This window comes from Sebastes fasciatus, chromosome 8 (genome assembly GCF_043250625.1).
Source record: "Sebastes fasciatus isolate fSebFas1 chromosome 8, fSebFas1.pri, whole genome shotgun sequence".
Classification (NCBI taxonomy): Eukaryota; Metazoa; Chordata; class Actinopteri; order Perciformes; family Sebastidae; genus Sebastes; species Sebastes fasciatus.
The window spans coordinates 34,120,859-34,265,037 of record NC_133802.1 but is presented as its reverse complement, the minus strand read 5'-3'; the positions used below and the strand labels follow the sequence as shown (position 1 = coordinate 34,265,037).

Below are 144,179 nucleotides of genomic sequence, written 5' to 3'. Positions count from 1 at the left end.
CTGCATTTAGCATAAAACAATATGCTCCAATCATAACATGGCAAACTGCAGCCCAACAGGCAACAACAGCTGTCAGTGTGTCAGTATGCTGACTTGACTATGACTTGCCCCAAACTGCATGTGATTATCATAAAGTGGGCATGTCTGTAAAGGGGAGACTCGTGGGTACCCATAGAACCCATTTACATTCACTGATCTGGAGGTCAGAGGTCAAGGGACCCCTTTGAAAATGGCCATGACAGTTTTTCCTCGCCAAAATTTAGTGTAAGTTTGGAGCGTTATTTAACCTCCTTCATGACAAGCTAGTGTGACATGATTGGTACCGATGGATTCATCAGGTGTTTTAATTTCATACAATACCAGTATCTTCACTCTAGCTTTAAAACTGAGCCCAGTACAACCTAAAAAGCAAAAGTTGCATTAATGCGTTAAAAAATTTGTGTCGTTAAAACTAATTTGCTTTAACTTTGACAGCCCTAATTTTAAGTAAGAATATTTTTTAAAGAGTTTGGTAGGTTTTCTAGTTTACTATGATGCCAGTATCTCCTCATCGGCTTTAAAACTGAGCTACAACCTCAGAAATATGGATTGTGTTAAAAAAAATGAGTGGCTTCAAAACAATTTTAATTTTTTTTACATTAACAGCCCTAAAAAAATACACAAAAAATAACTCATTAAACAATCAGCACATCCGCTTCAAAATACCTTTTTTGACTTATGAAAAATAAACCAAAACTTAAACTTGTATTTATTTATTAAAAATAATTAATCAGTGAGAATGAGTTTGCTCTGTCTGCATAGGCATGCCAGTTGAAACTCCTCCTGCTAAAGAGAATGTGTCCGTGTCGACAGTGACAGATGTACGCCGCCCTGTGAGATGTGTCCTCCCTCTGCTTCCTGCCATCCTTAATCAACTCATAAAGACATAATACCCTGTTGCTAATAACAGAGTTAATATGTCCTAATCTCTAGGGGAAACTGAGGGAAACCGGTGGGAAGAAGCCATCTGTCACTGCAAGTGATAGTGCTTTAACCCCCCCCCCCCAGCACGCACGCGTCTGACACGCTCTGTAAGCGTGCCATAACTCTGCTGGAAGCGAGTTAATGACCCGTGACATTTAACTCGACCCCGCCCCTCCTTAGTTCTTCAGACGCGTGCTCGTCATTGTTGCCCCCCTTCACTTTTCAAACCCCCAGAGAGTCGGGGGGGGGAGGGTGGGAGGGCTGTGTCCAGATGGGTCTTGGCAGCACGTGCCGTTGCTCCCGTTGATTAGCCGGTCCATCTGCTAGGGCGCCTCTGAGACCAGGAGAGGCCCCACTGAGACCTTAATTGGCTCAATGAGGATTGTACTCTGTATAACACCCCCCCACTACTGATACCCATGACATTATAAGAGCTCCTCTCCAGGGACATTGATGAGAGTCTAACAGACTCTATTCATTCAGCTGCCTGTGCAGGTATGTGGCAGCAAACAGGTGCTTTACGACCAGGATTCGGTTTCACTTTGTTTGGCCTTTTGAGCTATTTGAGACTAAAAAATACCCAAAGTAATCAGTAATACATTAGTCAGTAGAAGCCTTATCAAAATGTTTACTTTACAATTCTATAACATTTCCAAATAAAAATGCAGCCCGTTCACACAAAAAGGCGTTTAAATGCCACGATGATGCGCAAGTCGTTTCATGTTTTAGATTTCCGCGTATCTATTGTACGCCATGTATCCTGTACTGACCACAATGTAAACGCATCATTGTATAAATGCTACGGTAAGAGTTAGTGACGTAGTATAAGTAAGGGATAATGTACAGCGAGCCGGTCATAGTTGTGAAAGAATCCCCGACAGGGCGATGCTGCTGTCTCTCATCGCCCTGAAGGGGATACTTTCACAACAAGGCCCCGCTAGCTGTACATTATCCCGCTTATTACACGGCTACTTACTGAAGAATTCAATATTTTGACACATAAACGGTCCGCCAGAGTCCGACATCAGAGCTGCGGTCTGTTATACATAGCAAAGGTCTTTTATAGAGAAATTAGAGACCGCAGAACGCCGTGATTGACCAATCAGAATCAAGTATTCAACACAGCCGTGTAATAAAAAGCGAGAAAGACCACTTATGGTGGGCGGGTCCAACAAACACATGACTTTTAACCAGGAGACCCGTGTTCAAGACCGTTGTTGACCAGTGTTTTGTTTTGTAAGTTACGTTAGTGACGTGTGTCACGTGTTTTTTGTTGAGGTTTGTGACGTGTTTCTGTATGTGTTTTACTTAGTTTACTTACTTATTATTTTATGCCCAACCATGACGTTGTCCCTTACCCTAACTAAGTGGTTATCTTGCCTAAACTAAAACTGCGGATGTTTGCGTGGCGTACAAATGACAGGTCGTGATATTTATAAGCTTTACCCTGAGACCGGCTTGAAAAATGACAAGGTGCATTACATGTTAAATGTTTTTAAATTTGAATCAAAGGAAATATAGTTAATCACAGCATTTGTGTTGATCAGGAAGTCACTGAGAAAATGTGAATGTTTTCCATAAAAACCCTTTTTACATACATTTATGTTGGGCTGCAACTAACGATTACTTTCATTGTCGATTAATCTGACGATCATTTTCTCGATCAGTGTTTCCCAAAGCCCAAGATGACGTCCTCAAATGTCTTGTTTTATCCACAACTCAAAGATATTCAGTTTACTGTCACAGAGGAGGAAAGAAACCAGGAAATATTCACATTTAAGAAGCTGGAATCAGAGAATTTAGACTTCTTTTTTCTTAAAAAAATTACAACAGATTCTTGGCCATATAAATGAAAGTTAAAATCTGAGATTCAGTGGTATTGAGGCCCGGTCGTTGGTCGGGGATTGTCCAGAGTTTGTTCTCTTGTATGTTCTTGGACAGTTTACACAACAGGGTGGAGACTCAAGAGGCGATGGAAATGAGGGAGAAGTTTGCATCAGGCGGTGAACAAAAGGTCAGGAGGACACAAGACTATGTAACATGCTTGGTGGCATAATGCACAGGCAAATAGTGCAGTCATGGTGGTAACCTAATGCCAACAGGCCATCACTCAGCTAAACCTCACCCTGAATAGGACCTTATAAGGAGCTCACACAACCCTGAACAGTAAAACCTGAGCACAGTATATTTACCTTTTACAAACCCTATACCAGGATCCATTAGTGTTGCAGCCATACACTACTATTGTTTTGACATTTTACAGTGCATGCTGAATTACATAACAATACATGTTTAATCGATTAAATAATAATTAAAAAAGTCACTTTATATCTAAAATGAGCCCTGATGAACAAAGCTGCAGCGAATCAAATCAAAAGGACATGAAAATTAAGTTTGTGAGGCGACTTGGATTTTAGAGATTAAAACAGGACTGTTCGTGTCCTGTGTGAAACTAAACATCAGCGTTTACATATTTTAAATAACGTAAGAAACAGTCTTTTTTTAAGCCAACCCACCAAACCTAACCAAGTAGTTTTGTTGCCTAAACGAAGAAGTGTAAATTCTGTTTCAATTTACAACGATAACCACATGTTTAAAAACTGAGACCGTAATCCGGGAGAAAATACATTTCCTTTGAAACGTAATTGAGAAGCAGTTTAGTTGTATGGGAACGTAGTTTTGTAGGAGAGAGGGTTGTATTTTACAGTATCACAAGGGAAAGATATTGAGAGAAAAACTTGTATTCATTCACCAAAATATTAGACAAGGGCAGTATGACGGCGGGATCCCTTAATACAAAGAAAATATTGGGCGTTGAATTATCAGGGGTGGGGGAAAAAATCAATGCAGCATAGTATCGCAATATTGTATTGATACACAGTTGTCAAGTATTGATCTTTTATTCTATAAACTATCAACCTCCCGGCCACTATTCTGTATTTTCAGTCTTAAAGTTAGAGTGAAGATACTGGTTATCATATGAAACTAGAAAACCTAAAGAATCCATTGGTACCATAGCTTTGTCGGGAAGAACGCCAGATAACGCTCCAAAGTTAAGCTAAATTTTGGCGAGGAAAAACTGGCATGGCCATTTTCAAAGGAGTCCCTTGACCTCTGACCTCCAGATATGTGAGTGAATACTCAGAGATGAGATTGAGAGACTGTTGAAAAAAGGTAATAAATTGCAATCTATCTTATTGCAATACTCAGCGTATCACAATAAGATAGTATTGTGACTTAAGTATGGAGATAATATCGTACCGTGGGGCCTCTGGTGATTCCCACCCCTACGTATTATGTATCCATACACTTGATTTAAAGAACCAGATGATGTGTGATGTTGTCAGAACGTTGAACATATTGAAGACCCGGCTCACCTCCTCGTTGGGCGGCATGCTTTTGCTCCCTTGGGGCTCGGCTGCGTCGCTGCCCAGGGCCTTGTAGTAGTCCCCAGTGCTGGGCTGCTTGCTGAAGCTCCTTGACCTCCTGTTTGAATCCACCCGCCGCAGTTTGTCGTGGTTTTCTCCAGGAGTCAGCTGCTTAAGAGATTTAAAAAAAAGAAATGAATAAGAGTGAGAAAAATGAGAAGCTTTAAATAGCTTTGGTTTAACCTGCTCAGCCGCTTCCATCTGTATGTTTTTCACAATGTAGTTTTTAGACAGGAAATAGAAAAGAGAATTATACCTCGCCATTGGAGCACCTTTGAATGATTGTGTGAAATTATTATTTGAGCTGAAATGATTGATTGATTAGTCGATTGAATTAAATTGTCAACTGTTTTGACCAAACAGTCGTCGGTTCCAGATTCTTAAATGTGAGGATTTGCCGAAATTCTTTATCTTATGTGATAGTAAAACTGAATATATTTGGGTTTTGGACTGTTGGTCGGGCAAAACATCACCTGAGAAAACAATAATAATCAAGAAAACAATTTATTTATTTATTAATTTATTTAATTATAGCAAAGGTAGTAAATGTATTTTTGTCGTGCTGAATCAGGGGAGGATATTTAAGAGAAGAGTCTCTGAACTGTTTGACTCTGATGAAGATGCACCCGACGTCCAAACGTTAGTCTTACAATAGAGTTTGCTGCCTCCGTGCGCTCCAGTATACATTGGACCTAATCTCTGAAGTCTTTCTGAAAAAGTGAAATACTTTTCAAAACATGAAGTAGTTACATTTTGTGTAGTAATATACAATTAATTAAGAATTTAAACATGATGAAAAGTATGTTTCTTTAATGATAGTTGACAAAATTATTAGTATTATGTTGCCAGAATAACCGAATGGTTGGTTTTTTAGCAGTACTGAGTAGTGAATGACTAAACCTCTGTCATCTGTGGGCCGACACACTGTTGGACATTACTTACTAGCTTTCGTTGCCAGATTATCTCTCTCGTGTGACCAAAGCAGCCTTATTTTAAAAACATAACAAGGCTTTAGTTCTAGTAAAACATTTGCGTTGTTTCATGTAAAGACTGCAGGGCCTCTGAGCATAAAGAGTTTACATGCGGCTATTTGCACCGATGTAAGAGAGACCCTTGTGTCCACAGAGCGGGGTGAAAGGTCACCCTTTCAGTTCAGCACTCTCACTTTCCGTCTGACATCTATCTCAAGCAACTGGAGGAAAGGCAGGATATCGACCTCCTGTCGATCTGAGAGTTTTCACTATATGCTGCTATTTAGAATATATAGTAGATAAGCAGCTGTAATAACTAACATGACGAATCCAAATCTGTGGATACATTTTCCTTATGCATAAAGTCTTGCATTTTGCAGTTCATGCAATTCATTCTTTTCCTTGGCATTACCTTTTTCCAATTTCCAAAATGGTGTGCAAATGTGAAAAAGGAAACCCCTTTTCACTTTATATTGTCAAAAACTTAACCTTGAAAGCTGTCAAGCATGCCTTAAAGTCATCATCAGCTACATGTTTAGTCACTTTGCTTTTCAAATCCAGGGATCAGCATTAGACGTCATTTACATTTTAATGATTACCGACAACATTACATCTAAAAACTAAAAAAAAAATCAAGGGACAAGCGCCTCAGACGTCAAGCAGATGTCCAATGTTAACGTAAGCGGAAATAATTGACAGCTGACCTCTGACCTCTCCTCCTTTTTGTGGTGTCATGTTCTGAGTTCTTATAAGCCTGTTTAGTGTTGTTGACTCATGTCGGCTGTCAAAGAAATGGTCCCTGAGCACTCATCGGCTGGCAGGGCGAAGTGAGCGCTACAGATGGTTTGATTGTCATCCTCCAGGGAGGTGGGCCAACAAAAGCAAATGTACCAAGCATTTTAGCTATACAACCCCCCTCCCATCCCATCCCTCACATCCCCCACACAGACGTACAAACACCACCTTTCTCCCCATTATACAGATCTGTCTGTCAGCATAAAGTCATTGTGATATATTTGTTTTTACAGTCTAGTGCATCTGTATGCAGTATCAAAGGTTGTTTAGCCTGGTTTGTGGTTTGAAATGGTTCAGCACATCTGCATGTGGTTTAGCAAAAGCCTCAGATAATGGAAGGTCACACACAGGTAGACTGTTAGTTACTTGCACATAAAGGAAAGTAAACAATTACAGCATTAAAAGATGCAACACATAGCAGCTCAAACAGCTCCAGAACCTGGACAATTAGCCAAAATACACAAAGCAATTTTGTAATATCTTTTCTATATCTGCAGCCCAAACTTCTACATGACACACTTGCTCCTCTTAACACCTTACCTTAGCGTTAAAAATCCTCTACCGCCGCTCTCCTCCAGTCCGAACAGAGCCTCATCCACAAAGCCCAGCGGAGCACAGAGAGTAGCTGTCACCAAATCCAGAGTGTCACCTCCTCTCTGCTCAGCTGCTACGCCTGTCACTCTACCTGCCCTCTCACTTTACCCACGGGCCTCATCAATAACCTATCGTGGCCGGCCACAGCGGTGGCAATGATGTCACTGCCAGCCCGCAGACCAAACACTCCCCAACCCTGCCCCAGTGCCTCTTATGCAAAGCACAAAGACCCAGGTGCTGCCCTCACCATGTGCCGACCACACTCGAAGTCTCTCAGGCTTTAGGATTATTCGAATATTGTAGCCTTCAGTGCTCTGAATTAGCAGCAGAAAATATACTAATCGCCGGTGAGATCTCAAAGTCCAAGTTTTCTGTAGTAGGGACTAAAGTAGGTCTAAAGAATTAAAAAACGTAAGAGGCAAAGCAGTCATTTGTTTGTCTGCTTCACATGCAACATTTGACTCGAGTCGAGGCAAATACAGACAAATGAGGTGAGCAAAGCAGCAGCTTCCTTCACTTAAAACCACATTCAACAGGCTGTTTTAGTGGGTCGATCATTATAACATAACTTTTCTACAATCTAAGCTGTAATACTTCGTCTGCATGTTGAGAGATCGGTCTATCTGATCGGTCCATCTGATCGGCTGTGTCCCGGGATGAGGTTACCGTTCCCTGTTACTATGGCGCCCGAGGTAGATTGTTTTTCCCAATGTATAGGTAGACTGATCTTAATTGTGTGTGCATGTGTGCATGTGATCCGGGAACTGGCTTTTGTTCAATTATTAATGAGGGCAAGCCCCGGGCTGGTCACCTGGGTACAGAGAGGAGAGGGGGAGCGGGGATGGCACTAATTATAAACTCCCCTTCATATGGCTAAGGGCGCCAAACACACACACACACACACACACACACACACACACACACACACACACACACACACACACACAGAGCTCACCCTGGAGATGGGACACTGTCGCTACCTGTGGACTTTATAACACCAAACAACAACTGACTTTGCATAGCAGATCTACAGATCTACACACAGCGTCTGTCTGAACAATCAATTTTTCCAGTGAATCAGCTGTTTCTGCAGCTCCCTGACTTCATACTGTACTGCTGCTTTTAGATCAGGGGTCTCCAACCTTTTTTCCTCTGAGAGCTAATTTGACAAAATGAAAGTGGCCGAGAGCTACTCATAGCGCCATCAAGTCATAAGCGCCAATAGCAGACATCATTTCTGTCTTACTTCCATGTTCCTTTAATAACATTGCAGCCACCGCAGTCATCGCCTCCGTTACAATCCCGCCATCGGTGAAAGGGCTTTTTGTGTTTCGTTAGGATGTGCGCCACTTTAAACGAAGCCTCTGCTGCAGCGTTGGCCTTCTTTGTCAGAGACTGTCGTCTTTTAAGCGTTGTTTTCAGCTCCTTTACCTTCTCTGTTCGTAAACTGCTACCAGCCGGAAAGTCCCATGAAAAGTTGCCGTGGACTTTGGTGAAGTGGCGCTCAACGTTACATCTTCTACCAACTGACACGCTCGCAAACCGCAAATGAAACACACACACTTGTCATCACCCATTCCTCAGTGAAATAGTATATTGTTTGCTTTTTCTTGGCCTGGGTATTTTCTGCGGTCATTGTCAGATCTGGTGTACGCCTGCTAGTCTGTTAACATCGCCTGATGTCACCGCGTCGCTGATGTCATGAAATCTGAACGCAGCGCAACTTGTTTAATAGTCGGCGGATTGGCAAATAATCATTTTGTGTCAGAAGGGGGCGCAATGTCTGTGAATTAGGCATTTAAATAGGCATTTAAACTGGTTTACAAAGTGACTTTGTGTTATCAAATTGATGTCCATATTCTTATAACCTTTAGTGAGCCACTGAGACACAGGTAGCGAGCTACTGGTAGCTACTTGTTGGAGACCTCTGTTTTAGATGAAACAACACACCACTGACGAGCTTTTAATGAGGCTGATGTAGAGATGTTACTATAAGCTACGTTGCAAGATAAATGCATTAAATGTTAACGATATTTTGCTTCTGTTGTACTCGGAGAAAATAAATACTAAAACAATAATTATTTGAAAAATTAGCGGCAGTTTGTTTGAAACTAAAACAAACTTTGTTCATACGACTGGACAGAGTCTCACGTCTTGCTGTCATCATACTGGAAGTCATGGCAACAAACAAACAAACAAACAAGACATAAATTCTTGATGAGGTGAAAGTGATCTCTCAGATTGGTCATCTTTGTTGTAATTATAGTGTTGTCTGAACAACCTAGGGGTGTAAGAAAATATCGATACACTTGTGTAGTATCGCAATATTATGTTTTGTGATTCTTGATTCTCAAAAACACTATTATTTTGTAATGAATAGTTCACATACAAAGATTTGTGGCTCAGATTGCACAGAAAGAAGTGCTATGATGTTGGATGTTACAGGGACTGTGATAAATGCAGATCAAACTGTTCTGATTGCATAAAAAAGTAAACTTTACTCAGATGTTATGCATACGGCAGTGTGTTCTTTATACTTAAGACAGTTTTCTTAAAATTAGTGTCACAGTATATCACAATATATTGAATCGTAACCCCTGTATCATGATACGCATCGTAATCGCCAGATTCTTGCCGATGCACAGCCCGAGAACAACCCAGTTACAATTCAACTAGAATAACTTCACTACCAGTTTTAATGTACGTCACAGCAGCACTGAACCACCAGAAGCGGAACTGAAACTTTACTGTTGATGCCACATTTAATTGATGCTCCTTTTAAACACACTTCTGAGTGATCTGCAGCCAGATTAATTACTGGAATTAAGATCGAGCCCATCACAACAACCATTGTATGTCAGGCCTTTCCACGGTAATGAGCATCTCTGTTAGCCTCGTTAGCCATGCTAACACAATAACATCATTGTAGGCACCCGGACAAGGCACACTGTTACACAAGAGCAACAGCCCGACTGATTAGACACAAGGGAGAATGGCATCCAAGTTATCCCAAACACACCCCGGTCCTTCTGCTTCTGTAGGATTGTTCCATATCACTCATCATGTCAGACTCAGCAAAAGCATTTTACCCCAAATTTGGGATATCTCTGCATGTTATGAGAGACAATTACCTCGTATACTGCCATGTGCCGTGCATCATCCCATATAAGAAACACTAGGAATTACTACACTGTCTGTTTGCTTGTCTTTATACTGGATACTACATGAATAGTTTGATGGACAAGCACCGAAAATGATCCGTTAACACATGTAAAGCCGCCCACACATGATCAGCGGTAAAAATGTCAGTTTTCTGGCCATCGTCTTGGGCCTTCCTCGACATCACTTGGTCTTATAGTTCCATGGAGTCTTTCTGGACTATTTCTGATCCTCAATCCACTTGCGGACATTTCAGTTGTCGTATGGATTGACATGCACGTGTGCGCTTTTTCTGTGAGCTGGCAGTTTGTTTGTGTTTTATTTTGTTCAATTCTGTCACTTCTATTTCTCTGCTGGCGGTATCGTGAGGTGGTCGGCTTGTTATTAACACGTTGTGTTTCCGTGTAACGTATCGGCGGTTATGTCTGTATAACGTCTTGCCACACATCCACACACGCATCGCTCTGCTCTCAGAAGGAGGCGTGGTCATGCGTCATCAACCGCGTCATCAGCTACACTGCGCATGTGTTATACCCTGTGGTCTTAATGTTCAGGCTGATCGGAATCCTTAAAAATATTCCTTAATTCGGATCATGATCCGGATCGCCACCAAAATCTAGTGGATTGTATAATATAAATATTTCATTCAAATCCATCGCTAACTTTTGGAGTAATCCTGCTAACAGACAAACAAACAAACCAACGCCGGTGAAACATAACCTCCTTCCACAGCCCTTGGCCTTGGTGGAGGTAATAAATATGTAAAAACTTTGACCTCATTGCCGCTTAAAGGTTCGCTCGCCGCCTCGGGCCTTACCTCCGTCTTGCTGGTGGTGCTCTCCACATGTCGCAAGTTGCTTTTCACCTTCAGGAACTCGGCCGACGTTGGCTCCTGAGGGGCCTCTGGTGCTGGGTAGCCCGGGGCTGGAGGGGGCACCGGGGGAGACTGTGGGGGAGGCGGGGGTGGATAGGCTGGTGGTGGTGGTGGTGGTGGTGGTGTAGGTGGTGGTGGTGGTGGTGTAGGTGGTGGGGGCTTGGAGGTGGCATCAGCAGGTGTCTGATTCTTCTTGGGCATGTCGGAGCCAATGTCTGGATTTAGCATGTCCATATACGCCTGCATGTCTGAAATGGCCGTCTCTGATGCACCTTTGACAGAGAAACAAAACAAAGCATTAAATATTGTAATATTATATATATTTAAATATTATATTTACCATCTGCTTTTCTTAATACACGATTCAAATATGAATGAGAAGCATGAGTTACTCTAATGATGGTCCCCCTCTCCATCCAAAACAAACTATCTGCACACAGACCACTAGGGTGCAGCACCTGTATACCATGCACCTGGGACATAAACCAAGAGGAAGCTGCAGGATGGTTTTACTTCAGTAAATAACAGAGGGGTCCAAACATTGCTCTGATGCTACATGTACAAGAAACAGCAGTCGAGCCCTTATGGCTGAAGACAGCAAAGCTAGTTTCACCTACAGTAACCTTAGAAAACAAGTCTTAAGAGTAAGAAGTTTCATGCTTTTACTACACGCGTTGCCGACCTGTGTGTGCGACCGTGTTCAGCTGAGCGGGCGGTCCTCGTGACGTTGTTAAGCTGCTTCTTTTCTCCCCGGTGCTGGACTGGCTGGAGTTGGCTGAGTCGTAGTTGGACAGGGAGCTGGATGGTGAACTGATATCAAAGTGTGCCGCCTGGCTGACGGGGGGCATGGTGGTGTTTGGGGACGAGAGGCCCGAGTCCGGCTGCTTGTACTCCAGGTCCATCGAGGGGTCCCGAGACAAAACGCGGTGCTCCACACTCTGTCAGAGGATGCAGTTCATGAATACAAGCGTCATTATAACTGCTCATGATGAGGATATGATTTCCACAAAGACAACAAAACCATTAATCTATTAATTAATTCAGTAGAGTAAATTAATTAAAGGAACAGTGTGTAACATTTAGGAGAAATGGATTATAATATTCATAATGGGGCTGTCAATCGAATAAAATATCTAATCGTGATTAATTGCATGATTGTCCATGATTAATCACAAATTAATTGCACATTCTGTTCAAAATGTACCTTTAAAGGGAGATTTGTCAAGTATTTAATATTCTTATCAACATGGGAGTGGACAAATATGCTTTCTTTATGCAAATGTATGTATGTATTTTTTATTGGAAATCAATTTACAACACAAAACAATGACAAATATTGTCCAGAAACCCTCACAGGTACTGCATTTAGCATAAAACAATATGCTCAAATCATAACATGGCAAACTGCAGCCCAACAGGCAACAACAGCTGTCAGACTATGACTTTTTCCTCGCCAAAATTTAGTGTGAACACGTTAATTTTGACAGCCCTAATCCATAACTATGTTCTCATTAGTGTATAATCACCTGAAAATAAGGTTAATTGTGTTTTAGCTTAGAATGAGCCGTTCATATCTACAGAGGGAGCGGGTCTTCTTCATGGAGTTCACCATGTTTCTACAGTAGCTCAGAACGGACAAACCAATCACTGGCTCCAGAGAGATCCTTTCACGTTTTTACGTTACCTGAAGGCCACCGTAGTTCTCCAACACATTTGTGAAACTGCGGTAACGTGAGCCGCAGAGAGACAAACTGTGGTACCGCCAGCCGCCGTCTGACTTTTGTTGCTCCTAAAGTAGTGTTATTATGGTATGGATGGCCTCTGAGCGAGGCGAACGGCGTTACCACAGTTTTACACTCGGTGGCTCACGTTACCTCAGTCTTGGAAAGGGAGGAGTGAGCAGAAGGGAACTAAGTTGGTTGCTATCTGCAACCACACCACTAGAAGCCGCCAAATCCTACACACTGCACCTTTAAGTAATGACTCATTATTAAAACATGTCTGGTTGATTTAATTTAGATGTAAAAAGATACAGTGTCATTACACAAGACAGATACATGAATTATCTATCATCAGTTGTTAAATCCCACTAGCTCTCAGTCCCCTGGTTACATACATGAGGAGAACAGTGTTGAGTTTAATTACTGCTCACTAATGAAACGTCTCACAGCTGATCAAAAGGCCTCTGGGGCCCTCTGCTTTTCCCACAGCGCAGGACTCAGTTGGCTTAATGTCCCTAATGGGAAGAATACAAGAGATGGACGGGGGGGGGGAAATATGTTTCCCACATACCAGAGAGAGTTCAGTGTGGAGGCGTTATTATTCCTCTGGCCACTGGGGATATCAGTGGGTGGAAGCTGTGGAGCTCACTGTACATCAAGTGTTAACAGCTCTGGTAATTAGCAGAGAAACACTGATGTCAGTCAAGAGGCATGTTGGCTCAGCGACAAGTTTTTTTTATATCTGCTGCAATGTGCACAGTCTTGTGCTTTCCAAGGTTGCATTTTTGGCCAGCTAAGTAAGAATTTGAAATATTTATTATTATTATTAGAATATCTAAAATCAATTGCATGACTTATATTACACAGAATCTGGACTACAGTCCTGGGACATGTAGTCACTATCGCAGATAACTCATTATAATTCCATGCAGAGTGGGCAGTTCACATGCCGTACTTCATGTTCTCCGTCTAGAACAAACTGTATGTTTTCTTGTTTTGAGTTTGAGTTCCCATCGGACCAATTAGTGGTTGAAAAGGCAAAAAAACACATCGTTAAGACATATGTCTCCAAGTTGGATGAGAAGCTATAACCAGCAGTGTCTGAGAGATTGAGTAATAATTCAACAAACACTGAAGAACCTATAAAGTCGTCGTTCCAAACCGTCTTTGCTCGTGTGCCCTTAAAATGAGGCACTCATAACCCCGTTGTCACAGGTCATACCCCAGTGTGGACGTAAATTACAAACTATCTGCACACAGATGAGATAATTATGAACAGTTCACACAAAGAGTGATTTTTCCTTCTTGGATAGTTTCATCTGGATATTTTTACAGACTTAACAAAGATGAAAACATCCAGATTTCACAAAAACGGTGGAAAAAAACAAATATATTATGTATTGTTTTCTTTCTTATCTCTTTAATCATCATGTGACAGGACGGGATATAGGATTTTATTGCGGATTGGGATAAAAAATAAGTTGATCTTGGTGAATTTCCATTATTGGGATAATCGTGAATATTATCACGAGCGACTTGAAAAAGCTGTCTAACTCGCTATCATACAGAAGGGAAAAATTGAGCCTGATTTAAAAAATACAGGAATTATCATATAAGAAAGAACAGACTCGTGCAATGTTAGTATTCTTTTAAATTGATTTATGCTTTATTTATGCAGTGGGGCTTATGATTTATGATTACCTTATTTAAGATATTATTATTCACTAAAAAGGATGTTCACAAAACAACATGTGTCCTCTCTGTGATGCAGTAAACTAACTAAATGTAAGGTAAAGTGATTCCAGTATATGTTTTAGAGACATTTTAACAGCTTTAAAATTAATTTTGATGATTAATTTTTTCACGGGATAAAATCATGAATCAGCATTATTTTGGCCAGGATGATCGTCACATCCCATGCTTACTTGTAACCACCTCATATTTGTCCTGGACAATCATTTGGGTTCCAAGCCCCCAGGTTGGGAACCCCTGACCTCATGGGTTGCAGTTGGTTTTAAAGTGCAAGTAGCACTTAATTCAATTAAGTTATAGGAAAATCCAATCAGTGGAGTGCAGTAAACTACACCTACTAAACCTCAAAGTTTGTGTAAATTAAAATACTTTGATCCTCACCGATAGATTCCCTCTAGGTCTGGCCCCTGTCCACAGGGAGGTTAGAGTCAGTCAGGATGCACAGACAGACAGCTGTGTGTCTCTTACCATGTTCTCCACGGTGTGCAGATACTTGGCACACTGGGAGTGGCCGTTGTATTCAGCCAGGTCTGCTGATGTGAAGCCGTCCTGGTCCCTGATGCCCAGGTCCACCCCGTTGACCACCAGGATCTGACAGCACTGCAGAGTGACATGAGAGAGACAAGTACGAATAAGATGGAGAAAATTAGTGTCGGTTAAAGTGACACAAACCTGCAGATGATTAGTTCTACGGAAACGGTGTAAAAAGTATTTACTGATGATTACAGGACTGTGGACCAGAGTGCTGACAGAAATTCTAGTTTTTGGCTAATTTACACAATACAGCAGGAAAAAACAATTAGTACAGTAACAAAGAAATAAATACTGTACTTTATAAAACATGCTTTAATTTGTTATATTATATTTACACTAAATATACTATGATTCAAAATCTAAGAGGTTATAAGACCCTCAATAGGAGGATACAAAATATGACCTTCACTGACCTTCTAATTCAGACACATAGGAAATTAAATATCCTTAAATATCCTGGTAAACTTTAACAGTTTAGAGCATCTGTTTATAAACCGTCCTGTCCAGAGCCAGATGGAAGCCGGACTAAGCTGCTTGTTCTCGGACTGAGAATGCTTTGTGTTGCCATATTCACTTGTGTTTCAGTAGCTTCTTAAAGATGTTCTCTCCTCTCCGGTCCAACACTTGAACCAGCACCCTGTAAGTCAGGGTGGGTGTCAGTTTCCTTTGAGTTCTCTTTCTAACCCTTCTTATGTCGTGTTAATATCAGACAAAACATCCAGTTGTCTAAAGCTTCGTGCTGAAGCAGCTGACCGACCAGAACAGGATACAACAAAACGTTCCAGTCAAAGTAGAAGGTCGGAGTGGTGGTAAAACCATAAGCTAGAGGCCCTTCATTCAAAGCGGATGGTTACGTGTGGAACTCAGTGTAGATATGTGAGCACCAGTTATCATAATGCTCTCATATCATTTATATGAATATTGTTTACATAAAAGTGTATTTATTTAGACTACATCATCTCTGCTATCGCTCCTGTTGCCATAACTATTAAAACGGATTCTGCATAAAGTCGCTCCACCCGTCTTATTAAAATTGTACACAGCACTAGAGCTGCAACGATTAATCGATTAGTTGACAACGTTTAAATTAATCACCAACTATTTTGATAATCGATTAAACGGTTTGTAAAAAAAGCTTCTGAAATGTGAATATTTTCTGGTTTCTTTACCCCTCTATGACCGTAAACTGATTATTTTTGAATTGTGGACAAAACAAGACATTTGACTTTGGGAAACACTGATCGACATTTTACAGACCAGACGACTAATTGATTAATCAAGAAAATAATCTACAGATTAATCGACAATGAAAATAATCGTTAGTTGCAGCCCTACTGAGCACAATAAAAAAACACCAACATCACAAACACACACCTCCAGTTCGCCGTTCTCTGCAGCGTCGTGAAGCGGGGTTCCTCCCCAGTTGTCGGTGACGATCTCTCCGCCGTGCAGCAGCAGCCAGCTGAGCACCTTTGAGTGGCCACGACTGGCTGCAAAGTGCATGGCCGTGGCCCCGTCACTGTCCCGGCCTGTCAGGCTGATCTCTGTGAAACTCATCTACAGGAGGGAGGATAACAAGTTAAAGTCATCTTCTAAAACATTATTGTTGAATTAATGAAAGCTGAAAACTTTGCCTTTACATTCCCATAGTAAAAACCAGGTCAAGATGCAACAAAGTTCTTCTGGTGTGAACAAATAGTAATTTTAGATATGAAATGCTAACACGCTCTCATCGCCAACTCGTCACATACTGGCGCTTTGTCAAACCCTTCGCCGTCACTTTTCAGTCGCATATAGACATGTGCTTAATGTTGTGAATTAAACAAAAACACTTGCTTAGGATTAGGCAACAAAACCACTTAGTTAGGTTTAGGAAGAGACAAAACGGTTGACTTTAAAATGACTATGTTTGTTCAGTGAAAATGTGACTGGACGCTGTGAACACAACACACGAACGATCAGCTGATTGTAACATGAAAGTGAAACGTAACGCACGGGACACAAACGGCGGTCTCCTGGATGAAAGCCCTGTGTTATTGGACCTATCCACCACCCCTCCCGCCCGCCCCATGTGTCTCTTTCATTCTTTAAACTACGTCACCACACTCCCGGCTCACTTTCCCTGTGCATCTTCTGTTGATGTGGATGGGTTTACATTGTAGTTAATGGCATACCGACGCTAAAGGGTGCCTTGTGCGTTGCTATCGAACGCAGACAGCTGTGACAAAGCGTTGGTATTTGATGCCCTGTACATGAGAACGGTCTGGAAATGCGTAGTAGACTTGGAGAGCTCAGAGTATAGATAAAAAATATTTAAACAAATTAATCATCCGACATTCATTTTGCCTGATCTGTGAGTTCGTTATTGACATCTTTTTTTAAATAGAATGAAAATATAACCGCATTAAGTACGGGGACGTGGGTACAAGATTTACAATCTATAGTGTCCTGACATCCCAACATACCAGCCAGACGATGACAGTGTTGTGGCCCATTTGGGCAGCAGCATGCAGAGGAGTCATCCCGTCATTGGCTCTGATGCTCGGATCCGCCCCGCAATCCTTGACCAGGTATTGGACGACCTCCAGATGACCCTCCTGGCAGGCCAGGTAGAGCGGCGTGGCACCATTCTTAGTTTGGGAGTTGACAACGCTGTGTAGGGAAAATAAACAGTAAAGTAAGTAAATAAAGAGACACATGTATGTCACGGCTACGTTCTTCCTTCATCACTGAAACCTAAATGCATGTTTGCATCCAAAAAAACAAATAGATACTTACAATTGTGGATTTAAAATGCAACTCACTGGAATTTCAGTTGTGTGATTCAGCTTTATTGTGTCGTGGTACAAACGTTACTGACTGGATGAAGGTTTTACGAAATTCATGTCCAAAATACTTTTTTGAGGCACAGAGGCTTTTAACACAGAAGCAAATGAAGAGCTGAAAACCTGTAATTAATGTAATTTGTACATGCAGTATATATAAGTAGAATGGATGGATGGATGGATTATTTGCAGCAATCTTCTATTCAGCTCAAATCAACTAACGAGAGTTTGGGTTTCAAATGACAGTGCAACATTTGAATTAAATGCAAAACCACAGAGCCTGTGAAAAAACAAAACCCCATGTTGTCTGTTGTTGTGCTCAGAAACGGTCACATTCACTAATTTATGTAACGTAATCTATAAGTACAGTTTGTGTATGCTGTTAAAATTGTCCGTTTAATTCCTTAAATCCTTAATTCAATCCAAAACTCAAAAGATTTTGTGTTTCACCAGACTTCAGACTCTGCCATCAGTGGATGAATGTTCACACTTGGGGGCAAGTCATAGTCAAGTCAGCACACTGACACACTGACAGCTGTTGTTGTCTGTTGGGCTGCAGTTTGCCATGTTATGATTTGAGCATGTTGTTTTATGCTAAATGCAGTACCTGTGAGGGTTTCTGGACAATATCTGTCATTGTTTTGTGTTGTTAATTGATTTCCATTAAAAATACATATATTCATTTTCATAAAGCAGCACATTTGTCCTTTCCCATGTTGATAAGAGTATTAAATACTCGACAAATCTCCCTTTAAGGTACATTTTGAACAGATAAAAGATGTGTGATTAATTGCGATTAACTATTTTAATAAAAAAAAAATGTATTTACGGCTCTAGAAAAAACACATAATAGTGTAAAAGTGGAAGTTTGAGGTTCCGGGAAACGTAGTACCAAGTTAGCAAGAGATGAGATTTGCGGTGGCCCACCGTCGGCCCGTAACCGGATCGCTCAGAATGCAATCGAAACATGAGGATTTAATAATAAAGGAGATTTAGGAAAGTAAAATGTATTTCATGGAGCATTCTTGTAGCTTTTACTTTTCGTTTTTTTCCCCTAAAGTCTCAGTTTGTTGTTGGAGCAGCTGATAGCAGCACAGCCCAGAAAATAAGTCTGCTTTCTTTTAAAAATGGACCTAAATTTCATTGAAAAGTTCAAGTTAAAATACTACAACCTTTATTTTAATTAGATTTTAATATTTTCAACCAGTTCTACATGATCTGCTGAGAATATTTCTTGCCTTTACATACATTACAGTGCTGGATGCAGGTTTTCTGGTGAGGTGCCACTGCAGTGCGGTTTGTCTACTTCCTCTTACAACTCGGATCAACTCATTTACATCCACTCATAATTATCCCATACACAAATTGTGTGCTCTTCAGACACAATCGAATCCTTGTTTATACTGTTTCTGTTGTATAATGACAGAAACACGTTTATCCTGAGTGGTTGGATGTGTAATTGTAGTCTGGTAACAGGTAGCTGACAGGAAAACATGTCAACACACGGCTATTTTGAGAGCAGACAGCTCAGTGACAGTGACGTGACGCTGAGCCAAATCCCGCTCCCGTATTTCCAAAGACCCTTAGCCCCGCCTCCCACGCAACAGCCCATCCAATGCCCGCGTCCCAGATCTTCTCAGTCACAGTGGGAGGTCAGGGAGTGAATGGGTGCTTCCCCACTAAATCCCATAAGGTTGTGCTTTATTTGGACACTGACAAATGAGCGATGAGTCTCCTAAGAGGATTATCACTCCACTGGCTTTGCCCCACTTGCCTTGTGCTTAAGGGACAGTGTGTAACAAACAAATGGAGTATAATATTATAATATTAATATTTCTTTAGTGTATAATCAGATGAAAATAAGAATCGTTGTGTTTTTGATACCTTAGAATGAGCCGTTTACATCTCCATATGGAGCGGGTTCGTCTTCACAGAGCTGACTGCCATGTTTCTGTTGGAGTCGATAACGTTATTCGCTCCGGAGTTAACCCCCGTCATTACACGGCTTTGTTGAATACTCGATTCTGATTGGTCAATTACGTCATTCTACAGTCTGTTATTTCTTTATAGCAGACGCTGCTGTGACTAACAGACCATCGCTGTGGACACAGTTCTGATCTCGGACTCTGGAGGACTATTTTTGTGTTAAATTGATAATTTCTTAAGTAAGTAGCCGTGTAATAAGCGGGATGGGTACTGCGTTGCCCTGTCCGAGTTTATTTCACAACAATGACCGGCTCGCTGTCCATTATCCCTTACTTACTCCACTTAGCTGCCGGGAAACAAAACACAGGAAACCTCCGTTGGTCTGGAGGAGCTGCAGCGTTTATTTCTGCACAAACTACAACTTCCACTGCACATTCACTTGATACTCTCAAAGCTAAACTAACGCTGTCTTCTGCGCCACTAGCTCACGTGTTCGCTCACAACATCACACACACTCGCCGCCACTCTCTCTCTCTTGCTTCATCACTCACTTCACCACTCTACACACTGGCTCTGCTATTCTCCAGATGACTTACGCTCTACTTACAACAGCTCTAGATAGTCAGTCGTGTTTTCACGTCGGCTGGCGTAGTTCTTCTACACGCTTGGCATACGGGAGAGGTTGCAATCTGTAACCTCACCACTAGATGCCGCCAGATGTTACACACTGCACCTTTAAAGCCACTCCCCCCACGTGACCACTCTGCACTGGCTTTGCCCTTGTTTTTCTATGGGGAAATCGCCACCCTTGGCGTGGCGCATCTCTCGAAATTGCTGCGCTCGCAGTCAAAATGATTTCAAATTTGACTTAATTTGCCGTTGTCCTTTCAAAGTGCAACTAGTGAGATAACAGCTGTTTGTGACGTAGCCACTTTTTAATGACGTATTCCTGCACTTTGCCTCTGCAAGTGTCTGCACTGTGCTCTGCGCCCTACCTCCCGGTGAGCGGAGAGCAAAGGGTTGCTAGTGGCCGAGACCGACTGAGTAGGTGAAGAGGAGGTGAAGGAAATGAGAGGCAGGACTTAAGTGGACAGATGGATCCTGTAAACACAAAACATGACCCTGCCAAACTTTCCCTCGAAAGGATGTGGCTCAAGGCCAAAACTCTGACGAGTAAAGACACCTTGCATCACAATAACATGGATGACAACGTGCTGTGGTCCAAATGTTAACACGCAAGGTTGTTATTAGGATCAGTCAGGTCCTATTTTGAGCCAGAAAAGAGAAGCATCTTCTGTGGAAATTGTAGGTATACCAAATGAATTTAGACAGATGTGCGGCTATGTTTGAGGCACAGGCTTGTCTTTCAGGAAAAATGTTAGGATAAACAATGGAAGTCTTGGTGATGGAGGGAAAAGTTCCAAGTAATAAGAATGGGAATTCATCTAGGGTTCTGTCATCAGGAAGTGGGCAGACAGGTAAATTATTGATAAGTGTAACCAAAGTGGGCTGAAGTTCACCTGCTCACTGGGGTCTGTACGGGAGAGAAGCTTACATTTGTCATAACCACAAACTTTGAGAGAGTGATAAAGTTGAGTGTATTCGAGGTTACGTTTCTAACAAAGCACGCGCCGCTGCCTTTGTCACAACTCTCCAACGTGAAGAGGCTTGAACACGCCACTACAGAAGTGCTTTTGGAGAACAGGTGTAGATTTCAGAGAGCTAAGAAAGAGGTTAGCCTTGTGTGACGACAGAGCTAGCAAGTGGCACAAGGGAAGGAGAAAAAACACACTTTAACGTAGCAGACATTTGATATATTTCCAGTTCAGCTCCGATGAGTAATTTACTCCGGTAATTGTCAGTACACTGTCCCCCCCCCCCCTTCCCCTCCCTTCCCCCGCATGTACTCGGTAACAAAGACCAAGGTTATCTTCATTACTAGCAGCGTAATTGATGTCACACTAATAGTCCTCTTCCCTTATAGCTGTTAGCGTCTCAGTGTCTTTTCAGTCTCAATAATGAGGCATGTTGTGGGAGAAATTATCTACTTTATTTAGCTATGTGATCGAAGTTTATTGTGTATGAAATTTTGAAAGATTTGACATATTCCATCGAGGAAATTTACAGATTACATAATACGCAGCTCTTATCTTCTTTTAGAGGCTACAACTGTTAATACAACCTGATATTAAAGTGTATAATAGACCCACCTGTCCACCAGAGGATAGCGTGTCAGCGTGTCTCATCGTAGCATATTTACATGGATGCATTTGCATTGCAGTCAGTACAGACTACATGTCGTACAAATGACACGCCAAAAGCAAGAAAGCCGTTCGCATTGCACGCTAAATGCCTTGTTCATTATCGTGTCATTCATACACATAGCAGAGCCCAAAAAGACAACAAAATTAAGACAACAGACATGTAGGGACACACAGGGACATTTGATGTGGTCCTACACGAGTAGAACTCTTCAGGGGTTTAGGGTATATTTCCCACTGATGCTACACATAATCAAAACTAGATCAAATAGTCTTGTGTTCAGCTCAATACCCATGTACGGCAGATTGCCAGTTTGCCAGTGCATGCAATCCTTGCACATCTAAGGTTTTACAACTGTTTCACAACTGTTGGCCCTCTGCCCAAAAGCATCTGAAAATGGTTTAAACCTCTTGTTGTAAAAGAGAACAGAAAGGGTTTTTTATCCAACTTGCACCAAGAAGTTAAGAAGATTAGTGCTGAAGAAAAAAAGTTCAGCATAAACACTACTCGCCTATTTACCCCTTACTCTCCACGTCTAAACTTAATGCTGAACACCACCTGACCTAAGAACTAACAACTCATAGCTGGAAAGAGTTCATTGAACCTCTTTGTGAGCTGCTACATGGATACACAATAAGCATCAGGCTGACTTTAGAGACTTACATACAACATTTCTTCTAACCTTACAAACACAAATGACCTTCACAAAAGAAGCAGAGAGAGTAGTCCTAGAAAAAAGTCTTAGAAATACTCTTTTTACCCTCTTAATCACTTTATTTTGTCATCTTTATTAATATTCATTCTGTCTTTTCTTGCATTTAAGCTTTGCCCTGCTGCTACATCAGATACTTGGATACAGGATGAACTGCCTCAGTTTGGAGCAAGAAGTTGAGGTGAGCAAATTAATGCTATAAATTAATTTAATGCTGGACTGTATGATCCAATTGAGCTATACAGTACATATTTATAGTACAGTACATATACATAGTACATATTCCTGTTTCAGCAACTGTTCTGTAAACAACTAAAATTTAGATAACTTTATAGAATATCCTAATAATGCAGAGGTCTACCCTTCTCAACACCATGTTGGAATTATGGCTTGGCCAAAGATCTTAATCTACACTAATTGATTGCATAACCTGCCTGCAGCCTCTCTCTCTTTCTTTCGCTCTTTCTCTCTCTCTCTCTCTCTCTCTCTCTCTCTCTCTCTCTCTCTCTCTCATTCATTCACTCTTTTGTGTACCGAGGCTATCAGCAGAGGCACAGCACATAAGCCATGTTGGTTTTGTTTCTCTGGGATGGACGGGCGAACGAGCTACCAATTCAGACGTAGCTTTAGAAAGCGAACAAACACTAAAATATCAGGAAACAAAGCCACATCTGTGCTGTGCCAGTTGTAACACAAAAAGACTGTGATTGCTTAATGAGTACAACAATGCAGACAGCTGAATACTGCAGACACATATATATATATATAAGACCTGAGTGCTTGTCTATACTTCACAGGGAACTTCTGACCCGTGCACACTATTCCAAAAATAACTCATTTGTTGTGTGTCACTTGCAAAACTTTTATCCAAAAATAATACCTATACAATAAACAAAAACACCTGCAACCATCTCCATGTGTACCGCAAGTACGGTTAAACCAGCACTGGCCTTTCATCACGTTTTGTCATACAAAAAGATGTATGAATGCCACGATAACGCGCAAGGCATTTAGCGTGCGATACAAACGCCTTTCTTGCTTTTACCGTGTCATTTGTACGACATGTAGTCTGTACTGACGGCAGTGTAAACGCATCCACGTAAATATGCTACGCTCAGAGCTAGTGACGTAGAATAGAGACTTAAGGTGAATGGGTCCAACAAACACAGGACTTTTAACCAGGAGACCGGTGTTTAGTTTTGTAAGTTACGTTAGTGGCATTTTCATTCTTATGCTTTACGTTGTTTCTGTACTTATTCTACTTAGTTCACGTACTTATTTTAAGCCCAACCACGATGATTTTCCTAAACCTAACTAAGTGGTTTTGTTGCCTAAACCTAACTGCGGACGATACCGTAGTTTTGTTGCATGGCGTACAAATGACACACGAAAATGCTTCCTCATGACACGCAGAATGTCCACGTAATGTCTTGCTGTATACACCTTCCTGTGAGACAGAGATGTTTGTTCATATATTGTTTTTACCCAACCAATGTATAGATGTGGTAGTCGTAGTTTTACTTCAGAGGTTATAGTGGTTGTAGTTGCTCTAAATGCTGTGCCAAGAATAAATATCAGGAGGAAACTCTTGTAGATCTTTGCATTCTATGTTATAAAAAGGTCAGATTGGATAAAGATATACTGTAGATGTCAAATATGAATATATTAGTATCAAGCCTTAATCCTCAAACCAGCCCACCAGCCTTCAAAAGTCTATATTAGTCAAAGTCGAGGTATATAAATAGATGGTATAGCTATGAGGCTGAAATAGGAATAGAATTTAAAACCATTGGTTTAGTGTAATGCTGCAAAAGCCTTCAGTTTGTTTACTGTTTTTACTACCTGTTAGTGTGTGTACTATTACTACTATTACCTCTGTGTGCAGCAGCACTGTCATCATGTTGTACCATCAACAGGCTGCCACAGTTACTAAAGTGATGATGTAACAGAGGGGGTCATGTTGTCCTTGTGATTTTTCAAGCGGAACGAACCATCAAATTACCTCCTAAAACTCTGAACGCTGATATAAATTAGCAGCGAGTGATAAACCCTGACACGAGAATGCTATCTCTCTCCTGCAAAGTTCAATTGTGAACAATGCCTGAGGCTAGAAAGCAGCCCCGTCTATTCAAACGGATTTGTTTTCCTCATTATCTTATCGCCGGTTGGTGCTACCATGCGTCGCCGTGGAGATGGTGGTAAACAGTAGCAGCGTGAGTGGTGGTGGAGAAGAGTGAATGGGGCCCAGCCATCAGGGAGCTACCATGTCCCTGAGGCTCATTAAATTTTCAGCAGCTACGCACCTGTCTGGGGTGCAACCGCACAATATTGGAGGTGCAGAGCACGAGGTTAGTGCCGCCTGGACGAGCTGCTCGTCCTGTTCAGGTCATCATGGTCGAAGCAATTCAACAACACAAGGCTGCTTAGCTTAAAGTCATAAGTCATTTTATGGCAGCAGTTAAGGGTTATTGTTGATGGCTGGAGTCGACACAAGCAGAGAGAACATCCATTATCTCCATATTTTCCTTTTTTATTGTTTTATAACCAGACAGGTGTTGCTATCAATAATGATAAACTGAAAAACAAACCAAACAAGGCCAACAGCCTCGCCTACTTAATGTTACCCAGAGGGACCTGTCCGTGTACTGAGCTCCCTTTAATATCACAAATAATAGGAACGACTAACTTTTAAAAGCATTAATTGTTTACCACTCTCTCTCTTTAGGTAGGAATCACGTCACTGGACTCACCCGTTTGTTCCCTGTATGTGTCAGTTGAATGCATATGTTACGTGCTGCAATGCGGTCGTATAAAGATATCAAATAGGGCTGGGCGATATGACCAAAATCTTCTATCCCAATACAGGTAATTTCATATCTCGATAACGATATATATCACGATACGGCATGTTTTCTGGTAATTCAGTAAATAAATAGTCTATATGAAATAACCTCATGGTAAAGCCTGTTTTTGTTTACTCCTGTGTGAATTAAATACTTCAAAATGAAAAGTATTTTCTAATTTTAAGAACTTGAGTGCAAAATGAACAGAACAGTTTTAAGTGAAATTTGTATATAGAAAACAATACAGAAAAATAAAAACAATAAACATTTTAATATTGTTTTGACGATATATATATCATCATACTTCCCAGCCCTGATATCAAACTGACATAATCAGACAATTACTAGAAAGATCAACACGGATCTGTTTCTTTAGAGGAAGACCAGCTACAGAAGTGTTTACTCCAGTGACTGTAAATGTTAGTGTGGCTCTAATTAACAGATAATTATCCCACTCACCTACTTGGCAACGTCAGACACAAATCCCTGTGAATACTTTTGACAAAAGGTAATCACAGTGATCTGATGGTAAAACACTATACGGTACGTCAGAACTACAGTTCACAACCGCCAATGCTGCATATTTGATCATATCTCTGTATATCTGACTGAGAAGCTTTTTCTTTGTTCCTTTTCTCTCAATACGCTCGATACAGTTATAATAATTTCAGATGTTTATATATATTCCAACCCTCTGGTGTTTCCTGAAGAGAAACCTACTGAGCTCAGGAGCATGGGGACCCTGCTTCCTGTTTTTTTTTTTTTTTTAGCAGATATTACCTGCAAACGAGCTGGTTGCTGCTTAGAAAGAGTCTGTTGTCTTGTTGTTCTGCATCACCCGTGTCCATCTAGTTGTAATGGTCCATATAGGAGGGTGTTATCTCTACAGGGCCCCGGTGGGTCTGACACTCAACTGATTAGGGAGGATATTCATCAAGGAGTAATAAAACGCACACAAACTCTTCTTATTAGAGCGGCAACGATGAGTCAATCAATAGATTTTTCTGCACCTATTTTGATAAGTGGTTAATCATTTAAGACTTGAGGATGTTCATGTTCTCAAATGTGTGAATTTGCTGCTTTTCTTGGTCTTTACATTATAGTAATTTTAATATTTTGGGGGTTTTGGACTGGAAACAAGACATTTATTGACGACCTTGTGCTATGGGATTAGGATTAATGGAGAAAATAATTAGCAGCCTTACATCGGACCTAATTTTGCAATCGACGGTGCAGGTTGGTAACAAAAATCCATAAAGGTGGGTTTTATGGTAGTGTGCAGTATTTATTCTAAGAGGTTTTTATTCTAAATGGATATTTGAACACAAAATCTTTCGACTGCTCCATCAAAGAAAGCAAAGTTCAGGTTGCTTCCCATCAGTGCTAGGTGGTGCTATAAATACTATATATGAGTATATATGAGCCCGAAGCAAAACTCCAGCGGCTTCTGTATCAGTCCTCACTTGTTTGGTAAGCGTCTGAAGAGAAATAAGAGTTGACCTTGTTGACCTTTGAAATCTGGTCGATCATTTATCAAGTGTCAGCAGACTGAAATCTGAATCTGAACCGTGGATCTACTGCAACCTGTTTCAGTTACAAACAGGAGGAGGAAACTGAATAGAGTCTATAACGCCCCCTACAATATTTCGACGAAGCAGCCCTCGCAGTATGTTTCACCACATGCGGCTCTTTAGCTCCTCTCCAGTGGCTCCCGGTGGATTTTTAAAAATGGAAATGAAGAACTGTTTTTTGTTTACATTTTCATTTTTATTTATCATTGTTGTAGGTCTATGGTACGACGGTACAACGGAGTATTAGGGCCACATTGAGTAAAAAATAAATCTGAGATTTCGAGAATAAAGTCGTAATATTACAAGAATAAAGTTGTAACTTTACATGAAAAAAAAGTTCTAATATTATGAGAATAAAGTCATAATATTAAGTTATTACTTTTTTTTCATAATATTCTGACTTTATTCTGTAAATCTCAGATGTTTTTTCCCTCAATGTGACCCTAATACTTTGTAGTACATTTGCACTTTGGCCCTCGCTGCATTAGACTTATATACTATATACTTAGACTATAAACTGTGTTACCTTCATCACAATGCTCAAATGTTTTGCGGCTCCAGACAGTTGCCTAAAATGGCTCTTTTGATAGTAAAGGTTGCTGACCCCTGACCCCTGACCTAGATGTACAACATTTGTAAGGCGGCGTATGTATCATATGTAGATTTAAAAAAAAGTCTATTGTGCTCCTGCTCTAAACCCAACAGGATGTCGGCTAGAGAGTTGGATTAGGTACGAGAGTTTATCTTTATATCTTACTGTATGTGTAATATAAATAACTCTGATAATGTACTTTTATATTGATTTGGGATGTTTATTCCATCTGTTAAACGGTTGACATGACTGTCCTCCTAACTGCTGGTTTACCAGCTAAGAAACAACCTCAGATTTTCATTTCAATTTTGAAATTCACATTTCAGTAACATACATTAAAACTGTCTTTGAATAGGTGGGACGATGACTAACCACAGAGGATGGGAATAATAGAAAGGTGATCCGTCATATGAATGCTCACCATTAGGAAGTGACAATACCCCTGTTCTTATGTATTACTAAATATTACAGTTTGAAAAAGATATATCTAGATAACATCTTGTGTAATTTGTGTTGAGGATTGTATGTCGATGACACCCCGCCGCTTTAAGGGATCGTAAATGAAGACATTTGCACAGATCCTTAAATTCTACAAGTTACCAAATTAAATCAGCAGTGAGGAGAAATCAACAACTTCTAAATCCCACTGAGGGATCAGACTCTGAACCCAGTGAAATGAGTTGCTCTTACTTTGGGCTGTGCCCCAGTAGCAGTCGGAGAGAGGGCAGGTCTCCCTTGGCAGCGGCATAGTGAACAGGTACGGCGCCCGTGTCGGTGGAGGCCCCGGGGTCCACCTCGCCACTCTTCAGCAGCCAGTCGGTGATCTCGTGGTGACTGAAGCGGGACGCGAGGTGGAGAACGGTGGCGCCAGAACTGTCCTTGTCCTGTCAATCAAACAAAAGAGGAATAGAGCTGAAATGTAGAGTCCTGAAATAAGAAATAAGTTCATTTTAAATCCATTAAAAAGGTAATAATCAAAATTATTTCAGATCTATTAAAGACTTCTTTATTAATTAACATGCAAACTTTACTACCTTGAAACGTGCACTGGTTGGCATCCAGAGACCACACCTTAGTGAACTATAGCAACCTGCCGCTCCATCACAGTTCATTTGAGGAATGAATAGAAACTATGTACTACTTGTTTCTGCTGTATTTTAGTGTCAACTGTTGAAATCAGGAGAGATGGAATCAATCATAGAACTCAGTGTGCTGCATGAGATGAATGGATCGTATGAAATGTTCATAAAAGTTGATTTATTGTTTATATATAAAGTAGGTTTGAATGATCCCGCTGGTTCATTTTGTTCAATCCTCAAAGCTCTTTATGCTGCATGCGTATTTGTGAGCGAGGAAGTAAATCCTTGCTGAGTTCGCGTATAAACACTTATCTTGTTTGTGAAAAATTTTCCACACAAACAACACTCTTCGTGAGAAAACTTGAGCTTCTAACCCTGCGTGTCTAAGCAGCATTGACTGACGAACTTACAGTACAATCAGCTGAGCCAGAAAAACAAAAAAACAATCTGAAAAATCCCAGATATTAAAGCCAAACTCCTGCTGTGACGACTTTTCAAATTGTCCAAAGGACACACAGATCATAGGTTTTTCAACTCATCCAAAATAAACAGATCAAGTTTACGGCTTCCACCTTCCTTTAAAACTTGTGTTTATTATTTGTGTCAAGAGATGGACCAATAAGTAACACAGGAAATAGAAAACTGTATTTGCATCCTCTGTGATGTGTAGGCTATTAATACCTGAGTCTTCTCATCAACAAAGAAGGCAGTGGAGTGAACATCATTAACATCAGATAAAATCGGGATCGGAGTGCAGTAACACAAAGCAAAAGACACAATGGCGAAAAGTGAAAGCTAAGAATTGATAACCCATCAAGTAGATTGCATTGCAAGTAAGGTAATTGATAGGTTTTACTAAATGTCAGCCAAGTATCTTATCAGTTGGTCGGTGGCGTGGGGCCCTTCTTTGTTGCTCTTGTGCGGTCGGTCAGGCAGCAGGAAGTAATGGAGACAGTCAAGCTCTTATTACTGTGTTTCAAATTTAGAATCACAGATTACTGGAGGTTAGATCGAGTGAGCGATTGGATCACTTTTGGTGCTTCTGTTGGTGTTGCGTTAGTCTGAATTATTTTCGAGTAACAGTAATATGGGTCAGCTCGGTGTCTTAGTGATTAGCACCGCCGCCTCAGACCAAGAAGGTGTCGGCTGGGGATCAATCAGATCTACAGTATAGCTGGTTTGATCGTGTCTGTGTGAAGTTTGCGTGGGTTTCCTTCTAAAAACGTGGCAGGTTAGGTGAACTGGAAAATCTAAGTGGCCAGTAGTATTTGTGAATGTTGTGAATGTGACCTGTCCAGAGAATACCTTGCCTCGCTCACCCAAAGCATGCTGGGATACCTTGCAGCATGCCCTGCTTATTGTAAGCAGGTGTAGAAAATGAATGGATTATATGGTGTTACTAAAGAGAAACAACGTATAGAAAAATGCTGGAAATAGATGCACACTAGACTATAATGGATACACGTACTGGTAAATATATGCACTAGGACTGTCAATCAATTAAAGTATTTAATCGCCGTTAATCGCAAATTAATCGCACATTTTGTATCTGTTCAAAATGTACCTTAAAGGGAGATTTGTCAAGTATTTAATACTCTTATCAACATGGGAGTGGAAAATATGCTTGTTTTGTGCAAATGTATGTATATATGTATTATTGTAAATCAATTAACAACACAAAACAATGACAGATATTGTCCAGAAACCCTCACAGGTACTGCATTTAGCATAAAACAATATGCTCCAATCATAACATGGCAAACTGCAGCCCAACAGGCAACAACAGCTGTCAGTGTGTCAGTGTGCTGACTTGACTATGACTTGCCCCAAACTGCATGTGATTATCATAAAGTGGGCATGTCTGTAAAGGGGAGACTCGTGGGTACCCATAGAACCCATTTACATTCACTGATCTGGAGGTCAGAGGTCAAGGGACCACTTTGAAAATCACCATGCTTGTTTTTCCTCTCCAAAATGTAGCGTAAGTTTAACAGGTTTGGTACCAATAGATTCTTTAGGTTTTCTTTGATGCCAGTAGCATCTCTCTAGCTTTAAAACTGAGCTTACTACGAGGTAAAAATGACAAGTTGCGCTAATGTGTTATTATCGCTTTAACTTTGACAGCACTAATATGGACATATAAACTTAGTGGTACGAGAGGTTTTACTTGAGAGATCACCAAAGTACAGCTTTTATTAAGACTCCTTAAAAACACCTGCTGCATTCCTTCCCTGATGTGAACACTTTGCATCTCACTACCAGCAGAAACATAAGGATCATAAGGTTTATTAATCATGAAGGTTTAACTATACTCCTTACCCAACATCTTCCCCTTTAAACTACACTGGTGTTTTCTGTATTTGCATATGTGCCCTGTGTGAGTTATACAGTATGTGCTGTATAAAGGATAATCCTTTTGCAAATCCAGTTTTGGATACTTCATTACCATGGGAACATGACGCAATGCAGCGTAGTGGATTTAAACTGAATCTACAACAAAACACAAATCTTTATTTCCTATTTCTCAGTGTTCATATGTTACCTTTTAATAGGTCACCCTGTTTTAATCTGTATCTTAAAGTCTTGATGCTAAATCTGTTGTTGGTGAAGTTTTGTAGGCAGTTGCCATCTTGGAGGAAGTTATCTTTTGTTATAATTAGAGCCATCAAAGTTAACGCGTTAACGCAAATTCGTTTTAACGGCACTTATTTCTTTAACGCAACTTGCCATTTTTAGGTTGTAGCGGGCTCAGTTTTAAAGCTAGAGTGAAGATACTGGTATCATATGAAACTGAAAAGAACCTAATGAATCCATCGGTACCAACCATGTTAAACTTGCGCTAAATTTGTGGCGAGGAAAAACTGGCATGGCCATTTTCAAAAGGGTCCCTTGACCTTTGACCTCCAGATATGTGAATGAAAATGGGTTCTATGGGTACCCACGAGTCTCCACTTTACAGACATGCCCACTTTATGATAATCACATGCAGTTTGGGGCAAGTCATAGTCAAGTCAGCACACTGACACACTGACAGCTGTTGTTGTCTGTTGGGCTGCAGTTTGACATGTTATGATTGGAGCATATTGTTTAATGTTAAATGCAGTACCTGTGAGGGTTTCTGGACAATATCTGTCATTGTTTTGTGTTGTTAATTGATTTCCAATAATAAATATATACATACATTTGCATAAAGCAGCATATTTGCCCACTCCCATGTTGATAAGAGTATTAAATACTTGACAAATCTCCCTTTAAGGTACATTTTGAACAGATAAAAAATGTGCAACTGATGTGAGATTGATTGAGAGCCTTATTTATCACCAAACTGATCACCGGGATAAAAAGGATTTTGGTGTCATGATTATGTTTAAACCATATTTATTGGCCGTGCCTGTTTGAACAGCAACACAAAAACACCCCGTGAAACCTGTAGAATGAGGTTGAAACATGGTATTTACAGTATTTAGTCACCTAACTTAATCCTCAGTTAAACAGACTTTAATGTGTCTCTGGGTTTCCTCTATGAAAACAGCAGATGGATCACCATGTTTTGAGGAGCTGCTATACCTTTCTGAATTGTATTAGTGTGGCTATGAAAAACTTTTTCATTTCCAAGTCTGTATACAATGAAACCTGTTTTTATAGCCCAGATCAGCAGGACCCCAGCTGGTGAGGTGGGTTGGCAGACAGGCTGAGAAAAGACAGCCAGGTCAGAGGAAAGAGAGAATTAGCCTGCTGTCTGTATCCTGAAGCAGACACTCACCTCTGGCCGACATCCACCCTGGGTCAGCAGCCATGAAACATTATAAGCCAGTATATCTCAATATAATATGCTGCGTTTATTCTTATTACTATAATAATAATAATAATAATAACAATAATAATAACAAACTTTATTTGTATAGCAACTTTCATACAATAAAAGTCAGCATTTTCTGCTTTAGCTATAATATAAAAAAAACTAGCCAGCATATCATAATAGAATTGACTACGTTTAAAAAAAATATATAATACATAATAAATATATTAATAATAATATTTATTAATAATAATAATAATAATAATAATAATAATAATAATAATACACTTAATTTTTATAGCAACTTTCATACAAGAAATTCTGCACAAAGTGCTTTACAATAAAGGAAATAGATATGGAATGAACAGGCATAGAATGCCATAAAATAAGACGTAAAATAAAACCCACTGAATAATAATATAAAATCAGATAGTTACATACTATATTACATATAGTAGAAGTTTGGTGTGTGTTATTTTGCAAATTAATTAAAAAAATTACATTGTCAATTACATTTTAATTAAATATAGTTGTGATCACACCTCTAATCTTTATGTAGGCCTGTAACTGTGTGTGCACCAAAAAACAACATGTGATGTAAATCCTGGGAGATGAATAGGTCATAATGAAACTATTTTAATAGCAATGATTTGTTGTGATGTTTTAGTGGTAGAAAGTAACTAATTACATTTACTAAGTATAATTTTGAGGTAATATGTACTTGGGTATCTCCATTTTATGCAACTTTATACCTCTAGAGAAAAGACAGCCAGGTCAGAGGAAAGAGAGAATTAGACTACTGTCTGTATCTTGAAGCAGACACTCACCTCTGGCCGACATCCACCCTGGGTCAGCAGCCACTGGAGGCAGGCCAGGTTGCCGGTGGCTGCTGCATCATGAGCCGGGCTGGCTCCGTTGTTCGCCAGGCAGTTCCCCTGCAGCCCGGCCTCCTCCACCAGGAAACGCACGCAGCTCAGTTTCCCGGCCCGGGCTGCATGGTGGACAGGTGAAGCACCCAGCGCATCCTTCACGTCGCAGGTGAGCGCCTTTTGCGCTAACTGCACTTTGAGAGTGTGCACGTCGCCCTGCCTGGAGGCGAGCAGCGCCCGGTCCATCTCCATCATCTCCACCACCACCATCACTGATGCTCCAGAAGAGCTGCTGCTGCTGTTGCGTCCTCTCCGATCACCTCACCGCGCTAATGGAGTCAGCATTGTATTCACAAAGCTTCAGATCATCTCCTACTTTAGAGGGAAAACTCGCTCCAACATCCTCCCGGAGGTCAAAAACAACATCCGATATGTGATACCTTTTATTACATGTTGTAATAAAACTCCATCATTCTATCTGAGCGACAAACTAACCTGCTTTCTATGTTTTGCCCGACGCAGTGATCCGCTGGATGCTGCACACCTGTTGCACTATAGTTTTCTTTCTGTGCTCCAGTGAACTAGTTTTCTTTAATGACTTTATTTACCCTGTCTGCTGCTAACGTGTTAGTGGATCATGTGCCTCAGAGAATATTCCTCGGTGTTTTTCTTCCCTGTAGCAGATGGCGACATGGGACTGAGCGCCTGTTAAATAATCCATCAGGGGGAGGATCGCTGAGCCGGTTACAGACAGGTTGCTGCTTTCTGGAAATCGGCTCACAAGTTAAAGGGGCAGTAGCCTGAAAGAAAAGGGCTAATTAAAACTCTGAGTACAGCTTCACAGAGAAAGTTACACACCTGTCAGCCATGTATATAGACCTGCAGCTAAATACTAATTCAGCTCTGGACTTTTTGATTACACGCCCAGTCTTGTTTGCATGCGGCCTCACCCATTAATTTTACATATGGCAGTGAAACCAGCATCACTGGACACCCGCAGTCTGCAAACAGTAGAGGTCCACCTGGTGGCCTCCTAGACACCTTCAGTCTGCACACAGTAGAGGTCCACCTGGTGGCCTCCTAGACACCTTCAGTCTGTACACAGTAGAGGTCCACCTGGTGGCTTGGACACCTTCAGTCTGTACACAGTAGAGGTCCACCTGGTGGCCTCCTAGACACCTTCAGTCTGTACACAGTAGAGGTCCACCTGGTGGCTTGGACACCTTCAGTCTGTACACAGTAGAGGTCCACCTGGTGGCCCCCTAGACACCTTCAGTCTGTACACAGTAGAGGTCCACCTGGTGGCCTCCTAGACACCTTCAGTCTGTACACAGTAGAGGTCCACCTGGTGGCCTCCTAGACACCTTCAGTCTGTACACAGTAGAGGTCCACCTGGTGGCTTGGACACCTTCAGTCTGTACACAGTAGAGGTCCACCTGGTGGCCTCCTAGACACCTTCAGTCTGTACACAGTAGAGGTCCACCTGGTGGCTTGGACACCTTCAGTCTGTACACAGTAGAGGTCCACCTGGTGGCCCCCTAGACACCTTCAGTCTGTACACAGTAGAGGTCCACCTGGTGGCCTCCTGGACACCTACAGTCTGCACACAGTAGAGGTCCACCTGGTGGCCCCCTAGACACCTTCAGTCTGTACACAGTAGAGGTCCACCTGGTGGCCCCCTAGACACCTTCAGTCTGTACACAGTAGAGGTCCACCTGGTGGCCCCCTAGACACCTTCAGTCTGTACACAGTAGAGGTCCACCTGGTGGCCTCCTGGACACCTACAGTCTGCACACAGTAGAGGTCCATCTGGTGGCCCCCTAGACACCTTCAGTCTGTACACAGTAGAGGTCCACCTGGTGGCCTCCTGGACACCTACAGTCTGCACACAGTAGAGGTCCATCTGGTGGCCAGTATATCACAATATAATTGGCTATGTTTATTCTTACTACCAATATAATAATAAATAATGAATACATATAATAATAATAATAATAAAAATATTGAATAATAACTAGTATTAATAATAATACACTTTATTTGTATAGCACCTTTCATACAAGAAATGCTGCACAAAGTGCTTTACAATAAAGGAAAATAGATATGGAATGAACATAAAAACAGGCATAGAATAAGATGAAAAAAAAACACTTGATAAAATAAGATAAAAATAAAATAGAATAGAATGCATAACATAAGATGGAAAATAAAACCCACTGAATAATAATATAAAATCAGATAGTTACATACTATAATACATATAGTAGAAGTTAAGTGTGCGTTATTTTGCAAATTAATTAAAAAATTAATTACATTATTGCATTTTATTACATTATCAATTATATTTTAATTAAATATAGTTGTGATCACACCTCTAATCTTTATGTAGACCTGTAACTGTGTGTGCACCAGAAAACAACATATAATGTAAATCATGGGAGATGAATAGGTCATAATGAAACTATTTTAATTGCAATGATTTGTTGTGATGTTTTAGTGGTTGAACGTAACTAATTACATTTACAAAGTATAATTTTGAGGTAATTATGTACTTGGGTATCTCCATTTTATGCAACTTTATACCTCTAGAGAGGTTTTTACTCCACTATAATCTGACATTACTGTAGTTACTTACACATTATCTAAAATATGATGATTTATTATAAACTAACATGTCTGTAACAGTAGCTTAATATAAAGGAGTTCAAATTAGCTTCACCAAATGCTGCTTACTTACATCCACCTGCAGTACATCAATTATGCAAACTGTTCAAATAAACCACACACGTTATGATGATATAGTTTGGTCTTGACTGATGAAGAAAGTGATGGATATACAGTAGTAAAACACAATATTTCCATGAACCTGACATTGTGATGAACTGTAATTCTTATAAATCACCAAACGGTGGCAGGAAAGCTTCACATTCACCACCAAGGTAGAGCTGCACCTGAGCTGCTCCTGAGCTGTTCAGGTGTCAAGTCATCACTTTATATTGGCTTCTCTAAATCACTGTAGCCACCTCACTCACGTTATATAGGACATTAAATATATCAGAATAACTATTAATAATAATCAAAAGTACCATCTTTGAAGCCTTCTATGTACACACTGCGTAAATAGGAGGGCTATTTTAATTCAAGCCAGTATGTTCGTGTTCAGCAGTGCTTGAAGGGGGAAAAAATGAGTGCCCATAATCTCTTAATTCATATTTCGTGTGTTATTTGTAGCTGATAGTCAGATATCATTAAATATTTAGGAGCAGTGCATATCTACATATTATAGACACATTCTGAATGTATACAGTAGATAAAAGGTACTATAGGAGATGTTGGGTTTGGGATCCTCACCCAAGGGTCAATAAAAAAGTTATGAGGAACAGTTCACTAATTATTTTACAAAAAGGACATGAACATTATTTTGATAAATTGGGCTGTAATTTATGGGCTCGTCTAGATGCTCCCCACAAATAAACATCACGGTGCGCCAAGGAGTCAAATGTAAAAGTGCTGGTACTGCATACCGGTGAGTACCGGCCCACTTCGAGCACTGGTGTTCAGTCTTGTTTATTGTTTAATATCAATTAGCCACACACATACACAGTTATAATTATATATGACCTTCGAATTAACTTAAAACATTTTTTTTCCTTTATTATTGTTATTATTTATTTATTTATTTATCTCACTTATTATTGTAAGTGTTGGTATTATTATTGTTATTGACATTATTATCATGACCATCATCATCATCATCATCTTTATTATTATTCATATTATTAATATATATGTGTTTATGTATATACTGTGTTATATATATATATATATGTTACTCATTTATTTTCTTTTTGTTTTGTTTTTGTTCCCCCTATGCTCTACACGTAAAAGGAAAGATGTCTGTATGTGTTTAAGAGTAGATATATGTCATCATCTAGCCTCATTCAATGAAACAAACACACACACACACACACACACACACACACACACACACTTCAACCTGCTTTTATCCCCTTGTGTTGTTTTTGTTTTTGTACTTTGTTATTTGTCTTTCTCTGTATAATATATTTTGGTCTTTTTTATATATGTCCCTGCACATGTCTTCACTTGTTTTGTAATCACTTTATAACACAATAAAATATATATATATCAATTAGCCTATATATTGTTGATTTGGGAGCTATAACATCATAATAAGAAAACTTTCAGTGTCACACCAGCTTCCACTTTCTGCCTCTCTGCTGTCAGATTAGGTTGATTGATTTTTGTGCTTCAGCCTGATGTGGCTTGTTAGCTGTAGAGTAGGGGGGTGATGATGGGGGTGGTGATGGTGATGGTGGTGGGGGGGTTAGTCTCGTGCTCGGCGCGTGCCTCTCCGGCCCATCTGTTGCACCGGTCCAACTGTCATAGACACCACGCGCCAGTTAGGGTGGAGGAGAGGGGGAAATTCCCACGAGCAGTCTGAACAATGGTACAATTCCCTGAAGGAAATGGACAATAATAACACCATGTAGGGGGGTCACTATCAATGCCATCAGTCTATCTGATGTTACAGCTATGATAGGCAGATAAAAAACAGTTGCAGCCTACAGGCCTTAATGATAATGCTTATTTGAACAATAATTTAATATTAGGTATTTGGTGGAATATATTTATTGATTTTCATATAGATACTATCATTTAATTTGTTTGTTTTCAGTACAGCCTCAGACAGGACTCCCTGGAAAGCAGTGATATTATAGTAAATTGATTTTAATGACCATAGTGACTTTTCGTTTAGGTAATAAATAAATAAATACATAGACCAACAGTTTGTTTAAAAGAACCCAGTTTACATAAGTAATGGCACAAAATGATAATAAAGTTTGACATTTGGGTAGCCTATTTTTTTTTTTAATGAAATGGGGTATTGATTATCAATGGCTAGACCATACTGTGAAAGTATGTTTATTTATTTATTATTTTATTGAATTTTTAAATGAGGTTAAAACGCATAGTTTAGGCAGTAAATAAAATAAAATAAATAAATAAATAGACCACCGTTTGTTTAAAAGATACCATCCCAGTTTAAATAATTATTAATAATAATTAATAATTATTTTTTTTATATTAAATGGGGTATCAACGGCTAGACCATACTATCTTTGTGAAAGAATGTTTATTTATTTATTATTTTATTTATTTTTTAAATGAGGTCCAGACATAAAATGTATAGTTTAGGCAGTAAATAAAACAAATAATAATACAAATAAATAGACCCACAGTTTGTTTAACCCAGTTTAAATAAGTAATGTCACAAAATGATTATACACAAAGTTTGACATTTGAATAGGCTTTTTTTTTTTTTTTTAAGGAAATGATGTATTGATTATCAAAGGCTAGACCATACTACCTTTGTGAAAGTATGTTTATTCAATTAATTTTCCTGTTTGGTGACTGATGTCCAAACATAAAACGCATACTGATTTTTCATTTTTTAGGCAATAAATAAATAAATAAATGAATAAATAGACCAACAGTTTGTTTAACCCAGTTTAAATAAATATTTTCTTTATTTTATTAATATTTTCTTTTTTTAATGAAATTAGGTATTGCTTATCAACGGCTATAGACCATACTATCTTTGTGAAAGTATGTTTATTCATTTATTTAATTTATTTTCCTGTTTGGGGAATGAGGTCCAGACCTAAAACTAAAACAGGTCTGTGTTGCAGCTGCAGCAGCTATAATGAAGGGTTAACAACACAACACAGAGGGTTTAATCATGTGTGTGATCTGCAGTCTTTTCCCAGGCTGCATTAAAGACGCTCCCACAACCTGAAGCAGTGAGAGGCTGAGTCTCTATTGAAGTCTGCCAACGGTTTTCCTGCAGAGCATCCTGGGAAAGCTGGAGATTTCGTGCACGCGTCAGACGTGCGACAGTTATTCAAATTGGACTCAATTATTCAGCGCGTGGGCCTCATCTATTGTTGTGTGGTCACATCTGCTGCTGCACGCGGGAACATTCAAATTATAGGACATTTTAAGGTCATGCTGCTTGAAACGTGACATGCTACTGCTGCCTGTTTGAAACGGTGCATAGTCCCAAAACACAAGAAAACACACAAATCACAGATAAAAGTGAACATTTTACGACTTTTCTCCAAAAATAAGAGCATTAAATCTGTTCAGATAATTAATGAAACAGAACCATAGCCTATTTATGAGGAGACAAGTCTCGATAATGACCACTAGAACATTTGAGTTTTAATTTTCAGATTTGAGTTTATAATAATAATAATAATAATAATGATAATAATAATCTTTCTTAAAAACTCAAAAAATGTACCATGTCAGACGTCAGTTTTAAAAAACACCTTTAAACTAAGGTTATGACAAAATTATAGTTGCTTATATATTTTAATTTTAATTTTCAGATGAGTTAATAATAATAATAATAATAATAATAATAAATAATAATCTTTCTTAAAATCTCAAAAGATTTACCATGTCAGACGTCACCGTTTTAAAAAAACACTTTTAAATTAAGGTTATGACAGAATTATAGTTTATTATATATATGCCTTTTATTTATATAGAGCAGCTCCTCGCGCCCATCTGCACCGGCCCAGCTGGGTGGCGCGTGCGCTTCACTAATTGATTTCGCCTGAGTGAACCTGGGCGCGTGCAGGGAGGATGCCTTCAGTCTACCTTCAGATGAACCACGGAGAGAGAGAAGTCTTTGTCCTCTTACCTTAATGAATGATCTAAAATACTAATAGCAGTGAATCAACTACATATTTATTAATATAACATAAAGAATGGAATTCAAGAATAACAAGAGGTAAACACATTGTTTATAATAAAAAAAGAAACCAGACAAAATAAACTTTATTAAGCAGATGAATGAAGACCAACACACACAAAGAGAGGAAATAACTTTATTTATCTTTTATTCATCCTCCCATCCCCAAACTGAGGTTGCATTTTTTCATCTTTCTTTCTTTCTTTGGCATATAGTTGGAGTTGAAATTAATTTATAATCAAATTTAAAACCTCAGGAGACATTAAGAAGTTATTATATGCATATATATATATATAATTATAAATGTAATGCATTTGATATTTTCATCTGAGATTGACATATAAAAGGCTGAACTCTTTATGAATGGAGGTTATAAACAGCGAACGAACACTGCAGCTTTATTGTAGTCAAGATGCTTTCTGAAATGATGACATTTAGCCTGTTTATACTGTAACTGAGTTCACTTTGCATTTTATTTGCAGGATTTTACTCATATGTGCTGAATTGTTTGATTTAGATTCCCCCCCCCTTTTCACTCCAAACCCTAAAGATTATAATCTTAACAAGCCTTAAAAGTCTACAAGCCTCCATTTCTGACCATTTCAGGTCATGGACAGATACAGTATGAGCGCTTTAATATTTCTATCATGTTTCTTATGGAAACATTCAATGAACTCCTTTTTAACAATTCTAAGCAACTGAATGTGAATGACGTGGAAAATAAAAAGGTTTTTTTTAGACAGACACAAATCTTTTTCTTATGAACACCATCCAAATCAAAAGACATTTTTTCTGTTATTTTAACTTATAGGATCCCTGCATTTGTTTTAGTGCATGCAAACCTCTAATTATCCAACAGCATTATAACAAAAGCAGCAATAAACATGTTGAGTTTCTGAATGAACAGGTGATTATTTGGGCTCCTTCTCAACATAAGTTAGACGTCTTCTTCTGTCTCCTTGAACTCACCATGCAGACTGATGAATGATGTCTCCTGCAGGGACTCAGTCATCCGTGAGCTGCAGTGAGAAGTTCTACGGTCAGACTTTCTCACACTCATTAAACTCATTATACTCATTATAGCAACTGACAGAAACAGGACAACTGATTTAACAACAATGCAGCGTCCAGTGAAAAGTCAAAAACGTTTTAGACCCACTGGTGTGATATCACTGACTGGAAGGTTTAAAGTGTTTCTCTCTGCAATATAAAGGTCTTTTGACTGCCTAAATCAAATAACTGTACATCACACACTGGAGTCAGAATAGCTGTACACCATACAAGAAATGTAAACATAAAATAGCAAATTATATTCATGTCTCAATAATGTAAAATCTAATCCAAACATTCACAGTTAAAACAGGTTCTAGATCTCATTTTCAACTCGTTGGACAGATCTCACTATTCAAGCTCAAGACATCAACACAAAGTATTCCACGTATATAAAGCCATTTATCATATTAAAACAGCAAATTGAGACAGGAGTAAATCACAGTGTCTTGAGATTAAATGAAGTCCTATATCCTCCTGAGACCCAGCCCATTGACATGTGTCCTCTGTAGTGGACATTTTGTCCACATGCATATCCTCTTACTCTTTTGACCTCCTCTATCAACCCCTGGTGTGTTGTAAAGAGGACATCCTAGGCTTTCCAGTGATATGGCATGTGTTTTATTTTAATCAATTTGAATGTATTCTTGGTTTAATATCACTCTACAGCCATAATCTGTTCATTTTTTTAGTCTTTTCACATTGAAATAGTCAATAAAAATAAAGTTTAACAAGTCTATATTATTAAGATTTTCTTTTAACCCTAAATAGGAAGGAAATCACAAAAAAAAGTAATTGGAAGACACTTTTTTTAACTCGGTTCCCAGGAGGATATACACATAAATGACATGATGAAAACACAAGCTGGTTTAAATATAATATTAAGAGTAATAAATGACATACCGTGGTTTAAAGCCCATCATCATCATCATCATGCAGCGGTTCGTGCAGGTCGTCGCTGGTTGCAGACTGAGGTTGTATTGAGCGCCCTTTTACAACACGAGGTCTGAGGCCAAATGACAGAAACGCCTCGTACAGGCCACGCCCCCTCCAGTGACGTAGCACAGATGATGCACTCCTGCAGGACTGTGCAGGACCATGCAGCAGCAGCAGCAGCTAGGAAAATAAACAAAAATGCCAAGATTTTAAATTCTATATTAGAACAGAAAATACTTTATTGTCTGCTTTTCGAGTAAAAACGTTTTGTGCAAAAACTGCTATTAAAAGATTACATTAAAACAACATATCCATATATATATATATTTTTTTTTTGTTTGCTTTGTTGTTGTTTTTTTTAACTCTACTCTTTCTTTTTGTCATTATTATTATTGTTACTTCTTTTCTTGGTTTTGTTTTGGTTTTGAATGTTGAGGTTGTTTTCTCTCTATTGTACTTGATGGGTTTGTCTGTAAGCTCATCTACTTAAAAGTTGGTTTATAGACTGTTGTGATTACAAACAGTGGAATGCATATATGAAAACAACCTTGAAAAAAGGAAAAAATAAAGTATAAAAAATAAATAAAAATAAAACAACATATCACATCCAGACAGGACACATAAAAACACTTAAAAACACATTAAAGCACAATACACCAATAGAAGCTATTAAAAAAGAGCACCATGTACCAGGACTGAATTTAGGTTGACTAAATAGATATAAAGCACTGTGTGCTGTCTTTGTTTTGTATTTATAAATACATATTTATATTATATTATATACAAAAAAATTAAGACTATTTGCAAGCCCCTGCAACTTATTCAGTTTCTGCCAGGTTCATTTTCAATTCAAAATAATAAAAAGCATCAATATCTTGTGTAAATGTTCCAAAGTAATCCAGAAAAGGCGGATATAGGCATATGTCCATAATTACCTCATAGCAACAACGAATATATTTTTAGTATTGAGAACCACCTTTTAATATTTGGCCAAAATGTGAACCTTTTATTCTTATTTTATTCCTTTGTTATGAGCAGTTACAGCAATGAGATAGATGAATGTACTTTATTGATCCCAAATTGGAAAATTCTTGTGTTACAGCACCAGGTTATCCAGGTAATATACAGAAACAGTAAATATACATATCAACACTAAAGATAAATATCTATGATATACATAATATAAAGAATATATTAGAATACACTATAAATATACCAGACTACTACAACTTAGAAAATATAAAATATAAACATAGAATAACAATAACATACTATATACATTAGCAAAATTTGAGAGTTAAATTAAAATTAAAATTAAAATTAAATGATTATTGCAGGAGTAAAACATCTGCCTTATCATTAGACCACTTGTATAATATTTCTCTTCTATACTGGACGTTGCTGCAGTATAGAATAGAATAGAATAGAATAGAATATCTCAGTATATAAGAGCATTTTGGTGATTAACCTCCCACTCTTTAATTTCCCCCTGGACATCTCTTAATGGTCGCTGTGTCTCTGTAACTTCACAATAACTCACCGGAGCAGGAAAGCCATCTGCTGCCTTTGTTCTCTGGCTCGTGCTGTTCTCGTGCCTCTGATATGGCATCACAATGGATCCCCTCAATCTGAAACACAATATTCAAAAACCCCGCCAACAACCAGCCTGTCCAATAAACCTCCTGTAGCTGCTGTAATCCCTGATATCCTATAGGTCTGTATTCAAATAACAGTAAAGAACTGGCAGCAGGGTTGCCTTTATGTTACTGTAAAATTAACATTATTATATTGTCGCTGAAATGTACAGCTTTGTACTGTTAATGAAAAATACAATTTGAACTGTTTTTTAAAAATTAATTTCACAATATTTTACAGTTATTTTACTGTTTAAAGATACATTATATAGCTGTTTTTCATATTTCTTTTACATTATCTTACTGATTTGTTTTAATGCACTATTTAGGTTGTATTTTTTTACATACATTTGAACATTATTTTTTACTTAGCAGGTTACAGACATAGGAATAGGCACACTAAATACAATTAAAGGCACTTGTTAGGAAAAAGGCTTGTTGACACTTCCCAAAAATGTGTGTCTCTAGCTGGCTACAAGCACAGAATGAAACCAAAACAACATGTGAGTGAAGAACAATAAAGCTAATTCACTGATTTTACAATCATGTACAATGTACAAGCCTCACATGAGCAGATCAGGTCCCAGAATTAAAAAAATACTGCATGAAACTGTTACTGATGATCCTTTAGACAGTTGATCAGCAGTAAATAACTGTTTTTTAAGAATGCATTATAGTTCAGTTAAATTTAATTTAACAGGTTTTCTTTTGTATTAACAGTAAAGCACTGTTTTAGCAATAACAGGTTAATACTGTTGAAATCCTGCTGTCAATTAACAGCAGTTGTTTACAGAGCAGCTATGACTTTAGTCCAGTTTTAGGTATAGCGTCTATGTAATATCAGTCATCAGTCGGTTCCCTATAAACATGAACAGTGTTAGACTGCTGGCTTCCTCTGGAGCACATTGAGGTGGATGACAGATGACAGTGGATGTCTGTCAGAGCTGGAAACAGAGCTGCTGCTATTGGTGGAGACGCCTCCTGAATGCGACGCTATAACTTTACCTTTGTCAACTTTGAAGAGCAAAACAAAATGTGCGCCACCAGATGTGCGCTGTGCCTCCTTACAGCTTGGCTACTGGCTTGGTTAGATATTCAAATCCTGTCTGAGCCATGCATCCCTCTCATTTATACAATTACGCACAACAAAAAAGAAAAAGCTTCTCTGGAGAGGACGCCAGCCTCGATGCTTTACACTGGAATAGACATTTTCAACGCGTTCATTTTCTATTTGTTTATTTGTTTATTTGTTTTGCACAATTTAAGACTATACAACATAACAAAAAAATAAATGAATGATATAAAGTGCAGGAAGAGGCAAAAAACCCTCTGGGCTGATCTGAAGCCTTCACCAAGAGACAAGATTAATATAAAGAAATAATATGACTACATAATAGTGATAACAAAACAATTAGGATAAAGATATATATAATAACAATACAAAAGGTTGAAGAGTGTGTGTGTGTGTGTGTGTGTGTGTGTTGCATGGAAGTGTATGGTTAGTGTTTGTGAGGAGGAAATTGATTTAAATATCTATAATAAATGACAATGGACATAAAGCGTCTGTGTGAAGTAATAAAAGCATAATTAGTGTTTGCAGGACATCTCCAAAACCTCTCCAGTCTTTGTCTTTCATACAGTATTTTTTAAAGAACCACAATTCAACCATAATCTGTGATCTTACATTCAAAATGTATATTTTTGTCCACGTCTGTGTTTTATGGGGTATATATATTTTGTTTTTATTTTTATTTTTATTTTTTTATTTTTTATTTTTAAAATGTATTTATTTACTTATTTACTTATTTATTAATTCATTAATTGATTTACTTATTTACTTATTTTCTGTTTTAAGTAGATTTCTACCAGCGCACAGATTCAGCTCTGTTTTAATGGTGTTTTTTATGTTCAATAGTAACCAGACTCTGCTCTTATATCCTTCCAAAACAAATAACCCGCATTGTTAAGACAATATAATATAATTACAACATCAGTAGGCCTATGAGATCTCTTTAAACTCTTGTATTTATAAGATTTTAAATAACTTAAGTCAAAGGCCTGTATACTAAAGGAGGTCCACTTTTCTGCGTACATGTTTTGCTCCTTAATTCCTGGTGTATTTATTTAGAGAACACTATAATTATAATTTATCAGCATCTTTTGTTAGCGTCTCGTTGAGCACGTGACCTGTCGGGATGCTGACAGACCTTGGGACAGAATCAGTGACGTCAGATGCACCTCGTGCAGGAGAAAACAAGTTTGGGTTTTTTTGGTCGCTGCTGCAGCAACAGATGCTTTACATGAAACCAGCGTTGGTTTAGGCGTCTGAAGCTTTCTGGCAAATGTTGATGGGTCTGAAGTTCATTTTGCATCCCCAGAGGGAGAAGTGACTGCATCTCATCACTGTGTTGACTAAACCAACAAACAGGACACAAAACATTTGCAATATTTGACTTCTATTTGAATTCTTCTTTTTAATTTATGAGGAAAAATATACATTTTTATAGCTAGCTATATATTTAGATACCCCTCTTTACTTCCTTCATGCACCAGTGTTTGTTGTTTTTTTTATTCTTATTGTGTTTGTGAAAATAAGAAAACCCAATAAACATATTATAAAAAAAGAAAAGGAAAGATATTTAAACATAGCCGACCTATCATAAAAGCAGTGGACTAAAGAGCAGCTTTGTTAGGTACACCTGCACAATCCAATTCTATCCAATACAACAGCCCTGCCATGCATTCTACTTTTACAAAGCTCCACAATACTTTAGGGAGGCAAAATATTAGAAACACCTTTCAATCTAATGCATATAAACAGTGGTGTAGTGGTCATTAATGAGGTGAGTGTAATACTAGGTAGATGGGTAGTAGATTACCGAGGAGGAAGTGGGTGTATACTCTCCTATATACTCCTATATACATTATGTCCATCTGCCTAATATTCAGTAGGTCCCCCTTTTGCCGCCAAAACAGCCCTGACCCGTCGAGGCCTGGACTCCACTAGACCTCTGAAGGTCTGCTGTGGTATCTGGCACCAAGCCGTCAGTAGCAGATCCTTTAAGTCCTGTATAAGTTGCGAGGTGGGGCCTCCGTGGATCGGACTTGTTTGTCCAGCACATCCTACAGATGCTCCATCGGATTGAGATCTGGAGAATTTGGATGCCGAGTCAACACCTCCAACTCGTTGCCATCCACATGATGTAAAGGATGATTCATCAGACCGGGCCACCTTCTTCCATTGCTCCGTGGTCCAGTTCTGATGCCCATTGTAGGCGCTTTTGGCGGTGGACACGGGTCAGCACGGGCAACCTGACCGGTCTGCGGCTACGCAGCCCCATAAGCAACAAACTGCTCCTCACTGTGTGTTCTGACTCCTTTCTATCAGAACCAGCATTAACTGTTTCATCAGTTTGAGCTCCAGTAGCTCTTCTATTGGATCAGACAACACGGGCCAGCCTTCACTCCCCACGTGCATCAATGAGCCTCGGGTCTGACCCTGTCGCCGGTTCACCGGTTGTCCTTCCTTGGACCACTTTTGGTAGGTCCTGACCTCTGCAGACCGGGAACATCCCACAAGAGCTGCAGTTCTGGAGATGCTCTGACCCGGTCGTCCAGCCAGCACTATCTGGCCCTTGTTGTCAAAGTCCCTCACATCCGACCAAAGTAAGACTTTATGCAGATGGATCTTTTTATTTAATTGTTTCCTATTGAAACCCATCATGACCGATGTCCCTCTCCATAATATAGACTGATAATAGAGCTGATGTGTTGGTGTTGGAGGGTTCTATCATTCTAGCAGGGTGTTAGTTAGGTAGTTCCTCTCAGGATTAAGTCCAAACATAGCAATCCCTCCTCTTTTGCATTAACACACAGCTCATGCAGATTTTCATGTAAGTAAGACGTCATTTTGGGCATCTAAACAGAAGAAAAGATAGAAGAGTATTTGTTATCAAGACCTTCTTTCAGTATAGAGAACAATAACTACATGAGGACCAACCAACATGACGTACTGACAGGTCTGAATGGGTGACTTGAGACTTCAGAGCCAGGATTCAGCCCCACAAACGGCTTTCACCTGTCAAAACAGCCTCTTCAGCACCACGGACAGAGGTCACGTCGTAAAGCACCACCATAGAGCACAAGGGTCGACCAGTCACCCACACCTGACTGCTCTCGATCAGAGACGCAAAGCCACAGAAGAAGACGCCAGAGAAAGACGTGTTTGTCCTTACAATATCTTGAGGATCCCTTAAATCACACCCCCTTTTTAAACCATGACCTTGATATGCAACCCTGTTGTGTTAATGGAGGAGAGGAAAGAAGCTGTTCATGAAGTTGTCTTTGTTCATGGGAAGCCTTTTCAGTTTTGGGACTCATGTTCCACTTACCAGCCTTTTCTTTTTTTAGCTTTCATCTCTTGAGATGCAGCTCAGCTTTGTGTGTCAAATTGTTCTACGTGTTGTCATGAATCAGAAATAAACATGAATGAATTCATTAACTGAAATAAATAGTGAAAGTGTATAAAGGCTTAGAGCATGATGACAGAAGTACATGATGGTCATCCTCATGCTCTATTATGTCTCAGAAGTTGTTGCAGCAATTTTTGGGTTGATACCATTTATTACACAGATTTGGTGCTAAATTTAACCATTTTTTACCACTTGAGAATTGATAAAATGATCAATAATCCCTCCAAAATACCACATTAAGACACCAAGACCTTGAGGAACACCAGAGAAAAAGACATGCTGTGATTTGGTATCAAAAACTTTTGACATTTGGAGATTTCTGCAAGAATTGCATTTTTCAACGATTGGATGGCGAGCACTTGTGTTGTGTAAACTATCAGAAACCCCCTTATTGTCAATCTAGCTAGGAAAGCCATCCATCCTTTGAATGCTCTAGGTCTCTAGTCTGATCCATCCATCCTCTGAATGCTCTAGATCTCTTGTTTGATCCATCCATCCTCTGAATGCTCTAGATCTCTTGTTTGATCCATCCATCCTCTGAATGCTCTAGGTCTCTTGTTTGATCCATCCATCCTCTGAATGCTCTAGGTCTCTAGTTTGATCCATCCATCCTCTGAATGCTCTAGATCTCTAGTTTGATCCATCCATCCTCCGAATGCTCTAGGTCTCTTGTTTGATCCATCCATCCTCTGAGTGCTCTAGGTCTCTAGTCTGATCCATCCATCCTCCGAATGCTCTAGGTCTCTTGTTTGATCCATCCATCCTCTGAATGCTCTAGGTCTCTAGTCTGATCCATCCATCCTCCGAATGCTCTAGGTCTCTAGTTTGATCCATCCATCCTCTGAATGCTCTAGGTCTCTAGTTTGATCCATCCATCCTCTGAATGCTCTAGGTCTCTAGTCTGATCCCTCCATCCTCTGAATGCTCTAGGTCTCTAGTCTGATCCATCCATCCTCTGAATGCTCTAGATCTCTTGTTTGATCCATCCATCCTCTGAATGCTCTAGGTCTCTTGTTTGATCCATCCATCCTCTGAATGCTCTAGGTCTCTTGTTTGATCCATCCATCCTCTGAATGCTCTAGATCTCTTGTTTGATCCATCCATCCTCTGAATGCTCTAGGTCTCTTGTTTGATCCATCCATCCTCCGAATGCTCTAGGTCTCTTGTTTGATCCATCCATCCTCTGAGTGCTCTAGGTCTCTAGTCTGATCCATCCATCCTCCGAATGCTCTAGGTCTCTTGTTTGATCCATCCATCCTCTGAATGCTCTAGGTCTCTAGTCTGATCCATCCATCCTCCGAATGCTCTAGGTCTCTAGTTTGATCCATCCATCCTCTGAATGCTCTAGGTCTCTAGTTTGATCCATCCATCCTCTGAATGCTCTAGGTCTCTAGTCTGATCCCTCCATCCTCTGAATGCTCTAGGTCTCTAGTTTGATCCATCCATCCTCTGAATGCTCTAGGTCTCTAGTTTTTTTCTCTTACTGCTTGGTCTACTCATCACTCTGCTGCATGTCTGGGGCATAAGACGCAGTAAACTGATTACTGTACGTTTCTTTTCATGTGTGCGTCCATGGAAAATATGAGTTAGTGTTTTGTTTAAATGGTTAATGTTACACTGGCATTAATAATTGGTAGCTCTGTATTCAAGTGAATATTGTAGGATGTTTTATGGTAACAAAAAAGGAACATTTTCAATTAAGGCTGCAACTAATGATTATTTTCATTGTTGATTAATCTGTAGATTATTTTCTCAATTAGTTGTTTGGTCTATAAAATGTTAGAAAACAGTAAATAATATCAATCAGTGTTTCCTAAAGTCCAAGATGACGTCCTCAGATGTCTTGTTTTGTCCACAACTCAAAGATATTCAGTTTACTGTCATAGAGGAGGAAAGAAACCAGAAAATATTCACATTTAAGAAGCTGCAATCAGAGATTTTAGACCTTATTTTAACTCAAACCGATTAATCGATTATCAAAGTTGGTGGTTAATTTAATAATTGACAACTAATCGATTAATCGTTGCAGTTTTATTTTCAATCTGATTTATTTTATCACAAACTTAGAACAACAATCACTGATCTCAATGCTGAACTCAGACAGCAGCCAGCAGCCTCCAGATGCTTCAGTATGATGCTGTGATGATGATAATAATAATAATGTTTGGCTTGGGATGCCAGACATCCTTTCAGCTATACGGTCACGATGTGAAGGCTGGAAAAGTCTGGAAGTCTGGAAGCTTCCATGTAGCCGTGATGAGTCGATCACCTTCAGCCAGCAGAGAGTCCAGTCGACGCTTCAGTTCACACATCAGTAAACAGGCTCCATCTGTCTGCTGCTGTGGCTCGTGTCAGTCTCATGCCGATTATACCACCAAATTAACACAAATTTATAATCAAATTCAAAAATTCTCATTTGAGATGTTCTCTGGGAGAAGACATTAAATACATGTTCACCTTTTGCTGCCCAAACTGTTGGTGATGTTGTTCTACTTGTAATAATTCTTAATAAGTATTATAATTAATAATATGTATTCAAACATTTAGCTGTTTTTTCCTTTATTTCACTTAAATCGGACAGTCAGGTATTGGATTCAGTAGCCTGTAGTTTAAGTGGAAGAAAACCAAAAAGCTGATGATATCTGTTTCCCATCCAGTCGCTGTAAAAGTGCACTATTCTGTAGGTGCTTTAACAAAAGGCTCACTGTGCTCTCAGATGGCACAGATGGAGACCCACGCCACTGTAACCAGGACAAAACAGCTCCCATCCCAACCGAAGCTTCTCATCGCACTTTTTTTTTTTTTTTAGTTCTATCTCGAAGGGCCAGTTCCCTGACTGGACTTGATGGCAGTTATTTGGGGCCCCATGGGGGCAGGACGCGTGCACAACCATCTATAGCATCTATAATGCTTGTAAATGAGGGAGGAAACCCTGAAGCTGCAGCAGGACAGCTTGCAACCGGAGAGCAGCTTTATCTTTACCAACATGTTGAGAGCTTGTTGAACTACATATCTGTTTCCAAATGGAAATACATCAACTGACATTTAACACTTTCAGTGTTGAGCATGTTCCATCTCTTTAGTCGTTCCTTTAAGCCTTGAAGAGCTTCAGTAAACAGCTCCGTGCGTAAAAGTTGTGCGTAAAGCTGCTATTTGCCATATTTATCAGATTTAGTTCTCCTTCCACATTTTCAACATAGAAACTCCATTCAAACATCAAAACGTGCAGCTCAATTAGGAATCGATGGCTCTTACTTTTCTCATTCATAACTTTCATATTTTCAGAATTATTAATCATAATTCATCACAAATTCTCCATTGAAATGAATGGAAGAAATGTTCAGAGTTTAAACATTTTCAAGCATTTTCAACTCTTCACTGCTCATTCATACTTTCACCTAGAAACTCCATTCAAACTGTAAAATGTTCCACAACTTTTCAATGAAATTCATACAAATTAAAACCCATTAGCACTTTTGCAACTCTTCCTACTTCTTCACCTTCTTCTCACAACATTTAAATCATCATTACAGCGTAGCGTCAGCTCTTCAGCATCCAGCATTCACACCGCAATGTCTTCAGAAACTGCTTTTCTAGTTTTATTTGGTGTCTTTCATGTGAACTTTGTCGTATCAGGACGTCTTTTTAGCATCTTGCTGTTTATGCTTGGTTTGCTTTGTATGAACGTATATTGCTATATAACTATACTCCATTGTGTCCAAACCTCCCCCCTCCCCCCTCCAACAAAGACAAAAAACCTAGTTGAAGCACATTGATGATGATGATGATGATGATGATGATGATGAGGGTGCACAAGAAGAGGAGCTGGTCCGGGATGCTGATGGGAGCAGCAGTGGGAGACAGAGGAGTGTGTGTGTGTGTGTGTGTGTGTGTGGTGGGGGTATCCCATCTGTTGCGTGGTTGTGGCGCGTGCCGAGCGCGTGAATCCTCCTGCAGCTCGCTGCTCTGTGTCTGGTCTGATGGTCTGATGGTCATCAGCAGAGATGACCTGAAAGTCTTCATAAAGATGTTGAAATAAAACAGTTTGAAATATCTTTAATGTTTTATAGTTAATATTGTGTTTGTTTAGTTTTTAAGAGATTTTTAATCACTTTAAAAGAGGTCCAGTTTTGTCCTGAATCCTGTTCCTCATCGTGTCATCCAGACAGTGTCAGAGCAGACTCTACTGAATGACTCCTTTGTGTTCATGTATTCAGATGCACGCACCTCTCTGTGTGTTGCAGGTTGTGACGTCACCCAGTCTGCTCCAGGTAAACACCGTGTTGTTGAGATGTGAAACAAGCTGCCGAGGCTCCATAAGCAGATGTTAATCCATACATAGCGTGGCTTGGGTATCTGCTTTATTAATGTAGGAATAGATTAGTCCTGTCAGCCCAGAATCACTCATCTGGTTCTGGCTTTCTCTCTTTGTGGCAAATCGAGTCCATAAGCATTTATATATATATATATACATATAATCTATGTTATTTTCATTATTTTTATCTAACTTTTTATTGTTCATTTATAGCAGTGCAGCTTTCAGGTATCTCATTAAACTAAATTTATCTTCTACCGAGTTAGTAGCTCATTTGTGGGGATTTTCGGATGTAAAAATGAACACTATAATAAACAGAAATATTGTCAAATTAATAACAAAGCCAAGCGAATAAAGAAACAATCCTTACTGTACACTGTAAAAAAAGTGTAAAAGTGTAAAATAGCGGAAATTTACCGCCAGAAAATGAAGTTAAAAAACGGAAAAATACCGTTAATTAACATAAATAAACTGTAAAAAAACAAACAGTAATTATCTTTATATATTTAGCCTTTATTACTGTAATATCAGAAGAAATATTTTACTTTTAACATATATTTATTGTTAGAATAGTCATACACCGTAAATATAAGACCATTTACATATAAATCACAAATGAAACATGTAATTTTACGTTGCAAAAGACCAAATTTACATTAACTCTCAGAAGTTTTGCAAAAGAATCTGTATTTTTACAAGAAATATTTTTACAATTCCATGAAATCCTTTTCTTCTAACATAAATTAATTGTTAAAATAGAGTCATAGACATCTAAAAAACAGAATAATGATCTTTAAAAATGATCAAGAAAAGCTTGAATATAGATAATTAATTGTGATTATCAAAAATACTGTAAATCTAAGACCATTTACATATAAATCACAAATGAAACATTTAATTTTTACATTTTTTTCTGTCATTTTGAAATACAGACAAAAAATGTAAAATTTCTTGAAAAAAACTTTGTTTTTTTACAGTGTAGAAAATAACAAAAGATCAGCTATGTGATAAAACATTCATGTTAGACAAACAGCATCGTTATATTATATGGCGTCTGTGCGTAATTGGATCTTCGATGAACGTTAAAGCTTTACATTTTAAACGCAATAAAGCGCAACATCGTCACGAAACTCCGCATACCAGCGGTAGAGACGCAGATGGTCCAGACAGGATCTCCTCTCCTCTCCTCTCATCTCCCAGAGGCATCACCCCCCCCTCCTCTGTGCCAAACCCCCCCAGACACCATGGCTTGTGTTCCTCCCCTCTGACGCGCTGGACCCTCATAAATAGGAGGCTGTCCAGCTCTTTGGCACACTTCAGCTCAGCCTCTCCAAGAGCAAACATCTCCCCTCAAAAAGCAACAAGCAGCAAACTGAAAAATGAGTCCCAGCATCACAGCTGAGGCCAGCCAGCCTCCTCCTGCAGCAGCCAGGTCCACCGTGGCCCAGAGAAAACAAGCCAACGAACTGAGAAAGGTAAGAGAAAGAGAGAGACGCTGTGGAGCTCTTAATGTGAATGATTTCATATTCCACTCTTTTAAAAAGTGCAGCTGAATAACCATTTTCTCTTGATTCCTTCTAGACTCTGAAACCCTTGCTGGAGAAGAAAAGACGTGCTCGTATCAACGACAGTCTCAGTCATCTGAAAAGCCTGATTCTTCCTCTGGTTGGCAAAGACAACGCGCGCTACTCCAAGCTGGAGAAAGCTGATATTCTGGAGATGACCGTCCGTTTCCTCAGAGACCTTCCTTCCACTCCACTCAAAGGTATGCACCATCCTCCATCTCATGAAATATACCATATGCATTGCAAAAAACTATCTTTAATCTGAGATCTGCACATGGAATTCAAGTCACTGATCAAATGTCTTCATCCCTCCAGACTCTACAGACAGTTACAGAGAAGGCTACAGAGCCTGCCTGCAGCGCGTCTCCACTCTGCTCCCCAAAACCAGCCTGGATCAGGACGCGTGTCAGCGGGTCAACGACTTCGTGCAGCAGTCCACGTCCTCTACAGTCACCAAGACCTGCATGAACTGCTGTGCTCAGAGCTCCAGGACTTTCCCTCAGATGCAGCAGAGACTCCTGAGCCTCAAATCCAGCTTCAGCTCCAGACTGGAGAGCCAGTCCTGCAGCAGCAGCAGCAGCAGCAGTAGTAGTAGTAGTAGTGGAGGTGATGGAGGCGCACTGGCTCCCAGCAGAGCGCAGTCTGGTCTGCAGCCTGTCAGCGCTGCCATGTGGAGACCTTGGTAGACTACATGGACATTTATCCTCATGCATGTTATTTATTTTGTGATGTTATTTATACTACTTGTATTAGTCTTAGCGATGAAGAATTGTTGGAGTTTGCTGTACAATGATTTAATTCAGCATTTGGCTGCTCATGTTGCGTTCAATGCCATGAGAGCACAGATCTTAAAGAAGTCTTATGAGCTTTTTAAATCGCAATCCTCTTTGGGGTTTCAAAGATCCGGGTTGTAGACAACACTTTTGTAAAACCCCAAGGGTTATTTTGTTTGAGGTTTGCACGATGGACTTAAAAGTATTTTGGTCTGTGCAAAAGAATAGTCTGTAAAACACTGTGTGTTAAATAGGATGATGTATTATTCACTGATGTAATGTATGAAGAAAAAAAAAACATGTTTTGTGACACAAGTTTTTCAATAAATGTACATTTCTGGAATATTGTTGTGCTGTTTGATCTTTGATTTTATGGTATTAAAGATCTCAAATGTATCATCAGAGGAATCTCAGTTATATGAATGGAAGGGAAAAGGCGCGCAAACGAATAAAGCCACACGCACGCAGGTCAGCCTGAGCCCATTGATGCTGATGAGCAGCTGCTCTATTGTTCCAGATGTGAGAGAGGCGCCTCTCTGGTTGCCGCCAAACTGGTGGGAAGAAAGTTGTGTGATGGGAAACACACTGAGATGACTGCAGTTGTGAATTAATGACACACATACTTGTTTCTCAGTAATTTTACAATATGTAACCTAACATATCAGTGATTGTCAATAGCAGGTTTTTTTTTCTCAATGTTTTCATATATGCAATCCACTGTTTGTAATTACAACAGTCTATAAACCAACTTTTAAGTAGATGAGCTTTACAGACAAACCCATCAAGTACACTATAGAGAAAACAACCTCAACATTCAAAACCAAAACTAAACCAAGAAAAGAAATAACAATATTAATAATGACAAAAAGAAAGAGTAGAGTTAAAAAAACAAAAAAAAAACAATAATAGTACAACAATACGAGAGTAATAATAAATGAAATCAACAAATACGGTAAGTTGATAAGTTTAAAGGTAAACTTGTGGTCAGACTATTTTACATCTCACTACTATAAGGTTGTTTTTCTGATATCTGTAGGCCTGTCCTGAATTTACCACTTTTACTACATGATGTTGTAAATGAATCCTTCTGTTTGTGTTTCTAATACGAGCATATAGGGAAGAGCAGGGTCGCTTATCACACAAAATAATCTTCTATCACTCACAGACTACTTGAACAGTAATGAATATAATTTTATCCCTAACAGGTGTCTGCTAACAATTTACCAAGTTTTTTTTTAATAATAATCTTTATTTGCACCTTTCAGTTACAAAGTGTTTGCACAGAGACAATGAAATACAGACAAAATGAAAACAACAATAAAAGAACCAAACATAAAGACCAAATAATGAGAAAACTAAAACCTGTAACCAGCAGTATCAAAACAACAAGTTACAACACGTATGCCAAAAGAGGACAATATAAAAGGTGTGGAAAAGGTGCACCAAGCTGTTGCCTTATGGAGTTAAAAGGCGATGTAGTGAGTTTTGGCTGAGACCGGAGTAGAGGGCGTTGCAGTAATCTAAACGGGAGCAGATGAGAGCGTTGACTACTCTATTGAGGTCATGAGTTGATAAAAATGATTTTATTTTAGAAATATTTCTGAGGTGAAGGAAGCAGGATTGCACCACCCGTTTTATTTGCACCTCAAAACAAAGCCTTGTGTCAAATAAAACACCCAAGTTTCTTGCAACTGGTTTAATGTTGACTGAGAGGGAATCGAGACTATCTTCTAATTTGGCGTTGTGACTGAGGGGTTCAAATAGGAGAACCTCAGATTTGTCAGAGTTCAACTGAAGGAAGTTCTGGGACATCCAACAGTGTATATCGGCCAGGAAGGCCTTGATGGATGTTAAACAGCTGGAATCTGAGATTTGAAGTGGGAGATTTTTAAGTTGAATTGGATATTTTGCTTATGGATGACATGACCTATAGGGGGAGCATATACTGTATATATATATATATAGAAAATAATAATGGGCCAAGAATTGACCCTTGCGGGACACCACAGGAGAGATGGGCAGAGATGAGATCAACCCAAATGTGAAAAGTACAATTTGGTTAAATGTACAAAGAGTGCATTTCCCCCAAATTCTGCCTCCTCGTGACGGTTGGGACGCCTCGTTCTGGGCTAAAAAAATAATATGGTTTAAATTGAAAAAATTGCAGTCTAAATTTGAACATCTTACATTTACAATGGCACTTGTTCACATGTTTCTTTGAGAAAAGAAAACATTTGTAAAATTATTATATTTTCATAAATAACTGAGATATAGAATTTGGCGAAAAGTGTTTCTGACTGGCTTCAGTAGATCTCAATCAATTAGGAAAAGCCTTTGTCTTGTTTTTGTCTGAGTTTTTGTTGATTTTCAACAAAGTAGGAACTATAAAGAATACTGTTCAGAAAACATTGCCATAATGCACTACTCATTAATATAACCTACACCGATCAGCCATAACATTCAGACCACTGACTGGTGAAGTGAATAACATTGACTATCTCGTTACAATGGCACCTGGCAGTGGGGGGGAATGTATTAGACAGCAAGTGAACATTTTGAGCTTTGAGCTTTGTGTTGGAAGCAGAAAAATGGGCCAGCGTGAGGATGTGAGTGACTTTGACAACAAGGGCCAAACAGTGCTGGCTAGACGACCGGGTCAGAGCATCTCCAGAACTGCAGCTCTTGTTCCCGGTCTGCAGTGGTCAGAACCTACCAAAAGTGGTTCAGGAAGGAAAACCGGTGAACCTGTGACAGGGTCAGACCCGAGGCTCATTGATGCACGTGGGGAGTGAAGGCTGGCCCGTGTTGTCCGATCCAATAGAAGAGCTACTGGAGCTCAAACTGCTGAAAAACGTAATGCTGGTTCTGATAGAAAGGAGTCAGAACACACAGTGAGGAGCAGTTTGTTGCGTACGGGGCTGTGAAGACGGCAGCCCGGTCAGGTTGCCCGTGCTGACCTAATGTTATGGCTGATCGGTGTATATTATTATAGAACTAATAGAAAATGTGTTACAAGGTCTAACTATTAACTATGAAAGACATTTTGTCTAAAAAGTGGAGGAAAGAGAACTAAAGCGGTCCTCTAATATGGTGACCTCTAAAAGCTGAGATCGACAGTGTTCAGTTGTTCTTGTCCACACTGTGGTCACAGTGGGGGTTGGGGGTGCCAGAGACAGATCTGCTATTACTACGCAGTCTCTCTCCACCCTTAACCAGGCTGGAGTTACCATACACAGATATCGTAAAGAGAAAATGTTGGCACTGATAATAAAACTTTAATTAAATATGGGATTTTGCAGGAATTGTCAGGTGATGGGGTTGATTAACTATTCGATGGTTCTGTGGCTCAGTAGGGAGCTTTCCAAATTTTGAAAAATTATCTTTGCTTGGGTCCTTAATAGAAATCCTGTGTTACAAACTGGAGATATGGGGTTTAAAAGAAGCAGGCATTTAAGAGGCATACAGGCTCTAATGAAAGCTGCTGTTGAGTTGCATTATTAACTTTATTGCAGTTGGATCAGTATTTGCATGTTGGCTTCACATTACATCGTTTGATTCTGATCATCAGGTTTCAGGTGGGATAATCCAGCTGGTAGCAAAGAGCAAATTAAGTTACAGCATTCTAGAGAAAATGAGTTCTCATTTGAATAAATAAAAAGTCCATGTTGCTCTGTTGATCAAGTAAAAAAACAAAACTGGAGATATCCTGTGTATCTATTTGCTGACATATAGTATGTTCTTTACTCCATTTAAAACCTTATTTGTTGAAGGAGCAGATGAGTGATGCCCAGTTTGATGCTCTGCTCACACAGACAGACATGTGGAAGCAAAAAGCTCAGTCTGCTGTTAACAAGACTGACTCAGGAAAGGACTGGAGGCTTTGTTCAATGGGTCTTATTGTTTACTGTTGCAAACTCATTTATTTCTATATATAAATATAACATAAAATATATAATATATATACTGTATATGTATATATATATATATATATACAGTATATATACATATATATATACTGTATATATATACATATATAATATCTGGAAGGCACAAAAACTTCCTCATACAATCAAGATGGTGCACAGAGATAAAATCCAAGTATCCATCCATCCCTCCATCCCTCCCTCCACAGCCCTCATGATGTGACTCTTAATTCCCATGAAGTGTCGGAACATTTCCAAACAAAGGCTCCCTGTTATCCGGCTGCACAGATGGGTTACCGACGCCCTAACTGCTTGAAAAGACAAAAGAGGACTCTAACCGTAAGAGGAAAACGGAGAAGTGTACCTCCTACCCAACCCCATCACCATCCCCCATCATCCCTCCATCATCCCTCCATCCCAGCGGGGGGTGAGGGGCGCGTGCAGAGAGTGTGCCTCTCAGGTTCAGCTCAGCGCAACAAGATCATGTCTACATGATGCTATAACCTTCACATTTAGACTCTGTAGACTTCATTTAATTTAATTTCAACTTGTAGAAATACTCCGAAAATACGCACAACTGAACCGCCCTCGAACTCCATAGAAACATTCATATCCTATTGCGCATTAAAAAGGGACAAATCAAACTGCATGAGTAGTGCAGGGTGGAAAACAATGTAAGGGTTGATATATATATATATATAAAAAATAAGTATTTATTTATATATTACAAATTCTGTAATTCAGCTTCTGTTTGGGAAGTTAGAATAAAAGCTCCATGCTGTTTAAGACTCTCAATGTGCTTTTCTAGTGTGAACTAAAGAACCTGGAGTCATTCAGTCTGCTCTCCCAGACCAGCATCTCTATCTCCACCAACAGATTGAGCTTTGTGTGTCGTCATCACCATATAATATTGATAAACAAGCATTTCATGAAAGCTTGGACGCTGAAACATCCAGGAGTCAAGCTTAAGGAGACAACAGAGTTTCAAACAGGAGGGGGTTGGTTGGTTGGTTGGATGGTTTCGGTTGGACAACAACGTGGACCCAGAAGACGCCTGCAGATTGCAGATGGGGCACCCACGCCAAAACTGCGTGGAGATCATGTGTCGTGCGCGTAAAGTTCATAGAAAAGGAGCTTGAGTGTATGCATTGCCGTCTGTGTGTGTGTGTGTGTGTGTGTGTGTGTGTGTATGTGTGTGCGTGCGTGTGTGTGTGTGCATGGATGAGATATGGATAGATCCATGGTGGGACTCAGGATGCTGGTGTGGTGCAGGAGGAGTGTATTGAGGGGGGGGGGTTGAAGCCATCTGGTCACCATGGCGCGTGCTGTGCGCGTGGTTCCCCTGAGTGCAGTGGTATTTGATGGGTTGTCATGTCTCTACAGTTTTATTCAAAATCTGGAAATCTCAAAGCTGTAATTCAAAGTTTGATTCATACCTGATATGGTTGGTTATTAAATACAGAAAATCCACAAGAAATAGTCTAAACATTTATAACACCTAATAAGTTAAACCCCATGGCATCATGTTGTATATGGAGGAGGTTATTGTGATTGAAGCTGGCTGCCCATCCTCTGTGTTTCAGCCCCCACCGCCCTGCAGGAGGCGTCGGTAGCAGCAGGATTCACCCTACAGGTAGAGACCGATGCACCCCCCAGGGCAGAAACTGCATACAAACGTCATATGCAAAACTATTGTTGTCAAAATGTAAGAGCAGATGTTATTTGAAAGTAGCGTGGCTTGGGTATGAGATTGGAGTCTGTGGACACTTTTTCATACACGCAAGCCTGACCCCTACAGGGCCAGTAGTGAATGTATTACACCCTGCTGTTCTAAGTGTGTATATTTATATATTTAAAAGGATATGTAATGTAAAAGATATGTAATCAAACTTACACACAATAAAAGACAGTAAAAGAATACTATATAGCCGATATTTGTATTGCTAAAAAGCCTGTATTTGGTTCCCAGCCACTGCGTAATTACGCACCAGTAACTATACATATTTGTGCATTTTACGAACAACCTATTCCATCTACTACATGTGAAATAATGAACTTAATTGTGTGTATATTTATTCTAAAAGGATATGTAATGTAAAAGATATTTAATCAAACGTACACACAATAAAATACAGTAAAACCTCAGCGTGGAGCAGCAACACAAGCAGGCAATCAAATGCTAGTAATGCAAACTATAAAACTTGTTGTTGTGGAGAAAATTTAATTATTTTTAAAGATATGTTTCATTGTTAGATCTCAAAATAAATGAATGTGATATAGCCGATATTTTATTGCTAAAAAGCCTGTATTTGGTTCCCAGCCACTGCGTAATTACGCACCAGTAACTATATGTATTTGTGTATTTTAAGAACAACCTATTCCATCTACTATATGTGAAATAATGAACTTAATTGTGTTCTATTTGATATGATTTAAATTGTTGTTTGTGGAATACATATTTGGCTGAATGAGCATTCGGTGCGTCCAAACTTTACGCGTCTTTACGCGCACATTTATTCAGCTTGCTGACGCAGGTTTAGTTGTATTTGGTCTCTGGATCACAGCGCAGACACGCACTGCAGTTGTCACGCGTGGATTAGAGTAGAAGACAGATGGTTATCTTACTAAATTTGATGGTTTTGTGTTGTTTCCATCGAATACGTGGCCAGACCAAATGGTTTGGTGTTGGCTTGGGGGCGTGCCCGTGACGCACGTGAACCGACGCCACCGAGCTGCATATAAACCTCAGCCTTTGACCGTTAGAGACACATCTTCCTCAGCCTCTGCTCTGGACACTTCTCTGGCACAAAGACGAAGCTGAAAATGTCTCCAAACATGACTTGTGAACCTCTCCAGTCTTTTTCTCCAAGGCTTACTGTGGCCAAAAGAAAAGAGGCTCTTGAGCTCAGAAAGGTAAGAGAAGTCACTGAATTTTGCTTCATTGTCTTAATCTCTGATGATTTTACACTTTAATGTGATGAGTGAATGCTAAATGTGATGTGTTTCTTTTCAGACAATGAAACCTTTGATGGAAAAGAAAAGGCGCGCTCGTATCAACGATAGCCTGAACCTTTTGAAAAACCTCATCCTTCCACTCACAGGCAGAGATGTAAGTTATTATATCCATTTAAATACACACAGAAAAACTCCTTTCAGATACACTAAAGTCAAAGCAGCGCTTTGGCTCAGATGTTTAACATTTGATTTGTATTATTTCCTCCAGAAGACTCGCTACTCCAAGCTGGAGAAAGCAGACATCCTGGAAATGACTGTGAGGTTCCTCGGAGACATCCCACCTGTTAGCACGAAAGGTGAGTTCTGCTTCTGCTTGTTTTGCTGTTTTGTTGATTCATATATATATATATATACACAGTGTGGACTCTTATCGTTTATAAACAACCAAACTAACATGTCATTGTCTTTTCCAGACTCCACAGACAGTTACAGAGAAGGCTATAGAGCCTGCCTGCAGCGCGTCTCCACTCTGATCCCCAAAACCAGCCTGGATCAGGACGCGTGTCAGCGTGTCAACGACTTCGTGCAGCAGTCCAAGTCCAGCACCGTCACCAAGACCTGCATGAACTGCTGCGCTCAGAGCTCCAGGACTTTCCCTCAAATGCAGCAGAGACTCCTGAGCCTCAAATCCAGCTTCAGCTCCAGACTGGAGAGCCAGTCCTGCAGCAGCAGCAGAGCGCAGTCCGGTCTGCAGGCTGTCAACGCCTCCATGTGGAGACCTTGGTGAACCTCATAAAAGGGTCTCCCAAAAGCCTGTAAAGTGTTTCATATGTAGGCAGCATGTTGAGATAGCATCACTTGTAAATATGCACAGTGATTCTTCCGTCGCTCCCGTTGATGAAAAGCCAGAATTCATCGTTAAATCGTATCTGTTGAGTATTATATACTTACGTTTTGCGCACGAGTCTGTTGTCCTGTTTATGTTGACACGTTTAGACAGTCGTATTTCTTTAAATCTGCATGTATGTATACGTTAAATATTTAGTCCTGTTTGTGGACTAAGTGATTAAGGGCCATTGAAACAGCCCTGTAAGACCCAAAGGGTCAGTCTGTATGAATCTGCACCTCAGAGTCCTGAGACTGTGCAGATGAACTCTGTAGACACATCATGTGTCAGTGGAAGTATCTCTGTTGGGATGTGTTCTGTTTTTGCTATTTACAGCAAATGTTGTATATATTTTATATAAATAAAAACTACGATGTAGTGGTAAGATATTGTGTTGTGTTTTGTTTACACTTTGAGGTTATCTGTCAGAATATTAGTCTTTTATTCATGTGCGTAATTACGCATCTTTTACGCACAGCCATACAAGGTGATATTTTAGCCATACTATGGAAAAAGGGAAAAGATTATTTAGTTGGCACACTTCACACACAAGGATAGACCTTGCATTAATTATATGGACAGAAAAAAGCGATGCACATAAAAAGTGTGTGCTAAGAGGAGTTTTATTGAAAGGCAACACAAGCTGCCCCCTTCTAACAATAGGATCATGGAAACTAAAGCGTCTCCAGACTTTGAGCTGCTGCAGCAAACATGATGCATTGTTTCCTTCTATGGAAACTCCTCTCTGTTTAATGAGCAGAAGCCTTGGTGACGCATCTGTCGAGCACATTTTGAACAGAATAAAAACCGTTAGTCAGTGTGACTCCTGGATGGATGTTGTGGTGAAACGCGCCTCCAACAGGCAACATGAAGCACTAAACCAGGGGTCATGGGTCAGCAGCCTGCAGCTATCTAAAGAGACATTTTATGCAATAAAAGAAAAAAGAAATCTGTCTGGAGCCGCAAAACATTCGATCATTGTGATGAAGGTAACACAGTTTATAGTCTAAGTATATAGTATATAAGTCTAATGCAGTGAGGGCCAAAGAGACAATGTACTACGGAGTATTAGGGCCACATTGAGGGAAAACACATCTGAGATTTACACAATAAAGTCAAAATATTACGAGAAAAAAGTCGTAAATTTACGAGAATAAAGTCATATTACCAGAAAAAAGTCATAATATTGCGAGAATAAAGTCATAATATTACGAGAATAAAGTCATAATATTACGAGAATAAAGTCATAACTTAATGAGAAAAAAAGAAAATAACACATACAATTACTACTTTATAATATTATGACTTTATCCTCATAATATTACGACTTTTTTCCTAAACATTTGTCTTTATTTTCATAATATTATGACTTTATTCTCGTAATCTCAGATTTATTTATTTGTCCTCACTGTGGCCCTAATACTCCGTCGTCCCGTCGTACCATAGACCTACAACAATGATAAATAAAAATGAAAATGTAAACAAAGAGCAGTTATTCATTTCCATGTTCATAAATCCACAGAGAGCCACTGGAGAGGAGCTGAAGAGCCCGGATGTGGCTCCAGAGCTGCAGGTTGCCAAGAGACCCCTAACCTGCTCTGATCCTCCTGGTGGAGTATCTGCGGTCTCTGCTGCCCTCCTCCGACGGTTCTAGGTTTCTATTTCCGTTTGCACAATCATGTCGTTTTTAAGTGAAATTATTGTCATACTCTCTCGTGGACCTTTTTATTATTATCTACTTATTTTTTAATTTTTTAATTTTTTTTAAATTTTACGTTTGTTTTGTTTCATTATTGTTGTCCTTTTATGTTTGTCACAGCTCTTTGTTTATGTTTTCACTATGCTTCTTTTGTATGTAAATGTTTTTAATGTTTTCTGCTGTTACTATGGATACGGTCATTTTGAAATAATAATAATAAAAAAAGAAAAGCTGTCCATGCTTTTCCTGTATGTGTATTTTGTACGTCAACAATTAAAGTCCCCCCTGCTACAACAGGCAACCCGGAACCATGAAAACACAATCGTTTCATTCATTCATTCAAGTAAAGTTATAATACATTTGGCTGATATTGATGACAAAAAGAAAAGTATGACACACCGGTTTTGAGAATGTTCACAAAAAAATAATTTAAATAAAAATAACATAAGCAACATATTGACTCAGCTGCATGTGCACGTCTGTGAAGTCTCATTCTAAACCCTCAGATGAGTCATTTCACCAGAGAGAGTCGAGCAGCCGGATGACACCAGAGACTGACTTCCCTTCACCATCACAGGAGTCCTGCTGCAACACGAGACACACAAACCCAGAGAGCTTATCACCACCATCCTCCTCCTCCTCCTCCACCTCCTCATCACCACCACCACCAGCAGCAGCAGCAGCAGCATGTCGGTACCTCTGGCGCGAGATGCAGCATCCCCCCTCCAGCTATGCAGGTACAGTAGATGTTTGATAGGACTCATTAACACAACCTTCACCAGCTAATACTGTCGAATAACTGAGGAGAACAGCTCGGTTACCGGCGTCTCTGTGTCCTTCCTCACCGGATGATCACCCAGATAATCCGCTTCTCGTCCAGCTGGAACACTCAGTGAGCTACACTGTTATACTGTGTTCAGCTGCTGGTCGACTGGGTTCAATCCTCTCTGCTTTATGATCAATAATACGGCATGTTTTCAGTGTTATTTCTCATCTGTGTCGCATCTCTGTGATGACCTCAAAGCGGTCAGCACCGACAGGACACGCACATAAACTCCCAAGGACACATTAAAGGTCCCATATCGTGCTCATTTTCAGGTTCAAACTTGTATTTTGTGTTTCTACTAGAACATGTTTACATGCTGTAATGTTAAAAAACACCTTATTTTCCTCACACTGTCAGCCTGAATATCCCTGTATTTACCCCCTCTGTCTGAAACGCTCCGTTTTAGCGCATTTTGACGAAATTGAAACAGAATTGTGTTGCTAGGCAAAAGTTTGGGTCCATGTGTACTTCCTCTCAGCTGATGTTATTTACATACACTGTAACCAGGAATAAACTGGGACACATTTAGAATGTTTACGTTTAAAATTGTGTCAAGGGTCTAAATATTGTATATTTGTGACATCACGAATGGGCAGAAAACCTGACAGCTTGTTTCAAATGCAGAGTTTCTGAATACGGGCTGTGTGTATTTCTCCATGGATTGAGTGTTTCGATACTTTCACAGTATTTATATAGGACTTAAGCCTGCTTTATAATAAAACAACATGAAAACCTCACTTTTTTATAATATGGGACCTTTAAAATTTCACCCAAACTCCAATAAAAATTGTATTTTAAAGTGTCGGCTTGAATAATCTCGCTCCTGTTAATAGTTTTATCTGCAGTGTGTCGTTAAATGGCGTGTAGTTGATGCTTGATTATCTATTCTATTAGGACAGTAAGAGGAAGAACACTGACAGCAAACAATCAGCGGTGTGTGAATACAGTGGTGATGACTGCTTCCTATTAAAATACCTTTTGCAATGAACCGGCTTTATTTCCCAGCAGCATGCACAGCATGTTGTACTTGTGCTCGCCGATAGGTGGAGCCATACAGCTCTCTGTCACACAGTACAACAGCTCTGTTACAGTACAACAGCTCTGTCTGCACTTAGCTGCTTCAAAACATGCCTGTCAGTTCAGGTGGAAAATGTGTGTGTGTATATATATATATATATATATATACTGTATTGTGTTGTAAAGAGTTGGAATATGAGGCTGATCAGTTGAGCATCACAGTTTGTATCGTAGTGTATTAAGTTTCCATATTTGTGTGCTGATGCAGCTCGATGCCAGCAGGTGGAGACGCCGTCTCCACATCTGACACAGAATCTGAGTAGAAACTGTTTCACTGGGAACGTTTTGGTCGTATCTATTGATTTGAATTCGTCAGAAGATATTTCCTACACTTCCCACGGTCACATTTACCTTCAGTTCAACCTGTTGGAACAGTTAAAGGTGTGTGTGTGTGTTTATGCAAATATAGGCAATTAGTCAGCTGGATTGTGTAGATAAGGCTTTGTCAGTAATTGTGGAAACTCCCCTCACTCAAAATCCAGTGTGTCTCGTAGCTGCGATGTGAAGTAGTGGGTCTTACTTCTATTTTTTCACAGTAACTCCACTGTAGTTTCATCAGAAACATGAATTATGTGCACTAAAAAACACTACCAACAACACAAATTGGCCTCATAGTACAGGGTACACCATCAGTAGACATTTATAACTTGAATGGGACATTTGTTTGCATTTGCCCTTTAACTCTCCTGCGCTCCTCGTTGCTGAGTTAAAATGAAAACCTTCCTAACTGGGACTTTGCTGAGCTTGTTGCTAGTGATCCACTTTCTGGACCACCACAGCTTCCTCCCTCAACATTAATTATTCACCTACAACGTGTCCAAATATACCGCAGCCTGCTTTGTTTTTCTAAACTCCCCCTCCCACGCTCGTTCTATTGCCTTAGCTGTTTACGTCAAATTCAAACTTCCTACCACTCAAGCCAGCCTGTGATACACAGACTGCTCATGACCACATGGCATCATCGCTCTGTTTAGACTCTTCTTCACCACAGCTCTCCGTGATAAAATGCCTGTATACCTCTCCAGAAACAAAACAAGTCACTTCCTGTCTTCTCTTGTCTAGAGGAACCGAGGAGTCACATGTACTTTGACCTCTTCTCATGTAATCATATCACCTCTTCTTGAATGTTGTCTCTCTAGTCACCACCATTCTGACTTTTAATCATGCCTCCGGAGGCTTTATGTTTTCAGGTTGTTCGTCCCTCCGGTACATTCTTGTGAGCGTGATATCTCAGGGATGCCTTGAGAGAATTTCTCAAATTTGGCCCAAACGTCTACCTGAACTGATTAGACTTTGTTGGTCAAAGGTCACTGTGACCTCACAAAGCACGTTTTTGGCCATAACTCAAGAATTCATATGCTAATTATGACAATTTCACACAAATGTCTGACAGGATAAAATGATGAAGTGATGACATTTTGGTCAAACTTGGATGTAAACTGCAACTTGACCGGTTGGCGGAGGCGTACAACCGCGAGGCAGTAACTCTAGTTACAAACTTCAATATTTCAGAGATGCATTTTGTCCATGTTTACAGGATCATACAAAAATTCAGGAATTATATGTATTTGTTTTCATCAGTTGTGATAAACAGTACGGACCCACTGCACTGTGAATAGACAGGATTCATCAACTCTGAGTCCTGTTAGTTTAATCTGGACCTGGCCTTGTCTTTGAATGAACTTTTACCAGACTGAAAGGTTCTTGACTGTAACCCTTCTTTCTTCTTTGTTCACTATAGTTGGTCTCAAAGAACCTCAGACTGCTTAAAGGTACTATATGTAACTTTCAGAGAATCCCTGTTATTAATAACACCAGTGGCTGTAATTATATGAAAACTAAACTAAAAAAACATATATTTGTAAAGAGGCTAAAAGCATGAAAAAACTATTCAGAAATATGTGAAAAAATATCCGAAAAATGTCAGAGAATTATTAGTAAAATGTATAGAAAATATCCATAAATTATTAGTAAAATATCCCAAAAATTGTGGAAAAATATTAGTTAAATATGTGAAAACTAAACAAAATAGCATCTATTTGCAAAAGTGCATAAAAGCATTAAAAAAAACATTTGGAAATATGTGAAAAATATCTGTAAAATGTCGGAAAATTGTTAGTGAAAAATATTTGAAAAAGAAATTATAGAAAATGATTAGTAAAATATGTGGAAAAAATAGTAAAAAGAAATATTTGAAAAATATGTGAAAATTGTCTGAAAAATATCCCGCAAATTGCAATAAAATATATGAAAACTAAACAATTTCCTTTACATAGAAATCAGATTACAGGCTGTTAAAGGCAACCGAGAAAGTCGTGGAAGGTCTCAGTTTTTTAAGTTACATTACAGTCTGTACATGTAAATTGTTAGGTATAGTACCTTTAACTCTTTTCTGCTCACCTCGGATCACTGGGATATTGTCGGGGCTGTGACGCTGACACTAGCTTACTATTGCTTGCTTAAAATGTCATAGCTTAGGGTTAATCTTCCGCTGCTGATGCTTGAAAGTTGCTTTGGATGAGAGCATCAGAGTGTTTGAAAATCCATCCATCCATCTTCAACCTCTTATCCGGGATCGGGTCGCGGGGGCAACAGCTCCAGCAGGGGACCCCAAACTTCCCTTTCCCGGGCCACATTAACCAGCTCTGACTGGGGGATCCCGAGGCGTTCCCAGGCCAGAGTAGAGATATAATCTCTCCACCTAGTCCTGGGTCTTCCCCGTGGTCTCCTCCCAGCTGGTCGTGCCTGGAACACCTCCCAAGGGAGGCGCCCAGGAGGCATCCGTGCTAGATGCCCGAACCACCTCAACTGGCTCCTTTCGACGCAAAGGAGCAAGGACTCTACTCCGAGTCCCTCACGGATGACTGAGCTTCTTACCCTATCTCTAAGGGAGACGCCAGCCACCCTCCTGAGGAAACCCATTTCGGCCGCTTGCACCCGCGACCTCGTTCTTTCGGTCATGACCCAACCCTCATGACCATAGGTGAGAGTAGGAACGAAGATTGAACGGTAGATCGAGAGCTTTGCCTTCCGGCTCAGCTCTCTTTTCGTCACAACGGTGCGGTAAAGCGAATGCAATACCGCCCCTGCTGCTCCGATTCTCCGACCAATCTCACGTTCCATCGTCCCCTCACTCGCGAACAAGACCCCGAGATACTTAAACTCCTTCACTTGGGGTAAGGACTCATTCCCTACCCGGAGTAGGCAAACCACCGGTTTCCTGCTGAGAACCATGGCCTCAGATTTAGAGGTGCTGATTCTCATCCCGACTGCGTCACACTCGGCTGCGAACCGATCCAGTGAGTGCTGGAGGTCGCAGACCGATGATGCCAACAGGACCACATCATCTGCAAAAAGCAGCGATGAGATCCTCAGCACACCGATCTGCAAACCCTCCTCCACCCGACTACGCCTCGATATCCTGTCCATGAATATCACGAACAGGATTGGTGACAAAGCGCAGCCCTGGCGGAGGCCAACCCCCACCGGAAACGAGTCCGACTTATTGCCGAGAATCCGAACACAGCTCTCGCTTTGGGCGTACAGGGATTGGATGGCCCTGAGAAGTGCCCCCCTCACCCCATACTCCCGCAGCACCCCCCACAGTATCTCCCGGGGGACCCGGTCATATGCCTTCTCCAAGTCCACAAAACACATGTAGACTGGATGGGCATACTCCCAGGCCCCCTCCAGGATCCTTGCGAGAGTGAAAAGCTGGTTCGTTGTTCCACGGCCAGGACGGAATCCGCATTGTTCCTCTTCGATCTGAAGTTCGACTATCGGCCGAACCCTCCTTTCCAGCACCTTGGAGTAGACTTTACCAGGGAGGCTGAGCAGTGTGATACCCCTGTAATTGGCACACACTCTCTGGTCCCCCTTTTTGAAAAGGGGAACCACCACCCCGGTCTGCCACTCCGTAGGCACTGTCACCGACTTCCACGCGGTGTTGAAGAGACGTGTCATCCAAGACAGCCCCTCCCCACCCAGAGCCTTCAGCATTTCTGTTTGAAAATGCAAATGCAAAAAAAAAGGCTGCTATTATTAAGCTGTGTATGTACAGTAGTGAGTGTTTGACGAATACCTGTCCTACCTGGTAATGTAAGATTGCCTGCACGGCTGAAACACAGTTCAGTCCTGCTTGTGATGGCAAACCCCACCCTGGTCACTTCTTTGTGCTCTTACTGATGAGGCAGATCGGGACAGAAATGATGCCAAGATATGATTTTCTGAAGCTAATTCCCAGTTTTCGCCGCTGTTCTACTCGCAACAGGTAACAGTTAGGTGTTCTGTGTTTGTTTCAGCCAGCAGTGAGAAGATTTTCATTATATTCATGCACTTGTTCATGGCAGTAGTATGCCTTTTCGGTTATTTGTAAGCTATATTTCAATGGTGTAACTGGTCTAGATGGCACTAATTGTAAATAATGAGAATTAATGTGACAACATTTAGGTGTAGTGTTTTGGTTTTAACTTAAAAAACAAAACGTATAGGCAACTGAAAAGATGTGTAATATTCATATAAACATACTGTACGTTGCTGGGCTCTTTTAACTCCCGAGGCATGACCTCACACATCCGTGATGATAAATGACTTTAGGGTGTACACTACATACAGCTCGAGGAATTGTTGACATAGTGAACTCACAGCGACATTGTAAAGAGGCTGTTGTGCAACACTGTACGGTATGTAGGCTAATAGAAGTGATCCATCATTCTGGAGGGGACTAATAGTCTCTCCGTCCTGGCAAAGACTCTCCCCGCTAAATCAACTCTGGAAACACCACTACAACTGTTCCCTTTCTTAAAAGAGGACCTATTAAGCTCATTTACAGGTTCCTACTTGTATTTTGGGTTTCTACTAGAACATGTTTACATGCTTTAATGTTCAAAAAATGCTTTATGTTTTTCATACCGGCTGTGCTGCAACGTCAACCAAACCAAAACTCTTCAGACTTTGCTCCAGCTCCGCTCTAACTAGCTTTGTTTAAGGGCATACCAAACTAGTAGCTAGGCAGCTATTATGCAAATGTGTTACTTGGTGACTCGGGATATTTTCTCACTGGTTGGTAAACTAGTGTCAACACCGGTGTTACAGATCACATCGGACATTTTATAAGAAAAGATGAAGCTCAATATCTGTACGGCGCTTAGCTTTGATCTTTAACGTTGGATGTCTCTGTGTCTGGCCTCTCCAGTCGAGCTTTTGCTGCGGGGCCTGCAGGTTTCCACCCGGCGTCGCTCCACCGGCTGCGACCGCTCCACACGACGAGCAGTAACTCCCTTTTGCGTGGACTTTGGGTTTTGTAACTTTGCAGACCTTTTACATGCACAAAAAAAATAATATAACACGATAACGGAAAGGGAAAAAAGCACAAAAGGCTTTAGGTGTGGCTTTACCTTTGCCCTTGTTAGCTTGTTTGTTTGTCTGCCAGTGGGATATCTCTAAAATCTGTACCTGGATTAAGACTAGAGGAAGACAGGTCTTGTGGCACTTAGAACTGTTTGGTTGTGATCTTGGTCTAGTATTTTCACTGTTGTTCTAATTCTGGATTTATTATCTATTGTTGAAGAAAAATCCCACGGAGACTTGTTTTCACGAATGAAGTCGTGAATCACACATCTACATTTTAACTAAACAAAAACACATTTTTAAGACTCCTATCATGTGTCTTTGTCTCTGGGCCTCTTGGCAGGTATGTCACTGAGATATTTCCTTCTCTGTCAGCCGTGTCACATAAACCAAAGGTGTGATGATGACAGATTGTTTTGGTCAACCGTCTGTATCTGTTCATCAGTGGGTGTGTTGAGATCCAGTTTGATCAGTGCGGTGACGCCGAAGGCGGTGCCAACGTTAACGTGACATCACTCACCACAACAACGTCAGGGCTCAAAATCTCAGAAGATGTGAGTGTAGAGATCATAGAAAAGGGAAGAGGGCCAGAGAGAGTCAGACAGAGAGTCAGTCAGAGAGCAGAGATGCGTTGCTTTAGTCCTCGGAGCAGCAATAAGGCAGCAGATGAAGCGGCTGTGAGACGCCAAGCCGGTCAGAGTCAGCCGGTCAGCAGGGATGTCAGGGAAGGTGGAGAGGCAGGAGCTCAGCAGAGCACTAAATATCAACTCAGCAGGTAGTTCATCTCTGACACACACAGCAGGAAATACCACCTTTGTTAAACTTTTAAATTGTTGTTCAGATTCTCAGAGAGGTGTTGACTGAACTCTGGTCAGTTTTGAGACTGGTTCTGAAACTGTTTATAACATTTTTGTTTCATATAATGAATATTAATTGGGGCTGTCAATTAATGTGCGATTAATCGCACATTAATCGCAAATTTTTTTTTCTGTTCAAAATGAACCTTAAAGAGAGATTAGTCAAGTATTTAATCCTCTTATCAACATGGGAGTGGACAGATATGCTGCTTTATGCAAATGTATGTATATATTTATTATTGGAAATCAATTAACAACACAAAACAATGACAGATATTGATCCAGAAACCCTCACAGGTACTGCATTTAACATAAAACAATATGCTCCAATCATAACATGGCAAACTGCAGCCCAACAGGCAACAACAGCTGTCAGTGTGTCAGTATGCTGACTTGACTATGACTTGCCCCAAACTGCATGTGATTATCATAAAGTGGGCATGTCTGTAAAGAGGAGACTCGTGGGTACCCATAGAACCCATTTACATTCACTGATCTGGAGGTCAGAGGTCAAGGGACCCCTTTGAAAATGGCCATGACAGTTTTTCCTCGCCAAAATTTAGCGTTAAGTTTGGAGCGTTATTTAACCTCCTTCATGACAAGCTAGTGTGACATGATTGGTACCGATGGATTCATTAAGTTTTTCTAGTTTTATATGATACCAGTATCTTCATACTAGCTTTAAAACTGAACTGCTACAACCTAAAAATCACAAGTTGTGTTAATGCATTAAAGAAATTAGTGGCGTTAAAACTAATTTACGTTAACGTGTTATTATCTCGTAAACTTTGACATCCCTGATATTATTAGAATGACATTTGTAGGAGCCGTTATGTATTTATGTGTGTTTATATTTGTAGCCTACATCAAGTTGACCACGGGCAGCAGACAGACAATGTAGGTCGATGTAGCAGCAGGTGAAAAGCTATACGGAGCACGGGGGCTACAGAGCGTATAATCATAGATGAGTGACGGGGAGATCGCACAGTTTCTATTGGTTGTTCTCTCTCGCAGCCACACCAGGAAGTCAAAGTTATTCTTGATTAAATGGAAATCTCACCCAACAGTGAATCTAGTCTGGACATCTACTCATTTTATAATTTTTCTTTTTTAGTTTTTTATTGTTCTGGTGATATGCTGTGTCATGTTTGAATTTATCTTTTATGTACCGAGAAGCCAAAGAGAAGTTTCCACTAAGGTCGACAATAAAGTCAAAGTAAAGTAAAGTATTGAAGCGCGTTAAAAACATGTCTTCTCCTGCACTCAGCCGAGTGACTGATAGCTGGTCAGGATAGTCGCTGCACCATTTAAATACTACAGCCTCATTAATCATATCAATATCGTGATATGAGACTAGATATGGTCTTAGATTTTGGGTATCGTAATATTGTAATATGGCTGAAGTGTTGTCTTTTCCTGGTTAAAAGGCTGCATTACAGTGAAGTGATGTCATTTTCTGAACTTACCAGACTGTTCCAGCTGTTCTTTTATTTGCCTTTATCCACTTAATCATTATATCCACATTACTGATGATTATTTATCAAAGCTCTTGTAAAAACACCAATAGTCAACGCTACAATATCGTCGCAATATCAATATCGCTCCATATCGCTCCATATCTCCCAGCCCGACCCTCATATCATAGATATTATAAACAGAAATGTAAATCAACACCTTTCTGATTATGTTTCACAGCGGTAGTATATTATCACTGTGCTGTAGTAGCAGATCGAGTTATTGATTTATATTCTGGTTACTATATGTGTAATACAACAATATCCCGTGTATCCGGCTCTGTTCTGGAAGCCAGTGAAACGTTATTCCAGTGTGCCTAGAAGCACAAGGCAAAGCCTTGTGCAAAGCACACTGGTCTATTATTCGTCGGGCTTATTTCTTATTCAGACTTCTGCCTAAACTTTGGCACGCTACTCCTCCGGCAGCGTTGCCAACACCTGTACAAAAAATACATCAAAACGTGCGGAATGATCGGGAATCGTGTGCTATGACCTGGCTAAGAGATTCGCGCAGCGGTTTCCGAGAAAATCGCGTGAAAGCGCGATTTTTTTCTCCATTGGAATGCATTGAAAATCGACGTGAAGAGTGCTCATAAACACTCCTCTTTGGGGCCATACAGAGTCGCCATACTTTAACGTAGAAACGGGATTAAAAGTTTAAACGGGTCACGAGACTTGGGACTTTATTTGGCCAAATGGAAATTTTTTGATAGCTGGCACGGTTTTCACGAAATCGCAGTTTACGTTTTGTGAAATTTTAAGACCGTTTCAGATTTTATAATGGGTGTGTATTGCGTGGGTCGTTAAGGGCTAGAGCGCGTGACATCATCGCTAGAGTGCGGGAAAGCTTTGAAATCTTTTGAAAATTTTCCGAACAAATTGCTCTGTAGCCCACAACGTCCACTCCTCATACACAATTAATACATCAAAACGTAGGTATTTTTGTGCCGGTCGCAAACATGTAGCTATGGAATCAGTCGGACTTACACATTTGGCGACACATGCCTGAACGTGAGAGCAACTGCAGGCTTCGCTCCCATAGGGCCCCATATTAAATTTCACAGAATCTTTTGGATCAGAGAAAAAAGTTAATACTTTTCGAAACTGCCGCCGAGGTCACATTTTTGAAACTACAGACCCAAATGTCGCACCATTTGTTCATCAGAGACTCCTACCTGGTCTCATGAACAATCTAAGCGATAGGAGTCACGGTTTCTGTCGTAGAAGCACTTTTATGACATGTACGTCTCTGGTTAACTCCTATTATAAACTGCCCCACTGCAGCAGTTGCCAATCGCCACGGCAACTTCAGATTGCTGCTAGACAGCTGATTCACATTAGCCAATCAGAGCAGGCTGACTAACACACCCACACACACACACACACACACGCACACACACACACACACACACTATTTACTGTATCATGCCATTTAAGTGAGCCAGCATGCTCTAAACCAGGCTTCAATGGATCAGGGCCATAATTAATGTGATCAATTACACCTGTGATTAAAAGCCCCCAACTCTTATTGTATGATAACAGGAACTAGGTATTCACCTACTTTTCAAAATAAAAGCCCTCAACTCTTACTTTATAATAACAGGAAACTAAACACTCCTCTCGGCCCCCCAATCACCATGGCAACCAGTGACAGAATGATCGGGAATGGTGTGCTATGACTGTTCTAAGAGATTCGCGTAGCGGTCTCCGAAAAAATCGCGCGAAAGCGCGATTTCTTTGCTCCATAGGAATGAGTGGCAAATCGACGTGAAGAGAGCTCAAAAACACTCGTCTTCAGGGCAATACAGAGTCGCCATACTTTAACGTAGAAGAATTATTAAAAGTTTAAAAGGATCACGAGACTTGGGACTTTATGGGGCCTATCATCCCCCTTCTTCTAACCTCACTATGGTCCTCAGACCCCCCCCAGCACCAGGCACACTGGTCAAAATTTCTTGCGAAATTTTCTAGTGAAGTCTTACTATTCCTCTTCTTACGGTTTTTGCCGCGCTACTCCTCCCTCAGCGTTGCCAACAATGCCTGGAAGGCACGTTCACATTCATCATTCCATATCACTTTCGAGGTTGATTTTTTTGTTAGTTCGGTGAGTGGTGCCGCCAATGTAGAGAAATGGGGAACAAACCTTCTGTACCACCCCACCAGTCCTAAAAAGGATCTCACTTGCTTCTTGGTCAGGGGTCTTGGAATCATCTGTATGGCCTTTATCTTGTCTATTTGTGGCCTTATCTGCCCACGGCCGACCAGGTACCCAAGGTATTTCACCTCCTCCTGAGCCCAGGAACACTTGTTTGTATTCAGGGTCAGCCCAGCTTCCTGTATCTTGCTTAGGACGATTTCAAGATGCTGCAAGTGTTCTTCCCAGGATTCACTGTAGATTACCACATCATCAAGATAGGCAGCTGAAAACCTGGAGCAATCATTAAGAACAATGTCCATTAATCTTTGAAAGGTCGCAGGTGCGCCATGAAGGCCAAAGAGTAACACAGTGTACTGGAACAAGCCCATCCCTGGAATCTGGAACGCTGTGTATTCTTTGCAAGATGGGTCAAGAGGCACTTGCCAGTAACCTTCATCCATCATCAAGATAGGCAGCTGAAAACCTGGAGCAATCATTAAGAACAATGTCCATTAATCTTTGAAAGGTCGCAGGTGCGCCATGAAGGCCAAAGAGTAACACAGTGTACTGGAACAAGCCCATCCCTGGAAACTGGAACGCTGTGTATTCTTTGCAAGATGGGTCAAGAGGCACTTGCCAGTAACCTTCATCCATCATCAAGATAGGCAGCTGAAAACCTGGAGCAATCATTAAGAACAATGTCCATTAATCTTTGAAAGGTCGCAGGTGCGCCATGAAGGCCAAAGAGTAACACAGTGTACTGGAACAAGCCCATCCCTGGAATCTGGAACGCTGTGTATTCTTTGCAAGATGGGTCAAGAGGCACTTGCCAGTAACCTTTACAAAGGTCTAATGCTGTGATGTAGTTGGCTTTCCCGATTCTCTCTAGCAGCTCATCAATACGGGGCATGGGATATGAATCAAAACAGGAAATACTGTTCAGTTTCCTCATGTCTGAACAGAACCGAGGTTGAGTACAATTTTTCTTGGGAACAAGCACTATGGGGTTTGACCACTCACTTCTGGATGGTTCAATGACTCCCATGTCCAACATCATCTGCACCTCCTTCTTCAGTGGTCCCATCATCCCAGTGTGCATAGAAGCACAAGGCAAAGGTATTCACCTACTTTTCAAAATAAAATCCCTCAACTCTTACTGTATGTTAACAGGAAACTAAACACTCCTCACGGCCCCCCAATCACCATGGCAACCACTGACAGACACGCACGCAGCGAAAGGGCCTACAGTTATGACCTCACTATGGACCTCAGACAGTCTGAATCTGCCCCCCCCCACCCATCCCCCAGCACCAGGCACACTGGTCAAAATTTCTTGCGAAATTTTCTAGTTTAGTGTTGCAATCATTAAACTCCTCCACCTGTTTACATGCAACTCTGACTCAGACTGTTTTAGAGGAAGTCTAACGAACTCTACCGTCATTCTTATAAACACAGAACATTAATCATTTCAAGTTGGCCTCAGTAGGACTCTCCAGATGATTCATTATTGTCACAAACCACAAACAAAACATTTAACATTGCACAATCAACTCTATTAGACGGATGTCAAGATGTGGATATTCTTACTTTGCGTGCACATTCCTGTAAAGCCTGATTGACGTGATCAGCCAGATCTCAATGCAGCGGTGCATACCTCGTGTGTCTGTGACCGCTGAGTATGTCAGTAGATCAGATTGTAAGTGGTAGAACTAGTTTCACCGACACACTGAAGACTTGGATGGCAGTATGTAGTCATCAGATAGACATGGAGGAGGTGAAGAGAGGTGAAAAATGAAGTTCTCCAACAACATGTTTTGCTCGTCACAGCAGATGTGTTCCTAGATAGCTCTATAGTTCTGTCAACAAACATGATCAGATTATTATGTCTCTCTTTTTCAGATAAGGTCTCAACAAACAATCTGTCATACATTAAAGCCTGATTCAACTGGATAAATCAATAACTAAATATGTTGAAATGCAGTTAGTAAACTGCTCAGAGACTTAAACTAAAAACACACCGCCTATAGGCACATTTAGTTAAACTGTGGTAGTGCAGATTAACAACCGGTATTAAAGTACCAGATGTTGTTAGAGTAAGAAAAGACTCCTGAATCGTTGCTCAACAATGCCACCATCTATTGCAGCTTCAGGATGCTGATAACTCTTATAACAAGATGCTAAAAACACATGATGTAATCCCACCATCACATCCACAGTCCTGCTAACTAACCAGTCTTCTCTTTACTGCAGGATCATGCGGCCGGATGACGCCAACATTGTGGGCAACGTCCACGGCGGCATCATCCTCAGGATGATCGAGGAAGCCGGATGCATCGTCGGCACACGACACTGCAACACACAGAACGGGGTGAGAGACAGCAGCTCTACTCCGACTGAACACCCTAAACTGTTTTATTGTACCGTTGGTTAATAAAGATCACAGGATCTTGTTACAAGGTTTGTTTTAGTAGCAAAGTACGTGAATTGTACAATCATACATTTGTCCAGGACTAAATGTTCCTTTTCAACACCTGAATATTATAAAAATAAAACATGTGCATACTAGTCTACAGTGCAGAAACTGTCTGCAGAGCACGATAAATGTGAAGGGCTCAAGAAAGAAAGAAATTATTATCATTATTTACATTCAATATGATAAAACATGGAAATTAGTCAAATGAAGAACCTTAAAAAGCTTTTAGAACCTCTGATCTAGAGAACATGACATGTTTATTAACACACAACGTTTTTCCAGTATTAAAAATAATGTTTGTTTATTTCATTTGAGACAGAAGTCCACCGTTCAAAGCATGACACAATTCCACATAGTTCACCTCGTCAGTAACGATACATATAACATCTTTTAAATCTCTTATTTCCACACTGCATGGCAGCATTGATATTGTTTTTATTCAGTATTCCCTCACTCAGATTTATTTTCCTCCTTTTAACTTTCACCTGGTGAACTTTAACTGAATTTTAATGGTAACTAATGATATTCCCATCAGCGTTCGTTGTGCTTTGTGTTTAATTAACGAATGTTAAGGATGCTAACATGCTGACCTGCAGGCTCACATGTCTGCTAGCATGGCTGTAGACTCCTTGAGTGTGTTCCAATCCACGTACCTCCTGAAGTACACTTCAATGTAGTGCACTTTGTGCACTCTGTACTCACTTGAGTAGTGCGTAAATTTCAACGGGGTAGGATCGTCTCAAATCGAATACTCTGCGGCGCACTGACCGTAAACGACGATCGCAACATTTCACCGCGGCTCGCTACCCGCCAAAATATCTGCCTGCTTTGTTGAAGAAAAAAATGAAAGCAGAGTGGAAATTACGTTTCCAACGTGGTCGCCTACGCCTACGATGTGTCCTCCTGTTGGCTGAAAATGCACCGGTATGTTTACGTATTGTATTGTTTTATTCTGTTATCTACGTATGTTTGAATCGTGGCTCCGCCCCTTCTGCTACGTAGCCAAGATGGCGACAGTTGAGTGTGGAAAGTGTCCAGCGTTCCACACTCAACGATCTGACCGTTTTCAGTACAACATCCGGGTACTTTGAGTGCACTGCATTTTGCCGTACTTCCCAGTGTGAACGCACTTATGCACTCAAAGTAGTAAGTGTAAGTACAGAAGTACGCGGATTGGAACACACTGTATAAGTCTATACTCTGTGGAACAGGGCGTAAACCATCTGACGCCCAGTTGTTATCAGTGGAATGTGACAGGTTGAAAAAAGGCTAAACCTTTAAATTAGATAAAGTCGACAATATAACGTCATGAAAGCCAAAAGGAACTTCAGGTCCTGTAACAGATATGTCCCTTCTATCTACAGTAGATAAACATAACCCCAAATAAGATCAAACTGCTAACAAAGACAAGGCAAGTGACATTTACTTGAATTAAGTCGAACAGCCTTGCACAGTCAGATCAAATCCACACTCAGAACACGTCATCTGATTTTAAATCTAAATGTGAGATTATCTCACTCACTAAGTGTTTTAGAGTGTTTTGCAGTGCTACAGTTGTAGAGATCAGTAGCTTCAGTAGAACTAAACAGGTTAAGGCAGTAAGTAAGAGTAAGATTTGTTTGCCAGGTGCTGATATTTCTGGCTTTTATACCTAATTCTCCAGCTGATTTGATGCCAGACGCTTGCTAATGTTTCTGCTTCCTGTACCGGTCATCAGTAGAGGGTGATGAAAGTCATTTGTACTTAATGACATTTTAAAAACATTTCATGTTGTGAAAGCATGTGTAGTATTTGTGTAAGTTGTCGGTGTGCTGTTTCTCCTCTCCAGGACCGCTGTTTGGCAGCTCTGGTTCGGGTGGAGAAGACAGAGTTCCTGTTCCCCATGTTCATCGGCGAAGTCGCCCATGTCACCGCCGAGATCTCGTACGCCTCCAAGCACTCGCTGGAGGTGCAGGTCAAGGTCACGGCTGAGAACATCCTCACAGGTGATTAATACCTGATACCTTTTACAACAGGCACGCACCACGTAGTAAAGATCAGGCATTCCTTCAACCTCACCTACATCCTGCAGCAGCGTTCACCTTTAGCCTCATTCTCACCCACATCACTGCAGACGGAGGAGGAGAAAGAATGACAGACATTCAGGTACACAGGTATTCACTGGCAGGGAGATAGACACAATGATAAACACACACATACACACATATACAAAAACTTACCACCTACAATTTATGCCATAATAACTAGTGCTATATTTTGATATATTGATTAATAAGTCATTTTTAAAGTCTAATTTCTTTGATTCCAGCTTCTCAAATGTGAATATTTCCTGGTTTCTTTACTCCTCTATGACAGTAAACTGAATATCTTTGAGTTGTTGACAAAACAAGACATTTGAAGACGTCATCTTGGGCTTTGGGAAACACGATTGATATTTTTTCACATTTTATAGACCAAACAACTATTTGATTAATCGAGAAAATAATCCCACTGTTCTCAGACCAAAATCCATTTTTTATTTTTGTAATTTGTAATTAATTTTATTGATTTTTTAAATGAACATTTTGGTCCACAAATCAAACTCCTATATGCAAAATAATATTAATATAAAAAATAATAGTAAATAAATAATTAAATAAATTAAAAAATAATATCTACAAAATCCTAATATACAAAATAAAATAAATAAATAAAATAAAAGGCACAAATTAAATACATATTCCTACATTCATCTGCACCATGGTCTAATCTAATTTACGAGCATCCATTCAATTTTCAGACACATAAAGAGTGTGTGTGTGTGTGTCAGCGTGTGTGTGTGTGTGCAAGTATTGTGTGATGATGTGTGCTTTACTTCAAGGTCTGTCCACATGAGCAATGTATTCCAAGTAGTCTCCCCACTTTGCCACATATTTCTCAGTCCATTTTTATTTGTATTTTTATTTTATTTAAATTTTCTTTTTTTAATTTAAATTTTTATTTTTATTTAAATAATTTAAAAAAAAATTTAATGTCAATTTTAACTTGAATTTTTTAAAATTTTATATCATTATTTGCACCAGTTCTTTGTCATCTATCTCGTGTGCAGAGACTTCTCTTACCGTGCAGAATGCTGCGTGCTCCTGTAGTTTATTATTACATTATATTGTATTTGTTAGTCAAAATAATTTTTGGTTGCAGGTTGTTATTCATTTCACTGTAATGCACAACATTTACATCATTGAGTTCCATGACTTTTGCTATATGTTGGCTGGGAAATCATTTTTTTAAATGCTGTAAAACTACCGTAGAGGCATTAATGTAATTCTGTCGCTATTTGTTTGTATTTTTCGTTCTTTATTTGAAAAGTCGAATTTGTCCGAATGCAGGATACGTCACTGAGCCCTGAGTGTGTTAAGGTCAGGAGTTGTTGTTCAGCTGTGTGACCAGCAGAGAGCAGCACACAATCAGTAACTGAGCCCCGAGAAACATGAAGGATGAAACGCTGCTTTCAGGAGCTGCAGCGTTATGTTGCTGTGACGGGGGAATAGAAACTAACAGTCGTGTTGATTCCAGTTTTAGAATGTTTGCCAAGTGATGCAGTCTGTAATTCTGGTTTATTATTAACATATGTGCACATTTGATGTGCGCTATGTAGACATAAAAGCATGCACACACATGTGTGCAGGCTTACACAGACACACACACTGCCCAGAGTCCCTTGAGTAAAGATGCAGGGAGGACCACATTGGGCTGACCTAGCGTTATCTCTGAACCTTTAAATGCCAGCGGCTACAGTCAGTGATGCACACACTGTCTGTAACAACCACCCATGTAATGTGCTGACCGTACTGTAACTGATTGAATTCATGTCAAAGTGGTGGAGACGATGATGTCGACACCTATTAATACACGTATAGACACGGTATGTCACGGTGATGCTGATGTCAATGACTTTCAGTAGCACAGGAAGAGTTTCTTGATAGGTCACAAAGGGAACCTCACTTCAAGAGAGAAGGATGGTGGAGGGGGGAGACAGACAGACAGATGTGAGGAGAGAGGCAGGCAGACATATCGATGGGTCAGAAGATAGCAGAGGGAATGAAAGAGGAAGAAAGAGTGAGAGTAGGAAAAGAGAGAGTAAAGAAGGACGAAGGAAAGGAGGTGTGAGAAACAAAAGAAGTATCCCCTAGACAGCCGTTGCCCTAGCAACAGGCTTGTACTGGTTGGTTGGCTGGTTGCTGGGCTGGAAGCAGGTTGATGGAGGCGGAGGCAGAGATATGAGATGACAGGTGGAGAGCAGTGTATACGTACGTACATACAGGCATCGGCACGGACAGCCCGCTACAGTACACAGGACCTCAGCCAGGAAGGACCCCGAAGAGGGGAGATCAGGACGAGAGCTGATGATCAAAATAATCACACATTTATGATTCAGTGCAGTGATCCAGGGTTTATTCCTTATTCTATATTTATACATATAATGGGCAAAAACAATGTTTGAAACAAAGTCAGACTTGTAAACTCTGTATTTTGCAAAAACATCCTGATATTTTCACTTTTATAAGCATATTTTAACTTTTCTTTTTTACTAAATTAGCACACATTCTCACCATATAGAGAGGTGCAGGAATGAGTCCTAAAACCTGGAAATGAGTGTTTAGCACTTCCGGTTCCCTCGTCTGGAAGTCAATGTGTTTTTAGTTGATTTAACGTTTTGTTCTACGATATAAAATCCGTCAGTAAATATCCCACTCGCGAATTTTGAAGCTTTTACATGTCTTAAAAAAGGCGGTTGCTAACAAGTGGCTAAATGATTCTATTAAACGTCATCACACCGACTCGTCCGCCGTTACAGCCTCGTTGTGTATACTCACGCTCATGTGACCCTGGTGTAGTTTGTTTACTTTCTTTGATTGCATTCACACTTTAAAAATCATAGAAGTGGCGTTCATTTGTGGAGATTATCTTGCGGAACAAAACGTGTCAGTATCATAAACGTGTGTTTGCCACAGAGCTTATTTTCTGCAATAATCCAAAACCCGATGGAACAATCCCATTGGCTCATTGTGGAGGGAACCGGGGCGATGCTAACTTCCTGGTTGGCCTACGAACATACGTCATCCCTGCAGCTCTCTATTTGCACTTTTAGAAGCATATTTTTATTTATACTATGTTGACATTTTTATGTGAAGGGATTGTAGATTATTCTGTAATAAAGCAGAATAAAAACAGACGCTGGTCACTTGATGAGCCAATTCTCAGCTCCACAATTTATTCATTTGTGTTAGTTTTATTTTCAGTGCACGTCTAAGTGTACGTAGGTTCAGTGTTGTTCCTCCAGGACGTTACTGTTGAGGTCTCTGGAGGCTGCGTGGGCCAACACGACATCTGCCCAAATTATAGATACAAACTCTGCCGTCACCCTGATTCATATTTTATTTTTTTAAAGATTAATTTGGGGGGATTTTATGCTTTTATTTGTTGGTGGAGAGAGACAGGAAATGTGAGGGGAGAGAGTCGGTGAATGATTTGCAGAAAACGGTTCAGCAAGCCGGGAGGTGATTCATATTCAGCGTCATCATGTGTCAGTCGAACAAAAACAAAAAGTAGAACACATATTAAACATCTGTCTCAAGAATATAAATTAAATCAGTGGTTCATGACCTTTTTCCTTAAGGGACCCCTTTTCTATTCTTGAGTAAACTGACGACCCCTAAATGACATATTTTATGGATAATTCATATTATATTCAATGCATAACAATAACGGTATAAAACAACTGATAAACAGCGATTTGGATGAATTTTGAGCTGATTATTTCTTGTGAATGTCGCATCAGAGATGAGTTTCCTGTTGTTTTTAGGGACTTTTAATACAATTCTGTCTCTGTTATGTATTTTTAGTGATTTTTTTAACAATCATTAATACTTAAGAGGCTTACATTTTTGGTGAATTCAGTGTTTTCTTCTCCTGGAAGGTTGAAGCTCTTTGGTTGTTTTAACTGCGTACTCTTCTAATGCAGGACGAGGCTGTTTAGCAGACTGTTATCGGCTCTGTGAATATAACTTGTGTTCAGGTCTTCACCGTGCCTTTTATCTTGTTTAAATCATAAGTAATAATTAAAAATACAATTTCATTTAGTTCTCTTCACTGAAATGAATGAAATGCTGAGATATAGACCAACTGTATATATTTTTTTTAAGTTTTGTTACACCCCTTAAAATGAAGAAGTCCTCGCGACCCGCTGTGAAGCTACGGTGACTCCTAGTGGGGGTCGGGACCCCTATGTTGGGAACCAGTGAAATAAAATACCAGTATATAAAGAATATTTTCCAGCACTGTGTAGAGTGAGCAGATACGTATACGTCCTCAAATCAGAAATACTGTACAGGCAGCTTCAACATTAAAAGATGAGTCAGAGGACAGGCCGTGACTCTGTGAGGTCACAGCTATAGGAAGTAGGTCATATGTATGGGTTGACACAGCTGCTATTCATGTCCGTCTGTTTTTACAAATGTATTTGTATCCAAACCTCAGAAGAATCACCCGTTCTTATTCACATTATGTAGGGCTGTGTGAATGAATGGTTGAGCACATGTTTGTGTGCATGTTTAGGTTGTAGATGGTGGATTTGTGCAGGAGTTCACACGTCAATAACTGAGAAAGGTTGTGTTAGAAGTGCGTGTTTCTCTTAGTGCATTTAGACGCATCGCTGTGCGAATGTGTGTTTGCGACACAGTAGGTATGTGCATAGTGGGGTGCATCTGTACTGTACACATGCATGTAGAGTGTGTGCATGGGTACGTGTGTGTGATTTCATCAGTGTTTGGCCCTTTAAAAGGTTCCTGCGGGGCCGAGGGGGAAGAGAAGATAACGGGAGCAGACATTATTTGCTTCTGTCATGTCGGCTTAGCGTCAGGCCTCACACACACACTGTGGCCCAGTCAGACACGGACGCCAAGTGGATGTACCTGCACACATGCTTCGACACGACGCACACACACACGTACTGACACACACACATATGCGGTTGTGGAGGGATGACCTGTGTGCATACAGAGCCTGTCTGATATGCACATGCTGACACATTGTGCACAGAAAAAGTCACACACCTACACGTTGTCACACAGTCGCACACTGAACACACACACACACACTTCGCTTCTTTCTAAAAGAAGTCTGGTAGTGAGGCGGGACTGGGAGGGTTTCACATGTTCCTGGCTAGATCTGGTCCCAGGCAGAAGATTGATGGATGGTTTGGACAGGAAATATTACTGTTTGGTTGTAGACGTATGGGTTTATGTTTATATTTTTATGCACCGTTGTTCATATTAGAGAGTCCGTGCACGCTCTTCTTTGCATACTGCGACAGTATGTCGAGTACGCTCTGTGTGCATGCATCTTTGTATTCATGCATTCATGTTTATTTCACGTGTGTGTGTGCGTGTGCGTGTGTGTGTGTGTGTGTGTGTGTTGGGGGTGGAGGCAAGCACCCAGGTTCCACAGTCAGTCAGGCAGCATCTCGTCAGGCAGGCCTCAGTCACGGCCCCCCAGGGGAAGGCTGCCTACTGTGGGCACGAGCCGTGATGATTGTCCCCGCTGGGGGGATTGCACATGCGCACTGACGTACACACAGACCCACACACAGATTTGCATGTACCCATGTATGTACTAACGTGCAAAGAAATACACATACATACCTCGAAAACTGCACACAGTCACACACACACAGTCACACACACACACACACACACACACACACACACACACACACACAATCAGGCGTTTGCACGCACATGCACAAGATCTGCAGATGTGAAATTGCCACACAAAAAACCCCACTCATGTAAGAACACACACACGTGTTTGTGCGCAGCCACCATCGGAACAAACACACACACGTACACGACATTCCTGCAGAGGTATAATAATGCTTGTATTGCATGTACGCTCACTCAGGCATACATTTGCATAAACACAGCATACACAGATCGTGCCCCCTCAACACACACACATGCATAGACAGAGCTGAGAGCAATGCATTGTGGGTTGAGGCTTAAAATAAGCATGACGGTTCCTGCCATGATCCTGGTGGGTCACACGGCTGCACATACTGAAAGCGTGAACATACATGCACAAAATAAATAAATAAATGTGTTGGGTTTATATTGAGCTCTGCAGCTCATTGAACAAAATATTAATAATTATAATAATATAATATATAATATAATGATATGCATACTTTTCTGTTTTATTCAATTGTCCAGTCATTAAAGTTGCATTAAAGCGTCGCACCCGGGTAAACACTGTTAGCTCTGTAAGCACTGTTACTGTTGTTTCCTCTGTTAGCGCTGTTAGCACCGTTAGCTACGAGTCGCCGCCTCAGCCGTCGCAAAGAGTCTAGAAACAAAGAGTCTAGAAGCAAAGAGACCAAACTCTACTAATATTTTATTGTTCAACACCGGCCATTTCAGTAGAATATGACAATAGAATAGAAATAATGTTGTTTTACTTTGTACGGCACTTTTCAGGCGGACGTTTTGCCGGCGTCTGGGAGTCACTTTGGTCCAAAATGGCAGAAGCGTAGCTCTGCTGCCGGGCGCTGATGTTGAAATGGAACCAACCATTGACTTTCACTTCTTGGCGATATACTATACGTTCTTTGGCCATCGCCATGTTGAGAGCCGTGCGGAGGCAATAGAAATGCTCCCAATCTCGCATTTAGAATTTAAAGGGACTGTATGTAAGTTTTCACAGATATAAATATTTTCTAATCTTTTTTTATTGCCAGTGTGTGAACAGGTTGTAACCTAACCCTAAAAAACGAGACCTTTCGTGACCCTCTGGGTTTCCTCTATCAGCCTGTAGACCGCTTTTAATGTGAAGAACCCAGGTGCTGTCCAACAGAGGTGACGTCATGCACGCTTGCAAGTGCCTTTATATTCAGCTCTGCTACAGGGCTAACAGTGTGTAGCCATAGCTAATGTTCAGTTAGAAATGGTGTCCGCTAAATGCTAAACGACCAGCCCCCCACCACAACTCAGACTCCAACACAAACTCCACGCTGACTGTCGTAACTTAACGGCCACAGGTGTCACTGTTAACAAGCAATTTCTGATTCTTACATAGAGTCCCTTTAAAGGGACTGTGCATATGCACGCTCGCGTGTGGCTGAAGTCTCTGCTCCGCTGCCTGCTTGCCTTCACGAGCGCGTTCTCGCTGTCTCGCTCAACCTCTAGATGTGCATGCTGCTCACTCCACACTGCAGAAGAGTTAGTTTAGCTCTGAGAATATCTAGTGAATGTACAGTGGACGTTTGTGCAGAAATAACTGCTGCAGCTCCTCCAGACCAACAGAGGTTTCCCGTGTCTTGTGAAGTGACGGGGCTCCGCAGCGAGAAATGTAATCACCGGCACCCAGTCGGAGACGGTAACATTTCTCTTCCTGCAGCGGGGCTGAAGCAGGAACAGAAACGTTACCGTGTCCGACCGGGTGCCAGTGTCTCTCTCCGGCTGCGGTCGGAGGCGATAACGTTTCTCTTCCTGCTTCAGCCTCAAAGCCAACACTAGGATCAGCATTGATTCATGGAGAGACCTTCGTCTGGTCAGCTAACATTACTGCCAAGCAGCTGAAATATAGAGTGATATTGTGATTTTAGCTGTTGAGCGATGCTCGTTCATGTCTATTTAGAGCGAGCAAGCGCGAGCTCGACGCTGACTTTCGTTGACTTCACGGCCACAGGTGTCGCTGTTAGCAAGCATTTCTGAAAGTTACAAATAGTCCCTTTAAACAACCACAGCAGGATGAATCTAATTTATGTGTACTTTTTATGATGTAAAATCTATCAAATCTCAATTTAAACATTTAATAAAAACCTGTAAGACCTTTAACAATTACAAATGAGGCTGGTTTGACTTTTGGAGCACAGAAGAATCTCCTGAGGGCGTAGCTGAGGTCCTGAGATAACGGAAGCAAAAGATTAAAGGACATCTGAGTACAACAGAAAAATGACGTTTATGTAGAATCACTCTGTAATCCATCACAAATATACCACAATGCTTAAAATGAGTATTGGATATTCCTTTTCAGTCAAAATGCTCCATCCCCAAACCTCTCCTCCTGGCATGCCGGTATCAGGCTGTAGCATCCCACCGTGGGCCGGTAGTGTGGTTAAAAGTAATCGAGCCTTGGCTCAGCTCAATGGAAAATCTGTGGTTTTGATCACGGGGATCAAGCAGTAAGAACGATGCTCGCTGCACTGTCTCTGAGCCGGGAACATGGTGTTAAGGAAGGAGAAAAGAAAGCGAGGGGGTTTCTCTGCTCAGAGGAAGAATGAAGGGGTGGTAGGCAAGAGTCAAGGGGGGAGAGCAGCGGAGGGCCGAACGAGGAAACTACGGCGATAAATCAAGTGGATGGAGAGGGAAGGAGATTGTGGAGGAAGAGAGAGGAGGAAAGGAACAACAAGATGAGAGATTACAGATCTAAGGGTATAGCGCAGACTGGAAGTCTGGACTGTTCAAAGTCTTTGAGAACAGAAAATGTGCATTTAGGAGATTTCAATAATGGCATGAAGTAATGATTGATGCCTTAAAGTTAGATTAAAGGGGATCGGATGATGCATAAGTAGTGCTGGGGGGACGTTTCCCCTTCTTAAGCACCCATGTGAACACTCAAATCAGAAGCCAAAAAATGCTCTGATTTATAATTAAACATGACGGAGCAGAGTGTTTGGGAATTCTGCTGCCTATCACACACCGTGTGTCGACGGCAGCTCGACAACGGCTACTGGTGCTGTTTGTTTTATAGTGAAAATCAGATTTGCTGGATTTTTGTCTTGTTATGAGCTGAAAGTTGAAGATTTTAGAATAAAAACACCGACCAGAAGATACTTTTTTTTTGTTTTTGCAGCAGCAGACTGCCAGACTCTGTGGTTTCTGGTGTCAGTATATTTTATTACTGCTGCTCATGCTTAAGTGCTCTCCGTTTGCCGACATTATTCTGCCGTAAAATCACCCAAGTGATGCTAGTTGGATCGTCTCCTGTGTGTAATATCCTGCCGCTCACAGGCAGTCGTCTTCTTGCACATTTATGCACTCAATGCACCAATACACCATCAACTTAAAAACAGCACCGCCACTGCCAGGTGCCATTTGTCTCAGCCGTCATCGTAGCTGCCCTTTTTTACATTCATTGTTTTAAAGCTGCCCCCAGATGAACTTGAAGAACCACGCACACTGCTATATGTTTATTGAGCGTTGTGACGTGGAGTGTGGAAATTTGAGTGAGCAGATTTGTGGAGCTTGTGTTCAGGGTGGATGCAGCCAAAACCTTCCTATTCACTAATTCATTAATGCGAACTAAGTAAGCCAGCTGTCCCCCCTCCGCTAGTCGAAACCTCTCCTCTGTGACTGAGTTCAGTTCTCTGTTATCACATAGAAACAACACATACAATAAACACATTTCTCCGTGTTGATCAAATGTTTCTACACACATTTTACAGTTTAAACAAGATAAATATTCTACATGGAGGAGGACAGTCCATATGGTCTGTCTCTAGTTCTTTTCCCTTAAAGAAATAGTTCGGGTGTTTTGAAGTGGGGTTGTATGAGGTGTATTACCTACAGTACATGACGGTCGGCACGCCTCCAGTTTGGAGAAGCAGACAGGAGTTACCACACGGGAACAAAGTAATGTACTGCTGCGGACGGGACCGGCAGCAAAACGTGTTTTATCCGCCTAAAAGAAAGGTTCACCTAAAAAAAAAACTATCAGTTTAAAGGGACTGTTTGTAACTTTCTAAGTGTATAAATGTACCGGGTCGGGACACATGCGCGTTCGCATATGCGCGCTCGGGCATGTGTCCGGAGCCTCGTCTGCTCTGCCTGCTTACCTTCACTCAGACAGAGCGCGCGTCCTCGCTGTCTCACTCCACCTCTAGACGTGAACGCGCGCTCACTCCACACTGCAGAAGAGTTAGTTTAGCTCTGAGAATATCTAGTGAATGTACAGTGGACGTTTGTGCAGAAATAACTGCTGCAGCTCCTCCAGACCAACAGAGGTTCCCCGTGTCTTGTGAAGTGACGGGGTTCCTCAACGAGTTACGTTATTGTCTCGTTACCGACCGAGTGCCGGTGTCTTCGACTGCCGGCTGCGGTCGGGAGGCGATAACGTAAATCGTTGAGGAGTCCCCGCTGCCTCAGCCTGCGCTGAGGCAGGAAAAGCCAACACTAGGATCAGATCTAAATCATGTTCATGGAGAGACCTTGGTCTGGTCAGCTAACATCACTGCCAAGCAGCTGAAATAGAGAGTGATACTGTGCTTTTAGCTGACGTGTGTCGCCTCACTGTTTTGAACGACGCTCGTTCATGTCTATTTAGAGCGAGCAAGCGCGAGCTCGACGCTGACTTTCGTTGATTTCAAGGCCACAGGTGTCGCTGTTAACAAGCAATTCTGAAAGTTACAAATAGTCCCTTTAAATTGATATAGATTGTTTTTTAGGTGGGCCTTTCTTTTAGGTGTCTAAACTAACTAACTGGAGGCGTGCCGACCTTCATCTACTGTACTGTAGGTAATACACTGACTATGGATAAGTACCTCATACAACCCCACTTCAAAACACCCAAACTATCCCTTTAACGTGTGTGATACTGCAGGCATGATGAGGAATAATATGTGCTGTTTTACTGTGAAGAGAATACGGGTGCAGTCCAGGCAATGACATGGTCAAACATTGACATTGTCTTCATTTGATGCAGAGGGATTTGAAATTCAAAGCCAGCTCCCCGGTTACAACATGGTCAAAAAGGTCATTAGTCGAACTGGGAATGGTTCATTTCATTGTTTCACCCTCTGTCCCTCTCTCCCTCCTCCTCCTCTTCCTCCCTCCATCCTAAACACAGTTCACTTGAAAGGTCCAGCAGGAGCTAATAATAGACCGGAGTCACTCAGTCTTGGTAGAGTCAAGGATATGTAAATATGCCTTTTCTCCTCTGGGCAACTTCCTGGTTGCTGGCAAGGGCGGGAGCCAATGAGAGGAGGAGGAGAGAAGCGCGGTCGGCATGGCAACGCGGCCCGGCTGTCTGCACGGTTTTAACTCGGGTGTAAAATGCAAATGTTATTCCCCAAGAGTAGCCTCATGCCACAAGCCTCCGCTCCCACTCTCTTCTCTTAACTTCACATTCTGCAAAGTCTCCGTCTGGTTCATCAAAGTACACACAGTCACGTCTTCATTTTCACTACCATTATTATTCATTTATTAGACGTCTTATTTGTGTGTCCATGTTAATGCAATGCATAGCTTTAAGTTTCTATTTATTTGGCACAAGTAAATATAGTGAAATATGTGCAAAGCAACCAAAAAAAAAGTTGATCAGATGCTGCAGCCACAAGTAAAAGCCTTTAACGCTGTAAGATTTCATGATTTGATTTTGAACCTGCTGGCCCTGTGCTGTCTTTAATCTGTGTGCCATAACAACACAACCTCAAAATAGACCCTCTCTCTCTCTCTCTCTCTCTCTCTCTCTCTCTCTCTCTCTCTCTCTCTCTCTCTCTCTCTCTCTGTTAGCAAATTAAGAGAAAAAGAAGTTTAAGCAGAATAGAACAGATATCGCTATGGCAACCTCTCCGCCTGATTGCTATGAGATATGATTTCCATAAGTTTTCTTCTTCTTCTGATCTTCTGGTTGTTAACTTTCTGTGGGAAGGCAGAGCTAATGCCTCCAACCACCAACACGTTTCATGTACGATGTGGAGGCATATGGAAATATCAGACCATATATCTGTTCTCGGGAAGACGCGTACATTGATGATGCAGATGGTTTTATTTAGGGATTAATTAAAGTGACAGCACTTATTTCCAGCATTTTTCCCCAAGATATTGATGACAAAAAAATAGCAAGTAATACTTAAACACAAACTACATGGAAGGACCGAAACCGCAAAGTTCTATCTAGTGAAGCCCGTCTGTTAAACAGTGTCAACTCTTCCTGCTTCAGCCTCCCGACCGCGGTCAGAAGACACAGAGGAGACCGTAGCTTTGGTCTCCAGGGCCGGAGTCTCTGCTGTACTCTGCTCCTCTGCCTGCCTTCACTCACACACCGCGCTCGTTCTCACTCGCTCTCTCGCTCCACCTCTCACGTGCATTTGCGATCACTACACACTGCAGAAGAGTTACGTTATCGTCTCCGACCAAAACTCCGGTGTCTCCCCTGTTCCTTCTGAACACGGTCGGGAGGCTGAAGCAGGAAAAGTTAACACTAGGATCAGCAATATCAGAAATATAGAGTGATATTGTGCTTTTAGCTGACGTGTGTCTCCTCACTGTGTTGAGCGATGCTCCTTCATGTCTATGTAGAGCGAGCAAAAGCGCGAGCAACAGGACGCTGACTTTCGTTGACTTAACGGCCACAGGTGTCGCTGTTAACAAGCATTTCTGAATCTTACATTTTTTGGAGGACTGAAAGATAGAAGATAGAAATGATGACGATGTCAGATATATTGTGGAATTTTTACATTTTTCAGTTCGAGCTGTTGCGATATACCGGCGGTACTGACGATAACCGTGTTATTTAAAAATGAAATATTGATATCATGTTATTAATACACATATGATAATATCATGTAAATAACCCAGAGCCTCTTAAATCATTTTATATATGGATACAGACTCTCTCTCCACTTCCCTACACTCCTTCTTTTTGCCTAAAAAGAGACCAAATGCACAATAAAGAAAATATATTTTTTTCTCAAATTGTCTGTAGATATTGTGATAATATAGTTATCATGAATTCTTTTGGCCACAATACTCATGTAGTGAAAATCTGATATCGTGACACTTTCTCATATTTCCACCTCAATCTTAAAAAAACAACTTTAAATCGTCACGGAAGACAGAAACTATACGTGCTTCTGTATGTTTTGCTTCATTATTGTGACACATTATTGTGTCAACTGCCAAAGAAGAATGTTTATACAGAGAATTTAATGAGCGAGTTGCCGTCGTATTTCATCCATTTTATAATCACAACATGAAAATGCAGAAAGTTCAGGATTCAGGGATTATGCTAAACTAACCGAGGGACGACGTTTAGTGAATGTGAGCTTGTGTTTCTGAATAGACGTGAATGATTGTCTTTGAACAAAGTCCTCTTCTTTTCTTTTTTTCCCGCTCCTTTGTCTGCAGAAGAAAGACTAATCTCGAGGCAGCACCGCTGGATTTGTTAAAAACTGGATAGGCTTTTTTATTGGGGTGTTAATGAAAGTGTCTGTTTTGACAACAGCTATTTCAAACTTGTTTGCGCCATTGTTGTTTTAATTAAAAGACGTGTCAAAACTTGTTGCTTATTGGTCACAAAACTCCGAGTAGATTGTGTTTATTTGGTGGAAGAAAGCTGTAAAATTCCTTCCCTCCCCGCTGTACAAGAATTCAACCTTTTCTCTGTGACTGCAGGTGCCAAGAAGCTGGCCAACAAGGCGGCGCTGTGGTACGTCCCCTGCTCTCTGCAGAATGTCGACAAGGTCATGGATGTGCCGCCCATCAAGGTACACGGAAACTTTGTGGCTCTGACCTTCACGGGCTGAAGTTTGGCATTTTACCTGTCAGCTTGTCTCTGTCTCTATCTGACTCAGTCCATTTCACTCGTCTTAAAGTTTGTCTTTGAATGCCAGTGTGATAAACTTTACTTTACTCTACAGGTATTTGAGTATGTGTCCACCTGTGTGCAGGTGTTCATACTGTATATGCTCTGTCTGTAGTATGCCAGTGCAGAACAAGAGGAGCAGGGCAGGAAGCGCTACGAGGCTCAGAAGATGGAGAGACTGGAGACCAAAGTGAGGATTGAAGCGGTGGTTTCTCCTCCAGCCAACCCAGGTAACATCCTGACAGAGCAGTTAACACACAACAGAAATCAGAGGTGTACATAATGTTCTTTCTCCCATGTGGATTGAAAGACGTTGCAAATATCAGCTGGTATAATCAGTGTTGTCGTTTAACCTGCAGATTTTATATAACACCTCTACTTCACAGAGAGCCTCTGCACACACCTATTAGAGGCTGAATTAATATATTTTTGTTGTACAATCAATGTGCAGGACTTTATATACACTGATCAGCCATAACATTAAGACCACTGACAGGTGACGTGAATAACACTGATTATCTCGTTACCATGGCACCTGGCAGTGGGGGGGATGTATTAGACAGCAAGTGAACATTTTGAACTTTGAGTTGGAAGCAGAAAAAATGGGCCAGCGTAAGGATGTGAGCGACTTTGACGAGGGCCAGATAGTGCTGGCTAGACGACCGGGTCAGAGCATCTCCAGAACTGCAGCTCTGTGGGATGTTCCTGGTCTGCAGTGGTCAGGACCTACCAGAAGTGGTCCAAGGAAGGAGAACCGGTGAACCGGCGACAGGGTCAGACCCGAGACTCATTGATGCACCTGGGGAGTGAAGGCTGGCCCGTGTTGTCCGATCCAGTAGAAGAGCTACTGGAGCTCAAACTGATGAAACAGTTAATGCTGGTTCTGATAGAAAGGAGTCGGAACACACAGTGAGGAGCAGTTTGTTGCGTATGAGGCTGCGTAGCCGCAGACCGATCAGGGTGTCCCGTGCTGACCCGTGTCCACCGCCAAAAGCGCCCACAATTGGCACGTGAGCATCAGAACTGGACCACGGAGCGATGGAAGAAGGTGGTCCGGTCTGATGAATCATCTTTTACATCATGTGGATGGCGACGAGTTGGAGGTGTTGAATTGGCCTCCAAATTCTCCAGGTCTCAATCCAATGGAGCATCTGTAGGATGTGCTGGACAAACAAGTCCGATCCACGGAGGCCTCACCTCGCAACTTATACAGGACTTAAAGGATCTGCTACTGACGGCTTGGTGCCAGATACCACAGCAGACCTTCAGAGGTCCAGTGGAGTCCAGGCCTCCACGGGTCAGAGGGACCTACTCAATATGAGGCAGGTGGTCATAATGTTATGGCTGATCGGTGTACATGTAGTGGTCGTAGTAACAGGAGAACATTCAGGTACAGGTAACACAGGACGCCGTGTTCTGTGTCAGTATTTCCATCGCTGTACCTTTTACAGCCGTGATGATGAACTGCAGCATGAAGTTTAAAGCACATATTTTCCTCTGCGTAAGACATTTTATGTTAACATGTCTGAACGGTTGGTTTGGACGGCCAGATAAATTGGATTTCTCCGTTGTTACACTGTGAAACAATTATCTAGATTGATGTTGTGTTATTAATGTTATGGCTAAATACTGAGGTAAAATAATATCATCTGTCTATAGAGTGAAGAATCCCTCGTGTGCTTTCAGTAATTAATGTTCTACGTATGGGGCACTGTTGTAACTTTTGCCTTCCACTAAACATTACGATACATATACTAAAAGAATTTAGGGCCTTATTCGACTAACACTCTTACGATTTTGTCAGCTAATCTATTAGTTAGCTGTAAAACTGAGTTTCTCCACAAAGAATCACACGAAAGCACCACTTTAATTCTGGTGTTTACCAGAGATGTGCTCACAAGTTTCTTGGAAATAAGTCATTCAGCATGAAAAGAAGCATAAAAAACAACTAAAGAAATCTTAGTGGACTTATCGACCAAAAGGGCGACCCTATTAAATAACATTTAAGTTGATCAAAGGAACATATTTGCTCTGTAAATGTATTCAATCATCGTAAGATTGATAACTAATTTCTGTAATTTTGTCATGTTCACTCGACCGCAGAGGATCCACCAAAAGGTAAGTTCACTCGCTCCGCAGGCTGCATGTCCGTACGGTGACTTTGGCGGGGCAGCACACAGAAGCATGTAGTTGATGTCTGTGTTACACACTAACAAGGTTTTCAGTGCAGAAACTGCTATTTGTTTCACGTTTCTTCTGTTGTGTTCATACTTCTGTGTGTTTGCATTGCAGAGCAACACACAGTTGGTTTCAGCCAGTTCAGTCTGATCCATCTGGTGGGCCCCTCCGACTGCACGCTACACAACTACGTTCATGGCGGTGAGTCCCAACGGCTTCTTTTAATCACCAGATTGCAGGTTGAGCAGGTCATTAGGTGGACAGTTGACTTTCTGTGTTCATGCTAAAGAGTTGTAATAAAGGGGCGATTCATTTTGATATTAGTGATGAATGAAATGACTAGCTGCAGCGTGAGGGGGGGTCACTCATAGTGTCCAACCCACGAGAATCCACAGCCAACTCTCTGCAGCTATAAGAACATTTTAGCCACTTTAAGCTTTAGGCTGTATATGAGAAGTGGACGTAGTCACCGTGACGTCACACATTGGTTTGTGGACTGACGTTTTGAAGAGTCAAGTTCTGCATTTCGGTTGTCACCATCTTGTTTTTGTGTGACACGAGAGGGTGGAGCTAAGTACGAACGAACGCTGAATAACACATTTTTAGGCGACCAAAATGTTACAATTAACTTCGATGAAGTGAAAACACGCTGTGAAAGAGTTAAAGTTCTAAGACGAAAACACGGACAACTCCCAGACCGGACAACGCCGTGGTAGCGACCTGTCAATCACAAGGTAGCCCCGCCCTAAAGCATCCCCTGCTTTATGGTCTATCTGACTCTAAATGGGACCATAATTTACTAAATGAACATCATGCTGTATTGAAGAAGACTTGAAACTAGAGATTGAGAGCATAAACTCATGTTTACAATGTTTACTGAGGTAATAAATCAAGAGAGAAGTAGACTCATTTTCTCATAGACTTCTATACAACCAGAGGAGTCGCCCCCTGCTGGCTGTTGGTCCGCGCCTGCTTGATGTGAAAGTACACCTTTCTTTGGTAACAGTTTAACACGAGATAAACCAAAATAGTATCCCAGGGCTGTTTCTGAGACCTTGTTTTGGAGTTTTTCTGCCTCTTGGTGGTCAAAGATAAGTTGGTATGATCGATGTTATTTATCTGAAATGTGTTCTGAAAAGCAGTGAGGGGTGCATGAAGCCTGTATGCTAACAGAAGAGAATGCACTTCCTTTCTCAATTAATAGGACCAGTATGTCTGCATTTATCTCTTTAATGGTAGAGGCCACTATTCAGACTGATCAACCTTTGTATACTCTCTGTTAGCAAATGGAGTTCAGACTGACTACAGACTGATGAGTTGTGTGAGTTGTGTCAAGAATAGGGAGGATTTTAACTTATAAAGAATGAAAATAGCTAAATAATAAGTACACTGCAACAGCATTTGTAATGTTAAATAGGCCTACTTTTAATTTGACTTTTAATTCTCAGGAAAGGAAACAGAATAATTCGTCCCTCTGGCATAAACGAATATTCATCAGTTTTTTTATTCATTAATGTTTTGCTCCAGCTTCAGTATTTCTTTCTCTTAGTTCTCTCCATTTCTCACTCACTGAAGGTCCTTTCAGACACAATGGCACGACTGCGCTCTGAAACCCGTTATTTCCAACGGCTTGTGCTGCGCCACGACAACGGCTTTTTACCGCGCTGAGCAAAGCCCAACTTTGGTCGCTGCGCGCTGTGATGTGCGGCGAGCGCAGCTCAAACTGCGTTGTGTCACAAGCAGCTCTCTTCCGCCAGGAAACGACATTTGGTGTAGCTGCATTGTTGTCCGTGTGGAAACAGTCGGGCTTAAACACACTGTACAGCGCCAGAAACAGGTTGCGATAAGGTAAAGGAAAATGTGAATATGATATGTGAAAAATTGCCATAAATCGAGAGCAATACGACAGAATTGTGATCCCGGGAGGAAAATGAAAAACAGGGGAAATCGGGAGGCTTGGCAAGTACGTATGAGTGTGAATTGTGTATATTTATCCATGCAGAGAAGCCGCATTGCAGCAAGCTTGCAGGAAATATACAGCAGGTGATGATGATAGCTACATACATGTGTACATGCGTGTGTTCCTTACACACCATAGTGGCTGATCCGGCTTTAATCCACTAGAAAATGGAAATGGTACACACTGATATGTGTGGCTCAAAGGGAGATATAGAAACATCTACACCGACTTCACTGAAGTTTGAATTTATTTGATATTCCTATCAAAGTATTCAGATCAATGCAAAGTAACATTTTTACAACAGCTTTGAGTTTTATTCAAAGTTCAAATATACCACGCGGTGTCGACGTGATTGATCCCGTACTAACAGCTGCTGACGAGCTGTTTCAGAGCGCAGCGTTTCCAAGTCGCCCTCCGCCACTTAGTCTCCAGTTTCCGTCACATTTCCTTCTCAACTCTCATACATGTGAAACAAAGAGCTCATGAATACATCGGTATCGAAGGCAGCGTTGTCCACGTCCTCGGTACAGTATGGAAACCCTGCAGGGGAGAGAATGAATCAGAGAACATACAGTATAGAGAGATGTTGAGAGACACAGAGGGCTGGGCGGGAGGAGGAGATTTATAGGAGAAGAAGAGATATATATATACTTAGAAGTTGAGGCAAGGAAAGATAGAACGCAATGATTAAAGAAACGAGTGATCAAACATTTCACATTTACATATACAGTATGCAGATACACATTCACATGTGTTTACACAGGATCTACGTTATTCCATCTATTCCTCTTCAGCGGTGAATTGCCGACAAGTTTCCTCCCAGTTTCATAGCCTCTGGCGTTAACCCCCAGACTGTGTTTCGGTACAACGTGTCCTGTGGCAACACAGCGGAGGCACAGAAGAAGAAATACTGCTGACTTTAATCCAAAGTGAAACATCCTTGAGAAAGAATTTTGTGGCTTTTAGTACTTATGTTCTCCTAAGTGAAAGGATGAGTGAACGGTTCAGGAACGTCTCACTGGTTTTGCCAGTGTGGAGTGTTAAATACGTGAGTGATTGTTCAGTCTTTGTGTGCACTGTTGCGTTTTGAAATATAACCGCTCGTGTTGTAAAGTTGCATTGACAGCACTCTGTGCGGTTATGAGGATGGCTGTAATGGTGAAGAACAGAATGACAAGGACGAAGCGGGAAACAGACAACGAGAACAACAAACGGAAAAGAGAAGGTCTTCGTAACGGGGAGTTCATGGTGCCGATGCCGTCTCCGATTACGTGCTTCGCTGACGAGCTAGAGACGACTCAGAGGCTGAAATTGTCCCTCTATGACTCGTCTTTTGACCTCGTTAAAATTTCTGACTGAGCCTATTCAATCATCTTTAAGTAGAAAAACTATTTGTATTATTTGGATGGAGGCAGTTTGAGGCTGCAAAAAGTGAAAATATTTCTTCTGCATCACAAAAGTGATTGAAACACGGAATGCACATCAGAATCTTTAAAGCTAAGGTCGGTGATGTTGAGAAACCAGCAAGAGAACACTAGATTTGACAAATTATACAACTGAAAAAGCCAGCCGAGAGTTACCAACACTTCTCCAATGAAAGGAGCTAGCAGCACGAGCAGCTAACTCGTCCAGACGTCCCTAAATCTAGAGAGAAAGTCGCCAAGTCGGCAACACTGACAGTCCGTCGCTTCAGGCCTCCCTCCAGGCTAGGGATGCTCATTTTGAAAAATGTTCTTAACCGATAACCGACCCTCATTAACCGATTATTAACCATTAACCGACAAGATTTGTGCCTCCTATGCAGCGGTGCTCCAGCTGCAGTGTATGAGGACAACAGACAACTGAGTCCTCAGTTCACTCGTCCAGGAGCGTATGCTGCGTTCACTGTCTCCAGTTCACCGTCTGGATATTCAGCAACTTTCCCAGTAAAAGTCTCCACCGCACATTTACTTTAGTTTAGCAGGTTGTCAGCTTTGTGTCTGCCGGTGTAACTTTAGCGAGTATCCAACAAAGTGTATGTATTTGTGCTACGTTAGCAGCTCTAGCGTTGCCGGAGGCTTGGTGCTCGCCGCCGCCACACGTAGTCTGTGTATCTTTAGCGAGTGTCCGACAGACCGTGTGTGTGTTGGCGGTGAGTGTGAGGTTGTTGGTGGCGTTCTAGCTGTGATCGTAGGTGTAGCAGTGTGTACAGTTCATTTGTCGGTGAATAAATGCTACGAAACTACAACTCCTCCGCTCCGCTCAAGCGAGCCGGAGAGACCGGAGCCGACTTCCTGTATCCTGCAGCTCCGGCTCCGCCTCTTAAGGTCCTTAAAGAGACGAGCCGCTCCTCTGAGCCGCTCAGCTTTTGAATTAACTATTAATATTTCTTTTAACCGATAGCGTTAATCAGTTTAAATGCTTAATGTCGGTTAACGGTTAAACGGTTAATTATTAACATCCCTACTCCAGACACTCCCCCAAACCAGTCGGTCGGGGACGGCGTTATCAGCTGTAACCGCCATATGAGCACAGTGCAGAGCGGCGGCCGTGAGCTAGCCAGTGGGGCACGCTCACGTGCACAAACATGCACTAAAAGCACACATGTCCGGCCTGGCGATGTCGACAAAGCACAGAGAAGGAGGGAGAGGGAGAGCGACTTCATTCTCTGCTCAGGTAGACATTACTCCTCTATATCTTTACATAGACAATAGTTGTTTGATGCTATGTTCATGCTCTGGATACATATAGAGCACCTTTAATACACACTGTATTTAGACTTTTTGCAAGCAAGAAGCTTCCTGTGTTTTGTTTTCGTTGTTTCTCCCTGGGCCATTTCCCCCCCCGCTGGACTTGATCCAGATTCCGTAAAACAAAGTCTGCAAAGTACTTTAGAGCAGACAATAAACAGTACAGAAAGCAGCGAACGAAGATTAAAAGCAAGATAAAAAACAAATTTAATGAGTGCGTATCCAGATTTGATGGTTTAGCCATCCGTAACCAAAAAACCTGGTTTATCTGATGTCCCAAACAACATAAAAGTGAGCTAAACCCTCACTGGAAACCGTTCCGGCTGCATCTGTAACAAATCCAACATTTTATCAGCACGGAACAGATGCTTTTTATCGGTCGAGGTATATTGTTTCTGGCAGGATATTCCTGCCGCGTACTGCCATTTCCATCGAGGTCAGCTATGTAAAGAGGCCATCAGAGAGACACCAGATAGTGAGGAGGAGAAACAGACGAGAGACGTTGACTGAGGAAGAGAGGCGACGGGAACAGGACGGGACAGCAGGACGGGAGGACGAGAGGGTGCAGGGCGGGACAGATAAGTGTCGCGCGTGTCATGGTTGCCTCTTTAATTTGGCGAGCTGGCTGAGAAATCTATCCAATTAAAACAACAAATGTGGAACAAGCATGCAGGTCATTTAGCACACACACACACACACGCACACGCACACGCACACGCACACACACACACACACACACACACACACACACACACACACACACACACACACTGCTGCTCTCTCTGTACATGCCATTGCTCATTAAGCAATGTTCCCTGTTGTTCACTGCTGCTTACACTTATTTTGTTTACATAACGGAGTCAGGTCAGGCTGCTCTCTCTCTCTCTCTCTCTCTCTCTTACTGAGTCTTACCCTCTCTCTCTCTCTCTCTCTTACTGAGTCTTACCCTCTCTCTCTCTCTCTCTCTTACTGAGTCTTACCCTCTCTCTCTCTCTCTTACTGAGTCTTACCCTCTCTCTCTCTCTCTCTCTTACTGAGTCTTACCCTCTCTCTCTCTCTCTTACTGAGTATTACCCTCTCTCGCTCTCTCTCTCTCTCTTACTGAGTCTTACCCTCGCTCTCTCTCTCTTACTGAGTCTTACCCTCTCTCGCTCTCTCTTTCTCTCATACTGAGTCTTACCTTCTCTCGCTCTCTCTCTTACTGAGTCTTACCCTCTCTCTCTCTCTCTCTCTCATACTGAGTCTTACCTTCTCTCGCTCTCTCTCTTACTGAGTCTTACCCTCTCTCTCTCTCTCTCTCTCATACTGAGTCTTACCTTCTCTCGCTCTCTCTCTTACTGAGTCTTACCCTCTCTCTCTCTCTCTCTCTCATACTGAGTCTTACCTTCTCTCGCTCTCTCTCTTACTGAGTCTTACCCTCTCTCTCTCGCTCTCTCTCATACTGAGTCTTACCCTCTCTCTCTCTCTCTCTCATACTGAGTCTTACCTTCTCTTGCTCTCTCTCTTACTGAGTCTTACCCTCTCTCGCTCCCCTTCTCTCTCTATACTCTTGTTGGAGAAAAGCAAATTGACTTCTACATGACAATGCCAGGCTCTTCACTTACTGTATGTTTCCCCTTTTGCGTTGCAGGATACGTGGCCTACTTGAGCTTTAAAGAGACAGAAATCATCTGCACAAACACGTAAACATTCACACACATGCATCCATGCAGCCTGCAAACAATTCTTTATTATTTTCTCTGTAAAACGCCGTCTCTTTAGGTCTTATTAAATATTCCAGCGATGGATCCTGACTGACTGACAGCAGATTGTAGTAGCAGAGCCAAAATGTGACACCACATCCATCCAGCCAGAGACTTGACAATTATGTCACAGACGCTAATGCGCTGCTAATGCAATTGTGTCAACGTAATACCATCTATGTGGTCAGGAATGATTTGACAGCCATACGGGGATCTCCCTTCTACGCATTCCTGGTTTATTTACACAACCTGTTCATCACAATAAAACACATTTTCTCACCTACCTCTGTTGGTACCTGCTGCAGATAGTTTTCCAACGTTTGGAGGAGATTCATGAAGAGTTTTCATTGGAACAACTTTCTGAAGCCTCGTTCTTCAGTAGGTCTGTGGATGATCCAGAGTAACTGTCTGGAATCACAAGTTGCTGTTATTAAATATAATTTTTCAGCGGCTTGAGCAGCACATTCAATTCCTTTCATTTCCATAGGTGGCAGCAGGAGTGTAGACACAGATATCCAAAACAAATGGTCACACAAAACCAATGCTAGAATGACTAGATATCACCAGGAGGAAGTGAGAAGATGTATGTTTTTTTTTGTGTGATTTGAACTGTAGTTTTGAAGTTTGAGGGGAATGGATCACATTTATAAATCGATAAAACCAGCCCCGTCTCCTGAAGTTACGTTCCCTTACAACTAAACTGCATTCTCAATGACGTTTGAAAGGAAACGTATTTTGACTAGTACACAGTAAGTACATATGTAGTACGATGAGTGATGCGCAGAGCAGGTGACGTAGTATATCGAGCAACAGTTAATGAAAGTTATGACGAACTAGAATGGCACTCGGAGAGCGCAGACCTCCGCCAAGGTGCTTGTCTTTAAAAACAGATCACAGCTCCCAGCTGGCGGTAGCGTGAGGTGGTCGGCTTGTTATTAACACGGTGTGTTTCTGTGTAACGTATCGGCGGATGCCTCTCTCATTCAGCACAGCCTTGTTATGTCTGTATAACGTTACACTACGTTGTCTCTCATCCCGTCATCTACCGCTTTCTCACCGCGAACGGCCAGCAGCTCCCGCACACACTTCCACACCATGGATGTATTAAGATCCACACACGTACAGTATCTCTCTGCTCGAAGAAGGAGGCGGGGTCATGCGTCATCAACGCATCATCAACGCATCATCAGTTACACTGAGCATGTGTTATACCCTGTGGTCTTAATGCTCAGGCTGATCAGAGTTCTTAAAAATGTTCCTGAATCCGGATCATGGTCCGGATCGCCACCAAAGTCTAATAGATTGTTTATTGTGCCACACCCCACCCCTTCAAAAAGTTTCATTCAAATCCATCTCGGTCTTTTGGAGTAATCCTGCTAACAAACAAACAAACAAACCAACAAACCAACACCGGTGAAAACATAACCTCCTTCCTAGGTCTTCGGCCTTGGTGGAGGTAATAATAACGAGTATAACCAGCAAGAATATCCAGTATGGAGGGGCGAGAGGGGCGGTGGATGGGTCACACCAACACCAGACTTCCCCCCAGGAGACCACTGTTAGTGTCCCATGTGAAAACATATTTTTTACTAAATCTAACCCAGTAGTTTTGATGCCTAAACCTAACTAAGTACTGTTGTTTTGTTTTGTTTTGTTTCAACTTACAAAGTTAACCACGTGTTTAAAACTGGTCAAAACTGCAACCATAATCCGGAAGAAATTAGTTTCCTTCGAAACCTAACCGAGAATGCAGTTTAGTTGTAAGAACGTCATTTTGTAGGAGACAAGGAAGCAGCGTGTGGCAGGCACATGGCAGTAGAAAAGGAGAATAGCCTGAACACAGTGTTTAAAACATTTCTGATAAATAGCCCAGATGTTTGAGGGGTCGAGGCCTGCGACTGTAAAGTTGCTCCTCAGATGGTAGACGCCTGGCTACGTGATGAAAGTCTCCCAACGTACCGAACAAAAAGCCTGGAAATTGTCTACAAGTAAATGCTGGAAAAGATCAGAGGACCAGAAACTTTGACTCGACGTCCATTAACTCAACATTCATGTTCTCTTACTTTCCTTTTTCTTTGCTGCTTATTCTTCACAGTCTGTCCACCTCTCCTCATTATCTCGTGCTCCTCTCTCTTCCTCTCTCCTCTCTACTCGCTCTCCTCCTTCCTTCATGTTCTAAGGAAGCATGCCACCTGTTTCCATGGAAACAGCAGTTGATTGCCACAGGTGGACACCACCGCAGTCTGATTAAAACAAATAGACCGAAGAAGAAGAAGAAGAAGAAGAAGAAGAAGAAGAAGAAGAAGCAGCACATATAATCATTGACTGTGTGTGTTTGCATCTGATCTCTATTTGTGTGTACATGTGTGTGAAGCTACATCCTTCCATGTATCTACTGTATGTGTGTGTGTGTGTGTGAGAGAGAGAGACAGAGTTGAGCTCAGGAAGACATCCATCACCGTGGCTCTATATTATCTGTTGTCCTCTGCCCTGCTCTATGCTCAGTGGGTATATAAACATGTCACCGCCTGAGACAGAGGAATTCAGGGAGACAAGGATATGTCCACTGGAGCTTGTGTGATCGACCTTTGTGAGGAGAGTGTGTGTGTGTGTGTGTGTGTGGGATTGCTTCCACTACCTCTACCTCCAGCCGTCTCTCCTCCAAAACCAACATTGATTCAGAAATAAAACACTGAATCAGCTGCACCGGTGGAGCTTTTTAGAGACTCTGGAGAGGACTCATTAGATATTGGGCAGCCAGGTGAAAACCAAGCTCCTGCTTTACAAGAAGACACTGGTTCTTTTCTACCCTGGTATGATTGAAAGCAGCCAAATCACAAAACCAAAACAACATAAATACACTCAAAGAGGTAAATACGAGAGCGCCATAATAACGCGTTAACGCAAACATTTTAACGCTGCTAATTTCTTTAACGCATTAACTCAATTCAATCGTTTTTTCTTCAAAGCTGGAGTGAAGATACTGGTATCATATGAAACTAAACAACCTGATGAATCCATCGGTACCAACCATGTCATACTAGCTTGTTGAGAAGGAGGTTAAATAACGCTCCAAACTTATGTTAAATTTTGGCGAGGAAAAACTGTCATTGTCCCTTAACCTCTGACCTCCAGATAAACCTGTGATTTCTCAGTTCATACATAGTATGTTCAGCTGATATTCCAACGGTGCTAACCCTCCATTTCTATTGTGAAGTTTGAAGAAAAGCTTTGCTAAAGCAACACGTTAATTCCAGCTCGTTAGAGGCTGCATCATTGTGCACTTGACGCTAAAACAGGAACCTATTTGTTCCTATTTGCTACTATGCTACGCTCCGAGTTTTCCTTTACCAATGATTGATGATTTCTTCTATTCTTGTTGAGCCGTTGCTCAGAGGGACCTTTGTCTCTTTCTGCTCTTTCAGTTGTCAGTCAAACCGTTGTACAGCGTTTTGTTCTCCGTGCACAAAACAAACCCTTCATGAACAACATCTGTTTGTAAAGAGGACGTTCTACAACCAAATTTAGTGTACATGTGATCTACTGTGCAAAGTTCATATAAGCTATACAACAATCTATCTACATACATTTGAAGTTACAAAAAAACACATCAAACAAAAGTTAGAAAGTCATTATAGTTCTGTCTGGCTTTTGCAGTGAATCCTTCAGCTATATTATGTGTCTGAGCTTGAGGAACTTTAATGACTTCAACCAAAAACAGAGCAGCCTTGCCACGTTCAAACCAGCCTTTAACTCAACGGAGAGTTTGTTTACTGCTAAACGCTGACGTAGAATCAATACGAGAGAGAAAAGGCACCAACTCTAACGACTGGCACCACACTGATTAAACACAATAACCCAAAGGATGGTGGAACAAGGCCTGTGTCTGTGACGTGTGTGTGTGTGTGCAGTATTTAACCCAGACAGAAGGAAATAGACACATACGTTGAGTATACCAACAGTTGTTTAATTTTGTGATCATTGTGAGGCATACTGCAAAAACCTTGGGGAAAAAGGGAGGCTGAGTTTGAGCAAATGAGCGAAGTGTTTCTGTTCATGCATCCTCTGTTGTTTATAAATGGGAAACCAGTCCATTAAAGGAACTATATGTAACTTTCAGAAGATCCTTGTTATTAATGACACCTGTGGCCGTTAAGTGAACTGCAGTCAGTATATCGCAATATAAGGCGATTAAAAGACGTAAATTGTTACATATGGTACCTTTAAAACACAAAACAGTTTGTCTCGGGTTCGTCTGCAAAGTAAGTGGTCTTCATGTTATGACACCGGGGTTATAACAGCTGAAGGCAGAGGACCCCGAAGGGCTTACAGAGCTTTACACAAGCTTCACACGGTAGAAACTGAAGCTGATCCAGATGAATATCAATATTTGTATCGACTCCGAGCAGACAGAGGACACTTTACTAAAGAAGACAATAGTCATGACTAACCCAATCCCCAGTACGTTGCCTGGTACCGGTATCACCCAGTGAACAAGCTGACCAGAACAGAAATTAACCATGTTTATTACTGTTACAAAGGCCAAGTTCCACATTTAGAAAAAGTAATCTGCAGGAGCCGATGACCTTTCCCATCACAGCCAGAGGTGCATTTTATCTGAAAGCCCTTTTATCTGACAGAGATTTCCATTACGGGGGAATGGTATCTCAGTGATTTTCCCAGGCCTTGTGGAGTGCGTGGAGCTTACAGTTTAACACCATGACGGCGCGTCACACACTCATTTGTTAAGGTGTTTTAGTAAAGCTCGCCACAGCTGGAATGATAAAATATACAAAAAAATGGGCAGCTTATGGGACTTTCTAAGAAGATGTGGGTGGGTTGCTGCGTGGCAGTAATGTTAACAGGAGCTGTTTCTATAGTAACAGCTCATTAGGAGGCAGTTTGAGCCGTTTGATACTGTCCATGATTAACGCGGGGTGGGGGGGGGGGACAGATAGAGAGAGAGAATTGTCAGTGGGGGATAAAGGCAGAGGGCAAGAACAAGAAAGAGAGGAAAGAAATACTGTAGAGATGGAAGTTCATGAAGTGGTGAGAGAATATGTGAGAGAGGCAGAGGTCACGCATGCTTTGCCGCCGATATCTCTCGGTCTCACACTTTCATCAGTGGGTGCCTCGCGTTGTGTGCCGTGTCTGAGCGGGTTTTAATTAAAAGGGCTTGAAGTTAGTGGACAGAGTCGATGGGCGACAAGAGCTGCCCGGAAGACCCCCTTTCATTGTTCTCATGCCCGTTGCCGATGGACAGCATTGTGCGCGAAAGATTTTGGGGAAATGGTCAGAAGGAATCTAATCACTGAGGTACTCTGCCCCGTGGCCAACTGGGCTGCACTGGGGACTTGGTTACTAATTGCCCTTTTTTCCCCATTTGGAGTGAGCTGTCTTTCCTCTTCTCACACACCATCTCCAACCCCCCCTCCCCCAACTCTGCCTTTCGTGTTCCCACCCTACGGCAAAGGGAGAGTCATAGTGTGCCATGTCACCCTGTGAATGTGTAACGCCAGGCCCAGGGCTGTCTTGGCCTCGCTTGTCCTCATTTGCAGTCTCACATTGAGCCTCACTTCAACCTTCTACATCGACTGTACAAGGAGAGGCTTCTTCTTTTTGCAGGAGTTGCATTAACAGCTCTACTGATGGTAGTGATTAATAAAGACGAGCATCTTTGGTACTCAAGGACGACGCGGCCCTCCGCTTGGTTCCTAGTGCACCAGATAATCAAAACAATCTCATAATTATTACGTGAACCAAACCCGAACTTACTTTGGATCTTTGGTAGAAATAAATGCAACATGTCCACATAATGCAATATAGCACATAGAACATTGAGGCAGTATGTAAGGATGTAAGGATGTAAGGATGTAAGGCAACGTCAGCAGCAGACTGAACAAATGACAACAACAACGGGAGGAAGTTTTGAAAATAAAATAATGGAGTTTGTCCGCATTACCTGCATATCATTATCACTTTAACAACTTTAATAACACTGGAACCTCGTCACCTTCTTATTTAGTTTTATTTACATTGTGCAAAATCAAAGAATTGTCAAAGCAGATGTTCCGATGTCGCCCACGAATGATTTGTCTCCTGATCTGCCTCTTATAGTGGATGTATTTATTAATATATTAGACAGTATGCAGACAAGTGCTGCTTGCATCGCAGCCGCTTGTCTACATGAATGTGTTGTTAACGAAATGTAAATATTCTTCTCTGTAATGAAGGATCCATTTTTGGGAATTGCGTGTGAGTTGATCTGAGGAAAAATAAGCAACTGAAATTCCAACAATTTGGATAATCTTACCGTATATTGCATCATTTCCTCTCAGCTCTGCCAACTAACTCTATCTATACAACAGTATATTTAAAAATAACCCAAACTCGCAGCTTTTAACTCCTCGTAGCTCCTTCTAGGCTGCGGTAAAGTGAAGAACATGAGGAAACTGGCGTAGGTAATTATCCCCCCCCGACGCACACCCACCAGCCTGGTTTTCACAAGGCATCTGGAGAGCTGCTAACCCCGGGGAGCCGAGGAACAAGACCACAGGAGCCCACTCTCACCACTCTCACTGCTGCACTCGCTCTCAAAGCCCCTCAGAAACTCACAGTCCAACCCACAAATAACCAAAGTCCTCTGTACATTTCTATTTATTATTTTCTTACAAAGTTACAGAGGTCGTGTCATAAAGTGATATTCTTGATCTTTCCAGTCTAGCCATTTAGCACGTTAGCATTCACTTCCTACCGTACCAACGCATGCTGAGCGGGGCTTTCTCTCCATCCTTTATGATTCCTTTATATCTACCCAGAATGACCTCCTAAAGATCGCTTCATTCTGATAACAGCCTTCATGTTATTACAGAGAAATATACACTCACTGGCCACTTTATTAGGTACACCTTGCTAGTACCGGGTGGTCTTCTGCTGCTTCAAGGTTGGACGTGTTGTGCGTTCAGAGATGGTATTCTGCATACCTTGGTTGTAACGAGTGGTTATTTGTAGTTCCTGTTGCCTTTCTATCATCTCCAACCACTCTGCCCATTCTCCTCTGACCTCTGACATCAACAAGGCATTTCCGTCCACACAACTGCCGCTCACTGGATCTGTTCTCTTGTTGGGACCATTCTCTGTAAACCCTAGAGATGGTTGTGCGTGAAAATCCCAGTAGATCAGCAGTTTAATACTCAGACCAGCCCGTCTGGCACCAACAACCATGCCACGTTCAAAGTCACTTAAATCCCCTTTCTTCCCCATTCTGATGCTCGGTTTGAACTTCAGCAAGTCGTCTTCACCACGTCTAGATGCCTAAATGCATTGAGTTGCTGCCATGTGATTGGCTGATTAGCTATTTGTGTTAACAAGCAATTGAACAGGTGTGCCTAATAAAGGTGCCGGTGAGTGTATATTCTAATTCTTACCATTCAGTACTTGCAAATGGAAGATCAAATGAGATGAAATCTCAAAAAATGCGGCGTCACTTTGTTTTAAGGATTAATATCATCAGATGATGCATGTCTGCTGCTACCAGAGCTGCTGTCAGATAAAGACAAACAAACAGCGATGTTTGTGTAGAAAAGTCAACGGCAGTATATTGTTCAGGGCAGCTCGTGGCTCAGTTAGACCACCTGAAGGCTACTTTTAGATTTAATTTGTAATTGCTGCTGTTGTATTCCTTTATAGCAAATATAAGACGATACTGTTATGGACCTGATAAGAACAGTTGGGACAGCTTCCAGAGTTGAGGGAAGCTACTGGACCATGTTAGTCCCACGACGTGAAGGAGACAGTCCAATTTAATAGCAGCAGCAATAGGGAACCAGGCTTTAATATTATTATGGTGTGCAAGACCATCCGGCAGTAAGTTGGAATTCATGCTTCAGTCAACATTTACTTTTGGAGCTAATTAAAGAAACGGAGATCCTATAAGACTACAACATTCAACATTAAGGACATTTTTATATTATAGATTAGATTAATGGTTCTAAAATGTACTTTTGTCCTCTTTAAACCTACAGCAACTGACTTTTCTTTTGAGCATATCACCTTTTTAAGTTGACATGTGTTTACACAACAACAACAGATTCAAAGCAACATTATCATTCATTTGGAGTCGTGTGTCTGACCACCAGGTGAATTTAAATCCAATATTCACTTTCTTTTATCTCTGTTTTGGTCTCCACCAACTCCTGACGGAAATATCTGGTTCTTTAGCTGCTAAATGCTCCTCTATGTTCACCAGCTAGTTGCTAACTTTGTCTGTCTGCCGTTTGGTGCCGAGCATGTGGATCTTTAAAACTTTGGCTGAAAACGATGCTGATGAGAGCGATGAGATTGATCCCAAACACTAAAGTTAGCTCTAACAGTTAGCTCTTAAAGTCTGTAGCGTTGCGGGGGATCTGCAACGTTGGTTGTGGGTTCATCACTATGAGCAACCCCCTTTCACATAAAAAATATTGATTATAGCTGCTTTAAGGGAAACTAACAAACAGGGCTGTCAAAGTTAACGCGATAATAATGCATTAACGCTAATTCCTTTAATGAATTAATGCAACTTGTGATTTCTAGGTTGTAGCGGGCTCAGTTTTAAAGCTAAAGTGAAGATACTATGTACTATACTGTATAATATGAAACTAGAAAACCTGATGAATCCATCGGTACCAACCATGTCATACTAGCTTGTCATGAAGGAGGTTAAATAACGCTCAAAATTTCCGCTAAATTTTGGCGAGGAAAAACTGTCACAGCCATTTTCAAAGGGGTCCCTTGACCTCTGACCTCCAGATATGTGAATGTAAATGGGTTCTATGGGTACCCACGAGTCTCCCCTTTACAGACATGCCCACTTTATGATAATCACATGCAGTTTGGGGCAAGTCATAGTCAAGTCAGCACACTGACACACTGACAGCTGTTGTTGCCTGTTGGGCTGCAGTTTGCCATGTTGTGATTAAAGCATATTGTTTTATGCTAAATGCAGTACCTGTGAGGGTTTCTGGATCAATATCTGTCATTGTTTTGTGTTGTTAATTGATTTACAATAATAAATATATACATACATTTGCATAAAGCAGCATATTTGTCCACTCCCATGTTGATAAGAATATGAAATACTTGACTAATCTCCCTTTAAGGTTAATTTAGAACAGATTAATCACGATTAAATATTTTAATTGATTGCCAACCCTACTAACAAACTTTGTCAATGTCCTCAAAGTCAGCATATCTCATAGACAAGTTTTAAATCATCAGAAGTGAACGATTAGATTTTACATTTCAGTTAGGGTGCTTTGCAATGTTTAGATTCAGTTTAAAGTAATCCAGCGTTTACATTCAATTTCATCATCTCGTCAGGTCATGATCCGTTACATGCTCAGACACGACCACTCCAGGCTTTGAATAGCAGCAGCCTGCTTCGCCTCGTACCCAGGGGAAATTTTCAATCTTAGGTGAGATCCCATCAATTTTCACAACAACAGCGGAGAAGGATAAAAAAAAAAAATCAAGATGGGTTTTGGAAGATGTTTCACAACAGGCTTAAGGAAGGAAGTGATGTATCTCTGTGATGTACCTCCGCCCACACACACACACTTTAAGCCTGACATGTTGCCACCTTTCTGAACTGTGGCCACATCATCAGCCGTTATCAGAGAGCGCTTTTTTTAATGGTTATACGTCTCTGATCAACAGAGTTTTAGTTTGAGTTGAAGATGATGAAGCCTTTCATGTGATGGAGCAAAAGATCTGCCACTTTCACACCGCCCGGCCCGAGTTTAACCACATAATCACACATCACAGTCAGAGCTTGATTGGATTTCTCCAGCATCAAGACATGTTCTGTTTTGAAATAGTGTTGGACATTTAAAGCTGAAGTAGGCAGGATTGGAGCAAATAGGATTTAAATAAGTTATTTTTATAAAACAGTCGCTATATCGTGACAGTAGAACATGAAACAGGTAACCTGAAAACAAATCATGTGTCCTCCGGTGTCCTCCGGTGCTCCTAACGGCATCTGCAAGATTTCACAGACCGGAGGAAAACAAGCAGTAAGAGCTGATCTAAGGTCTGCTGTCCATCTGCCGTCTATGAGAGCTGGATGTCAATCAGAAACTACAGAGTCATCTTGTAGTGCACGGTTTAGCTGTAAAATGAGCAAGTTTGTGACGCCGCCGCCATTGTGGAATCTGGTGAAGGAACACCAAGTTCCGGTCACATGACCGGTGCACAGCCAATAGGAACGCTCTCTCAATGAAATTACCTGTGATTGGTCAAAGTCTCCTGTCACGGGCTAGATTTGTTAAAGCCTGAAAACAGAACTATGAGGAGGTGCAGAAGTCTAGTTATCTCTCAGAACACTTGAATTACAATATGCTGAAAGGTTATTATGAATATTTTCGTCCAATGATGCCAAAAATAAACTGCCTACTGAAGCTTTAAGTGCATTTTTAGCAGGTTTATCTTGGACAGAAACGGGAGTTTACTTCCCATATTAAACCTTTTATACACATCAGTATTATCAGCAACATGTGATGGAAGTGGTGCTCTGGCCGTTTGGGATAAGAGGATGTCAAAGTAATGGCATGTTTAATTCTTAATCAACTCGGCGGGCCCACTTTTACAGTGAATGCTGCGTTTGGGAGCAAGCAGCACATTCTGTTTGTACTCCCACACACTTGGCTGTCATAAATAGAGCCACACAGTGCAGATGGTAGGAGCCTCCGGGAGCCAAACCAGCCATCAGCAAGCAGACTTATTGATTTTCTGTAGCCTGAGAGATACAAAAAGCAGCTCAGAGGGAACGATTGGGGCAACTTGAGTGTCTAGTGGAGGGTCTGAATATCTTTAAATGAGCATACGCTCACAAACACACACACACACATTACACACTCACACACACTTTATCCGACATGAGAAACAGATGCCACCCTCCTCCTCTCTTTTCTCATCTCCAGCCCACCCACTCTATACAAGATGTCCCAAATTTAGTGAGAAGCCCAGAAACAACTGTTTCCTTCACACATGACACGAGCTGACACGGCCGTACGTGTGGCACACACACAGACACAAATGCAGATGTAGGTTTGTGAATTCCTCCGCGTCCACTTTGTGCTCCTTTTAGGGAAACGAAGGCTTTCCAGCCTTTACTGTAATCTGTAACTTTGATTTCCTGCCCAAAGTGTTTCCTCGCTCTTCAAATCATTTGCAAGCTTTTAGTGCGTGAATTAGCAAAGTGCTCCGCAAACGTTTTGATGATGGATTATTTGATATGCTCGCTCACATCTTGAAAGTTTATCTTTTTTAGTCTGAAACACTCACCTCATGTAGGTTTGAAAAGGGGCCCGGTAAGTGTTTGTAGATTAATTTCTCGCACAGAACAGCTTGGATTCATTTCACTCCCGGTGGCGATAAGTGTTCATGGTATAAATGATCAAACCACCGTGAGATCTACTGTAGAGCACACAATGTCTTCTCCTGAAGGCCATGAGTATTGTATTACAATATTGTTAGACTTCTGGATCAGTTGTGATTGAGTGTGTCTGGTTTCAGTCATTCATCGGTGTTTTGTAAGATTTCTAGAGTTCACGTAGCTCCAGATTGCACCTCTCATGTCTTATCATGACATTAGATTCAAAGAGCTAAGCATCTGTTTTTCTAAAACACTAATCCTTAGTGATCATTCAAAAACCCAGAAGGTCATCAAACAACACGGCCTGCCTGTTTGGAGGTATTTCCAGAACTCTCAAAGACTCTTCTGCCACTGGGAACGTCAGGAGCTGCGTTACCTGTTGCTTTTTATTTCGGCGTCCGTGTTAACAGGTTGGAGCAGCCACACTGCCCACGTGAGACGCGCATCTCATGCGCGGTTCGGCTGCGTGTCAGCTGCGTCTCTTCTAGAGATTCGAGGTCTCGCCTATTTTTGACGCAAGCTGCGCGGTTCACAGCAAAAACAGACAGTGAAAGTGACCTATTGACTGTATATTGACATCATATCAGTAACATTACTACAGTTTCGATGTCTCTGTAAAAAATGTTACGGAGATGAAAAAAAGTAAAGACTTATTTTTAAATCAACACTTCCTGCTTTCATTTCAAAATAAAAGCCCTCAAGAGTTTTTTCTGTGGACAGAATTCCTTCATTTGTTAACACAAGGCTTTTATTCTGAAATATGTGCAGGACAGTGTTGTAGAACATGCAGTGACTTGTGGTATATACAGATGATATTTATAATGAAATGCAATGGCCATTATTAAAGGCAAGCTCTATGTAGAAAGAAACCGCCGGCAGCAGCAGCCATGCGCTCTTGACGTTCCCAGTGTGGACGAAGCGTAGAATGGTTTTGTCCAGTCTGGGAGTTGTCTGTGTTTTCGGCTTACAACTTTAACCCTTTCAGAGTGTGTTTTCAGTTCATCAAAGTTAATTGTAACATTTTGGTCACCTAAAAATGTCTTATTCAGCGTTCGGTTGTACCTAGCTCTGCCCTTTTGTGCCACTTCTGGCTGCAAAAAAACAAGATAGCGACGGCCAAAATCCTGAACTCGAGGCTTCAGAACATATACTGTACTGCAGTGTTGGTGATCGTCTGCAGGAGGTTTCATGAGGTTTTAGAGACATCTAGTCGTTTCTTGACCTTGAAACCACAGTTAATAAAGAAATCTCTACTTAAGGGCCCCTTACCGGCTTGTTCTGGAGCTTCTGACTGTAACAACATAGTACATTTGTTGCATTAGATGTCGCTAAAAGCTTTTCATCCATAGTCCATCATCAGATTGTGCTCGCTCAGTTGTCATGGATCTGTACTTAAGAAATGTTCAGACTTTTCAATAATAATTTGATATCTGATTGTGTTTTATTAATAAGATGAAAGTAAATTATATTGAAACGTTTCCTCAGGTTGAGTCAGCAGGACTCATCTCCCGTGTTTGGGCTACTTTTATCAGTGAAACAAACAAATCAATGAAAAAACTGGAGGCTATTTTATAATATTAGTCAAAGAAATGCTACTTGTTTTTTTACGACGTTGAGAGACTCGCTGAAATCCGAGAACAAAGAAAAAAATATATTGATAACAAGTAGGACATGTCTATTGATCTTTCCGGTGTGGATCCTCAGTGTATCTTACAAAAGCCAAACTGTGTTTGTGTGTCTGGAACAGGCGTGGCCATGAAGCTGATGGATGAGGTCGCCGGCATCGTGGCAGCTCGCCACTGCAACACCAACATCGTAACTGCCTCTGTGGATGCCATCAACTTCCATCGCAAGATCAACAAAGGTGAGGATGACCTAGAGAATACACTCAGAATCTGAGTAGGAAGGTTCCTAACGGAGTGAAATGACCCAGAAGTATCTGAGTAGCAGCCGTGATGAGAGCTGTTTGAGTTCTCTAAATGTGAAGGAAAGGTGCTTCAGTGCTTCCTCTATTATCTCCTTTAGCAGAGGATACACTGGAGCATCCTTTACCTAAGGAAAGGAGATAATGATGCCCCACAATTCCTTAAAGCGACGCACCATTCTGCCATTCATGAAAGCAAATGATATGTTTATCTTGCATATTATTTTCATACAGTCATATACTAATCGGGATTCATGTTGATAAATATGAGTGGACAGTGACAATCATTTTGTTTCACTTTATTTTTTATTTATTTATTTTTAACATGTAACAAATAAGTTAAAAACAAAACAAGAATAACAAATGTAATGAACAGTAAACATAAAGCAAACAAATAATCAACATAAACAACAATAAATATACATTTAAGGGTTCTACTCCTTCACTGTAATGCAAAATATGAACTTTTTGTGGCAGCCTGTAGGTGATTCCTTTGTTTATTTCAGGTCCACCTCGGTAATGAGGTGATATTTTTCACCGGTTGTCCACGTTAGGTCAGATCATCCTTTATCATATGTTGATGTAAAGTGTTCCAGCAGCAGAAGGACCGGTGGTATCTCTCTCTTTCACACCGCGGGTGAAGCAGTCTGTCACTGAAGGAGATATTTAAGAACGCACGGGGAGAAGCAGAGCCTTTTGTAGTCCATCTTCAGAACATTGTAGTTTCACCACGGCAGACTGACGTCACTAACATCCATCATCACGGAGCTTCTAGTGGAAGAGCAGTCGGATTCTCTCAACACCACGGTCGTCTTTTCCTGAGTCCTTCTGTATCTTCCTTCTCAACTTTCCTTGACCTCATGATGTTTTCCATCGAGGATCAAGAAGAAGTGGTTAGGAGAAGACGTTAGGAGAAGTGGTTAGGAGAAGACGTTAGGAGAAGTGGTAAGGAGAAGACGCAGCCACTGAGGTCCGATGTACTGCAGTGTTGGTAAAAGGCTGCAGGATGTTTCATGATGCTGCTTTTCTTTAACGTTTTAACGTCTTGCCCATTAATGAACTTCACTTTCTAAAAAACTAATTACATGATAATGTGGAAAAACTCAGTAGTCTATAGAGTCCGCCTCAGACAGCACTGTTTTAAGTCGGGCTAGCCAACGTTAACAGCTGTCACATTGCTGCTAATCAAGACCAGTTGTGTTTTGTAGAGCTGCCGCCACATCTGGAGAAAACACACCATTGTTATGATTGAACTATTTTCCATTACAAAGCTTCGTCTCTGAGCTGTTTCCTCTCTGTCAACGTGAGGAATCATGTTTACTGTATTTCTGCCTCTCAGTCTGTGAGATGGAGTTTTCCATACGGACAAACTCTAAGGCTCTTAGTTTAAAGTTCATTCAAGGATTGTGACAACACCGTTATCCACTTAGCCTCTGATATCTTAATGTCTACTCACAGTGGTGATAACATTTATACTGATTTTCCATTCTGAAAGCTGAACGCTGGGTTAAAGGTTTTATTGGCAGCACAGTTCGGACAACGCATTTAATCCAAATTGCTCGTCAGCACCATAAGGAGCAAAGATAAAGTACATAAATCCGAGAAGGAACAAACGTACTCTCCTACAGATACACACCCACAGACAAACTAGATCAGAACAAGAGCAGTGTTACAATTAGACATATTTCTTAACTGATTCTAATTCTATGTATCCTCGATCAACGCTTCGTATGATATCTTACGAAAAAGTTATTCCTCCTTTTTCCTTTGTTTTCCTACTAATGTCCAGCAACACGTGTCACTTTCCACTCTTTACATGTATACAGTCTTTAAAAAAAACAACTTCCATCTTCACAGGAAACAACTTCCTTAGATTTAGGCAACAAAACTCCTAAATTAGGTTTAGGAAATGACTGAGTTGGTTTGGATTACACACCAAAACTACTTAGTGGCGTTACTTACATGACAAATAAATCTACGTTAAATTCTGGACACAAACTTCCTGGCAGAAGGTCCGGTATTTTTTGACCCATCCATCCACTCCTCACACATGTGCTGGAGGTGATGTGGTCCAGACATCCAGATGTTATGATTATCTCAGGATATGATGTTAACAATGGACCAGCTACATCTCTCTCCACACTGTTGAATTATGAAGTGGAAAGAAAATGTTCTATACGTCACAGCTCAGCTCAAGTGTGCCAGGTCAGCTGTAAGTCTAAATACAGGGGCCTTTATTCAAGCAGGATAATTCACTCAATCCTGAAGCAGGTTTCCACGGAGAGCTGAGTAAAGAGTGAGTGGCTGAGGAGGGATGTGAGGGAGGAGACGTTTAAAACATTTAAAACGCACCTTTCTGGGTTTTCAGGAGCAGAAAACTGAACAGCACAGATTGGTTGAGATCCGTGTCCACATCTTTCAGCTGCTTCTAGTCGCTCCAGTTGCTGCCTCCGTCTGTCCTCTGAGTTTAGGTGGCGGTGACATGATTTCCTCTGGCTTCCATGGTGACTTAGGTGTTATGTCACCAGTAGATTTCCCATTTGGCTTAAGGTGGTCAGACAAAAAACACAAGAGGTGTGCTGAGGAAAAGAATGGTCGAGGATCAAAACAAAAAACAGCTCCTGGCGTTGTGGGCTGAACCTCTGGGTCTATTATTTCATTTTATGGCATGTTTTTCTTTTCATTATTTTCTACGGCCGGCTAAATGTAGACATTGTGACATGGCATTGAGATATTGAGAGGTGGAAGTCAAACAATTTAAAGGATCCAAGTGGTATCCATCAGGCTTTGCTGTGTTTTCGGCTCCACACTCACTAATACGTTTTCCTTTTAAAACGGTGTTTTAAAAAAGAAAAAACGATCTCAGTCCAGATGAGCGTTTTGGGGCCATTTCAGAATTAATCTCCGTCCATACTACCACGCCTGAAAACGCATATCACATGACCATTCACGTACACTGGGCATGTGCGTGCCGGTGTAAACAGGAAGCAGCGCGGTTGGTTGTTCAGTTGCAGAAAATACTACGAAGGAAGAGCCATGGATGTATAAAGAGATCTGGATACAGCGTTGGAGGCGGGGCCCCGGTCATTCCTATGAAAGTTGCTCAGTGGCGCATGAAGCCTAAACAGCTCGACTTCGGTCTGGAAAAGTACCCAGATCTCGGGCAAATAGTACATGCACAGTAGCGTCCCCTCGGTCACATGACTCGGTCACAGGGTCACAGTCGTCACGCTGCGTCATGCTGCCATCACGGCTTGCTCACATGAACATAGCGTACACGATTTTACCGCACGTTCATGGGCTTGCTCACTCGTAGCGAGCTGGTAGCTAGCGGTAGCTAGCAGTCTGGTAGACTGGTACTACTACTGTAGTAGCCTAGCCTACTAACCGCAGCAGCTAGTGTTTGTTTAAGAGACAGCAATGCAATGGTATTTCAATAATCAATCGTTAGATTGTTTGGGAACGGACATGTTAATTAACGTACGTTACATTAACGGAATGCATGAATACATTCACGGCAAAGGCTTTAGAGCATACAGCTCATGGATGTATTATAAGACAATAAAAGTGATGAATTACAGCCAATATATTCTTATTACAGCCGCATACAGCTAGCGGGATGCTGGCAAGCAGAGCCCGGATATGTCACATGAGCGCGCAGGGCGTCGCAGTCTCGTGGGTCTGATGCGCGTTCATTTTGCAGAGGAAAATAACTCTGGATTCAGCTGTTAGTTCATTTTAAAACTTTAAAAACTAAATTTTTTAAATAAAGGCTATTTAGGTGTTCGTACTGGGGAGTTGATTTACCTTAAAAAGAAAATTATCCGCTGAGTTACAGACGTCTCTTTCCCAATGTAAGTCTATGGGAAAAAGTATTTTTGGGCCCAATGGCATCATTTGACGGACACCGAAGTTGTAGTACCGCCGTTTGGCCACATCAAAAGTCGGGATCAACGGCCGGCGCTCTTCCTGGGGACTTGGTTCAACGCGGCGGAAAACACAACAGATGTCGTTTGTTTCCTTCCAGAAAAAGTTCACGTGATGGGACGTGACGAATCGGGGAAGGACACATCATGACTGATGAGACCCAATCACGAAGCAAACGTGGGTGTCTGCGTCATCGCTTTTAAAGGTCTCTGTTTCTGTCCGTCCAGACTAAAACGCATCCCTGCAGTTATAAAACTAAAACAGAGTCAGCAGCGTTTTCAGATGTCTCCGTTTTAGGGGCTCGAAAACGCTGGAGTAGTGTGACGCTAGGTATGAACGTATCAAAAGTTATGCATTTTAAAACCTAAATGTATTACTTTGGATGTAACCTTAGTCCCTCAGTTACTAAATGTATCATTTGGCACCAACATTTAACAATCACACTTGGAGAAATCAATTAAAGAAGTTAGAAAAATAACAAAACACTGACAGCGGCAGTCTTAATGTTATCATGATTCAACATTCATTATCGGGTTCCTGAACAAAAAAGCTCCTGACAAAATGAGCATTAAACGCAGCGAGATGTGAAGTTAAGACCCAGAACATTAAACAGACCTCGGGTCTGTGTCTGTGCACGGCTCATGTGGAGGATGTTCAGATGATTTGTTTATAAGTTTTGCGGAGGTCCCGCTGCGTCTCGCCTCAACAGTCCACTTAACTGATGGCACAGATTTTCAGTCTTGTGGGGTCCTGCGGCAGAGATATCGCTGTAGAGCCGGGTAGCTTTACCATGTAAACAGTTCTCATCGGAGAGAAGAAACACAGAAGACCTGAATTTGAGAATGAACTTAAAATGTTCTACATTCAGAGATCAGTAGAGATCCCACATGTTTGCGTTTGGAGTATATGATTATCTTTTCTTTTGCATGTGTTGAGATGAAATGACTGAACATAGCCAACAGATCGCAGGCTGTGTGAGAACTAAAGCATCAATGCTTCACTGAAATAATAACATCTGTATGTTGAGTGAATTGATTTTCCTTCACAAAGTAAGTATGAATAGTTAACCTCGGTTTCTAAGTCCAGCTTGAGACACGAGACGTTGAGTCTTTGTAAACATTAGAAAGTGGCTGCAGTCATGTCACAGCTTGTGAGTCACTTGTTTATTAGTTTCTGCACTGAGAATATAAGTCAGTGAGGTGCTGACCGTTGATGAACCACAGGCATGTTCAGTCAGAGCTCCTCTCCATTATCCATTACAGAAAAATACCCAGAGGTACAAAGAATGAGAAGAAAGACATAAATCTGAAAGGAGAGCGCTAAAGGCGAGAGAGAAAACGTGAGAGAAAGAAATAAAGGGAACAATGATGTTCTTGTTCACTTTATATTGATCCGGCATGATTTGTACAAACCAGACATTTCTATGAACTGTTTGCTCAAATAACTAAAGACTTTAAAGGTCCCATATTGTAAAAAGTTACATTTTCATGTCTTTTATATTATAAAGCAGGTTTAAGTGCTTTATAAATACTGTGAAAGTATTGAAATGCTCAATATACAGAGAAATACACAGCAGCCCGGATTCAGAAATTGTGCGTTTGAAACAAGCCGTTGGGATTTTTGTCCATTTGTGATGTCACAAATATATATATATATATATATATATACTGTATATATATATATATATATATATATTTAGACCATTACACGGTTTTTAACGTAAACATTCGAAATGTGTCCCAGTTTATTTCCTGTTGTAGTGTATGTTAATGATATCAGCTGACAGGAAGTAAACATGGACCCAAACTGTTGCCTAGCAACGCAATTCTGTTGCAATTCCGTTTAAATGCTCCAAAACGGAGCGTTTCAGACAGAGAGTAAATACAGGTATATTCAGGCAGACAGTACGAGAATAATAACGTTTTTTTTTTAACATTACAGCATGTAAACATGTTCTAGTAGAAACATAAAATACAAGTATGAACCTGAAAATGAGCATGATATGAGACCTTTAAATCAAATACTGTAGTTCCTTGGTGTGGAGTAAAGGTACAGTACAGTGCGTGTCTGAATATGAGACACTTTCTTGTCAGCCTGATGGAGATGGGCTGTTATTTCACTACCTGCATCGCCTTCTTTTGTAGTCTTCTCTGGTCGTTTGTTACTGTGAAATGCAAACTTGCAATTTTCCATGAAGCTCTGTGAATAGAGGGAAATGTAGAGCAACAAACAAAACACCATTCTGAGTAGATTTCTTTTGGTTTTCACAACCTGAGATTCACTTTGGTCCAATTTGAGGTAGAAAGAGTGATAGAAAAAAAAAAAAACCTTAACTCTACTCTCGCCGGCTGTAGCTGAAATAGCAAATCTATGGCTCAGAGGCATTACAACCCCGGCTTAGTGCGTACAGCATGAGGCCCTGGCATGGACTCTCCTCACAGGAGATTAGCTGTATCAAACAGCTCCTCGGAGATGGGGCTCTGCCAGTTTTTCAGGTTGGCTGACCTTCAACGCTGCTCAAGTCCAAGACTCTACTCCCTGCATAAATCAATTATTAATCATGAAGGTCTTTTAAAATATCACCCAGTCTCGTCTTTTCTGCAGCGCTTCACTAAGACTAATACATCTGTGATGGTTTACCTGAATGAGCAGGAGGTGATCTGTTATTTTATAGCAAGCGGGACAGTTTTTAAATAGTTTAGAGAATATTATAGATCCAAGACGAAAGGTGGGACTCAGACTCCTACTTCAGCACCACGGACAGCTCCATGGATCTATCAATACACAGCACACCAATGATATCTCTGAGCCGTGGTCGGGGCCATAGATTCTAACTTACTGATATCTCAGAGCCGTGGTCGGGGCCATAGATTCTAACTTACTGATATCTCAGAGCCGTGGTCGGGGCCATAGATTCTAACTTACTGATATTTCAGAGCCGTGGTCGGGGCCATAGATTCTAACTTACTGATATTTCAGAGTCGTGGTCGGGGCCATAGATTCTAACTTACTGATATTTCAGAGCCGTGGTCGGGGCCATAGATTCTAACTTACTGATATTTCAGAGCCGTGGTCGGGGCCATAGATTCTAACTTACTGATATTTCAAAGCCGTGGTTGGGGCCATAGATTCTAACTTACTGATATATCAGAGCCGTGGTCTGGGCCGTAGATTTTAACTTACTGATATCTTAGAGCCGTGGTCGGGGCCATAGATTCTAACTTACTGATATCTCAGAGCCGTGGTTGGGGCCATAGATTCTAACTTACAGATATTTCAAAGCCGTGGTCGGGGCTATAGATTCTAACTTACTGATATCTCTGAGCCGTGGTCGGGGCCATAGATTCTAACTTACTGATATCTCTGAGCCGTGGTCGGGGCCATAGATTCTAACTTACTGATATCTCAGAGCCGTGGTCGGGGCCATAGATTCTAACTTACTGATATCTCTGAGCCGTGGTCGGGGCCATAGATTCTAACTTACTGATATTTCAGAGCCGTGGTCGGGGCCATAGATTCTAACTTACTGATATCTCAGAGCCGTGGTCGGGGCCATAGATTCTAACTTACTGATATTTTAGAGCCATGGTCGGGGCCATAGATTCTAACTTACTGATATCTCAGAGCCGTGGTCGGGGCCATAGATTCTAACTTACTGATATTTCAGAGTCATGGTCGGGGCCATAGATTCTAACTTACTGATATTTTAGAGCCATGGTCGGGGCCATAGATTCTAACTTACTGATATCTCAGAGCCGTGGTCGGGGCCATAGATTCTAACTTACTGATATTTTAGAGCCATGGTCGGGGCCATAGATTCTAACTTACTGATATTTCAGAGTCGTGATCGGGGCCATAGATTCTAACTTACTGATATTTCAGAGTCATGGTCGGGGCCATAGATTCTAACTTACTGATATCTCAGAGTCATGGTCGGGGCCATAGATTCTAACTTACTGATATTTCAAAGCCATGGTCGGCGTCGTCCAGTGAGCTCCAGGCACTGTGGATTTTTGATGCGTTTCATGACTTTTTCTCAGAAGAAGAGAGCCGAACCAGAGGTATTCTCACACTTTGATTTTGAAAAGTTGCCAATGGAAGTCTGTTGAAAATGTTTTAAGAGCAGTAGCCAAAGGCAGGAACACACATTTAGTTTAGTGTTACATGTGTTAATATTTAGTGATAACCACCTCACACTTCATTGAAGTATGTGTTAATATGACTCAGTCATTTTTTAGATGTTATTTTACATTGAGATACAGTTTTCTCTCCACATCTCCTCCAGCAGGCTCGACACACACTGAGGGGATTTAAACCAAACTAATTGTATTTGCACACGTCTTGTAAACTCTTCTACATCTCTTAAAATCGTACTCAAACTTTCCAACAAGTAGGTTGTTTATCAGTTTCTTCAAATCAAACCATATGTACAAAAGATCTGTTGTATTTATGGATAGTTAAAAGGTACAGTGTGTACGATTTGGTGGCATCTAGTGGTGTGGTTGCAGATTGCAACCAACTGAGTACCCCTCCGCTCACTCCTCCCTTTCCAAGACTGCAGTAACGTGAGCCGCCGAGTGCAAAACCATGGTAACACTGTTCGCGTCGCTCAGAGGCCATCCTTACCATAATAACAACAGAAGTCAGACGGTATAGCTGGCGGTACCGCGGTTTAACACTCTGCAGCTCATGTTACCACAGTTTCACAAGCGTGTCGGAGAACTACGGTGGCCTTCAGGTAACGTAAAAACGTGAAAGTCTCTCTCTAGAGGCAGAGTTTGGTTTGTCTGTTCTGGGCTACTGTAGAAACGTGGCGGACTCCGTGAAGAGGACCCGCTCCCTATGTAAATATAAACGGCTCATTCTAAGATAACAAAAACACGACTCTTTAATTATACACTAATGAAAACATAGTTATGAATATTATATTCCATTTCTGTTAATAGATCCCCCGAAATGTTCCTCACTGTTCCTTTAGGTCTAGACAACATAAAACTATTTGGTTAAGGTTAAAGAACCTTGGTCACCGTGGTCATGATTAAAAAAAATAACACCTGCTAGCAGGAGACTGGAAACAACGATCTGTGGTGTTAAAGTCACACACGTTGTACACACAACCATCATCCTCTCTTTTGTGGCTGCACTTCTTCTGAGTTCAGACATTATTTGCATGGACTGCAAGAGGTCTCTGGTCATGAAAATGCAAACATAGGTTGATTTAATCATCTGAACAAACAGTGGATATTGTCGTTGTTGTTGTATACAATGCTGACAGCCTTCAGACCGGACGAGTAAAGAGCTCCATCACCGAACAACAAAGTCTAATTCTCTATGAAGTTGTTTGCAGCACATACTTTGATGAAAGCCTCTTTCTCATTTTACATGTACATCTTTTATAATCTAAGACTTTGACTGTTTTATAAGATCTCAGTAGACTCCAGATCCGTCCCAGACTGCAGGAATAATACCTTCTCTCCTCGTCTCTATGGCAACAGCAGTAATAATACAGTACAGGCACATGAAATGGAATAAAGAAACACATCAGCAATGCCCAGTCCTATTAGTTGACTTTTTTTTTTTTTCCCACCTCCCTGCAGTGACAAAAGGAGAAGAGCAGTAATTTTTGATGAGTCAAACACACTAGATGGATTAGATGAGGCTCAGGATGAAATCAAAAAGAAAAGGGTAGCAAATGCTCTGCAGCGGTGAGCACGATGTGTCCTCGTTTTAAACATTAAAAACATATTTAAAAAATGCATCTTTGTGTTTACGTGTTTTCTAACTTTTCTGTCGTACTTTAAGCACAAAAACAAGCTGTACTTCTGAAGGTGGTGCTCTGTATTCATGTGAAAAGCTTGCAGGAGGAGAGACTGATTGGCTGCAGTCTCTTAAATCCTTCCAGCTGCAGATCATCGACCGGCTTCAACACACTTCAACAAGTTCATGATGCAACAGTGTGAAGCAGATTGCAAGAGCAGATCCTACATTTTCCTCAGCTGACTCTATCAATGCACCAGCGTATTTCATGTTCATGTGTGTGTTCAGCGTAGCTATACATGAAGGTCCTTAGTTTGATTTCAGCTTACATTATTTACAGTGAATATCACTGCAAGGATTTAAAACTTTATTTTTTTTAACACTCTCTTGCAACTTTTTTTTTTACCCTTATAAAATGTTGATAATAATGATATTATTTCTCTATGGATGGCTGAAGGACAGAGTAGCTTCAGTGAAGATTTAGCTGTGTTTAAATCTTTAAACATAAACTTAAAACCTACCTATTCAGCCAGGCCTTTGATTAAGAATGGATATTATTTTATTATTTCTTTCACTTATTGTATTGTATTTAAGTTGTGAAATGTTATTCTATTTTATTATTTTATTAATCACTTATTTTAATGTATTTAATTTGCATTATTTTATTCTATTTCAATGTTATTTTGTTAATCACTTATTTATTGTATTTCATTTGCATTATTTTGTTCAATTTTATTGTTATTTTGTTAATCACTTATTTTATTGTATTTATTTGCATTATTTTATTCAGTTTTATTGTTATTTTGTTAATCACTTATTTTAATATATTTAATTTGCACTATTTTATTCAATTTTATTTTTATTTTATTAATCACTTATTTTATTGTATATAAGTTGAAGAATGTTATTCTATTTTATTGTTATTTTATTAATCACTTATTTTAATGTATTTAATTTGCATTATTTTATTCTATTTTATTGTTATTTTATTAATCTAATTTTTAATTACACACTGTTTTACTACTATTACTGTTACTATAGCTTTTTTTATTCTATTTTATTCTATTTTTATCATTTTATTGTCTCACATGCATTTGGTATCAAATGATCAAATAGTTAATTTGCTGAATTGTTTTATCTTTTCTGTTATTTTCACGGTCCACACACGTATTTTCGGCTTGTCGTGGATCTGTGAAGCACTTTGAACTGCACTAACCTGTATGAAAGGTGCTATACAAAGAAAGATTTGATTGATTGATTTTAAAACATTAAAGTGCTCTTTGGAAATTATATCAAATCAAGATGAGAGGACTTTCCTTACTGAAATGAAAATGTCTTTTATGGTAACGTAAATCCAGTATACTGCATCAAACATCAAACATGTAAATGTCAAACATCTTTTTCTCCGTCTCCCCAGGCTGTGTGGTGACGGTGACAGGGCGGCTCACGTTCGTCAGTAACAAGTCGATGGAGATCGAAGTGTTGGTGGATGTTTCCTCGCTGATGGAGGTGGAGAAAATTCGCGCCGTCTCGGCCTTTTTCACCTTCATCTCCCTGGACAAGGACAACAAGCCTCTGCCTGTCCCCCCTCTTAAGGTTGGTTCCGTCCGGTCTCTGCTCTCCAAAGTCTGTCATTCATTTGATCCAACACATCATGTTATATCCACACATAGGGATACATTTACACAGGTCTGACACAGATTCATTTAAAACTTTGGTTTCTTGGTCCCTCAGTTTTGTGATCAAATCAGGCCATGGATTTTATTCTGCTGATGCCTTTAAAGTTTGTGGGCGCTGATAAAGATTAGAAACTTGTCCTTGGACAACTTACATGATGAAATAAAAATGTATTTTATAGAGCTAGAAAATATTTTCACAGGCTATCAAAAATAAGTTAATTAATAAATAAATAAATAAATAAATAAATACAAAAATAAATACATAAATAAATAAAAAAAAAAAAAATAATCCATTACTTCCACCCCTGACTAAATATTATTCTCCAGTTAATTTGCAGTGAAATTTTATGCAAATACAAGTGGCCGATTCCTCATTACACCCCAATTTATTGTCCACAGATTCTGTTATCTCTTCACTTCTTATTCAGTAATTCAATCTTCTCATTCTTTGCTTTTTGCCCTGATGGTCACAAGCTCACAGCATCAGAGACTCTGTCCTTCATTTGGCGATTTTTGCACATCAGTGTCTTTTCAGTGCATTAAAGTCTTTGCTGTGTCTGCACATTAGCCGTGAGCATCGAGGGCTGAATGCTAATATCTCTGCAACATCCCTGGACTCTACAGTGTGTCTGGCTGACTCAGCACTTATTGTCAGGATGTAGAGTGTTACATGTTTACCTGCAGACAGGAGGAGACGCCTGCTGTTTGTTCTGGCTCGATCCAAAACCCTGTTTATATGCAAACAGTGTACGCGCAGGCCATCTGTGTTAACTCAGCACATTTACATCCCGGGGCCATTAGCACACCCTGATTGTCTCTGTGATGATCCCTTTAAAACGCATCCAACTATTCTGTGAGATGATCAGTGAGTGGGATTTAGACAACAGAGGAGCCATTAAAATCACATTCAGCGCTAAATAAAGCATTTAGTGGATTGCAGTTTCTTTTTTTAACATTAGATTCATTATCATTAGGCTTTATGATAAAGATTATTGTTTGGCTGAATGTTTGTTGTTGCACAAACATGGTATGAACCAGTTCCTTCATACATTTGGCATCGACTTTCTGACTTTTTTGTAGAGCTGTCATAGTAAACACAAATTCATTTTAACGCCACTTATTTCTTTAACGCATTAACGCAAATTTTTAGGATGTAGCGGCTTAGTTTTAAAGTTAGAGTGAAGATACCGGCATCATATGAAACTAAACAACCTGATGAATCCATCGGTACCAACCATGTCATACTAGCTGGTCATAAAGGAGGTTATATAACGCTCCAAACTTTCATGTCCATTTTCAAAGGGGTCCCTTGACCTCTGACCTCCAGATGTGTGAATGTAAATGGGTTCTATGGGTACCCACGAGTCTCCCCTTTACAGACATGCCCACTTTATGATAATCACATGCAGTTTGGGGCAAGTCATAGTCAAGTCAGCACACTGACACACTGACAGCTGTTGTTGCCTGTTGGGCTGCAGTTTGCCATGTTATGATTGGAGCATATTGTTTTATGCTAAATGCAGTACCTGTGAGGGTTTCTGGACAATTGTGTGATTTCCAATAGTAAATATATACATATTTTTGCATAAAGCAGCATATTTGCCCACTCCCATGTTGATAAGAGTATTAAATACTTTACAAATCTCTCTTTAAGGTACATTTTGAACAGAATAGATGTGTGATTAATTTGCGATTAATCGTGATTAAATATTTAAATCAATTGACGGCACTACTTTTTGGTCAAGCACAGTCCCTAACCATCATATTTGACTGTTATCAGTCCACTAAATAGGCCTTATCACTCGCTATAAGCACCAGAGATGTGGGTGATTAGGGGCCTACTACGCCTACTACATTGTAAAAGTGAAAGCGAAACCTTAAAGTAACACATTGTAAAACTGAATGAAATGTTATGTTTTTAACACAAACAAAATGGCTTCTTTGGGTTTAGGCAACAAAACCACTTAGTAAAGTTTAGGTAAAAACATTGTGTTTTGGCCCCGACCGCCGCCCCATATGGAGTTTCACGCTGACTTTAATACAGCACCTGATTTCCGCTTCTGCTCCCGTCATAATTACTACGGTCGCTAGAGGTCGCTTTCGTCTTCTTTTACACCTTCTTTCGGTGATCGACCATATGAATAGATGATAAAACCTACTACTGGGTGTAGCAGGGTCCTACTGACCCACATCTATAGCGCTTATAACCACCGATAACGCCCATTCAATGGCCTGATAACAGTCGAATCGGCTGTCCTAACAATGGCATGGGCTGAGTGGGCAGTTCCAGTGAAATCTGACAGACCAACAGCAGGTCATTATTCTCTCGAGTGCACACTTGTACAAAATTCAGAGAGTTTTCACCCGGGCTAATCATTAAACTTTAAGTATATGCAGAGTACTGAGTGAGCCGGGAAAATGCATTCAAAGTGACGACCAAGCAGAGAAAGAAGTAGCAGAGGTCAAGCACAAAGCTGTTTTCTGGGTTAACCTGCATCTGTTCTCTTACTTACTTTAACCAAAATAATCCACCAAAGCATGTAGAAAATATATAATATAGTAAGTATACTACATATTGTTGTCTAAGATCTTAAAAGAAAAGTGTTGCATGTCCTGCCGTGTTTCAAGTAACACAAGCGTGTAATAAGGAATTTGCAGGAAGAAAGCCGAGCTTGGCGGTGTGGATGAGAGTGAAGCGTGGAAAAGGTTTGGTATCGTTGTGTCGTCATGCCGCCAAGTGCTGCATTGACCCGTCTTACCATAAACATTCACACACACTTAAAGGTGCAGCATCAACCTTTAACATCATGACACGTCTATCTGAAAACAGACGTCGGCGTTTTAAGAAGTGCCCGTCAGTCTCCCCATTTCCATTTCACATAAACCCGGTTTTGCTCCGTTGTCTGCCTCCCTCCGTGCATTCATTACCTGGTTTTCCATCTCGCACAAGCTTTTTGTTTTAATGGCAGCGAAGATTAGAGTCATTGAGATTTCTTCTGTTCACCTCAATTTTATGAAAAGAAAAAAAAAAAATCTCCTGATGATTTCAATAATTCATCCTCAACACTATAAAAGGCAATCTAAATGGACGCCGGGCTGCTAGCGCTCTGATGTAACATGTCAGATAAACACGGCAGGAATAGAGAAATGTGTGTGCATGAAAATGTTGGATAGAGATACAATATGTGTGTAACACAAAGACCAATAAGGCTCTATAATGCATGTAGTGACAGAGTGGGCTTTGCGTGTGGAGGTGCACGTGCATGAACAGATCACTGAGCACAAATGCGTGTTTATTTATATGAGCGTGAGAAGGAGGACGAGGCTCAATCAGGGCTGTTCCTGGATTCATCACTATTTACTGAGGGCTTTAATATGAGATATGAGATAGACTCAAAACAAGGGAGTGTCCATCCAAACTCTTATCTAGTGATGGCGGTAAACCTGTTCATAGATGTCAGTCCCTTGAGTGTATAAAAGACAAGCGTCACATGCAGGAAATAAGGTTTACTAACACGTCAACCCAATTAACACCTGGAGATGGGTCGGTGAGGGATGGAAGTGCAACAATGACATTAATTAGCCCAGTAAGCCAGATAATGCAAATGCAGCTGAACAATTAATATTACCCCAGGTAAACTACCATCTATTATTCTGAATAGTCCTATCAAATAGTATTTATACATGTGCTTGAAAGATGTTTGCCTCCAGCACCCATCAGAGTAAATACTCCTGCACATAATCCCCCTTTAAAAACGAAATATTACAGTTTTAAACTTCAGTTTTGTATTGATTAAACAAACGAGATATAATGTGTTAATTAGTGAGATTTAGAGCCAGGCTGGCTGTTTCCATTTAGGGTGACCCCGTGGGTATGAGTGATATTCAGAACAGGGAGTTTAGGGCGGGGCCTCCAGTACGTTACATCCAGTGTCAACGAACAGTAGTAATAATAATAGCAGTGTTCTTTCCTGCTTTGTTTGGATCTCGTAAGGCGGCAGTGATCCACAGGTATTTCCCTCCCGGTACGATGGAGGGTTTAACCTCTTAAACCCACCTTCCTGCCGGCGGGTTAGGGTTCAGGGTTAAATGATGATCAACAATGTTTTGAATGTGGTAAAAGGTTTTATAGTCATCAAAATGCTTCAGTATGTTTTCCAGTGTCATAGAAGTAGGTAGAAGCAATCGGCACATACAGTACTGCATTTTGATGACTATAAAACCTTTTACCATCATTTTGATTCATTAACGTCCCCGCCATGCATCGCCGCCATGCATCGCCGCCATGCATCGCCGCCATGCATCGCCGCCATGCATCGCTGCTATGCATAGTTGTTTATCAATTTGCGGCACTACTGTACACGGCTAAAAACATCCTATAGAATTCCAGTAGGCTACGGACATAACAGCGCCCTTTCTGTAGATAACAGCAAAATAATGTTTCACAACAATCAGTATTTGATATTTTATGGGTCTAACTAATCAAAACTCAGGTTTAGTCAAATTTTCGGGACAAACGGGATAACTGCTCGTAATTTGTGACCATCCAGAATTTTTTCGGGACGTCTGGTCACCCTGAGTGTGTTCCAATCCACGTACTTCCAGAAGTACACTTCAATGCAGTGCACTTTGTGCACTCTGTACTCACTTGAGTAGTGCGTAAATTTCAGCGAGGTAGGGTCGTCTCAAATCGAATACTCTGCGGCGCACTGACCGGAAATGACGATGGCAACATTTGACCGCGGCTCGCTACCCGCCAAAATATCTTCTGAAAAAAAATGAAAGCAGAGTGGAAATTACTTTTCCAACGTCGTCGCCTACGATGTGTCCTCCTGTTGGCTGAAAATGCACCGGTATGTTTACGTATTGTATTGTTTTATTCTGAATAGTGGTCGTGGCTCCGCCCCTTCCGCTACGTAGCCAAGATGGCGACAGTTGAGTGTGGAAAGTGTCCAGCGTTCCACACTCAACCATCTGACCGTTTTGAGTACAACATCCGGGTACTTTGAGTGCACTGCATTTTGCCGTACTTCCCAGTGTGAACGCACTTATGCACTCAAAGTAGTAGGTGTAAGTACAGAAGTACGCGGATTGGAACACACTGTCTGTTTCCTTTCCTTTTGCTAAGCTAAGCTAAGCTAACCGTGGCTGCTGGCTGTAGCTTCTCATCTTCTCATCTGTCTCTTGGACAGAATTTAAAATAAGCTTATTTCCCAAAGTGACGAACTATTCCTTTAAAGATCGTACTAAATTATCTTGTATGATTTTCTAAAAGTAAATCTCTTGGCGCCCTCCGTGCTGCCTGATCTTCCTCTTATAATATATCATCTTCATCTGGTTGTACTAAAACTCCTCATTATAAAACAAACAAACCTCCATGTTGTTCTGCTATTTGTGCTTATTCTTGACCCAGGTATGATTCTCAACATGTGGCTCAGTGCACTGTGACTTTGAAACCTTAATATCGATCACCTGTATGTCTCCTATTTGTACTTAAAGACATTATTTTCATAATATCTCAGAGGATCAGGGTGAGTCTCCTCCTCCCCGTCTTTAACGTAGAATATCTGAAATTTTCTTGACATGGCGGCAGATTTTGCTCCAGTTGTGTTCTATAAATAGCCCGATGGAGAGGACGGCTTCTGCTATTTTTGACTGCAGGTGCTTCCCCCCACCCACCATCATTCTCTCCTCCTCGCTTTCTCTTCAGTGAGCCCCGCTGTGTTTACTATTTTTAGATTTTCCCCTTTTAGCTCAGCAGGGGAGGGTTGTAGATGGGCTGTCACCGACGTGGCACACTATGCTGAAGTGGGGAAAGAGGACGGCATGAACAGAAGGGAGGCTATCGGTGGGGGGGTGGGAGGGGGGATACCTCTCCTCTCCTCTCTGCAGTAGTACCCTTGAAAAGGGCTGAAATAATACACGTGCACACTGGGCCAGCATAGATAGTAGGGCTGGTCGAAATCTCCTTTCCTGATAGAGGTCATATATATCACGATATATATCATGATATAGCATGATTTATGGTAATTCAATAATTAAATAGTCTATATGAGGGAGTCCTTACCCCAAGTGAAGGAGTTCAAGTTCCTCGGGGTTTTGTTCGCGAGTGAGGGGACGATGGAACGTGAGATTGGCCGGAGAATCGGAGTATCGGTGGGGGCGGTATTGCATTCGCTTTACCGCACCATTGTGACGAAAAGAGAGCTGAGCCGGAAGGCAAAGCTCTGGATCTACCGGTCAGTCTCCGTTCCTACTCTCACCTATGGTCATGAGGGCTGGGTCATGACCCAAAGTACCAGATTGCGGGTACAAGCGGCCGAAATGGGTTTCCTCAGGAGGGTGGCTGGCGTCTCCCTTAGAGATAGGGTGAGAAGCTCAGTCATCCGTGAGGGACTCGGAGTAGAGCCGCTGCTCCTTTGCGTTGAAAGGAGCCAGTTGAGGTGGTTCGGGCATCTGGTAGGATGCCCCCCTGGGCGCCTCCCTTGGGAGGTGTTCCAGGCCACGACCAGCTGGGAGGAGGCCACGGAGAAGACCCAGGACTAGGTGGAGAGATTATATCTCCACACTGGCCTGGGAACGCCTCGGGATCCCCCAGTCAGAGCTGGTTAATGTGGTCTGGGAATGGGGAAGTTTGACCAGTGCATGTCTTCGCTGTATTTCTGCTGATCTTAACGGGGTAACAGTCGCCTCAAGGTTAGAAAACTGGCTTGTTACCAGAAGGTCAGCACTTTGGATCCTCAGCCAGTGGCCAGCGCAGACTGGATACCAGCTGGTGGTGGACGGATGTGGTTGTACTGGTGTTACTGAATGAATGAAAATGTTGTTGTTTACATTCAGCATTCCTTCTGCAGAGGCATAACGGTTAATATATATATATATATATATACAGTTATGAACATACAGAAGTGTTTGTTCCTTCTTACATCTTGCTTTCTCTTTATTCCCCTCCCTTATTGTTCAATGTTTCATCACATCTTTCCTTCCTGCCTCCTTCTCTTCCTTCTCTTCCTCCATCTCTCTCTCCTTCTGCCTCTATTCCTCTTTCTCACTTTCCTTCCATCCCTCCTTTACCCTCTTTTCTTTTCCTTCCTTCTCCTCCATCTCTTTCTCTCCCTCCCTCCCTCCTCGCTGGCAGAGACTCAGATGGCCTCCCGTGACACACAAAAACAAGCCCGGTTGTCATGGCAACCTCCTGTAGTCCACATTGAAGTGATGCACGTTTATTTTTAGATGCCTCCCATTCAAGACAATCAGCAACGGGTTAACGGGTACACTTGTGCCAGAGAGTTGCAGATATTTCTGACTCGGTGGTAATCCAGTGCTCGAAATCACGGAACACATCGACGACGTTTGTTCTCGTTGCGCCTCGGTCCACGAAGCTGCAAAGGGATGGTTAATTATGAATATAAGGCATTTTTTTATTATACCTTATTCATGAATATTACATAGAAGCCTATAATGTTCTATATGCAGAGTCAAGACTAAATTACAGCCATGCAGGTCAATTCTTGTGAAAAAAACACAACATGACATAATCCATTTGTGTGTGTCAATAATACAGTAGAGGAATCAATAGAGCAAACACCTTTCACCCAGTCAGACACAACAGGAAGGGTGTTGTTGTTATATGTCCGTTTTTAACCCTCGTCCTACCGACTGGGGTCCCCGCAGACCCCAGAGCTTTTCTCTTTCTCATATCTCACATGTGCTTTAGTCTATCATTCCAATTTTTCATGACCTTGTCAATCAATTTGTTCCTAATGACATCGTATAATTGTTTTCTGTTTCTGTTTTAATCAGTGCTTTTTAAAAAGACATGAACAGAGATCCGTTCAGCATTCAGGAAAAGCCGGCGTACAGAGTATTTGAAAGGATTTTGTTTAACGTCTACAACTAAAACACCTTTCAGCTTTGTCTAAAATGTCATCCGTTGTGTACGAGCGTGTCTCTGTATAGGTCAGTCTCCAGACTCACGCCGGCCCAGATGGCTGTTATTTCTGCTGAGCCGGTTGCTTACAGCTTAGTGCTACTTTTGAGACCCTGGCATTTGGCGGCGCCTCTGATGGCCCGTGTCCACTCTAATAACAGCTCGTGCCAACACAAAGGAACCCCTCTGGCATTTTTGTTGGCATTGTCCGAGCTGTCTCGTTAACCAGCCTCGTCCCCGTTCCAAGTTTATACGCAATTTGTCACACTCTGTCCAACTGTCCACCTAATGGACGACCGGCTCGCCAGGTGAAACAGCTGTTTTTTCTTGGCCGTTTGACCCGATCAGCCGAGGCTCTGAGGTCTGACTTTGTCTTGGTTGCCAATAGACGACATTCAAATGGGTAATTTCATGTGTTCCAGTGCAGATGACCACCACTGGTTTATTTCTTTTTTTTGTATTGTCACAAATGTGTTTTTTAGGGATGTTGGATCACTTTGGTCCAGATGAAAATATCTCAACAACTACTGGATGGATTGACATGTAATTTGGAACAGACATCCATGGTTCCCATATGATGCATCCCGATTACTTCAATGGTCCTCTGACCTTTTCACATTTGGGGTTTTGAGTGAAATGTCTCAACAACTATTGAATGGATAGGTTGGTTCAGACATTCATAACTTTGGTGAGCCCTTAGTTTTTCATCTAGTGCCACCATCAGTTCAAAATTTTAATTTGACCAATACTTTGGTTCATGACTAAATACTAACTAATGGTATGTGTCCACAGGATCCTTCCCATGCTTCCCATTCATTGTCTATGGAAGCAGCCGTGCGATGCATTCTGGTGGCGTTGTGTTTCGAGAGAGGGACCGTCACATATGCCGCCCCTCATTCGCATAAATTTGAGGTCTGAGCTACTTTATGTAAATCAGGGGCGTCCGGTGCGACTCGCCGCCTCTGGAAACTCCCGAAAAAGGGTTTAAACTAACCGCTGTCGACCTAAAATGAAGACAGATTCAGCAACTGCGTGGATTATTTCTCATCTAAAATGTTTTCAGAAACACATTTCGGTGAACTATTTTCATAATATATAAGAAAAAAAGTTTCCAAACGAGCCGCCATGTTGGTTCCGGTTTGAAAGCTGCGTTCGTCCAATCAGGTGCCTTGTGGCAGCTCATCAAGCGTCCAATGCTGGGAAGCGAGGCGATCCCTTGCGTCCAAAAACACCACTGTGGACACAAACCATAATACATTCCCATCCAGCACTGCTGTACTTTGTATTTAGCGCTGATTAGTAAACATTTGCATGCTAACATGCTAAACTATAATACATCTATTATAACTGAGAGCAAATTAGCATGCTGATGTTAGCATTTAGCTCAAAGCATCATTGTGCCTCCGTACTAACATGGCTGTAGACTCTAGTGTTGTTCATAGAGGAGCCATTATGTTTTACACAACGTGGGCCATCAGTCTTGACGTGTAGGAACTGTTACACATACAGTCACGTTGATTGCAAAGAAATATTGCACAAGTAATTGCACATGAATGTTCTTGTGGCCTGAAATGTAAAAAGGGATGCGACTGGAGACACGCAGGGCCGATAAGTTCTGCATCAGAGAGCCATCAGTTCGGAGGTGATGATCCTGCATAATCACAGTTATTAGACTGGAGCCAGTGTGGGAATGCCAATTACGTGGGGACACCAACAGGACGTTTTGAGCCCAGCATTGAATTGTCACATTGAATTATGCAAATGTGAGCCGCATGAGCATAAACATATGCATGCAGACGTGCAGCCTAGCAGGGATGCACACAAAGTATAAGCAGGACAAATAATGTGCATACACAGAAATATAATGTGGACAAAAAAGTAGAAACGCCAGTATTAAGGCTTTTAGATGTGATAGCTCTGATGTTATAGTTCACTTAGGACACCATCTTCTACTATTACTGTAAGAGAGAAAAAGACATTTTAAAACCGGTTTCTTGGAATGAAAACAATAACTAAAACATCTGGGTCTTTCCATAGTTTTGTTTGGCCCAGTGAGATAAGACTAATATCATTTTAAAGGGATAGTTCAGGTGTTTTTGAAGTGGGGTTGTATGAGGTACTTATCCATGGTCAGTGTATTACCTACAGTAGATGGCGGTCGGCACGCCTCCAGTTTGGAGAAGCAGACAGGAGTAATGTACTGCTGTTGACGGAGCCGGCAGCAAAACCTATTTTAGCTACCTAAAAGAAAGACTCACATAAAAAAATCAGTTTAAGTATACGCTATATTTAGAATATTTTCACCACTTTACCTTGATGTGAGAGCCCTTTCCAACGGGGGAACTGAAGCCGTTGTATCCATCTATGGTCTCTTCAAATCCACCAGACTCCATTGACAAAACTTTACCCCGCAGAACATGGGGTTGTTGGTCAACCGCTGCCGTGATCGGTTAGTTAGTTTGTGTTATTGTGTGACTTTGGTGAATCCGAACTAACCAAAATCGCACAATAACACAAACTAACTAACCGATCACGGCAGCGGTTGACCATACTTGACAACCCTCGCGATTTTCCAGAGAAACTCTCGCTTTTCATTGCCCTCTCCCGGTTTCCTCCCGGGGTCACACTTCTCCTGTTTTTCTCCCGATTTTCACACCTTTCTTTTCCTTTTCGTTATCTCAACCTGTTTCTGGCGCCGTACAGCGTGTATAAGCCCTGCTGTGTCCACCCGGACGGCAATAGAGCTACACCAAATGTCGTTTCCCGGCAGAAGAGAGCCGCTCGCAGCCACGTCATTATGGGCTTTGCTTGATAGAGCGAAAAGCTGTCGTGTCATTGTCGCAAGCCGTTAGAAATAACAGGTTTCAGAGTGCAGTGGTGGCGTTGTCGCGTTGTGTCTGAAAGGACCTTCAGTGAGAGAGAAATGGAGAGAACTAAGAGATGGAAATACTCCAGTAAGCAGGAGCAAAAAATGAATGAATGAATAAAAACTGATGAATATTCGTTTATGCCAGAGGGGCGAATTATTTAGTTTTCTTTCCTGAGAATTAAAAGTCAAATTAAAAGACGGCTTATTTCACATAAAAACTCATTCATTAGGAGTGAAAATGCATTTTGAGACAATCACAAGAAACCAAGTAGTAGTGTTGGGAGAAATCGCACATCAATAAAGTTTAAATTCTAACATAACAGACTAATAAAAGTCCAGCGTGTCGACAGTCAGTCTCACATTTTCTCCTGCCAGAATCATCTATTTCTTTTGCTTTGGACAAGAAACTTTAGAGGAACATAACTCGTATCGTTATTAACCGTCATTCTTCATTAGCAGTAGTCAGGTGTGTACAGTTCCTTTTAATTGGCACGCTCATTAAACCATCTCAAGCTGTAGCTGACTATGGTTTTACAAGTGTAATTAGATAATGGTTAAATCCTTCAGGGGCCTGAGAGAGAGAGGGAGGGAGAAAGAGAGGGAAAGAAAGAGAGGGATATGAGGGGATAGAAGGAGAGAAATGGTGAGAATAAACGGTACGAACAGCCTGAAAACAATAAACCATACACCTCCTAATGGCTGCATTTTACTACATTGTGCACTTGTACTGAGACAGAGTGTGTTTCTGTTTGTATATATTTGGGTTGCATTTCTTTGTGGCATTGTCACACACACACTCACAGAGGTAAATGTTAAAACGTTCACTCTTTACCAGCCTATAGCTCCTCTAACAGCTGTCCATATATTACATTTTGTTTATCTGTGCTGACTGCAGACAGATGCAACTGACCAATAACATTTTAACATGATTACTTTTCACTGGTTCTGCTGGTCGCACAGAGTCTCACCGTCTCACCATTTGAGTTTTGTTTGTCTGTGTTTGCACGGCTGCAGTCTCTCTGCAGAGCTATTTTTGGGCTTGTAATGAAATCATTTTAAACCAGTGTGTTGTGTTAAATGATGGATGTCTTCGGTACGCGCGCTAGCTGTGCTAAAGGAGATGATTTATACACCTCTGTTTGGTGTCAGGGTCCCAAATCACCTTGTCGGGGCTTATTTCAGTAATATTGTAATGACCGGCTCCCTGTGCATTTTTCAGTTGGAGATGTAAACTAATAGCCTCAATATTCCTGTCTAATTAGAGACACACACAGAGTCAGACAACTCAGAAAGATATTATAATAATAGAGAGGCCTTGTTTGTGTCGCTGTCTGTCTTCCAACACAGTCGCAGGTAACCGTTGGTAACCACTTCAAAAGAAAATGCTCGCTGTCTTTGCAGTGATGACGTAAGAAAAGCATGATATTACTGTTTCACTGTGACTCGTTACAATATACAGCAACGAGACATCACTTAAAGGAACAGTGTAGGGCATCTATTAGCAGAAATATAATATAATATTAATAACTATGTTTTCATTAGTGTATAATCACCTGAAACTAAGAATCGTGTTTTCGTTAGCTTAGAATGAGCCGTTTATATCTACATTGGAAGCGAGTCCTCTTCACGAAGTCCGCCATGTTGCTCAAACCAAACACTGGATCTAGAGAGAGACTTTCAGGTGTTTACGTTACCTGAAGGCCACCGTCGTTCTCTGACACGCTTGTGAAAATGTTGTAACGTGAATACAAAACCGTGGTACCGCCAGCCGCCGTCTGACTTCCGTCGCTCCTAAAGTAGTGTTGTCATGGTAAGGATGGCCTCTGAGGGAAGTGAACGGCGTTAGCACGGTTTTGCACTCGGCGGCTCACGTTACCGCAGTCTTGAAGAGGGAGGAGTGAGCGGAGGGATACTCAGTTGCCGCATGTTTTGTCTGTAAAAACTGCTGCCCGCCAACAACTGCTAGGGTGTGAAAGGCCTCTACAGGTATTACACTATTTGTTAATCGATTTCATATCCATGAATTAGCTGTGTGACTGTAGTAACTTTCACACACTAGAACAACACTCCACAGTTCCTGATCGTGTTCATTTACAAATTTAGAATGAGGAAAATTAAGTTTCTGAAAATGAGATTGGGGGAAAAAAATCGATTTAGCATCGTATCGCGATATATTTGCATGACAATATTATACCGATACACGCATGTCAAGCATAGATCACTTATGATATAAACTATTAACCTCTTAACAGTCGGACCGCAGGACCGGACGCTATTTTGTTTTTCAAAGGTTGTAGCGGGCTCAGTCTTAAAGCTATGTCATGTTAGCTAAATAGCGCTGCAAAGTGACGCTAAAGTCTGGCAAAGAAAAACTAGCATGGCCATTTTCAAAAGGAGTCCCCTTGACCTCTGACCTCAAGATGTGTGAATGAAAACTCTGAGATGAATAGCGTGAAAACTGCATCTTATTATATAAAAGAGATGAGGACAAACTGCATAATTTACAGTTGAAAAAAGGTCATAAATCACAAAACATCTTATCTCAATATCAGCATATCGCAACATATTTAAAATTGCAATAAGATCGTATCGTGACTTAAGTATGGTGATAATATTGTATCGTGGGGCCTCTGGTGATTCTCATCCCTAATTTCTGTTTATGTAAATGTTTGAAAATAGTGGAACTGTGGTGAAACTCTCTCTCTCTCTCTCTCTCTCTTTTTTTTTTTTTTTTAAGTCAATGAACTGGAATCATCCTTTACTTTCAGTCGAATGGCATATAGTGAGTGTTATATAACATACAACAAACACACCGTATACAGCGGTTTGCTCCTGAACCTGCTCTACAGAGAGAGATATTCCCACCGCTGCATCCTTATTTTAATATCCTCCATCACATTGGAGTCGTGACCTCTGGGCTCGTCCCCGGCGTGATGTTTCGTCGTATCTGTTACCACCCTGATTCTCTCCATAAAGTTAAGGCGCCATCTGCCAGCGAGTGCCGCTGAGTGGCGGGTGCTCTTGAATCTGCCAACCACCTGGTGTGTGCACAGCAAAGAGCCTCCATCCGTACATGTCATCGGCGCCACTATTCAAAGTGTTACATACAAAAACATGCGACGGCCTTTATGTGTACGTGCTCACATGCAACACACTCCCTTAGAGCAGTGTGCAGACGAGGGAGTGGGAGAGCGGGCAGCGCCGTAAAAATAAGTGTTGACACTGTCACCGGTGGTGGTATTGTTGTTTAAGTCACGAGGTTGCCAGGCAAGTCTAATTAAACTGCGCAGGCTAGCGAGTGCTTCCTCCCACGAATCAGCAGCCAAACTGAGCTAAGTGAAGGAGAAAGAGAAGATTTGTTCTTCACAGGCTTGAAAGTGCTGCTCAGTTTAAAAACAGAAGTGAAAAGTGACTCATAGCAGCTGTAAATCCAGGAGGTCTTCCCAGAGTTCCTGGGTGTTATAGGGGTGCTGTCATTATTAAAAGGTGTAATACCAATATATTTCTTATATGGTGTGCTAAAACCGACTGAGAATATGTCTATAAGGCCACGTTATGGACGTACATGATGGTGCTACAGTGCACTACAATGGAACAGCTGTAAACATTAGGATTCATTCAGCTAGGGGCTGTGATCGTCCACTAGTACTGCTGTGGACGGGGCCGGCAGCAAAACCTATTTTAGCCACCTAAAGGAAAGGCCCGCCTAAAAAAATGTTTAGGCGGGCCTTTCGTTTTAGGTGGCCCCGTCCACAGCAGGACATTACTTTGGTTCCGTGCGGTAACTCCTGTCTGTTTCTCCAAACTGGAGGCGTGCCGACCGTCATCTACTGTAGGTAATACACTGACTATGCATAAGTACCTCATACAACCCCACTGCAAAACACCTGAACTATCCCTTTAAGAGAGATTTGACCTGTTAGTGGTATTAGATGAAAAAACATCAGCCCCCGAAAATCACAGGAGTGATCCTTTAGGTAACTTAACTGTAACAGTCACATTGAATTTCATGCAATCTGGTGAGTAGTTGTGCTGATAATGGGACATCTCAGGGCAAAGAACTGGACTCATGGACTGACTGACATCACCATCCTTAGGGGCTTTGCTGCCAGCGTTGCAGAAATATAAAATTAGCTGCAGACGACACACACTTACACGATGCTTTATATACTGCATTGTTTAACATGTTATTGTAATGAAAAGCAGGTTAAAGAATGTTGTAGGGGGAATAAATAAATATCTCGCAAATCACCTCATGTGGTTTCGTTCAACTCGACTTAGATGCACACTTCTTCATCCTCTAATGCGGAGCCTCTCGCCGAGTTTCAATCATTCTGTATTTCATTAAGAAAGATGAATGAATTACAGCAGCACAGGCTGGTGAATTAGATCAGAGCTTCATGCCCACGGTTAATGTAATAACAGCAGGGGGGGTGAAACATTCCAGTGCACAATACGTGTAAATGACGAATGTGTCTGAAAACAAAATGGTTTGTTGTGTTTTCTTCAGATTGACGGCGAGGAAGAGCAGAGACGTTTCGAGGAGGGCAATGCTCGCTACCTCCAGAATAAAGCGAAGAGACTCTCCGAGAAGGAGCGCCAGCAGTGACGCCGCCGCAACAACAACAACAACAACAACAACAACAGTATATCAACCCCAACACAACACATTACATCCAGTATGAAGGAAATAAAACCTGTTCTCTAACTGTAACCTACTGTTACACCTCAACCTGTGATGACTTCATTTTCCTGTACTACGCTCCAAAGTGTCCACATATATGTATTTAAAAGTAAGAGTACATATTTATTTTGGTGATATTTTTATTGATGTATGAAGACGGCTCACGATCGCGGTCTGACTGTAGAAGTACTGTTTTATTTTAAGAATATTTTTAATTATGAAGACAAAGCGAAAATCTGAGTGCCAAGGAAAATGATGAATAAGTGAGTGAATAATAATGAATAAAAGATCCAAGCGTGAGTCTGGGGCTCTCGCCTCGTGTCCTTGCTCGTTTGATGATGATGATGATGATGATGATGTCATTGTCTTGGGCATGCCTTGGCAGAGAGGGCACACGCTATCCATCTTTTCAGCACTGTGTCTTTCACAGAGAAATCAGGGGAGCTCGGGGGGCTTTGACTCAACTCGCATCTCTCCCACGCCCGCCCGCCCTTCCTCCTCCTCCTCCTCCTCCTCCTCCTGTCTGTCACACTCTGACTCCAGCGTTCCCTCTGCTTTAACGTGCTCTCTTTTCCCGTCTCCTGCTTACCGTCATTTCCTCATCCATCTCCATTCTCCTGCAATGTCACTTTCTTCCTCCTCTCATTCACTCTATTTGTCTCCTCCAGTCTTCTTACTGTCTCACTCTCTTTGTCTCCGCATGAGATGTTGAGGACTCATAGAAAAGAAATGTGTCTGCATGGGCATCTTTGTCTTTGGCCTGATGGGTCTGTGCACAAAGAAAGATCAGAAAGATGACATCGAGGTCAGCAGCAGCAAAAATCAATATCCATAAGGCCGTGATGCCGGCACTGAAATTATTAACCTGCCATAAAATCTCCTGTTCAAATATTTAGCTGGCTTCTCATTTGGGTATTTAAAGCACTCTCAGACTTCAGGAGGTGGGTTTCCAATCCTGTGCAACAGATGGCAAGGACTAATTTGAGATCAAAACCAAAGTGAGATTGAAAGATTAAAGCCCAGCGAGTGAGCTCTGTGAAGAACAGAGAGCCACGCAGGTCTAAACCTCAGCAAAAAAGCCTTTCTGTTTGAGCCTTTGTTCCTCCTCGTACTGTTTTTCTTGCTCAGGCAGAGACTGATTTGTCATTGGATCTTGAAGGTTATTGTTTTTTTCCCCCTTCGGCCCCTCCAGCGCAGTATGTGTGCTTTTCATTTCCCCCATGAAAATAAAGTTAGGCTCAAGCTGCACCAGGGGGGGGTGGATCTATTTTTAAC

The 144,179-nt window shown here is 41.2% G+C and overlaps 4 protein-coding genes and 2 long non-coding RNA genes across 18 annotated transcripts in view; 4 read left to right on the top strand and 2 right to left on the bottom strand.

The window, feature by feature from the left end:
- Window positions 1-33,503, top strand: part of LOC141772019 (uncharacterized) — a 56,597-nt gene extending 23,094 nt beyond the window's left edge. The window contains exons 4-6 of one of the 2 annotated variants that reach the window (XR_012594817.1): window positions 22,628-22,697; window positions 32,252-32,386; window positions 33,159-33,503. This is a non-coding gene — a long non-coding RNA (uncharacterized LOC141772019). Of the gene's footprint in view, window positions 1-22,627; window positions 22,698-32,251; window positions 32,487-33,158 lie in introns of those variants that run through there. The other variant, XR_012594816.1, reaches the window with a different exon arrangement.
- Window positions 1-33,539, bottom strand: part of espn (espin) — a 59,373-nt gene extending 25,834 nt beyond the window's left edge. For 5 of the 9 annotated variants that reach the window (XR_012594814.1, XR_012594815.1, XM_074642621.1 and 2 more), the window contains exons 1-8: window positions 33,228-33,539; window positions 28,213-28,406; window positions 17,257-17,443; window positions 16,166-16,348; window positions 14,726-14,857; window positions 11,467-11,722; window positions 10,728-11,056; window positions 4,341-4,502 (exon numbers count right to left, since the gene is read on the bottom strand). Coding sequence is in view for 7 of the 9 variants with exons in the window: in XM_074642621.1 (XP_074498722.1) it covers window positions 4,341-4,502; window positions 10,728-11,056; window positions 11,467-11,722; window positions 14,726-14,857; window positions 16,166-16,348; window positions 17,257-17,443; window positions 28,213-28,406; window positions 33,228-33,539 (1,755 nt within the window). In the remaining 2 variants the exon portion in view is untranslated. Of the gene's footprint in view, window positions 1-4,340; window positions 4,503-10,727; window positions 11,057-11,466; window positions 11,723-14,725; window positions 14,858-16,165; window positions 16,349-17,256; window positions 17,444-28,212; window positions 28,407-32,364; window positions 32,391-33,227 lie in introns of those variants that run through there. The other 4 variants (XM_074642627.1, XM_074642620.1, XM_074642628.1 and 1 more) reach the window with 2 other exon arrangements.
- A 20,191-nt stretch (window positions 33,540-53,730) lies between these two features.
- On the top strand, window positions 53,731-55,111 carry hes2.1 (hes family bHLH transcription factor 2, tandem duplicate 1). Its single transcript, XM_074642760.1, has 3 exons — window positions 53,731-53,932; window positions 54,039-54,222; window positions 54,338-55,111. Exons 1-3 carry the CDS (start codon window positions 53,837-53,839, stop codon window positions 54,706-54,708), a joined length of 651 nt encoding a protein of 216 aa, XP_074498861.1. The 5' UTR covers window positions 53,731-53,836; the 3' UTR covers window positions 54,709-55,111.
- Window positions 55,112-61,154: 6,043 nt separating this feature from the next.
- On the top strand, window positions 61,155-62,818 carry LOC141772017 (transcription factor HES-2-like). Its single transcript, XM_074642644.1, has 4 exons — window positions 61,155-61,631; window positions 61,732-61,827; window positions 61,942-62,029; window positions 62,147-62,818. The coding sequence occupies exons 1-4, from the start codon at window positions 61,542-61,544 to the stop codon at window positions 62,458-62,460; spliced, it is 588 nt and encodes a 195-aa protein (XP_074498745.1). The 5' UTR covers window positions 61,155-61,541; the 3' UTR covers window positions 62,461-62,818.
- Window positions 62,819-64,716: 1,898 nt separating this feature from the next.
- Window positions 64,717-143,202, top strand: acot7 (acyl-CoA thioesterase 7). 4 transcript variants are annotated; one of them, XM_074642633.1, is made up of 10 exons: window positions 64,717-64,995; window positions 78,269-78,386; window positions 80,320-80,476; window positions 93,923-94,014; window positions 94,228-94,342; window positions 96,216-96,230; window positions 96,405-96,491; window positions 115,882-115,998; window positions 127,160-127,338; window positions 142,731-143,202. In XM_074642633.1, exons 1-10 carry the CDS (start codon window positions 64,946-64,948, stop codon window positions 142,827-142,829), a joined length of 1,029 nt encoding a protein of 342 aa, XP_074498734.1. In that variant the 5' UTR covers window positions 64,717-64,945; the 3' UTR covers window positions 142,830-143,202. The 4 variants fall into 4 exon arrangements, with proteins under 4 accessions (XP_074498734.1, XP_074498735.1, XP_074498733.1 ...); XM_074642631.1 differs by lacking the exon at window positions 64,717-64,995 and adding an exon at window positions 72,076-72,285; XM_074642634.1 differs by lacking the exon at window positions 96,216-96,230 and having other exon boundaries at window positions 64,765-64,995.
- Window positions 97,254-104,982, bottom strand: LOC141773291 (uncharacterized). Its single transcript, XR_012595066.1, has 3 exons — window positions 104,785-104,982; window positions 103,006-103,129; window positions 97,254-98,790 (listed from the first exon to the last, which is right to left on the bottom strand). It is a non-coding gene; the product is annotated as an uncharacterized LOC141773291 (long non-coding RNA).
- Window positions 143,203-144,179: the final 977 nt, after the last annotated feature.

Bases quoted from the DNA above. Each gene is read 5' to 3' on its own strand.
- hes2.1 (XM_074642760.1), top strand. From the start codon at position 53,837: ATGAGTCCCAGCATCACAGCTGAGGCCAGCCAGCCTCCTCCTGCAGCA. The intron at 53,933-54,038 runs GTAAGAGAAAGA...GATTCCTTCTAG, and splicing joins AAGCCAACGAACTGAGAAAG to ACTCTGAAACCCTTGCTGGA. The intron at 54,223-54,337 runs GTATGCACCATC...TCATCCCTCCAG, and splicing joins TCCTTCCACTCCACTCAAAG to ACTCTACAGACAGTTACAGA.
- LOC141772017 (XM_074642644.1), top strand. From the start codon at position 61,542: ATGTCTCCAAACATGACTTGTGAACCTCTCCAGTCTTTTTCTCCAAGG. The intron at 61,632-61,731 runs GTAAGAGAAGTC...GTTTCTTTTCAG, and splicing joins AGGCTCTTGAGCTCAGAAAG to ACAATGAAACCTTTGATGGA. The intron at 61,828-61,941 runs GTAAGTTATTAT...TATTTCCTCCAG, and splicing joins TTCCACTCACAGGCAGAGAT to AAGACTCGCTACTCCAAGCT.
- acot7 (XM_074642631.1), top strand. From the start codon at position 72,137: ATGCGTTGCTTTAGTCCTCGGAGCAGCAATAAGGCAGCAGATGAAGCG. The intron at 80,477-93,922 runs GTGATTAATACC...CTGTGACTGCAG, and splicing joins GGCTGAGAACATCCTCACAG to GTGCCAAGAAGCTGGCCAAC. The intron at 96,492-115,881 runs GTGAGTCCCAAC...TGTCTGGAACAG, and splicing joins ACACAACTACGTTCATGGCG to GCGTGGCCATGAAGCTGATG.